Source organism: Bacillus rossius, chromosome 2, assembly GCF_032445375.1.
Source record: "Bacillus rossius redtenbacheri isolate Brsri chromosome 2, Brsri_v3, whole genome shotgun sequence".
Classification (NCBI taxonomy): domain Eukaryota; kingdom Metazoa; phylum Arthropoda; class Insecta; order Phasmatodea; family Bacillidae; genus Bacillus; species Bacillus rossius.
Genome location: NC_086331.1, coordinates 130,950,866 through 131,095,044, shown reverse-complemented (window position 1 = coordinate 131,095,044; position 144,179 = coordinate 130,950,866). Strand labels below are relative to the sequence as shown.

Below are 144,179 nucleotides of genomic sequence, written 5' to 3'. Positions count from 1 at the left end.
AAAACCTCACAGCATTTCAAACTTGTACACACAGAGTGCTCATTAGATTGGATAACATCAGCGAACCCCCAAAACTTGGCCCGCCATGAGAAATGATTTGATAATTCTATTGGCCGATGAGCCGTTCAATGAAAAGGAAAGCACCCGCTTGGAAACATTATTTCTAGAGTCCCGGAAATTTCGCGGATTCCTCTGGCCTCAGGATAGAATTCAAAGTTATAGGTGTGCTTGACCCATGTTTACTTTCCCATTGGTTGATTTCTTAGCGAGAACATTTTTATCCTTGTTATTTGGCACTACCTGATTCGCTTACTTCTCTCCTAGCTGGACATCGTTGGCTCACGGTCGTAGAGGGGCGTGTCCAGATAACTGCGGTCCAATCATGAACACAGTGCGACAGTGTGGAGGTTTGCATTCTAGCTTGCGACTAAATGAATGCGCGAAAATTCCGTGGCTCTAATTATTTCTTAGGCCACAACATTTGGTTTCGGTTGTTGTTACATACTTGACTTTGTAATGGCATTGCACATAATTGAACGGAACGCCTGAAGTCGGTTTTGGGGAGTGCGAAGTATTTTCCGTAGAGAAATATTTGCACTTGAGTATAAAATTCAATTTTAAAACTGCTACCAATGTTATAGCTTCACAGTTCCAGAAAACACATTAACAATAAATAGGGGCAGGCAATTTTCGCGAAAATATCTGAACACTTATTAGACTGCAACAAGGTATACCTGCACCTGTGGTTTCTTACTTGTGATTGGCGGCCGTCTGCGAGAGAAGTCGTCGCCTTGTTTGACCGAGCCACTCAGGACGCGTTTACTTCTGCACTGAACCACTGTGATTGGTGTTGTAACAATCGATATGTGCCTGAAAGAAACTCACCCAATCACGAAGCACAGACAGTGCTACAGTGTTTTAACTTTCATCTAGTCTCGAAATATTTTCGCGAAATATGCATGCCCTTAACAATAAATCTCTGCCTAAAAGAGGGCAAAATTCTGAAAATTAACCAAAAAATGAAAAATTTATGACAAAATACTAATGATTCCAAGATAGGGTCCTATATTCTGCTCTCTCTTCCACGTAACAGGTGTTGAGTATTAACATTCACTGCCTCGGCGGCTAAACTGACCTTAAAATAAAGAGTTCGGGGTTTGATTCTCAATGACGCCAAACCAAAGAGTTCTGCCCAAATTCCCGGGAAGACTTCATTTCTAAGCTCCTAGTCTGTGAACAAGTGGTTCGGAACCCAATATAATCTTGGTGATCCGGCCATTTTATGTTGTTTAATTTACCTTAAAAATTAAAATGTTTCCTTGACCACAACCTTAATGCTCCACACTTTCATTTGTTTAAGAAGTAGCAAGCTTTAACAATCATTGCAGAATTTTCTTCTACTCACCTACCAATTGGTTTACTATTTGAACACACACGATGTAACATAGTAAGACGTTTGTGCTTAACACTGACAAATGGTGAAGTGAAAAAAAACTCCAAAACTGTCTTTATTGCTTTCATAAAAAAATATTGTTGGTCGTTATAAACGGACATGTATTGCAATTAAATTCTTATAACAAAATATTTTTGCTGGTGTAATGCTTCTCACGATTTAGTCTGACAAGGTAATTATTTGTCACGAATTATTATTTGATTAATTCAATCACACAACGTATTATAATTATGAGCCCATGAGCGTGGAAATATGTTACGTCCAACTAATATGCTAATTAAAAAATGTTTATACAAACCCCGTGCGTGGAATATTATATGTATTTATTGTCACTTTGTGACAATATGGTTATAATAATGAGTAGGGCCATGCATATTTCGCGAAAAGATTCCGAGACTAGCTGAGAGTTAAAACACTGTAGCATCGTCTGTGTCTCTTGATTGGGTGAATTTCTTTCAGGTACATGTCGACTGTTACAACACCAATCACATTAACTCAGGGCGGAAGCAAACTCGTCCTGAGTGGCTCGGTCAAATAAGGCAACGACTTCTCTCGCAGACGGCCACCAATCACAAGGAAGAAACCGCAGGTGCGGGTATACATTGTTGCAGTCTAATAGGCTTTCAGATTTATTCGCGAAAAATGTCTGCCCCTACTAATGAGTAGGGACCGGAAAAATTCGCGGGTTCAATGACCTGCAGGATGAACTCCAAAGTTCTACGTACACTCGGTCAAATGTCACCCGCTCATTGGCTGCTGTCTTGTGAGACGTCCCAACGTAGCAGCCTGTGATACATTAAGCTTTGGTGGGGCGTTTCTCATTGGCCCAGAGTCATCCAGGTGAGTTGTGAGCCAATAGCAGCGGCAGCACTGAGGTATAACTATTTGTATTTTAGCCTATCGCGAAATGAATTCGCGAATTTTTCCGGTCTCTACTAATGAGTTTACATTTTTTCTCCAATTTGACCTCCAATACATGTACAGCTGATATATTTGTAGACAAACGACCACCATATTGGGACGTGTAGTACACAGTCGCTGACATCCCCTTCGGCCAGAACCAGACCTTATGCGGTAGCGGGACCAGGGAAAGGGGGGAGGGTCCACGGTCACAGGCCGGATTACAGCGTGTGCCGGACCACAGAATAGCGGGCCGAACAGTGAGACGGCACAGAACTGCTAGGATGTGTCTGCGAAGTGAGGCCGCACAACCCCATATGGCAGCGCACTTACCGCTTCACCAGGAACCACATTCGACAGATCAGTCTAGGGTTCGGAAAAATTCGCGGTTTCGATGGCCTTCAGGATAGACTGCACATTCCCCTGTACACTCTGAAAAATTACGCAAGTTCATTGGCTGCCGACTTGTAAGTCGTCTCAGCTTTGTCTGTGATCCGAACCTTCTTTGGTTGAGGCGACTTGCAAGTCGGCAGCCAATGAACTTGCGTTATTTTCCCGAGTGTACAGGGGTATGTGCAGGCTATCCTGAAGGCCATCGAACCCGCGAATTTTTCCGGTCTCTACTGATTGGTTTTTTCGTTCCGAGAGAATATTGACCAATATTTTTTTCTTGTTCCTAAACTAGGGACTGGAAAAATTCGTGGTTTGAATGACCTCTAGGATGGACTCCACGATCCTCTATGTACGCGGGAATATTACACCAGCTCATTGGCTACTGACTCGTGACACCTGATAACTTGGATGCTTATGATTCAATACTTCTTACGTTGAGGGTCATTCATTGGCTCACAGTCCTTCAGGCAAACTGTGTTACAATCACTGAAACGGCAATAAGTTACACGCACTTGGATTCTAGCCTATCGCGAAATGAACCCGCGAATTTTTACTCTGTTTATCCTAAACTCGTGTACGTTTGCGTGCCCGAGCGGGTCTTGTCGGTCGAACTCGGGCACGTGTGCCCGAATCAGGGTACGCCTGGCAACCCTGGAGCGGCGAGTGGCCGGCAGATGGCTCGTGGTGTGGGTGCGACAGGTGCGGCCTGCGAGTGTGGGCGGCTTCTCTGCCACCCTCTCCCACCCCTGCCGCACTCACACCCCCCTGCCGCACTCACACCCCCCGCGGCGACGGCGGCTATCTCGTAAGTGATCTTCATGACTCGGCGTCGCTCGCTGCCCGCGCGCGGTGTTGCCAACTGACCAGCTGCTGCCTTCCACCACAATCTCCTCGCGTTACAACCTGAGGTGATTTTTTGACGTGACAACGTCTGATAAATCGATGAACGCCGGCTGCACGCACGAAAAAGTGTCCCGTTTACGCACATTGTCCCGTTACGCGGTGTCCCGTTACACTCATTGTACGCTTGCACCGCATCTGTCTCTCTTCCACTCGATTGGAACAACCATCGATTTGACTTTTTCCAGGCACATTAAACTTTGAAACACTCCCATTCGTTTCCTACTTTCCCTATCATCGTCCTATCCTTAACAGAATAACACAGATTGGAAGAAGTTAAATAGCAAACATGTATACAAGTTATAGTTAAAATAATCTCTTCGTTAAAGTAACAAACATATTTGAATTAATGAGTGCAAATAAAAGTAAACTTTTCAATTTAATTTTAGATTGCATTTCACTCCTTTTTTGTATCCATACAAAATAGTGATAATTCAATAAAAATGATTGAATTTTATTTATAAAAGTACGCAATCATTTCATCAATGTTTCGTTATGACGTTGTCACGTTAAACTATCGTCCGTAAACCAGTGGCGGATACACAAAAATCTTAAGGGGGGGCCGCAGGTCTACCTCTTCCACACACTCCCTTGTTACGTCACCTTGGTTGCTTGGGTGCAGCCAGAGATCTTTTTCCAAGCTCTATCCGTTTCATTTACGTCTCGCCCGAATATTAAAGGTAAGTGTATGAATGTGTATTGTATAACATCGGCGGCCGGGTGCGCGCCCTCCTCTTGCCAAGAACCATGCTTGGTGCTGGGCTGCCCCCTTTAAATCCGCCACTGCCGTAAACCGACTTTACAGACAACCTATTTTTTTTTCAAGTGAAACTTCTTCGCTGAGGGGTCTACAAATTTCCGAGCGTTACGAAAATTCCGATAGCATGATGTTGTATTGGGGGGGGGGGGGGGGGGAGGATATGAATAGTTCGGTTCGTGGTGAGGGAACCGATAGATGACGAGATGGCAGAGGAGAGGTAGAAATAACGCAGCAAACTTGCATACTAACACACTTGCACGCTTGCATTTTTTTTCAGACAGACTTGCAAGAAGTTTCACTTCCGTCGCACACGTTATGATTAGGGACACCTGTATTTCGCGAAAACATTTCGTGTCAAGGTATTTCACAAACTACTGTAGCTCTTATCCTGTGGTTATTGGCTGAGGTCGGTGAGAGGTGTCGTCCCGCTCTTGACGGGGCCAATGAGAATGTGGTCACCGTACTGCTGCACCCTCACAATTTGCCATGACTCTTAGAAAAAGCTACAGTGTTTTGTGAAATACCTTGATATTAAATGAAATCGCGAAATACAGGTGTCTAGTTCTTATTGAGAGTTGGATGTAGGCGCGGCGGCGGTAATACACTGGAGGACTCACCTCTCATCAGTAGAGACCTGTAAAATTCGCGATTTCAAATCCCTAAAGGATAGACTCCATGATCCTCTACGCACTCGTGCAAATTACATCTGCTGATTGGTTACCGACTCGTAACACCTGTTGACTGGAATGATCGTGATTCGCTAATTCTTGTGTTAAAAATTTTTCATTGGCCCAGATTCCTTCAAATAAATTGTGGCCCAATCATTGAAGCAAAATAATGTTAAAAGTATTTGGACTCTATCCTATCGCGAAATGAATCCGCGAATTTTACAGGTCTCTACTCAACAGCGTTGACCAGCTGTGCGATTCTGTATTGATTTGCTTCTCTATGCATTCCGCGGTTACGTGATGAAATCCCAACTAGGTAGAACATTTGTATTTTTAAATTATTTTTTCCCCCTGTGGTTTACCGAAATCACTCCAGGGAAAAATTCTGGATTGCCTCCAAACTTTTAGGAACCTATCCGATTACTTTGCTGCTACTGTTAGGTAGAGACTGGAAAAATTCGCGCTTTCAGTGACCTCTAGGATAGACTCCACAACCCCCTACACACTCAGGCAAATGCCACCTGCTCATTGGCTATTGACTCGTGACATCTGTCAACTGGGACGCTTGCGATTCGATACTTTTTTTGGTTGAAAGTTTTCCATTGACTCAAATTCATTCAGACAAACTGTAAGCCAATCACAGAACAAACATGAAGGTATTGTTGTTTGGATTCTAGCATAACGCGAAATGAATCCGCGAATTTTTCCCGTCTCTACTGTTAGGCAGAATTTTTTTTTAAATTCACTGTCGACCAGACGCAAATGTTACCGAATACAAAACAATGGGGCGTGTATTAAAAATTTCAGGCTTTTACAGAGATATTCTGGAGTTGCTTGGCTTCTGGGTGTATGTAACTAACTGCTTCCTGATGATGGTGACTGCAACGTCGACCGAAACGTAACGCATACTTTCGTATTGTATTTTTTGCTAAGTTATTTTAGTTTTTAAGGTAAAGAGCTATAACAATACAATAATGTAGCCTATATATTTAAATAGTTAACATTTAGTAACAATGTTGGATGAAACACAACCTTCTGAACTAATAAACAATATATCGAATCTGTTTATAACTAAACCTAGCTGCGTGTGAGGAGCCTAAAAATCTTTTAAAGCCGTATGTGAGGTTATGGATATTTGTTTACCGTCTCCTTTAAGATTATCGCATCCTTCTGTCATATGTCAGATTATACACTGGCTTAATAATTGCGGCAATTATATGCTTCAGCGAACTTTTACTGAAATAAACGGACCCTCCATACAAAATGTTACCCTTGAGTATGTGTAGTGTCACAAAAAGTGATTCATTATTTACTAACAGGAAAAAATATATATGTATCAGACAGGTTTGTTAGCACAACATGCGGTGAGAAAATAAAATTATGTGCACTTGTAGCAATTATAAAAGAACACTTTTAACTTCAAGGTTAACAAAAGGTCAATTATAATTAACCATTTTCAGCGTAAATAGTTGTTTCTTTTTTATTTTAAATTTCATTTGGTTCCCGATTGAAGTCCACTACAGCTGTAATTTTCTGTTCTTGTTATCTTCGTTGTCGGAGAACAGGTCCTTTGCCATAAGTGCAGTGTACTAAAGCACTAAGAGGTCCAGTCTTTGTGTGTTTCCATCTGCATAAACCGGCAATGTCTTTGTCAACTGTCATTGTTAAGTTTTTCGTAGGAAATTCCTGACACGATTGTATTTACATACGGAATGGGAGGTAAACGTCACCTTATCCGGAATACCCGCATATATATATTTTTATTGTTTGTTTGTTTGTTTGTTTGTTGGTCCGTGAGCATGAATCATTTCGAAACGAAAAAAAAAAATGTATGTATATTAACGGATCTGGGTGGAAAACTCATTTCGTATTCAGATTGCCCGCCGGCTGGCTGGTGTATTCGCCGTGTTACTGAAATAACGGCGAGGCCATGTTTATGCATGCGTGCTGCAGGTACATTGTCGACGGCCTCTAGTTCTACCGCTGGCCGCTTCGAGCGGAGCGCGCCTCGTTAGCCGCGCGTATCGCGTCGGTGGGCGGCGGTGATAATTCTGCGGGATTTTCGACACTTGGTGGTGGTGCTGGCCGCGAGCGATACACGCTTTTCGGACATTCTCTCTCTCTCTCTCTCTCTCACTCTCTCTCACTCTCTCTCTCTCTCGCGTGCGCACGCACACTTCGCTCCGCGGAAAAACGGTCTCGCAGGCGAAACGGACGGGCGGTTACGGGCGAAAGTCGCGTGCTGCCTAGGCGGGTGTGTTGACTTATCTGCTTGCTGGTTCGAGATTTCTAGATTGCGGGCAACACCAGGCGGCGCCGCAGTTGCGACGAGGAACTCGGCGAAGGCGGATGTAAACCTGCCACGGCGCACACGCGGAACATACACCTACCTCGAAAATTAAAAATTAAAAAAAAAATTATTAGCATACTGTAGATTTAAATTTAGCACGCACAAGCGGGGGTTTTATTTTTTTCCGTGTAGTTACAGCCTCTTTTACGAATTGAGCACAGGGAATGGTAATAACCTGGCATTAGCGCCGGCACGTACTTGTTTAAAGTTTTTTTTCCCCTATTGTGCTCGGTTGGAAAGAATACGCCAGAAGTTTTTTTTTCTGGCCTGAGCACAGAGGCCTGGGCAATGGGACGTGGATCTCGAGTGACGGTGGACCTGGGTTCGAGGCGCGGTCGAGCCAGACTGATCGCGCCCGTCCTCTGATTAATCCAAGCAAATAAGTGAGTGCCAACTGACCAAAGCCTGTGCCCAAATTCTTCCTCGATTCCCAATTACCACTATTACTATTAGTAATATATTTTCTCTCTCTAGTATTTCTTTGTATGCTAGCTAATGTGTGGCATGAGTTGCAATGCCTCAATGAATATTTTTTTGTAATTTTTTTGAAGTAGGTACATATATACATAGCATCTCTCAATCTCTTATCTATCTTTCATTTATATCTCTATATCCCTCTCTATCTACACACACATCTCTATATATACATACATACCTCTTATTTCTCTCTATATATCCCTCTCTATCTACCCACACATCTATATATACATACATACCTCTCTTATTTCTCTCTATATATCCCTCTCTATATGCGTCACTCTATAGGAATGAAAATATTAAAAAATTTTGTTTCTACCTATCTATATTTTTATCTATCTTTTTACCTGTCACAGGTCTGACATAGGTGTATAATGCAAGATTGTGTCAAAATTTCAAAGCAATCGATGAAGAAATGTCTGAGATTTAATATTTTGAATACACAAACATTTACATTTTTATTTATATAGATTTTAAATTTACTGTATGTAATTAACTCCACTTCAATGTACCGGTCAAAAAATTTTTTAAAACATCAAACTTTGAAAATGTGTTTAAACTTAAGTTAAACAATGTCATGGAAGCAGCTAATCAAATTAACCAACTTCAAAACTTTTTAGGATGGTAAAAGTTGTCAGCAATACCCTTCTATCGTTTAAGAGGATCTACTTCAAACTGTCCATCGAAAGTCAAAGCCGTGGAAGCTTTTGATGGACAAACGGGTGGAATTTCCCGGGCGTTCCAACTGGCCTTCGGGTGCGTGATTGAGAACGGACGCAGGAGAAACGGACAGATGCGACGGGTCCTTGTGGGTTCAGCTGAAGGCTATCTTCGGATGGTAATTGTTAATCAGAGGAAAAAATCTCTAGCTTTCAATATGATACTTTCGTAACGTTATCCAATTTATTCCAGCCAGTAAATTTTAATAAGTTGGTCATAACACTTGATTGAAAAAAATTATTAATATTTGGTACTTTTTATTTTCAAGAACGATCAATTTTACGTTGTAAACCAAATACACACACACACACACATTTTGTGTTTTACGAATTTGTAAATGTAAGTGCAAATTTATTTCGTCACTTCTCATGGTCTAGTGAAAAATAAATAAACTTAATTACTTATTTTAGCTTGTGAAAAAATATAAATGTAGTGCATAGAATTAGGGATGAGTTATTTATCTGTGGGTTATTCGGTTTTTATCTTAATATTGCGTCTAGTATAGGCTTAAATACAAAGCTAAAACAAGAGTCGTATTTCGGGTAAAGTTAAAGATTTCAAGAGTCAAGAGTGGCTTAAATGACCACTAGGATAGAAAACACAGATTAGTCCACAAAATAAAAATAAAAACTAGTAATGTTATAAGTGATTGTTTCATGAACCTAACTTTAAAGAGTACCTATATGAAATGCTTAACTCACTGTCGGTAGTGACTTTACATACAAGCATACATTAATGACTTTGTCATTAACACGTAATTTTCATGATCCACTTGGGAAAAAATAATTATTTACTCCAACCAAATAAATTAATTTTTTCAGGCTTTGTTTTGAGTAAACACTATTTTGTTATATAAACTAGGTATTTTGACTTTGGAGGTCAAGCAAACTCGTAGATTTAGCAACATTTAATGTTCGTAAAACACAACTTATATATAGGGACCGGAAAAATTAGCGGGTTCAATGACCTCTAGGATGAACTCCACACTTATACGTACACTCGGTCAAATGTCACCCACTCATTGGCTGCTGTCTTGTGAGACGTCCTAACGTAGCAGGCTGTGATTCGATAAAGCTTTGGTGGGGTGTTTCTCATTGGCCCAGAGTCATCCAGGTGAGTTGTGAGCCAATAGCATAGGCAGTACTGAGGTATAACTATTTCTATTTTAGCCTATCGCGAAATGAACCCGCGAATTTTTCCGGTCTCTACTTATATATATATATACGTTTACTAAATTAAATATATTGTTCCAAATAATTTGTTGAGCGAAGGAAAAAAAAAAAAAAACAGTGTTTTCGAGAGCAAGACTTTGTGAATGATATAAATTGACTTGAAAATTTTACTATTATTTGATTAAAAATATTTTTTTGAAGGGGGTGGATGCGCTTGAAATGATTATTTAGTTCTATGGAACCACCAGAGAGAGAGTAGTTGTCAATATTGGAGACTCCGAGTCCAGTTTCCAGAGAGTGGCTCGGGGTTCCGCCATCTTGGATTCCACAAACTTGTATGACCTTGATCTCGAAAATCTCCAGTTTTTCCTAAAATTTGACTCAAAATTACTCAAACTTTCCTACAACAAAGCCGCTCAGCGATCCTCACAACGCACCCAAAAAAAAAAAAAAAATTATAGCCTCTGAGCTTGTGACACCCACCTTTGAGACCAAGTGTCAAATAAATAAAAAATAAAAAAACTAATACAAAAATGAGTGCAATCTTGATAACGTCATCGATATCGAAGTGCTTGGTTCAATCCCACCGAAGACAAAAACTAATTACTTAATAAAATTAATATTTGTGCTAAAATTCATTCAATAAATTTAATTAAAAATTTATACTAACAACCTTGGTGAAATTCTCTATGAGTGAACTCATGAAAATGTGACAGGTACTCTCTTAATGATGATCTCAAGCCATTCACCATCTTAACCAAGACATGTATATTACTCCGACCACTGTTACGTCAGAGCAGCTATACTGGATTTCTCCGTGTTGGATTCTCTTTTTGTCAGCTAGAGTGTGCTGGTGACATATTGTTTTACTGGTTGCCTGCAGGTCTGCTTCAGTACCAATCACCTGTTAACTACCGACCGACATAACGTCGCAATCCTCGCTGTTACATTGAAAATCTGACGCAAACGTGCTTGAAATATGCTTAACTGGCAAATAATTTCATGAAATCTTGGTGCCTTTTATTATTAATAGATATGGGCATGCATGTTTCGCGAAAATATTTTGATAATAGCTTAAACTTAAAACAATGTTGCATCGTCCATGTGTCTTGATTGGGTGAGTTTCTTTCAGGTACCCTACATGTCGATTGTTACAACAACACGATGGACAGTGACTAGGGGCATGCATATTTCGAGAAAAGATTCCGAGACTAGCTAAAAGTTAAAACACTGTAGCATCGTCGGTGCTTTGTGATTGGATGAGTTTCCTTCGGGCACCTGTCGACTGTCACAAGACCAATCACAGTGAGTCAGTGCGGATTCAAACACGTCCTGAGTGGCTCGGTCAAACAAGGCAACGACTTCTCTCGCAGACGGCCGCCAATCACAAGGAAGAAACCGCTGGTGTGAGTATAACTTATTGCAGTCTAACAGGCGTTCAGTTTTTATGTTTTTGTGAAAAATGCTTGCACCTATAAATAGAGACAGGAAAAATTAGCGGGTTCATTTCGCGATAGGCTAGAATCCAAGTGCGTGTAACTTATTGCCGCTTCAGTGATTGTAACACAGGTTGCCTGAAGGAATGTGAGCCAATGAATGACCCTCAACGTAAGAAGTATCGAATCATAAGCATCCCAGTTAGCAGGTGTTACTAGTCAGTAGCCAATGAGCTGGTGTAATATTCTCGCGTACATAGAGGATCGTGGAGTCCATCCTAGAGGTCATTCAAACCGCGAAATTTTCCAGTCCCTACCTATTATTAGAGACCTTACCTACAGACAGGGCCGGCGCGTCCATACAGGCGAACTAGGCAGCCGCCCAGGGCGCCAAGTAGCTGGGGGCGGCGCAGCACGACACATAACAGCTTATATAATATGTTTAACGATTATTGAAACTAGATGAAAATGGATTTTTGTAACACTTTGGAATGTTTATATTGATATAAGTAATAATTTAAAGTACACGGTGACCTTTTTATGAGTTGTAATAAATAAAAAAAACACAAGCCTGCTAACATTTGATTGATGACAAAATCTTAGGCTTACGTGATGTATAGAGACCCGTGAATTTCGCGGATTCAATGACCTTCAGGATGGACTCTAATATCCTCTACACACTCGGGCAAATGCCAACTGTTCATTGGCTGCTGACTTGTGAGTCGTCTCGACTGGTTGGCCTGTGATTCGACACTTCTATGAGTGAGGGTCTCTAATTGGCCCTCAGTCCTCCAGATTAACAGAGAACCAATGACAGAAGCAGCACTAAGGTATAATTATTTGAATTTTAGCATAACTCGAAATGAATCCGTAGAGACCGGAAAAATTCGCGTATTCATTTCGCGATAGGCTAAAATACAAATAGTTATACCTTAGTGCTGCCTCTGCTATTGGCTCACAACTCACCTGGATGACGCTAGGCCAATGAGAAACACCCCACCAAAGCTTTATCGAATCACAGGCTGCTACGCTGGGACGCCTGATAAGACAGCTGCCAATGAGTGGGTGACATTTGACCGAGTGTACGTAGAACTATGGAGTTCATCCTGCAGGTCATTGAACCCTATGAATCCGCGAAATTCACGGGTCTCTAGTGATGTATTTTGAGGCAAGGAGAGTGTTTTTTGGGGTGTCCGACAGGGAAGGGGGGGGGGGGGCTTTAAGGTTTTTCGCCTAGGGCGCCAATTTACCTTGCACCGGCCGTGCCTACAGACACATTTTACTTGACTTCGTGGTACCAGGATGGACACACGCGGAAGCTACGCGAGGGCGCCGGGAGCTGGAGCCGGCGAGGCTGACGGCCGCCTGGCGGGGCGGGGCGTCGCGACGCCGGGCGTCTGGACGCGTGCGCCGGCGCCTGCGCCTCCCCCGCTAGCGCGCGACTGGCGTCCCGACGCCTCGCGCCTCGCCCTATCAGACTGCAGCGCCTGCCACCCCTGCGTCCGAGTCAGGGGCAGGCGTCTTCCGCGGGAACCTCGGCGGGCCCGCCGGACCGCAACAACGGCTTCTCTCTTCGTGATTGGCGGCCGGCCGACAGAGAAGTCGGTGCCCCATTTGACCCAGCCACTCAGGACGAGTTGGCTTCCGCGCCGAGTTACTGTGATTGGTAGAGACCTGCAAAATTCGCGGATTCATTCGGTGATAGGCTAGAATTTAAACACATATAACTCTTAAATGATATTTTGCTATTGGCTTACTGTTCATCTGGACGAATCTCAACCAGTTATAAACCCTCAACCGAAGAAGGATCGAATCACAGACAAACCAGCTGAGGCGACTTACAAGTCGGCAGCCAATGAATCTTGCGTTATTTGCCCGAGTGTACAGGGGTATGTGCAGTCTATCCTGAAGGCCATCGAAACCGCGAATTTTACAGGTCTCTAGTGATTGGTGTTGTGCCTGAAGGAAACTCACCCAATTACATAGCATCGACGATGCTAAAGTGATTTGACTCTCAGCGAGTCTTGAAATTTTTTCGCGAAAAATGCATGCCCCTACTTATATGTACCTAGGCGCAGACATTTTTCGCCAAAAAATCTGATGGCCTGTTAGACTGCAACAAGGTGTAACCGCACCAACGGCTTCTTCCTTGTAATTGGCGGCCGTTCGCGAGAGAAGTAGTTGCCCTATTTGACCGAGCCACTCAGGACGAGTTTGCTTCCGCACTGAATGACAGTGATTGGTGTTGTAACAATCGACATGTTCCTAAAAGTAACGCACCCAATCACAAAGCACAGACGATTCTACAGTGTTATGACTCTCAGCTGGTCTCGGAATCTTTTCGCGAAATATGCATGCCCCCTACTAATTGGCTCCACATTTGTTTGTAGAACTCTGAGCCGATGAGAAACTCGCATCAGTAAAAGTATCGAATCACAGGCATCCCAGATTAGAAACACCTCAAGTAAGCGACCGATGAGAAGGGGTCCCTTGCCCAAATGTGCATAGAACTGTGGAGTCTAAATAAGGCGAAATTGAAAACACGAATTTTTCCTGTGATGATTACTTCACGCATGCTTTTTCGCTGAAGGTTGGACTCAACTACCCCCCCCCCCCCCCCCCTAGCATTCTAGAGACCTGAAAAATTCGCGGATTCATTTCGTGTTATGATAAAATTCAAATAAATATACCTTAGCGCTGCTTCTGTCATTGGTCACTGTTGATCTGGAGGACTGAGGGCCAATTAGAGACCCTCACTCATAGAAGTGTCGAATCACAGGCCATCCAGTCGAGATTTCAGTCGGCCACACTATGTCCTGCTCTCCGTTCATTGGTTGCTTTGATTTGTCTGTGGCGTGCTAGGGAGCGTGAGTGTGCCGTCGGAGTAAAGCAAACAAATGTACATGTGCTTGAAGTCTACTTTGCCACCGAATGACTAGAGCCTGCGTGAAACGCAACGAGTCCTTCTTCCCTACACGAATGCTAGAGACCGGAAAAATTCGCTAATTCATTTCGCGATAGGTTAAAATACAAATAGATATACCTCAGTGCTACCTCTGCTATTGGCTCACAACTTACCTGGATAACGCTAGGCCAATGAGAAACACCCAACCAAAGCTTTATCGAATCACAGGCTGCTACGCTGGGACGTCTTACAAGACAGTATCCAATGAGTGGGTGACATTTGACCGAGTGTACGTAGAACTATGGAGTTCATCCTGCAGGTCATTGAACCCGCGAATTTTTCCGGTCCCTTACCATTGGTGCCAAAGTGTGTTTGAGGCAGCACATGAATTAATGCATGTGGGTAACGGTTTAACCGTTAACAAGCATATATACATATAAGTTTTCCCCGACCGTTGCGTCTTTAATAAGCTGTAAACTTCGGAGGCTGGTATTACGCTATAAAACAGTTTAACAGCACCATTGTTTTTTTCCCACCATGATTGCTATAACTGTGCCTGGAACGGTTTTTTATATCTTGTTTGCCAACAAGAAAATTGTGTGAGTACTTAAATTCTTCGGATCTTCAAACATTGTTATTCAAGATTATGGCAAACCTGAAGTTAAACATTAAATATAAGTTTTTTTTAACCAGACATTCATCTACTATTTTCGGAGGCTTAAGGAATTGTTAATTGTTAAAGGGCGATTTTTTCCTCGAAAAAACTAGATTGCTTATTACACTGCATTAAGGCATATCCTCGCTAGCGTTTGTTTTTTTATGATTGGCGGCCGTCTGCAAGAGAAGTCATTGCCCAGTTTGACCGGGCCATTCAAGAAGAACAATTTCTAGATTAGCTGTCAGTTGATTTGAATAGCATTTTTAGCGTCTAGACCAATTTATATATTTAATACACTAAGTAGGGGGTGCTAAAACCATTTAATCAAAGAAAACTGTCGTGTTTGTTACGTATTTTCGTTTTGTCGTGTTTTTGTCTCGTTTTGACTGTTGTGCTGAATTTTTTTTTGGGTTCAATATTTTGTGCTGTCATTATTTGTGGGTTTTTTTCTTTCTCTTTTGTTTTTTGGAAAACTATTGTATTTTTTTTTCTTTTCGTTTTGCTGTGTTTTTGTCTCGTTTCAACTGTTGTGCTGAATTTTTTGGTTTCGGTATTTTTGTGCTGTCATCATTTGTGGGTTTTTTTTCGTTCTGTTAGTCCATTTTTCTTTGTTTTTTCTTTGTTTCTAATTCCTGTTGTGGAGTATTGTGTGGTGTTTAAATGCTGACAACAGCAAATTTTTTGCTTATTTGTATTTTTGTAGTTTTCTTCTACAGACATACTTGTGCTTAGCAATTGCGTATGTCCAAAAGCTTACATCAAGTCATGCAGTCCCATTGTACAAATCTTTCAAAGATAACATTTAATCAAATCTTACGAGATTATGAACTTCATATATATAATAATAAAATCCACTAATTTTGTAAATTAATTTTTAAAATAATTTATTTTGGTATTAAATAATCATAGATTATTTAAAACATAAGTAAATTTTATTTATTTTCGGATTGTCTTTTTGTGCAGGAATCAAGCGAAAACGACCTAATAGATTTCGATGAGAATTCTTATTATAGATATGTTGGGATGACTTCAAAATTGACGTAATTTATTACAACATTTTAACCCTACGATTATAAAAAAGGTCATAAATTTAGTTTATTTTATATGAAAGCCAGTAAACCTTAAATTTCGAATAGTGAAGGTGTGAAAAATCACATGTAAAAATAAGACATACGTGTGTCTTACGTGGTATTTAAAGTAAACGTTAAATTTAACACCTTCTGTGCACATCTTCGAAACTAATAAAGTAACATGAAATATTGCATTCATAATCCACATTGAAATAGGTTTAATTTTTTACTTTACAGAAATTTTAATAATATAAATTTAAAAGGAATTAAGCTAGTTTTATAACGGATAAGTAAGTGTTATTTAGTTATATTTGGGAAATTAAAAATAATAAATTGGCGAAAATGGAGTGAGCTAGTTTTTATAGTGGTTAATTGTACCGAAAAAATATGTTAGAAGTGATATGTGTAATGTACAATACAATTTGTAATATAAATTTAAAATAGAATAGCGATAGTTTGATGTTTTTTTTTTTTACAATTTTATACGAAGGAAAATGGCAAAACGGGAATTATTTTAAAATGGCTGAAATTGTTTCTTAATCCAGTAATATTTCAATTTCAGATATTTCGTATTGCCTAGGTCTCCTAAAATATTAAAATAAATACGTATGAAAATATTTCTCAAACTTCCAAACAAATTATGTTTGGAAAGAAGGTATCTTAAAAAAAAATTTTTTATACTTACCGTTGTACGCGTAATTTGTCTGTTGGGTAGTGTCTCTGGCTGGTGGGCAAAGGGGCCCGGGTTCGATTCCAGACCGGGGAGGGGGTGTTTTAAACACCCCTCCCCCTTCCCTGGGATCAGGACTTAGTGTTAGTGAGGTTTAGGGGCAGGCATCTTTCGCGGTTTCTTTCTTGTGTGTCAACAACGTAATTAATTACATGTTCTACGTAATGCTAGGATTGACATAAATATTGGACTTTAAGTTTTTAAAAATAATTAGATAAATGCATATAAAACTTACAAAACACTTTATAAACATTAATGACACTTATGTTACGAATTTTTTTTTAAAACTAGCTCATCTCCGGCATGCGTTGCTATGCCTTTTTCAATTTTTTATAAAAATTTGTTTGAAGTAGATACAGATACACAAAGCATCTTTCTCTCTCTATCTCCCTTTCTCTCTATCTCCCTTTCTCTCTATCTCTCTATATAAGTCCCTTTATATTAATATATACATAAAAATAACTATATATCTCTCTTCATATCACTCAATCTCTCTCTCTCTATATATAGCTAAATTTCTTTCTATATCACAATTTATCTCCCTCTCTCATCTATCTCTCTACGTATATATGTTCCTATCGATATCTTCATCTTTACAAAAGAGAATACGAACACGCAAACTTTCATTTATCTTTATATATATAAAGCTATTTATATTTTTATCTATCTTTTTACTGGTAACAGGTGCGACATAGGTATTCATAAATAATGCACCAATTCGAATGCAACGTCTCGTCAAAATTTAAAAAAAAAAATAATCGTTGAAGAACTTTCGGAGATTTAATATTTCGAACAAACATTGACATATTTTATTTATATAGATAATGACTAATGAGTAGGGGCATGCATTTTTCGCGAAAAGACTTCGAGACTAGCTGGGAGTTAAAACACTTTAGCATCGTCTGTGGCTCGTGATTGGTCGAGTTTCATTCAGGTTCACGTCTGCTGTCAGCACACCAATCACAGTAATTCAGCGCAGAAGCAAACATGTCCTGAATGGCTCTGTCGAATAAGGCAATGGCTTCTCAAACAGACGACCGCCAATCACAAGAAGAAACCACTGGTGTCCACTGGTGTTGGTGTACCTTGTTGGAGTCTAATGGGCATTCAGATTTTTCCGCGAAAAAATACATCCCCTAGTAATGAGTAGAGACCTGCAAAATTCGCGGATTCATTCGATGATAGGCTAGAATTGAAACACATATACCTATTAGATAATTTTTCTATTGGCTTACTGTTCATCTGGACGAATCTCAACCAGTTATAAACCCTCAACCAAAGAAGAATCGAATCACAGACAAACCAGCTGAGACGACTTACAAGTCGGCAGCCAATGAACTTGCGTTATTTGCCCGAGTGTACAGGGGTATGTGCAGTCTATCCTGAAGGCCATCGAAACCGCGAATTTTGCATGTCTCTAGTAATAAGTAGGGACCTGAAAAATTCGCGATTTCAGTGACCTGTAGGATATACTCTATGATCCTCTATGCAGGCGGGAAAATTACATCTGCTCATTGGCTACTGACTCGTGACACCTGTTAAGTGGGACTCTAGTGATTCGATTCTTCTTTTGTTGAAGGTTTTTCTTTGGCCGAGTGTCATTCAGATAAACTGTGTCCCAATCACTGATGCGGTAAAAAGCAAACGTATTTTGATTCTAGCCTATCACGAAATTATGTCGCAAATATTTCCTGTCTCTGGTAATGAGCGACGTAACACGATCTCGCGGGCTGAGAGTTCAGGCGGGGTCGTTACCACAACGCCGAAATACCAACTCAATGAATTTGTGTGTGTTTCTTAAATGTACCTTATCGCCGAAATACCACAATCAAACCTAACCTTACATAACCTAACATAACCTAGCGTAATATAACCTAACCTAACTTAACCTAGCCTATCTTAACCTAGCCTAACTTAACCTAGCCTAACCTAACCTAGTCTAACCTAACCTAGTCTAACCTAACCTAACCTAACCTTTGTGGCAGTCCTGCAATGACATTTTTCGGCGTTAGTGTACTTCGGCGTTGTGGTAATTCGGCGTTGTGGTACACAGCAGTTTTCTAGCTGTCGGCGTTGTGGTCAATTTGGCATTTCGGCGTTGTGGTGCGTCCCCGTTCAAGGCTCCACACAGTGGGGCCAAATCCGAATTCCCTGGCCAAAAGTCTTAAAATTATTTTTATTTTCGCGAATCCTGTAGTTATATTTTGAAATATAAGTGTCCAGGGCATCAAGAATTGCACAAATCACTTCGTTATGACGAATAGTTTTTGCACAGTAATTGAGAGAAGACAAAAAACTCAACTTTCAGAAAAAAAATTTAGGAATAAAAACGTCGTTTATTGATTGATGCAGTCACTTTTAGTTCAAAATTTTAGAGTTCTCAGAGGTACTAGCTTAATCTACGATATCTTCTGATTCTTCGGGTACATATTTCGTATCCGGAAAGCTACAACTACCTTGCAAATTAACGTATTTTAATAAAATAACGGTAACATTTAAGTAAATCTAACTGTTCTTTGAGCTACAAAATTTCCCCCGATTTCCCCCAACCGGTTTTTTGGGTTTTTTGGTACCCTTATATGTATCCTATATAGCCCTGAAAACGGCATTTGCTCAAACTTGCTCGTTTGAATGATACATAATTTTTAATTTGCCCGTGGAGTATATTCAGCTGCAGAAACTCAACTGGGCTGCGAGCGACGGTGACCGCCACGCGTGTTTTTGTTGGTTCTCGTGTTTTGACTGGAAAGTTTCGGAGGTGGTAAACAAAGATGAATTATCGTTTTTTTATTATTCTTTGTTCACTCTTAGCTGAGTTCTGAAATAAACAAAGCCGACTGTAAACAAACATTGTGAGTGACTGCCGATCGCCACGCACAGTAGTCGTGCGTAAGAAATAGTCACTTGTTATGTACCGTTTATAAATATTTTTACCGTGACTATTTGCAAACAATAATTGTTATAAATCGTTATAACAAATCACCATTGATCTGCAATATATTTAAATGTGTTAAGCATGTATTTTCTTACAATTGTGTTAGCAGACGAAATGTGTACACATACTTGATGCACAATTTACCAAGCACGCCCTGCGCTGCCTGGCGCTAGTTGTACTTCGGATTTTCGCGCGTACGGTTTTGTTTATTTGTCTGACTGACGCCATGCCAGACCGAGCTTTGTAAAGCACAAAACGCGAAAGCCATTGGAAAGTACTGAAGACCACTATTAGGCATAAAGTGCATTGTTTTTTCTTCGCACCTATGTTAAACAAATTACTACGGTTTGATAGTGACGACCCTGACCTTCCTAATTTCAGAAGAGATAGCACCACTGCCAGCCAGTGATTAGGCGAGTACCAAATTGCAACTCATCATCAAAGCCTGTCCGCTTCCCATCGGAATGCTGAGCGAGGAAGCTCAAGAGGCAAGGAACAAAGATTTCCGCCACTACCGAAGACATAGATCTCGGAAAGTTTCACGTATAGCTACAAATGCTGATGTTTTTCATCTAATGCTCGCCTCGTCCGATCTAATTATCTCTGCTGTACGGGAAACTCCCAAAAGATTCTCAGGCAGCCTGAGTGAGGATGTTGTTGCCCTCTTAAAACAACCTGATGTTGACAGTAGAAGTGACACCAGTAGGTACTCTTGATAGTGAATCTGAGGAAGACTGAGGGTTTTTCTTTCATTGCCATTTTAGCCAAAGACACTACACATCAAAAGAGATTTCATTATCATTCGACTGTTTTTCTTGTTTAGTAAATATATTTTTGTTGATTGTTTATCTTTAAAAAATATGGAAGCCTAAATCATTTCTTAGTTAATTTTAGCTACTTGTTAGCTTCGATTTAATTTTTATGGTATTAAAAAAGTTTACAAAATTATTTTTGATGTGCGTGTCAAATGCAAACCTAAGCAAACGATTTGCATTCACTGCCTTCAGCTTAATCACATCCGGATTTTGTTCGTCAGTCTTATACTTTTCAATATTTCAAATCAATTTCCAAATGACCACTTCATATTTAAAGGTAAAAACTGCGAGATTAAAATAAGTTTTATGGTATTTGAATTAAGCAGCCTCAAAAACCCCGAGGCTCTACTTTTTACGTCCAAATAATGTTTTGACACTTCCGAAGTTATTCCGAACAAATTGCGGAGAAGTCATCTCGAATTTTGAAAGCAACATTAACAGATTTGCTATCAGTTTTGTTGGGAACCCAACCAGTGGCGGATCTAGGATTTTGGTTTGGGAGGGGCTTGACCCAGCTGAGGCTAGGCTTTATCAAGGCAAACACTAAAACAATAGTGGACCCAGATGCTTTTGGAGGGGGCTTGAGCCCCTTCCCCCCCCTCTGGATCCGCTACTGAACCCAACCAAATCCCGTTTTCTGCGTCAAACGCTTCTTTTTGGCTGTTTCAAAGTAGTTTCGAAGTAACTAGTTTGAATTTTATGTAAAAATAAATAAATTGAATTCAGCGACCTCGAAATCATTCAGGGGAAAATATTTTAACGCTACTATCAATGTTGTGGTATTTTCGAAGTAATTTTGATTAAAATTCGAAGTAATTTTATCAAATTTTGACGTAACATTTAAAGATGTACAATTAGGGACCTCAGAAACCCAGCAAATACACAGTTTTCTGCGTCAAAGGCATATTTTCGCCGTTTTCGAAGTAATTTCGAAGTAAATATTTCTAATTTCGATGTAACAACAATGGATTTGAACTCAGCGACCCCGAAAACCCCCAAGTACGATAATTCGCGCCAACTGTCAAACCTTTTTGACTTTTGGCCAGGGAATTCGGATTTGGCCCCACTGTGCGCCGTGAAGGGGGAAGGTACGGGTGGAGGGGGAGGGTGACGTCACGGCGGGCAGGAGGAGGAGGTGAAGAAGCGGGGGAGGGGGGAGCTGCGCAGACGGCAGTGCGCAGTGCGCAGCTCGCAGGCGGCTCGGGTGATAAGGCACGACGCGCACACCGTAGCGGCCTCTGTCAGCATTCCTCTAGGCGCGCCACCCGAGCCGGTAGCGCAGCCGTCTCCACCCGTCTGCCGGCCACGTCTCCAAGCTATCGAGCCGAGGAGGACTACTAGAGACCGGAAATATTCACACATTCATTTCGCGATAGTCTGAAATTCGTATGTAGAGCCACGGAATTTTCGCACATTCATTTAGTCGCAAGCTAGAATGCAAACCTACACACTGTCGCACTGTGTTCATGATTGGACCGCAGTTGTTTGGACACGCCCCTCTACGACCGAGAGCCAATGATGCCCAGCTAGGAGAGAAGTGAGCGAATCAGGTAGTGCCAAATAACAAGGATAAAAATGTTCTCGCTAAGAAATCAACCAATGGGAAAATAAACATGGGTCGAGAACACCTATAACTTTGAATTCTATTCTGAGGCCAGAGGAATCCGCGATATTTCCGGGACTCTATTCATATGCGATATGCATATACCTTTATGCTGCTTTTGCTATTGGTAGGGGCAGGCATTTCTCGCGAATAAATCTGAACGCCCGTTAGACTGCAACAAGGTATACCCGCAACAGCAGTTTCTTCCTTGCGATTGGCGGCCGTCTGCGAGAGAAGTCGGCGCCTTGTAGGACCGAGCCACTCAGGACGCGTTTAATTCCGCAATGAATTACTCTGATTGGTGTTGTATCAATCGATATGTACCCAAAAAAAAAAATTCACCCAATCACGAAACACAGACGATGCTACCGTGTTTTAACTTATAACTAGTCTCGGAATCTTTTCGCGAAATATGCATGGCCCTAGCTATTGCCTCACTGTTCGTCTGGGCGACTCTGGGCCAATGAGAAACCTTCCACCAAATAAATATCGAATGACGGACAAACCAGTTGAGACATCTCGCAAGTAAGCAGCCAACGAATTGGTGCTATTTGCCCGAGTGTACAGAGGACTGTGTAGACTATCCTGGAGGTCATCGAAACCGCGAATTTTTCAGGTCCCTAGCGATCCGTAGTGGGCCGCTACACTGCATATGCGGCAGGAATTATATTTGCATACATGTTACTCCGAGCATATCCTCCGTGCGATTTTGACTTGTGTTATCCATGTATTTAATCATTTAAATGACTGGTTTTATCAATTGACTTAATAATAGCTTGGCTTCTGGGTTGTGGCCGCGTTCTTGGCGAATAATTCACCGACGTTTCGGTCTACATTGCAGTCGCCATCATAATAGGTAACTGCTCCCTGATGATGACGACTGCAATGTCGACCGAAACGTCGGTGAATTATTAACCGAGGACGCGGCTACAACCCAGAAGCCAAGCTACTTCAGACAATGGCCGTGAAAGCCTGCACACATTGTTAATTGACTTAATAATAAATTCAAAAAAAAACTTTAACGAAAATATATTATGTTCAGTTTTCTTTCTTAAGAAAAATAATTACTTCGATTTATGTGTGTGAACTTTGGAGATCTATAAGTAGGGACCGGAAAAATTCGCGGTTTCAATGACCTCTAGGATAAACTCCATAGTTCTACGTACACTCGGTCAAATGTCACCCACTCATTGGCTGCTGTCTTGTGAGACGTCCTAACGTAGCAGCCTGTGATTCGATAAAGCTTTGGTGGGGTGTTTCTCATTGGCCCAGAGTCATCCAGGTGAGTTGTGAGCCAATAGCATAGGCAGTACTGAGGTATAACTATTTCTATTTTAGCCTATCGCGAAATGAACCCGCGAATTTTTCCGGTCTCTATCTATAAGTATACAATTCGCTAAGATTTTAGTGTGAAAATATTTTAATATTAAATTTTAAATAAGAAAATTACTCGTAAAACATGATATTCGCTCCTTCAGTAAATCCTGGCCACATCTTTGCGGAAACGCAGAGATAAAGAAGGAAAATTCAAGGAAGAGACAGGAACTGAAGCACCTATTATTAGAGACCGGAAAAATTCGCGAATTCATTTCGCGATAGGCTAAAGAACAAATAGTTATACCTCAGTGCTGCCTCTGCTATTGGTTCACAACTCACCTGGATGACTCTGAGCCAATGAGAAACACTCAACCAAAGCTTTATCGAATCACAGGCTGCTACGTTTGGACGTCTCACAAGACAGCAGCCAATGAGTGGGTGACATTTGACCGAGTGTACGTAGAACTATGGAGTTCATCCTGCAGGTCATTGAACCCGCGAATTTTTCCGGTCCCTATCAATATGTATGGGAAATATTAGCCGAATACCTATTAGTTTTCAAAGTCGCCAAAAATACCTATATTGTACTATTTTAACAAAAATTCTAAATAAAATGAATGTTGTTGAGAACTGTGTCGATAAATTTTGTTTAAGCCCAAAATTACGTTATCTGCACTACATCTAAATATGTAGCCTATTCTTTTTTTTAAAATCATTATAAAAATAACCTACCACGTGTACTGAGATTTTGAAACAAACTGAAATTTAAAAACATTTTTCATACCTAACACTACTTTTATTTATATCTTATAATGTAAGAAAGTATAAAATATTAATTGATTTTATGTAGACTGGTAAGCAATACCACCTTCATTTATATATTAGTAACTTTATAAAAACTTATATAATGCTAACATTACACAAGAATTAATGTCATAGGCCTACAACAAAATAAATATTTTCCAACTATACTTGTAATAATATTAAACCATTACTAAATATTTAATAAAGTTTACGAATTAGTTTATAGCTTTTATTTGATCACATTAAACTTAACTTACTATATTTAATCATATGTCATATTTATAGGGACCGGAAAAATTCGCGGGTTCAATGACCTGCAGAATGAACTCCATAGTTCTACGTATACTCGGTCAAATGTCACCCACTCATTGGCTGCTGTCTTGTGAGACGTCCCAACGTAGCAGCCTGTGATTCGATAAAGCTTTGGTTGAGTGTTTCTCATTGGCTCAGAGTCATCCAGGTGAGTTGTGAGCCAATATCAGAGGCAGCACTGAGGTATAACTATTTGTACTTTAGCCTATCGCGAAATGAATTCGCGAATTTTTCCGGTCTCTACATATTTATTAGAGACCTGCAAAATTCGCGTTTTCGATGGCCTTCAGGATGTACTGCACATACCCCTGTACACTCAGGCAAATAACGCAAGTTCATTGGCTGCCGACTTGTAAGTCGTCTCAGCTGGTTTGTCTGTGATTCAATCCTTCTTTGGTTGAAGGTTTATAACTGGTTGAGATTCTTCCAGATGAACAGTAAGCCAATAACAAAATTATCTAAGAGGTATATGTGTTTGAATTCTAGCCTATAACCGAATGAATCCGCGAATTTTGCAGGTCTCTAGTCATATTAAAAATTTGTTGACGTTTTCTTAACAAACGAAATTTTGGAAAAAAAACAGTTTAAAATGTAGGCTCGGAGATGCTTGGCCTGTGCGCCTGATTTTGTACATGATCTGTTTTAACTTGTCGCCGAGTATCGACGAAAAATACCTCTTGGCTACAGACTGGATGCGCTTGGCCCCCAACTGGATGTGGCTGGCCACCTAATGGGTAATGGACATGCCTTCCTGATCACTAGGGCCATGACAATTTCGTGAAAAGATCCCGAGAGTAGCTGGAAGTTAAAACACTGTAGCATCGTCTGTGTTTCGTGATTGGGTGAGTTACTTTGAGGTGCATGTCGATTGTTACAATAACTAGAGACCTGCAAAATTCGCGTATTTATTCGGTGATAGGCTAGAATTCAAACACATATACCTCTTAGATAATTTTGCTATTGGTTTACTGTTCATTTGGACGAATCTCAACCAGTTATAAACCCTCAACCAAAGAAGGATCGAATCACAGACAAACCTGCTGAGACGACTTACAAGTCGGCAGCCAATGAACTTGCGTTATTTGCCCGAGTGTACAGGGGTATGTGCAGTCCATCCTGAAGGCCATCGAAACCGCGAATTTTGCAGCAAACTCGTCCTTAGTGGCTCGTGCAAACAAGGCAACGACTTCTCTCGCAGACGGCCGCCAATCACAAGGAAGAAACCGCTGGTGTGGGTATACCTTGTTGCAGTCCAGTAGGCGTTTAGATTTTTTTCGCGAAAATTTCTTGCCCCTACTGATCACTGAATAGATGTGTCTGGCCATCGACATTTCATACTTGGTCACCAACTGGTCGTGTCTGGTTAGTCACTTTACAGGTGAAAATGCCCCACTGCACACGTCCAATAATGTACAGGACTCGCTTCGCCTTCTAAGAAGACTGTAGAAATCGTGAAATGTTAGTAATTTGTTTTTTTTTTGTTCTCGCAGAAATTGTTTTTTTTATTTGTACTTTTAAGTTTTATTTCTTGAACCTGCCACCTTTCTGGTATTTTAATTAAATTACCTTTTTTTTTCGTATTGATCAAGGTCCGAACCGAGATGATCGAATAAATCATTATTTTAACATATGAGTTTTTGATGGTTTTTAGAATTTTTCCGAATTTCTTGCTAAATAATTACATAGTTTCAAGATGGCGGGTGTCACAGTAATAAACGATCCCTGCACTTTAGTGGTAAAAATTTAATCTAATATGTTAGTAGCACACTCTAGAAGATAAAAACAATATAACGTATCCAAGATGGTGGCCTTCAGCCGATGATAACAATATGGCTGTCATGACATTATACTGGCTAGCGTAATATCTGCCTAGGCATTAGTGGTGAGAGGTCAGGCTGTCGGTGGTTTCTGTGGAGGGAGAATCCATTTATAGGGACCGGAAAAATTCGTGGGTTCAATGACCTGCAGGATGAACTCCATAGTTCTACGTACACTCGGTCAAATGTCACCCACTCATTGGCTGCTGTCTTGTGAGACGTCCCAACGTAGCAGCCTGTGATTCGATAAAGCTTTGGTGGGGCGTTTCTCATTGGCCCAACGTCATCCAGGTGAGTTGTGAACCAATAGCAGAGGCAGCACTGAGGTATAACTATTTGTATTTTAGCCTATCGCGAAATGAATTCGCGAATTTTTCCGGTCTCTACGGATAATACTTACGGATTTTCAAGAAGGCGATCGTAAATAAAATTATAGCGTTATAAAATCCAAGCTGGCATGTGTAATGTAAGCAAGGAATTTTTATAATTTAATTAAATTTTAGTTAAGCTTTTTTTAAATTTTTTTATTAATAAATTACGTGTTAACTCTTGCTGGAAATCGAAAAAAGGACATAAAACAATCTAATAAATAATTATTATTATAGCAAATTTTTTAAAGGATTTTTATAATTTTTTTCCGAATTTATACTTAAATAAATACAGATTTTAAAAATGGCGAATTTCAAGAGGGCGAATGTGGCGTCATCCAAGATGGCCACCGAGGTCCCGTTCATAGTAAACGGGTAGCGGACACGCGCTAACATGGCTGATTCCTGACAATTGTCAAGCCACAACTGAGTAAGCCAACAAGTCATAGTCCCTGAAAAATAACATTGTCCGAGCAACCCCATATTTACACTACTGCTGACAATTAATCTTGAATCCATATGAAAAGATAAAAACACAATGTAATTAAACATACAATTTTTTTTGCTTCCCTGTGACGTTTATCTAGCACTATTTTAACATCTAAAGGTCTGGAATTTGTAGTGTTCTCAGTACGATCGACACTTATGTGAAAAATGTCAGGTCTTCAAGCTGAAGGCTTGGTCTCAAACGCTGAGCAGCTTATTTCATTTTTTTTGTAATTTCTTTTAGTTGAGAAATTTTTATCAATATTTATTCATATGGCTTTACTGTATTCGTTGCTAACCCACACATGTTCTTGCCAGATATTTACTAAACATAATTTTCGAGCTGTAAAAGGTCACGAAAGTGATGATAGGCCCTAATTAAGACGTGGGTATTTTTTATACCACTATGATATAGTATAGGATTTCCACAAAAGAATATCTTAGTTTCAAAGGTACATTATACCAGTTTAAATAAGACTATTTACAAATATCATACCTACACCAAATTTAAGATAAACTAACCTAGTATTTCTTACAAATGTTTAATATGTGCACCTTTAACTAAATGGCATACATCCAACCTTAAGTCCAATCCTTCCCGCACTTTGGTTAACACGTCCGGAGTAATGTAAACAATAGCCTCTTCAATTCTGTGTCTCAACTCTGGCAAATCATTAGGTAGCTGCGGAAAGTAAATAAAATTCTTATAAAGCCCCAAAGGGAAAAATCGCATGGTGCTATGTCAGGTGAACGTGGAGACAAGCGAAAAAGAGCTCTGTCGTCTCGACCATTACGACCAATCCAACGGTCAGGGGCTTTGACATTCAACCACTCTCGTGCAAAGAGATTACAATGGGGAGGGACTCCATCCTGTTGCCAAATAAAGTTTACAGATTTACTCTTAACAAAGTGCAGAACACAAAACGCTTTACGCCCAGGAGTCACCATTTTTGCTTAGATGGCGCTGCAAGCGAGAAAACAACAAAGCAGTACCCGCGCATGCGCTCATCCAAAACTGTTTGAGTTACTCTTTAATTGTGACCTTGGACCAAAACTCTACAAAGCTTACAGTTGATACTATTAAAATTTATAATTGAACATTCTTTTATTGACAAAACTGTACTTAGTAGATATCTTTTAAGAAAATGGAAGACGAAACATGAAATGAAAGATAGTTTTTGTGATAACTTTCTAGGAAAAAGACTCGTGAAAAGGCAATGAGAGGACAACGAAATAACTGAGCCTTAAGGAGCTCAAAAGATGTCTCGTCTGTCTTCTATCAGGCGTTCAAGATTGTTCGGCGGTGACACGTCTCACTCCGGCACTAGGACATTTGTGTCACTGGCCGCGCCCAAATTGGTCAGGTGAAATTCACTGCGTGTGGTCACGTGGGTGCTGTGTTGCCAGCCGTAGTCCACTCAATTCGGGTACACTCGCCTCTACATTCGGGCACACTCGCCTCTACATTCGAGTACACTCGCCTCTACATTCGAGTACACACACCTCTACATTCGGGTACATTCGCATCTACAATCGGGTACACACGCCTCTACATTCGGGTACATTCGCATCTACAATCGGGTACACACGCCTCTACATTCGGGCACACTCGCCTCTACGACGGAGAGACTAGTTCCTGCTTAATAAACATAATGAGCCGACATGGAGCAGTATTTCCGCGCTGTTTTGGGCTGAACAACAGCGACGGCGAGGCTAGAAATGACTGCAAGCCGTCTGCTGCTAGTCCCTGACTCCGAGTCCGGAGCACAATGCTCCCCCGGCACTAAGCGACTCTGACAGCGGGGTCGCCATAATCAGCTCCAGCGACGAGCGAGCGAGGTTTGACTAATATCCGTCAATAGGATCTGTGGGGCGACGGCGGGCGGCGGCCCATTGTGCGACCTCCATCTTGATCCGCGTGGCGTCAGGGGGGGGGGGACTCTGGGCGGGGCTTTGATGACAATGAATGTGTGCAGCGCTGGTATGCGGCCGCAGCTCTTCTGTCCGTGCGCCGCGCCGCTGTTGCCAACTGTCCGTGCTCCGCGCCGCTTTGGTCAACTGTCCGTGCGCTCCACTGTTTTGTCTAACTGTCCGTGCGCCGCGCCGCTTTGGTCAACTGTCCGTGCGCCGCGCCGTTTTGGTCAACTGTCCGTACGCCGCGCCGCTTTGGTCATCTCACCGTGCGCCGCGCCGCTGTTGCCAACTGTCCGTGCGCCGCGCCGCTTTGGTCATCTCACCGTGCGCCGCGCCGCTGTTGCCAACTGTCCGTACGCCGCGCCGTTTTGGTCATCTCACCGTGCGCCGCGCCGCTGTTGCCAACTGTCCGTGCTCCGCACCGCTTTGGTCAACTGTCCGTGCGCTCCACTGTTTTGTCTAACTGTCCGTGCGCCGCGCCGCTTAGGTCACCTGTCCGTGCGCTCCACTGTTTTGTCTAACTGTCCGTGAGCCGCGCCACTGTTGCCAACTGTCCGTGCGCCGCGCCGTTTTGGTCAACTGTCCGTGCGCCGCGCCGCTTTGGTCATCTCACCGTGCGCCGCGCCGCTGTTGCCAACTGTCCGTGCGCCGCGCCGCTTTGGTCAACTGTCCGTGCGCTCCACTGTTTTGTCTAACTGTCCGTGCGTCGCGCCGCTTTGGTCAACTGTCCGTGCGCTCCACTGTTTTGTCTAACTGTCCGTGAGCCGCGCCACTGTTGCCAACTGTCCGTGCGCCGCACCGTTTTGGTCAACTGTCCGTGCGCCGCGCCGCTTTGGTCATCTCACCGTGCGCCGCGCCGCTGTTGCCAACTGTCCGTGCGCCGCGCCGCTTTGGTCATCTCACCGTGCGCCGCGCCGCTGTTGCCAACTGTCCGTGCGCCGCGCCGCTTTGGTCAACTGTCCGTGCGCTCCACTGTTTTGTCTAACTGTCCGTGCGCCGCGCCGCTTTGGTCATCTCACCGTGCGCCGCGCCGCTGTTGCCAACTGTCCGTGCGCCGCGCCGCTTTGGTCAACTGTCCGTGCGCTCCACTGTTTTGTCTAACTGTCCGTGCGCCGCGCCGTTTTGGTCAACTGTCCGTGCGCCGCGCCGCTTTGGTCATCTCACCGTGCGCCGCGCCGCTGTTGCCAACTGTCCGTGCTCCGCGCCGCTTTGGTCAACTGTCCGTGCGCTCCACTGTTTTGTCTAACTGTCCGTGCGCCGCGCCGCTTTGGTCAACTGTCCGTGCGCTCCACTGTTTTGTCTAACTGTCCGTGAGCCGCGCCGCTGTTGCCAACTGTCCGTGCGCCGCGCCACTTTGGTCAACTGTCCGTGCGCTCCACTGTTTTGTCTAACTGTCCGTGAGCCGCGCCGCTGTTGCCAACTGTCCGTGCGCCGCGCCGCTTTGGTCAACTGTCCGTGCGCCGCGCCGCTGTTGCCAACTGTCCGTGCTCCGCGCCGCTTTGGTCAACTGTCCGTGCGCTCCACTGTTTTGTCTAACTGTCCGTGCGCCGCGCCGCTTTGGTCAACTGTCCGTGCGCTCCACTGTTTTGTCTAACTGTCCGTGAGCCGCGCCGCTGTTGCCAACTGTCCGTGCGCCGCGCCGCTTTGGTCAACTGTCCGTGCACTCCACTGTTTTGTCTAACTGTCCGTGAGCCGCGCCGCTGTTGCCAACTGTCCGTGCGCCGCGCCGCTTTGGTCAACTGTCCGTGCGCCGCGCCGCTGTTGCCAACTGTCCGTGCTCCGCGCCGCTTTGGTCAACTGTCCGTGCGCTCCACTGTTTTGTCTAACTGTCCGTGAGCCGCGCCGCTGTTGCCAACTGTCCGTGCGCCGCGCCGCTTTGGTCAACTGTCCGTGCGCCGCGCCGCTGTTGCCAACTGTCCGTGCTCCGCGCCGCTTTGGTCAACTGTCCGTGCGCTCCACTGTTTTGTCTAACTGTCCGTGAGCCGCGCCGCTGTTGCCAACTGTCCGTGCTCCGCGCCGCTTTGGTCAACTGTCCGTGCGCTCCACTGTTTTGTCTAACTGTCCGTGCGCCGCGCCGCTTTGGTCAACTGTCCGTGCACCGCGCCGCTGTTGCCAACTGTCCGTGACCACGCCGCTTTGTCCAACTGCTCGTGCGCCAAACTGTGCAGCTAAGTATATGCTAGTTAAAAAAAAGTTTAAACAGTTCCCGTGCGTGTAATTTTAATTGTTTTTATTTTAAAAAAACTGCTGTCGTAATTAATTGTATTCAAAGGTTAGTGAGACTTTTTTTTTTTTACTTAAAACATTTAATATGTTAACTAACGGATTGTCAAAGAAAACTTTCTACATGTTTCGTTCGCGAGGCTTTGTCTAGTTTTGCATTCCAATGCCACGAAAAAAAAATCAAACGTAGTACCAAAAATATGAAAAAAATAAAATACACGATATTTTAAAGTTTTTTTTAAATTTCATTTCTGTTTGCAAGGAAGATGCGAAATGAAGCGAGCACAGGATCGCTCAAGGGATTTGGGTGAAGACTATAAAAGTTTATGTTGGCGGTAATCGCCTGTGAGGCCAGCGGTCAGCCGGCGGCGCTGGCCGAGAATTTACGACCAGGAGACGGAACACTTCAGGTATAACCACCTCCCCCCCCCCCCCTCCACTTCTTCAGGTCACCGTGCCGCCAAGATGTATGGGCGTTTCAACAGTAACTGAAAACAAGCCGTCATTCGTCGGTTCAACCTACAGCCGCCACCAGCCTCGCCAATTAAAACTTTGCTCGGTTCAAATACGCCACAGTAAATAAGGGAACAAGGAAGGCTGAAAAAAACAACAACGCTAAACTTTTCACAGCAAAAAAAAAAAGCTTGTCCAAGCGTTCCCTTTCAGATTTTGACGTGGTAACGTCTTATAAATCGATGAACGCCGATTGTCACGTTCCGCCTGAGCCGAGCGTAAGCAAGAACCGGCCAACCACCGTGCCGTGCGAGAAAATCTTCTATAATATCAAACAGGTTAAAGCGGGCTTTTTTTTAACTAATTGTTCGTGATTATATTTAAACAAATTATTTAAAAGCAAATTTGCAAAAACCTGTAAATAATTGAAAATTAAAAAGTATGCAATTTTTCATCAATGTGTTCTTATGACGTTATCCCGTAAAATTATCGTCCGTAAACCGACTTTACAGACAGCACCCTTTTTTTAGTACACACATAAATGATTACATGAACGTGCTTTGGCCTTACGCGTTGTCAACATAGAGGTCATAAGAGACTATGGGTTTCGATGAGCCAAAACAGGAGGATTGGCGGAATGCACGGGTGAGGAAGCAGGAGCACCCGGAGAAACCCAACGGACTCAAAGTAACGCCGGCTACGCTTGCCTTTGGGCATCGACCCTAGATAGCTTCAAAGATGGATGAATGAATTTGGTTTTTACGTCTCATAGATAGAGACCAGAAAAATTCGCGAATTCATTTCGCGATAGGCTAAAATACAAATAGTTATACCTCAGTGCTGCCTCTGCTATTGGCTCACAACTCACCTGGATGACTCTGGGCCAATGAGAAAAGCCCCACCAAAGCTTTATCGAATCACAGGCTGCTACGTTGGGACGTCTCACAAGACAGCAGCCAATAAGTGGGTGACATTTGACCGAGTGTACGAAGAACTATGGAGTTCTTCCTGCAGGTCATTGAACCCGCTAATTGTTGCGGTCCCTATCAATATGTTTATAAACGGATGACGATGATAAGATGATAAGTCGGAGGAACAGTGGAATGACTGTGGCATATTGAGCCTACATCAGCGCTCTCTCGCGGCAAGAACAGCGCACGCAGACATGCCGTGCCCGGGAGGCGAACCCAGGACGTCCTGCTGCGAGGCCAGCCGCGGAGGTCCGAATGCGATCGGGAGACCCGGGGTATGTGACGTCAGCGAACTGGGTGTCCATCGTCGACGTGGACATTTCAATGTGATGGTGTCGACACAGTCGCTCTGATGGGGACGCACCACAACGCCGAAATGCCAAATTGACCACAACGCCGACAGCTAGAAAACTGCTGTGTACCACAACGCCGAAATACACTAACGCCGAAAAATGTCATTGCAGGACTGCCACAAAGGTGAGGTTAGACTAAGTTCGGTTAGACTAGGTTAGGTTAGACAAGGTTAGGTTAGACTAGGTTAGGTTAGGCTAGGTTAGGTTAGGCTTGGCTAGGATATGTTAGGTTAAGATAGGTTAGGTTATATTACGCCAGGTTAGGTTAGGTAAGGTTAGTTTAATTGTGGTATTTCGGGTTAAAGTACATTTAATAAACACACACAAATTCATTTAGTGGTTATTTAGGCGTTGTGGTACACAACAGTTTTCTAGCTGTCGGCGTTGTGGTAAATTTTGACATTCGGCGTTATGGTATTTCTGCGTTGTGGTAACGACCCGTCGCTGATGATTTCAAATAACTTGACTCCGACCTCGACGTATCTGTCTGGACGCGTCGATCGTCTACACAAAGACCTCCACATGTTCTCTACATCTCAATGTGAAATTAAGCTTTGATATTGAATATATGTGTTCTTATTATTTTGAAAATATAAAAATTATATATAAATTATTTCATCAGGTTTTAAAATTACTATTTAAAACTTTTGAAGTGAAACTTCTTTGCAGAAGGAGGGGCTACAATATTCGAGCGTTACGAAGATTCCGGCCGCACGAGGAGAACAGTGAGGCAGGTGGCAGAGGAGGAGAGTGCAGCAAGCGCTAGCGGTCGAATGGCAGACGGCAAAGGAAGGGGGATAGGTACGTAGCGGAGCATGCTGTATGCTGGTTGTAGCGGCCGGAAGGGGAGACGGCAGGGGAGAGGTGGGAATTCTCGTAACGCTGCTTGTGTTTGTCCACTCCTCAGTTATCGTAACGGCTAACATTTAACGCTGCCATATATATATATTTTTTAAATTTGTATGTGGGTGGTTTGTTCGAAAATTAAAATACCTAAAAAGCAAGAAGTTTCACTTCTGTCGTGAGTGGACTTCACGCGCGCAATTTCTTAAAAAAAATATTTTTGCTAAAAAAAATCTTTGAAGTATAATAAAGACTACGCCATGTTAGTCGGGGATGGTCTTATGTCGAGCTTGTGATACGCACACGCCAACCTGATGTCGACAATCAATTAGAGACAGGAAAAATTCGCGGGTTCATTTCGCGATAGGCTAGAATCCAAGTGCGTGTATCTTATTGCCGCTTCAGTGATTGGAACACAGTTTGCCTGAAGGATTGTGAGCCAATGAATGACCCTCAACGTAAGAAGTATCGAATCATAAGTAGAGACCGGAAAAATTCGCGGGTTCGATGACCTCCAGGATAGACTCCAATATCCTCTACACACTCGGGCAAATGCCAACTGTTCACTGGCTGCTGACTTGTGAGTCGTCTCGACTGGGTGGCCTGTGATTCGACACTTCTATGAGTGAGGGTCTCTAATTAGCCCTCAGTCCTCCAGATCAACAGTGAACCAATGGCATAAGCAGCACTAATGTATATTTATTTGAATCTTAGCATAACACGAAATGGATCCGCGAATTTTTCAGGTCTCTAATCATAAGTAGAGACCCGGAAATTTCGCGAATTCGTCTGGCCACAGGGTAGAATTCAAAGTTATAGGTGTGCTCGACCCATGTTTACTTTCCCATTGGTTGATTTCTTAGCGAGAACATTTTTATCCTTGTTATTTGGCACTACCTGATTCGCTTACTTCTCTCCTAGCTGGACATCGTTGGCTCACGGTCGTAGAGGGGCGTGTCCAAACAACTGCGTGCCAATCACGAACACAGTGCGAGAGTGTGAAGGTTTGCATTCTAGCTTGCGACTAAACGAATCCGCGAAATTTACGGGTCTCTAGTAATTTGTAAATAATATTCCTTTGGCCAATATCTGACCACTTTTTTTTTTTTTTGCAACTACGACCTTTCTTTGTGAGATAGCACCTCCCGAAAAGCCATCCTGAAGCCGCCATTGCTAGAGATCATTCAAACGGAGAATTTTTTCCGGACTGTAACAATCGTGTCGCCTCGACGCGTGGGGCGGAACATCCAGGAGGTACCCGGGGGGCGCTGGTGCGAGCGAGGTCACTGAGGTCACTGGGGTCACGGCGGGAGAGACGGCGATGATGGAGCACTTCTGCAGGTCTGGACCGGCACGGCCATGGCATCAGTGCTCGGCAGGTACGCACTCTCGCTTCACAGGCCGGAGAGAGACGGAGAACCCCGATACTTGACACTCGGCCGAGCAAAACAACACAGGCGTCGTAGATGAGGAAGATTTTCCCCCCGCGATAAGCATAACAACCCTGTCCCTGCATTCGGAGCGCCATCTGCTCCCGCGGTGCAGAGTCCAGACGGCAGAGTTCTTCCTCCTCGCTCGCGACGCAGCGCTGTCACGTCCGTGCGACGAGTCCTTGACCCTTGACCCCTGTGGCCGGGCACAGCGGCCAAGGCGAGTCCGCGATGGCTTGTCGATGCCTTCTGCAGCAGGGGACAGCAAGCCGGCAACCAGCAGCCTAGCCACCCAACAAGTACCTTGACAGACATTATTCGCACTCTAACTAACCGAGTTGAAGAAATTTTGCTCTGACAATAAATCAGTTACCAAAGAACAAAATAGAAACTTAAAACAAATGGCGACCCATCAGGTACATAAACCAACACATGACAACCCACAAACATCTGCCAAAATAAACCAATTGGCTGTTTCGTTATTCCCTACGTCCGTGGCCTTTCTAATATATATATATATATATATATATGACTGGGAAACAAACATGAACCAAGATTGTCTTATTTAAAGTCCAATTAAAGTATTAAAAGCACAATCACCAGAGTATAACCAACCGCAGATATGTTCCAATGTCAAAACTATGTTTATCAGATCCCCTGTGAATGTAAATGGACATACAGTGGAGAAACTGGCAGAGCTTTTTCAACACACATTAAGGAACACAAAAGCAATATAAAGAAGGTTGAAACTAAAAATATAGACTCGTCGAAGATACCAGGAACAAAAGTCATAATATATTGTGCGACAGTGCTACTCAACTCAAACAAGAAGAACACCCAATTAAAAAATAATAATAATAATCAGATCTATTTGTTTGCATTAAAAATTTTATCAGTCAACAAATTATTGATTTAAGAAAAATATGGATACCTATAATTAAAACTGAATCTATGTTACCACATAAATAAAAGTAGCTAACCAACTAACTACCCTCGCAGCCAGACACCAGTCAATAACACGAGCTCTAAGATTCACGGCTAATCAGAGGAATGGTCGCCTGTCATTGGTTGCGCCAAGAGAGGGCGTCGATGGTATACATACCACCTGTTTTCCAGAGTAACGGGAGTACACCCTGTTACGTAGAAATGGCCTATGTCTAGAGCCACGGAATTTTCGCGGATTCATTTAGTCGCAAGCTAGAATGCAAACCTTCACACTCTCGCATTGTGTTCGTGATTGGCCAGCAGTTATCTGGACACGCCCCTCTACGACCGTGAGCCAATGATGCCCAGCTAGGAGAGAAGTAAGCGGATCAGGTAGTGCCAAATAACAAGGATAAAAATGTTCTCGCTAAGGAATCAACCAATGGGAAAGTAAACATGGGTCGAGCACACCTATAACTTTGAATTTTATCCTGAGGCCAGAGGAATCAGCGAAATTTTCGGGACTCTACCTATGTTCAAGAAAACATCTTAAAACTAAAGTTATTTTAACTTTAAATTTCAAACTAATATTTAAAAAAAATGTTTCAGATGAACTACTAAATAGATTTAAATTTAAGAAAAGCGCATTTTACACTATTTGAGGACCTTAAAATATAGTTGAAAATATCCCACATGAGTACGAAAAAAAATGTATAAGGAATTAAGTGAAATTCACTAAAATTTGATTGAAAAAATGTATTCTTTTTTTAGTTTATGTTTGTCCACTCTCAAAGTCACAGCACCAGAACTCACACCGGGGCCAAATTCAGCACAACTGGCATACAGGTTTAATAAATCCTCGACTGTCTCACTTCGTGGCTAACCTGCACTTAGTCACGCTAGTCAGGCCAGTCACGCAGTTATGGCACATTTGGGCCAGGCTGACAACTTATGAAATCAAAGTTTGATCCCACCCGCAGCAACTGTACACATTTGCACTCTGTCTGGCGTCAGATCAAGAAATACAGTTCAATTTATGAACGTGTCACTAAAAGTGAATTTTATAAATTATTGGCCAACATAAGGAAAGGAAAGTAACATAAACTGTTAAAAATTTCGTTGAGTAATATAAAAAAATGTTAAGAAATTTTATATTTTTTCGTGTGAATTTGATAGATAAGTACAGTTGGCGTACATAGATTTAAAACCACAACACTGAAGAACATTGACAGGAATGTAAGAAATTAAGGACGTATAAAGTACATAAGAAATTACGTAGCATGATTGTAACTTTTTTTTGAAATTCTATCCAAAAAAAGTAGAAAAGTTAATAGTTTAATTTTTTATAGTAACATAGCCTATAACCAAAATAAATCAAGCAGACCATAACAAGGCGAGCAAGAATTCCATATTCGACAGAAAAATGAGCGATAAAAGGGTAAGTTTTTTATTATAGAAATATAGCCAAAGGTAATTAAGCAGGAGATAAAGTATTTGGTATGATTTATAAACATGCACAATCTTCCAACTCTTTTTTACCACTTTCCAAAATTCTACAGCTAAAGGGGTGGAAAGAGTGTATATATGGTTTCACTACAAAAATCATAATTTTGTTCTCATCAAACTGAATCTAATATATTTGGGATTGATTAACATAATTTAATTGCTTTCTTTTATTCATCGTTTTCGGAAATTTCATCTTTAAAGTTGTACGAGCAGTGAGTAGATTTATGTTTCCGATAGAAAAAAAAGTATCCACAAGATCAATTCAAGTTTAATACAAATATAAATTTTTTATAAATATTTAGGATTTGACACCTGAGGTAGTAAAACCGGATGAGTTGGGTTTTATTAGGTTAAATGATAGGACCGTATTTATTAAATCTGTAGTTCTAAAATTCACAAAGGCACATGTGGGAGTGAGTGAAAATGTTCTGAATTTATTTTCATCAAAATTAGATTATACTACTTGCTAATCTACTAATACGTTCGGTAATAAATTTGATAACTGTGATATACATAAAAAAAATATGCGATTGTTTCAAACAATCTTAAATTAGTGTACGTATATGAAATGAGGTTAAAGTAAGGTGAAGTTTAATTTTTATTATTCTGTGCAAATAACGAAATTAAATTGAAGTGGAAATTCAAAAGATTATATTGTTAAATTTTTTATTAAAATATATGAGTGTTTTAATTATTTTTAATAACAAATTTTGCTAATAAAATGAAAACGAGATAAGCGCAATTTCATCAAGATAAAATATATCTTCGAATACACTAAAACGGGAGTTATGAAATCAGGATACTTAATCCATACTAAAAATTAAGCAGGCTTAAGCCTTGACAATTACTAAATTTCAATCTTAAACGGTTTTTTATGGACTAAATCTGATATAGGCTACAGCTGATGTTCATTGCGTCTATTTCTTTAGTTCAAATAATTTAAATATTTCATATACTTTTCTTAAAATGGTAGAATAAGCTACAACATTTTCTGACATTTTCACGAGTGAAGGCGTAGGTTATCAGATAGTATACTACAGAGGGAAACTCTGCTAGGAAAAAAGTTTGTAACCGCCACAATATAGTTTGTCAATATATACTTAACTAAATAATTTGTGGTTACAACAAAATGGTTTTCAGTACCTACGAAGTGGCTTAAAATTATTTCTAACATATATATATATATATATATATATATATATATATATATATATATTAACACTACGAAATTGTTTGGGTGTATTAAGTATTATTTTACAGGGTCTATAAGGACAAAAAATATTTGGTGTCTGGTTGCTAAATAGTTTTTCTTTTGGAGTAGAGGTTTAAGTGTTTTTTTTTTACAATATCCCTTGTGTAAAACTGGTAAAAACTAATGGCTCGTTTTGATATTTGGATACAATAAATTACAGAAAGTTGGAATTTATACCTCATCAACAAGGACATAATTTGTTGCCTCCCTTACTTAGTATTTATGTATAGGTGGAGAAATTGACCTACTTAATTTATCTGATATTATTTTGATTACAATAGATGCGTTATGTATTTTGAAGATAAACCACAGACGAATAAGAAGGAGGTTAGGTCAGGCCGGTCGCTAAGGCCTACGCAGTATTAGGTTTGCTCGCCGGATACTCTGTGAACCATGCATATGTAGGTGGAAGTCTACATTTATCTATTACATGAAGATTCTTTCATCACCCTACCTATAAAATGTGTAGGCCTATGTTTAAAACCATTAATTCATTATAATAATATTAGCTACCGGAGTTACAGAAATGAGATTTTTTTTCTGTCTCTTCTCATTCATTCGTGAATAGGTTTAACAAAATTGCATTTTAATGCAATATTTGCGAGTGAATATTTTCATTACACTAGAGTTTTTTTGGTTTATATAATTTTATTAAATGTACTGTATTTTAAAATTATTTTCCTCTAGCTTTGGGTATTAAGCAATTAAAATGTTCTAGTTTTACTATTACAAGAAAACTAATGGTATATGATGTAAGTTATGTATTAACTAGATGATAAAATACAATATAAAGGTATTTACCAATTTATTGGCGAACAGTCCGCAACTTATGTTTATTTATTCTATGTAGCAGTTTATGAAACCTACTTATCAAGTTATTAAAATTATTTAATCAACTTTACTTATGTGTTAAAAACACTTGTATAATTAAATAAAAATTAATTAACTGACTCTACCCATAAAATTGGCTGTAAATAAGGATATTTATGCTAGTTGATGACGTAACAAAACCAAAAATTATCTAAAAATATGCTGTATTAAAATTAAGAAGCCAGAGAATATAGTGCATTTAAGAGATTATCAAACAATACATAAACGCTTAAAGTAAATTATTAAAAAGCAAAAATCCTTTACCATTCAAACTGTTTACTTACTTTCGGACAAACACACACACATATATATATACATATGTTGTGAAAAAATTTGATTTAAAACTTAAAGTATTTAAGACTATCCTACCATTATATAAACAAACTTTGCCAAATGAATTTCAATGAAAACATTTTGCATAAGCATAACATTGAAAATAATTCATCACCATGTCAATAATTTAATGACCCTGGTGCACTAAAGTAAACTACTGAAGTATTTCATTATAATTATTGATGTTCTTGTAAAAATTGTGTAGTATGTTTTTTTTTGACAGTTCGCCTGAAATGCTCATTTCAGATTACGTATTTAAAAATTGAAATTTAATTGTATGAGCGTATAAACTGTAGCCTAAATTATTTATGCTATATGATATGCCTTATTTCAAAAGCGTACTGTTCTTACTTATGCAGCAAAGTATACAATACTTCAGGATGAGACTAGCCGAAAATGTGTTGCCAAAAGGCTGAACCAAACATTCTGTGAAACTGTGCATGTTGAATAGTCAACTGGGCCAACTTAAACAGCTACACTTAAACGTCATCAAAACAACCCCACAAAAACAGAAGATGCTATTATTATAAAAAGTTCAATAATGTAAACAAAAACTAATACACACTTAGAACTTACATGAGTTGACCAGTTACCAAAATTGATAATTAGATTTAAAGAAATTATATACTCTACGTAAATTGTTAGTTATATATTCTACTTTTCTCATTATAGTTTGGTGTTACTAAACCGGGGCAAAAACGGTAATTTCACATTTTAAATTGACCTTAAATTGACATTAAGTTTCAGGACTGGGTGGACCAATCAATATTTTGGAATAAAACCTGTGTGCATTCTTATATCTTCAAGTGCTGGTTACATCTACAGGAAATTTATACATTCAAAATAATAACAGTACAAAAATTTGGTAAATCCAGATTCAAACAACTTTACTCTCATTAATTTCACTGTAAAAAGTGAAGCAATTTATTTGTTCTCCTTTTATTTCTGTGATTTTGTTACTCTGTATTTTCTCAAAATTTAAAAAATAATAAAATTAGTAAATTAGTCATTGAATCTTGATCATCATTAGTAATAACTAAGGATGGTGCTCAAATTATAGCCAAAGTTTGACATTTTTGATAACTTTATCGACGTCCCATACTTCATTTAACTGCTATAATGTACCGCTATTCTTAATTCATTTCGTAAAAGCACTCTTTAAAAAAATTGAACGAAGAAAATCTGACCGACATTATCTTCATCAGCCTGGTATGTAATTAACAAGTGTCGAGACAACTTTCTCTTTTAGTTAACGTGACACCTGTCGAACTCCAACAGCCTGTACTCCCGACAAACTTTAAACAAAGTCCGTTACGACGAAAGCGTTTCCTTTGCTGTCCACCTCGAGTAATTAAAACTATTTTTGAGTTAACATTTAAAAAACAAAATCGAAGAAATTTGGGTTATTTAATCTCCCTTCCTTTTGAACAGAGACAGTTACATCGGTTCAATAAGAATTTGAAAGTTTCTTCAGTGAAATTATTAAAAAAAAAATAAAAAAATAAAAAATGATCATGTGACGTACATTTTAATACATGGCCAAAAGATTGAAAAGATTTTTTTTTTTAAACACTGAACACATATATGTAATGTTTCTCTTTGCAAAGGATTTAATTTTGATTTTAAAATGGCGTGTATAAAAATCGTGCAACCTCCATTGCAGACGATCGGATAACATTTAATAAATAACGAGGATAAAGCCTATTAGGAGCATGGTGCAGTCACGAGGGAGGAATGAATATTGAGCGCGCTCGTGCAACTAGGGTAAGAGAAAGAGTGCAGGTACTAAATAAAATAGTTAAAGAAGTGGATGGATGGTGTCGCAAGAGCACGAAAAAAAAAATATTTGGAAGATAATTTAAGAACCTGCAGTATTCATGACACTTCAACAGGAGGACTAAGCAAGGTGGAGAAGAGCAGAAAGAATAAGGAAAGTGGTACAGAACAGGGGGGCAAAGAAATGTACGGGGGGTTAAAACAATAAGAAAAAGAATTTTTTTCAGGTGACTCAATGGACTGGCCTCGTAGAGCGGACATACTTTTTTTTCTCTCGAGAACTATGCAAATTTTTTTTTGAGCGCGTTCTTAAAATTCTTCATAAAAACGGAATATAGCAGCGGTTTCTAAAGTGTTCCCCAGTGCCAAGTCCAAAACACAAGTCAAAATCGTACCAAATAATTAAGAAAAGCTGTATATAATAAACTTATACGTAGAATTTCACCTAATTACATTTATTGTAGCTAAATTAATATTAAGTTTTACTCTGAGAGACGTAATGTTGTTTCTCTAATAGCTTAATGAAACGGTATCCGATTTAATACAATTTCTTGGACATATGTAATTGCAGTTTTCAACTGTTTGTCCTGGAAAAAAATTCCAAAAACGCAAATGAAGAATTAAAAGTGAAAACATAAACCAACATTAAATAAGCCAAACTCAACTGATGTAAAACAGTTAACCCAACGATGGACCTGAACAGGTATTATAGACAACACAACGACGACAGCATGACGAACACATTCAAACTTAAAATATCAGACAGCACAAGAATTTCGTGGAACGAATAATACCAGTTAAGGTTCATCGCTGGGTTTATTTGTTTGACATTAGCTGATTTAGGCTTGTTCTCTGTAGATTTATGTTTTCATTTTTTATTCTTAATTTGGGCTCTTGTAATTTTTTTCCACGACAAACAGCGAAAATTGCAATGGTGTATGTCAGTATTTCCAACAAATAGTACCTATAAAATCATAATTACCAATAGCTAGAGACGGGAAAAATTCGCGGATTCATTTCGCGTTATGCTAGAATCCAAACAACAATACCTTCATGTTGGTTCTGTGATTGGCTTACAGTTTGTCTGAAGGAATTTGAGCCAATGGAAAACTTTCAACCAAAAAAAGTATCGAATCGCAAGCGTCTCAGTTGACAGATGTCATGAGTCGATAGCCAATGGGCAGGTGGCATTTGCCTAAATGTGTAGGGGATTGTGGAGTCTAGCCTAGAGGTCACTGAAAGCGCGAATTTTTCCAGTCTCTACCAATAGCATCATTCATTTAAAGAAAATATCCAATACTTAGAGACCTGCAAAATTCGCGGATTCATTCGGTGATAGGCTAGAATTGAAACACATATACCTATTAGATAATTTTTCTATTGGCTTACTGTTCATCTGAACGAATCTCAACCAGTTATAAACCCTCAACCAAAGAAGAATCGAATCACATACAAACCAGCTGAGACGACTTACAAGTCGGCAGCCAATGAACTTGCGTTATTTGCCCGAGTGTACAGGGGTATGTGCAGTCTATCCTGAAGGCCATCGAAACCGCGAATTTTGCATGTCTCTACCAATACTATAACTTACAAAGAATAAATGGTTTTCTGGACTTCAAATTCCTAAAGCACAAAGCTGAATGGCATACTTCACAAGAATTGAACTTGTCATTTCACCTTGTACGTCCCAATATAACTCTCGTACGAAAACTAACATCACTCGTTTACACATGGGTAGAGACCTGCAAAATTCGCGGATTCTTTCGGTGATAGGCTAGAATTCAAACACATATACCTCTTAGATAATTTTGCTATTGGCTTACTTTTCATCTGGACGAATCTCAACCAGTTATAAACCCTCAACCAAAGGAGGATCGAATCACAGACAAACCAGCTGAGACTACTTACAAGTCGGCAGCCAATGAACTTGCGTTATTTTCCCGAGTGTACAGGGGTATGTGCAGTCTATCCTGAAGTCCATCGAAACCGCGTATTTTGCAGGTCCCTAGCAATCAGTCATAGCTATTTGGTTTTGAATTCGCATTTTGCGAAACTTATACTTTTCTGCTCCCTTTCACTGATTAGTTCTGTGACTGCTTCAACTGGGGCGACCTCGGCGTGCCGTTATTGCACGCAGTTCCTTGTGGCCTCGTCCACTGAACCAGAGTCAGCACCGCGTGGCTCTAGCGGTGTCTGAGACTGTGACTCGTACGCAGCCACGTCCCAGCAGAGCGACCCCATGTATGACAGCGCCCAATCAACGATATACACTGACAGAAAATAGTTTTGATGTTTGACTCATTTGCTTGCAGTCAAATCACTAGCGGCAGGCATTTTTCGCGAATAAAATCTGATGGCCTGTTAGACTGCAACAAGGTATAACTGCAACCAACGGTTTCTTCCTTGTGATTGGCGGTCGTCCGCGGGAAAAGTCGTTGCCCTATTTGACCGAGCCACTCAGGACGAGTTTGCTTCCGCGCTGAATTACTGTGATTGGTGTTGTGACAGTCGACATGTGCCCGATGGAAACTCACCCAATCACAGAGCACAGACGATGCTACAGTGTTTTAACTTTCGGTTAGCCTCGGAATCTTTTCGCGAAATATGCATTCACCTAGTCATGTCATCACTAGAGACCTGTAAAATTCGCGGTTTCAAATCCCTAAATGATAGACTCCGTGATCCTCTATGCACTCGTGCAAATTACATCTGAGGATTGGTTACCGACTCGTAACACCTGTTGACTGGAATGATCGTGATTCGCTAATTCTTCTGTTAAAGATTTTTCATTGGCCCAGAGTCCTTCAGATAAACTGTGGGCCAATCACTGAAGCGAAATAATGTCAAAAGTATTTGGACTCTATCCTATCGCGAAATGAATCCGCGAATTTTGCAGGTCTCTAGTCATCACTCATCAGTAGAGACCTGCAAAATTCGCGGATTCATTCGGTGATAGGCTAGAAGTCAAACACATATACCTCTTAGATAATTTTGCTATTGGCTTACTGTTCGTCTGGACGAATCTCAACCAGTTATAAACCCTCAACCAAAGAAGGATCGAATCACAGACAAACCAGCTGAGACGACTTACAAGTCGGCAGCCAATGAACTTGCGTTATTTGCTAGAGTGTACAGGTGTATGTGCAGTCTATCCTGAAGGCCATCGAAACCGCGAATTTTGCAGGTCTCTACTCATCAGGCAGGTACAAATTACTTTAGCATTCCATTTTCCACTTTGAAGAATATTGTTAATTCTATAAAGGTATCTACAACTTTACACGGGAAATTTAATTTAAAGAAATAAATTTCGTCGGAAATACATTGGTTTTTATTTTTGAGGAAGAAAATAATTTAATGAGTACCTATTTACTCTCAGCCAGAAGAGGATTTGGCTTCATTCCAGGTTAATTGCATTCAGTTGCATCAAAGTATTCTGAAAAGAAAGGGATTCAGTGACCATGTATTGGAGTGACGCAACAAGATTTAGACACATTTTAATTTCGGGGATTCATTTGGTTTCAGGTTAGAGTTCATAGTTCTAAGTGTACTGTGCTCTCATACACTTCCCTATTGGCTGAAATATAATGATTCGGTCTCTCTACTGCTAGTTGGGAGGTGACTGGCACACAATTGTAGAGGGGAGTGGCGGAACTATCGCTAAAATATCATCAAAGCAATGCTAAGATAAAGCATTGTGAAGTCCATCCGGGGACCAAAAAAAAATCCGCGATTTACTGGGTCTTTAGTTATAAACAAGGAGATGTTTTTCAGTTATGTGTAACCCAGCAATAATCATTTTAAAAACTTGATAAAATTACATTTTAAGTCTATCTGGATTGATATGAATAGTTGTGGTTCAACGTATTCATAGGGACTGGAAAAATTCGCGGTTAGAATGACCTCTAGGATGGACTCCACGATCCTCTATGTAGGCGGGAATATTACACCAGCTCATTGGCTACTGACTCGTGACACCTGATAACTGGGATGCTTATGATTCGATACTTCTTACGTTGAGGGTCATTCATTTGCTCACAGTCCTTCAGGCAAACTGTGTTCCAATCACTGAAGCGGCAATAAGTTACACGCACTCGGATTCTAGCCTATCGCGAAATGAACCCGCTAATTTTTCCTGTCCCTAAGTATTTATTAATGACTGGCTAATGAAACGAAATACGCGAGGCATTATTGGAGTTGTGCGCGCAATGGTTCAGTAAGAAAACGGCTCGAGTGGTATGGAGCGAGGTTGCGCTTGTGAGCGTGTAAGCGTGGCTGCCTCGCTGGAGGGGAAGTGGCCGGGGAGTGGGGGAAGCTCCCCCTCCCCTCGCGGCGCTATCCCCTCCCCCCGGCGCGGCAGCCAGCGCACAGCGAAATAATACAGAATTGCTGCCATCTGACCCTGCGCTCTTGACCGCGTAATATTTAAAAGAGGAGTGCGCGCGCTGGCTAGACGGAGACCGTCCGGCCCGGGTAGGAGGAGTTTCGACACAAAGGAAACGGCCAATGAGAAATGAGGTGGGTGGAGTGGAAGGCGTGGCCTCACTCCGCCTTGCATTTCATACAAAAATCTCCGGGCGTCGATTTTTTTTTCTTTCCTTGTACTCTTCCCCTACTCCCGCTCTCTCTCTCTCTCTCTCTCTCTCTCTCCCTTTATCCGTTGCTCTCTCGCTCTCTTTCTCGTTTCTCGTTCTCGCTCCTTCTCTGTTCCTCCTTCGTTGTTTATTCGTTCGCATCGCGTGAGCTGAATTTTCGCGCTCGGGGAGATCGCGATTGTCGGGCGTCATGACGTCACGCAGACGACTCCCGCCCCAAGCAACACCTGCTGAGCGCCTCTCGCCGGGGCACCCTGTAGCCGCGCGCTGCCGCGACACACACGGACAACCACCGAAACTTATGAGTAGAGACAGGAAAAATTCGCGGGTTCATTTCGCGATAGGCTAGAATCCAAGTGCGTGTAACTTAGTGCCGCTTCAGTGATTGGAACACAGTTTGCCTGAAGGACTGTGAGCCAATGAATGACCCTCAACGTAAGAAGTATCGAATCATAAGCATCCCAGTTAGCAGGTGTCACGAGTCAGTAGCCAATGAGCTGGTGTAATATTCCCGCGTACATAGAGGATCGTGGAGTCCATCCTAGAGGTCATTCAAACCGCGAATTTTTCCAGTCCCTACTTATGAGTAAAGACCCGTGAATTTTGCGGATTCAATGACCTCCAGGATAGACTCCAATATCCTCTACACACTCGGGCAAATGCCAACTGTTCATTGGCTGTTGACTTGTGAGTCGTCTCGACTGGGTGGCCTGTGATTCGACACTTCTATGAGTGAGGGTCTCTAATTGGCCCTCAGTCCTCCAGATTAACAGAGAACCAATGACAGAAGCAGCACTAAGGTGTATTCATTTGAATTTTAGCATAACACGAAATGAATCCGCGAAATTCACGGGTCTCTACTTATGAGTAGAGACCTGCAAAATTCGCGGATTTATTCGGTGATAGGCTAGAATTCAAACACATATACATCTTAGATAATTTTGCTATTGACTTACTGTTCATCTGGACGAATCTCAACCAGTTATAAACCCTCAACCAAAGAAGGATCGAATCACAGACAAACCAGCTGAGACGACTTATAAGTTGGCAGCCAATGAACTTGCGTTATTTTCCCGAGTGTACAGGGGTTTGTGCAGTCTATCCTGAATGCCATATAAAGCGCGAATTTTGCAGGTCTCTACTTATGAGTAGGGGCAGGCATTTTTCGCGAAAACGTCTGAACGCCTATTAGACTGCAACAAGGTATACCTGCACCTGTGGTTTCTTCCTTGTGATTGGCGGCCGTCTGCGAGAGAGAAGTCGTTGCCTTGTTTGACCGAGCCACTCAGGACGCGTTTACTTCCACACCGAATCACTGTGATTGGTGTTGTTACAATCGATAAGTACCTGGGAGAAACTTACCCAATCACGAAACACAGACGATGCTATAGTGTTTTAACTCTCGTCTGGTCTCGAGATCTTTTCGCGAAATCTACATGCCCCTACTTATGAGTAGAGACCGGAAAAATTCCCGGGTTCAATGACCTGCAGGATGAACTCCATAGTTCTACGTACACTCGGTCAAATGCCACCCACTCATTCGCTGCTGTCTTGTGAGACGTCCCAACGTAGCAGCCTGTGATTCGATAAAGCTTTGGTCGGGTGTTTGTCATTGGCCCAGAGTCATCCAGGTGAGTTGTGAGCCAATAGCAGAGGCAGCACTGAGGTATACCTAACTATTTGTATTTTAGCCTATCGCGAAATGAATTCGCGAATTTTTCCGGTTTCTAGTTATCTGTTCATTGGCTCAGCAAATGAATCTCCGCGTGAAGTGAAAATACAGCAATCTGCAGCCGTTCATTTAACACCATCTCTGAAGTTGTGGCAATTTTTATTTGATGTTTAGAGCTACTTCTAATTCAAATTCACCAAAAAAACTAAATCGGAAAATTTAGGACTAAATACTTTCCATTTACTAAAACAAAAAGCTGTTCGACTTGAAGAATAAACCACTGAATGTCGAGCTACGGTTGAGACAGACCTGTTACCGAGCTAGTTGGTAATGTCGAAGTCTCTGGTTGAAGTCCCACTTCATCTATTCTGATTTTGGTGCTTAATATTTTATAGAAATCACTACAAGAAAATGCCGCGACGGTAGGTACGCTACAATGAGCCATTGACAATTCCTTCCTCGGTTTAATCACTCAACGAGGTGTTGGATAAAATTCTAGCAGTTCCCTATCTGCAGAGACCGGAAAAATTCGCGATTTCAATGACCTGTAGGATATACTCCATGATCCTCTATGTAGGCGGGAAAATTACATCTGCTCATTGGCTACTGACTCGTGGCACCTGTTCACTGGGACGCTAGTGATTCGATACTTCTTTTGTTGAAGGTTTTTCATTGGCCGAGTGTCATTCAGATAAACTGTGGCCCAATCACTGATGCGGTAAAAAGGCAAACGTATTTTGATTCTAGCCTATCACGAAATGAATCCGCGAATTTTTCCGGTCTCTACCTATCTGGTCACTGGTTTTTGTATCACGCTTCGCAACATAATTCAGAATCAATTTAACTGGTCTTTGTGTGAAAACTGTCTACTAGTTATAAAAAAAAATCTCAAATAAAATTCAACAGAAATAATTAGCTACGAGGAAGTGTAAAAGATTTGGATTCAGGTTTTCCTGAGAAAAACCGAGCCCACTGACCCGTGAAAATTTATTCTTTTTTTTATCACACAGTTTACAATTTCACCCACAGCATTTAGAGATCTTTGGATCGTAGTAAAAATCCGGAGCTCAGCACCCGCGGGTATGTTTGTTCGCTGGAGAAGATAGTTAATTAGTTTTCGAGGTTTCCCCCATTTTCCAGAAGTCCGCGGGACAAGGCAGCGTTATTAATTAGTATGATTTTCGCCGGCCGGAGCGCCGCTCTGGTTTTTGTCGGGACAGCGGGGTCTTAATGACTTGTCTGGCTGCGCTCGGCCATGCCATTAATAATCCCCGGGCTGGCTTCAACCCCCTCCCCCCCCCCCCCTAGACTACTCCCCTCCCGGCCGGCGCGCTCGCCCTGCTGATGAACAACAGTCGCACAGCTGTGGCGGTCGCTGAACCCCGCTCCAGCAGACCTGCGCCGGAGTTACTGCGAGAACATCTCCACAATCCACTGCGAGAACATCTCCACAACACACCACGAGAACATCTCCACAACACACCTCGAGAACATCTCCACAACACACCTCGAGAACATCTCCACAACACCCCGCTAGAACAACACCACAATCCACTGCGAGAACATCTCCACAATCCACTGCGAGAACATCTCCACAACACACCACGAGAACATCTCCACAACACACCTCGAGAACATCTCCACAACACCCCGCTAGAACAACACCACAATCCACTGCGAGAACATCTCCACAATCCACTGCGAGAACATCTCCACAACACACCACCAGGACATCTCCACAACACCCCGCTAGAACAACACCACAATCCACTGCGAGAACATCTCCACAATCCACTGCGAGAACATCTCCACAACACACCACGAGAACATCTCCACAACACACCTCGAGAACATCTCCACAACACCCCGCTAGAACAACACCACAATCCACTGCGAGAACATCTCCACAACACACCACGAGAACATCTCCACAACACACCTCGAGAACATCTCCACAACACCCCGCTAGAACAACACCACAATCCACTGCGAGAACATCTCCACAATCCACTGCGAGAACATCTCCACAACACACCTCGAGAACATCTCCACAACACCCCGCTGGAACAACTCCACACAACACCGCGAAAACATCTGGACAACACACCGCGAGAACATCACCACAACACCCCGCTAGAACAACTCCACAAAACACCCCGAGAATATCTCTATAAAACAAGGCGAGAACATCTTCACAACCCACTGCGAGACCATCTCCACAATCCACTGCGAGAACATCTCCACAACACACCTCGAGAACATCTCCACAACACACCACCAGGACATCTCCACAACACCCCGCTAGAACAACACCACAATCCACTGCGAGAACATCTCCACAACACACCACCAGGACATCTCCACAACACCCCGCTAGAACAACACCACAATCCACTGCGAGAACATCTCCACAATCCACTGCGAGAACATCTCCACAACACACCACGAGAACATCTCCACAACACACCTCGAGAACATCTCCACAACACCCCGCTAGAACAACACCACAATCCACTGCGAGAACATCTCCACAATCCACTGCGAGAACATCTCCACAACACACCACGAGAACATCTCCCCAACACACCTCGAGAACATCTCCACAACACCCCGCTAGAACAACACCACAATCCACTGCGAGAACATCTCCACAATCCACTGCGAGAACATCTCCACAACACACCACGAGAACATCTCCACAACACACCTCGAGAACATCTCCACAACACACCACCAGGACATCTCCACAACACCCCGCTAGAACAACACCACAATCCACTGCGAGAACATCTCCACAACACACCACCAGGACATCTCCACAACACCCCGCTAGAACAACACCACAATCCACTGCGAGAACATCTCCACAATCCACTGCGAGAACATCTCCACAACACACCACGAGAACATCTCCACAACACACCTCGAGAACATCTCCACAACACCCCGCTGGAACAACTCCACACAACACCGCAAAAACATCTGGACAACACACCGCGAGAACATCACCACAACACCCCGCTAGAACAACTCCACAACACACCTCGAGAACATCTCCACAACACCCCGCTGGAACAACTCCACACAACACCGCAAAAACATCTGGACAACACACCGCGAGAACATCACCACAACACCCCGCTAGAACAACTCCACAAAACACCCCGAGAATATCTCTATAAAACAAGGCGAGAACATCTTCACAACCCACTGCGAGACCATCTCCACAATCCACTGCGAGAACATCTCCACAACACACCTCGAGAACATCTCCACAACACACCTCGAGAACATCTCCACAACACACCACCAGGACATCTCCACAACACCCCGCTAGAACAACACCACAATCCACTGCGAGAACATCTCCACAATCCACTGCGAGAACATCTCCACAACACACCACCAGGACATCTCCACAACACCCCGCTAGAACAACACCACAATCCACTGCGAGAACATCTCCACAATCCACTGCGAGAACATCTCCACAACACACCACCAGGACATCTCCACAACACCCCGCTAGAACAACACCACAATCCACTGCGAGAACATCTCCACAATCCACTGCGAGAACATCTCCACAACACACCACGAGAACATCTCCACAACACACCTCGAGAACATCTCCACAACACCCCTCGAGAACATCTCCACAACACCCCGCTAGAACAACACCACAATCCACTGCGAGAACATCTCCACAATCCACTGCGAGAACATCTCCACAACACACCACGAGAACATCTCCACAACACACCTCGAGAACATCTCCACAACACCCCGCTAGAACAACACCACAATCCACTGCGAGAACATCTCCACAATCCACTGCGAGAACATCTCCACAACACACCACCAGGACATCTCCACAACACCCCGCTAGAACAACACCACAATCCACTGCGAGAACATCTCCACAATCCACTGCGAGAACATCTCCACAACACACCACGAGAACATCTCCACAACACACCTCGAGAACATCTCCACAACACCCCGCTAGAACAACACCACAATCCACTGCGAGAACATCTCCACAATCCACTGCGAGAACATCTCCACAACACACCACGAGAACATCTCCACAACACACCTCGAGAACATCTCCACAACACCCCGCTAGAACAACACCACAATCCACTGCGAGAACATCTCCACAATCCACTGCGAGAACATCTCCACAACACACCACGAGAACATCTTCACAACACACCTCGAGAACATCTCCACAACACCCCGCTGGAACAACTCCACACAACACCGCGAAAACATCTGGACAACACACCGCGAGAACATCACCACAACACCCCGCTAGAACAACTCCACAAAACACCCCGAGAATATCTCTATATAACAAGGCGAGAACATCTTCACAACCCACTGCGAGACCATCTCCACAATCTACTGCGAGAACATCTCCACAACACACCTCGAGAACATCTCCACAACACACCTCGAGAACATCTCCACAACACACCTCGAGAACATCTCCACAACACACCTCGAGAACATCTCCACAACACACCTCGAGAACATCTCCACAACACACCTCGAGAACATCTCCACAACACCCCGCTGGAACAACTCCACACAACACCGCGAAAACATCTGGACAACACACCGCGAGAACATCTCCACAACACCCCGCTAGAACAACACCACAATCCACTGCGAGAACATCTCCACAATCCACTGCGAGAACATCTCCACAACACACCACCAGGACATCTCCACAACACCCCGCTAGAACAACACCACAATCCACTGCGAGAACATCTCCACAATCCACTGCGAGAACATCTCCACAACACACCACGAGAACATCTCCACAACACACCTCGAGAACATCTCCACAACACCCCGCTAGAACAACACCACAATCCACTGCGAGAACATCTCCACAATCCACTGCGAGAACATCTCCACAACACACCACGAGAACATCTTCACAACACACCTCGAGAACATCTCCACAACACCCCGCTGGAACAACTCCACACAACACCGCGAAAACATCTGGACAACACACCGCGAGAACATCACCACAACACCCCGCTAGAACAACTCCACAAAACACCCCGAGAATATCTCTATAAAACAAGGCGAGAACATCTTCACAACCCACTGCGAGAACATCTCCACAATCCACTGTGAGGATATATTCACAACACACCGCGAGAATATTTTTACAACACCTCGCTAGAACAACTCCACATAACACCGCGAAAACATCTGCACCACACACCGCGAAAATTTCTTCAGAACACACCGCGAGCATATCTCTACTACATATCGCGAGAACATATCCACAACACAAGGCGAGAACATCTCTACAACAAAAGGAGAGAACATCTTCACAACCCACTGCGAGAACATCTCCACAATCCACTGCGAGAACATCTCCACAACACACCACGAGAATATCTCTACAACATATCGCGGAAAAACTCTACAACACATACACTACACTCCGCGAAAAAATACCCCCAATACACGACAAGAAAATCCCTACAACACACCGTAGGAACATCTCTACAACACACTGCGAGAATATCTCCACAACCCACAGCGAAGACCTCTCCACAACACTCTGCGAGAATGTCTCTTACAACACACCGTGAGAATATCTCTACAATACACTGAGAGAACATATCCACAAACCACTGCGAGAAAAACTCCACAACACACCGCGAGAACATATGTATTCATAACACACCGTAAACAATTGTTCCAATAGTCAATACATTTTGAAAGAAATAAAAAATATGTCTGCGACCAATTATTTTTGTTCATCGAAGATAGGCCCAAACCCCACCAAACAAAAATAGTGTTGTGTAGTTAGTGGCATTTTAGTGATAGTTTTGCTGTCACAAATAATTGGTTTTTTGTACTATGCAAAATGTATTTTTGACACAGAAAATTATTTTGCAGGGTCTGGATACATATGTCAAAAATATTTGTTTGTCGTCAAACACATTTTTTGTTAAGTGTACGGGCATAGTAGGAAATTACATATTTTGTAGACGTTTCCCAAAAATCTTTAGTTCTTATCACATAAATATTTGTTTCTGGAATAGTTATACTTAAATGGGAAATATCCCTTGCGATTTATTATTTAAAACCTTTAATTTCATGTCCGAAAACATTATTACAGAATAATGTCATTACGGTGTAGAATTGTGCGAGTACCCATAACTTTGGTCTGGTCTGCAGATTCCTTTTAAAGCTACGTTTTCCAAGGACCACCCATGCGCGATGCGCGATGCGTGATGCGTCACTGCGTGACCACGCAGCACTTGAACCTGTGTGTTGAAACGGGGATGATTTCCAAGGCCGCGCAAGCGGGGGTTTCCCGCTCGCCACGGCTGCGTGTCGCGGATGGGCATCGCGCAGCAGTTGCCTGGCCCCCGACTTCAGCGTGATCACGCATGCGATTTATCATGGAGTCAAAGAGTTTTACTGCAGAACAGGACGAGAAATTGATTGATTTAGTAAGGGAGCATCGTGTGTTATATGATTTGCATCACTGCAAGTACAAAGACAGTATTGTTCGAGAAAATGTGTGGAAGGAAATTGCAGCTTCTTTAAACAAAGGTGGTAAGTAGAGATTTTAATATCTGTGTTAATAATAAAATAAATACTAAGGCTCATAAAACGTGGTCTTAAAAAAAGTTCTTACTGCATTAAAAAAAACAACTTACGGTTCTATATAGTTGTTACTTATTTAAAAATAGGCCAAGTTTAAAAAATATTTTATGCAGTGTTTAAACTAAACCAAAAATAATTTACGTCGGTGTGCACCAGGAAATGTGGAAATAAAATATGTTCCATTTTGAAGTAGTAGGTGAGCCTAGGGCAAGTTATCACAATAAATTGTTTTCTATCTTTTTTTAAGTTTGATAATATTATGTCTTATTCTTCTAAATGCACAACAAAAATTATGTTTTTTGAAGTTTATAATCATATGTTTTCCTATTTATAGTTACTTAATTTTATGTCAATACTAAGGATAATGGCACATTTGCTAATAAATTATCTATTTTGACATAATATTTACAAATTTTACACTCAAATACAAAAATACACAGCATTACTATAGCACAAAGAGAATTTTTTTTTTTAAGAAAAGAATAACATTTGCATTTACCCTTTCTTCACGTGAAAAATACTTTTTAACTTGTTTTCCTCACATGATATAATTGCCAGCTTACTTGTCCTTCTTGGCTGCAAAAGTAATTTTTAAATTTGTCTCGTATGCTATACGCAAGATGAGTAGAATTACGTCCTTGTCTTGCCATGGGTATCATATTTTCAGTAGGGAGACACACATTTCGGTCCTCTTCTTCACCCGGGCATGGAATTCTTGCAGATCTTAGATGATTATGTATTATGCATGATGCGATGACCAGAAGATCCACTGTGTCAGGCTTGATGGCGATGGCAGTGAAAAATACTCTAAAATATTGGCAAAGTATTCCAAAAGCGTTTTCACACGTACGTCTAGCTCTACAATGGCGATAATTATATATTGCTTTTTCTTCATCACATTTAGATTGTGCCCTTGGGTAAGGACGCATTACTGAGGAAGTCAGCTGAAAAGCTTCATCACCCAAAATAACGTGTGGCATTAGAGTGTCAGTTCCAGGAAGTATAGCTGGTTCAGGAAATCTGAATGTTCCTTCTGAAAGTCTTTGTCCTAAGACAGATTTAGCAAATATGCCTGCATCACCTTCTTTTCCATAGGAACCAACATCTATTGCTAAAAACTTGTAGTTGTCGTCTACAAGCGCAAGTAACACAACTGAGAAATAGTCTTTGTAATTATAAAACAGAGATCCAGAATGTTTAGGTTTGATTATTCGGATATGTTTTCCATCTATCGACCCACAGCAGTTGGGATAGTTCCATTTGCGATGAAAACCAATGGAAGAACGTTTTAAAACATCTTGGTCAGGTGATGGTATTGAAGAATTCAACATTTTTGAACAAATAGATTGCAATGTCTCTTTTATAATAATACTTACCCAGCTAGGGCATATTCTGAATTGAAACGCCAGTGAACGAAAACTCTCTCCCGTGGCCATAAACCTAAAAGAGAAAAAATATATGTAGTTATTTATTTTAACTGCTTCAGGCTATCTTGGCACCGAGTCGGTACCCAGAAAGTTCGAGGCCACTATTAACTTAGTGATCCCGTCACCTTAGACTAGAAGAGTAAATCTGTGAGATGTATATCTGTGTGTAAAAACATTAGCTATTTAAACATATTTTATTTTATTTTGGAGGCCTTTTTGGGGAATCGTAAAAACCCAATAAACCTAAGGACGTGAACAATACCAGTACCTTAACTCACGACTCTTATAGCACTTAGGTTGACGTTTTTTAATTTTTTGCTGCTCATAAAAACCTCACGAAATATGTTTAAGAAAAAGTTTGATCATTTATTTACACAGATTTTTGAATTTTACAGCAGAAGACTGCAAAACGAGATGGAGAACCATTCGCGACTCCTACAGAAAAAGCAACAAGAAACTGAAAACTGGGTCGAAGACAGGTTCACCGGCATTTTCAAAATCGAAATACAACACAGATAGCCTTAAATTCCTTGATGAAACCTTCAAAGAAAGAGCGTAAGTACTCTTTACCTTATGTATTAAATAAAATTTGTATAAACAATATAATAATTGTTGAATGTTTATTAAAAATTATATATTCTTTATTGAAATTATTGGAGCTGTTGCAATTTTTTTGGTAGGTTTCAAATGAAATATATATTTATTAGTTGAAAGAACTTCTTATGAATTTATCAAAAAAAAGTTTGTGTAAACCCAAATACACCAGATCAAACTACTCACGCACGCGTGTGTGTCAACATAGCATAGCTGATGGCACTGTTGATTTAATTTTTTTTTCAGATCAAAATCAAACATCAGCATAAATGAAATAATTGAAAATAATCAAGAAACACAAGAAATGGTGGATGACTGTCCCTCTGAAGAGTGCAACCAATTTCAAGAAGAAGAAAGCGCTCAAGAATCTACAAATTGGCCTAGCGAGCAAACAAGTTCTTCAGAATTGTTAAACAGCTCCATTAAAAAAAGAAAAATTACAGTAAAAGAAAAAATGTTAGATGAAATAAGAAAAGGTCGTGAAGAAAGAGGGAAAATATTCAAAGATCTACTTGAAAACCGCGGCCAAGATCGTTCGCAACATCCGATAGACATATTCTTCCAGAGCATGTCTGAAACTGTTAAGCAATTCCCCCCACACCTCATTGCGGAAACTAGATTAAAAGTGTGCCAAGTTGTGTCTCAGATGGAACTGAGATCGTTGATGGAGCATCAGAACCAGACTAATCCTAATCACCAACAATGTTATCAACATGTGGATATTGGCAGCGGTTTTCCTGTCTCTGTCATAGATCCCACCCAAATTTGTGAATCTACTGGCAGTAATAGCTTGATTCATTCAACAGATAGCTGTAATTCTAGTGGTAACGATGCTAATGTGGAAGAAAGTGGCTTCGTGAGACTAATTTAGAAAATAACCAGTATTAGTTCTGTGAGTAGATGAATGCATAGTCAGAGACATTTTAGGAAATTCATCAGTACATGGACATTTAAATTTTTATTAAACCTATAATTTCAATATAATTAAGTAAATATTTTTATATTTTGTTTTCGTTTAAGTACTTTGTGTATATAAATATGAAACATTAAAAAGAAAAACATTACATTAAAGAGGCTTAGTTAAATTTGTTTACCTGAGAGTAAGACATAACTTTGTTCAGCAGATATTGGCCTTTTGACTCTGTTGCACTGCAATCTCGTGATGTCTTCTTTACTAAAGCCTAATATTGTATCAAATATCTCAGTCGACACTCTGAAATATTCTCTAAATTTAGTTTCGTTATCAATTAAGTGACGTAATATCAACACACTATAACATCCCTCGTCTTCTCTCCTTCTAAATATATCGCTGTCATCTTCTAGGAAGCAGGAGAGCAATAAATCATCATCAGCATCTTCCTCCAACAAGACGGCAGAGATCGCTGCTTCCATCGCGCAGACTTGTTTCCCGCGTTCTAACAAAACAGACCCAGGTCAGTCATCACGCATGCGGCGATCACGCATCGCGCATGACGCATCGCGCATCGCGCATGCGTGGTCCTTGGAAAACGTAGCTTAAGGGGCCTCCCTAGTAAAAATCTTCAGCGCGGTGGGCCACTGGCCACGTGCTATGGCCAGTGGTTGGGCGGGGCGATATACCTGAGCCTGTCGCCTGCGCCGTGGTGGAGGGGGGAGAGGGCGTTTCAGCGAGGGGGGCGGAAAAATGTGAGGGTTGTCATTGTGTGGAGTCCATTTACTACTTATACCTGCGTTATCTGCGAACAAGATCGTGGCAAGAAAGGTGACTGTTTTTCGCTTTCGCTACATTCAACCAAAAGGATAATGTTCTCGCATTGCCTTGCTTGCTTCCTGACAGTGTTTATTAACTTGAAACATTAAATTAGTGTTGCGATCCAGTCCATATCCATGAAATGCAAACAATCGTCAATTCTGTTTAAAACATGTATTTTTATTTTTTAATTAACGTTCTACATAATTAAGAGATATTCATACATTACAAAAAATGCTGTCACCAACAATCGATGTGTTAGCTTGTGTTTTCAGGGGGGGGGGGGGGGAATGCAAAAATTATATCATTAAAAAAATTTCCAACATTATACTTTCGAACTGACATTTGTGTGATGAATGGTTTTGCACGAACAGTTATGCTTTCATTCATAAAAGTATTCCGCACCGCGACGAGAAATCACGTCCTACTAATAATTGAGTAATAAAACTGGGAATAAAATTATGAAAATAATATTAATTATTTTTACTCTTAGACACAAATCAACTTTTTAAATCGCAATAACGACAAATAAATTTTTAACTTACTTCCTGAATAAAAAGTGCATGTCAAACTTACTTTTAAATTCTGTAAAGAAAAAAAATGTCAGGAACAAACAAGTGTTCCCACCAACGACACATCGTCAACTTTGTATTCTAGGGTTCACGTCGTATTTAGTTACACTAAATATTACTGCATATTATTATTTTCTGGCTCTTATTACATGTTTAGCATTTTATTTTATTTTTGCATATTTTTTTAATGACTTTAACGTTGCATAATATGATGAATAAGTATACACGAATGAACTGGAATCCCGTTTCGAGTTACATACAGACTGTTCACTACGAGCAGTGTACATTTCTTAGCTGTTGCAACAGCGGCCTACAGGTGGATTCAGACTGCAGGCTTAGTCAGTCACGCTGAATCCACCTGAGTTCAGATTTTATCGAAGACAAGTGCGGGTGGTATGGAAGAACTCAGTGTGCACTGACTGTTGTGCTCAAGGTGTCAGTGAAATGTATAGCTGGAATCACGGGCGAAAATTTGTAGGATTCCCATGAGGCCCACGGGATAACGTGAAGATTTTGCAAATGCAAGCGGGCCCCCTCAGACGGACTTTTTTATTTCAGGGAGGTTCGGGCCACCCTGAGATTCTCCCCTCCTCCCGGAATCTACGCATGCAGCTGGAATTAATTTTTAGCCAAGTACGTCATTTGGTGCTGTATTTAGGCTGTCAAAGAAGATACGAAATATGGCTGCTTTGATAATTGACGATAACTCCTTTTTATTGTGGAATAGTACCCATCTACAAAGAAATCCCTAAATATACCACCACTACTGTTGGGGATTTTCTATACAAACTATCAAAATAATTTTGGTTTCGTCACTGTCACTAGCTATTATTGTATCATACGAAAACATGTATGTTTTGTGTATTAATTTACGGTATTCATCTCTGTCAAAAAAAAAAATATTTTTCGATAATAGAGTGTAAGCAAGGTAGAATACAATGGCTAATTTTAAAATAAAAATGGAATAAAGTATTTTTTGCTTGCAGTAGTTCAAATTTTTGAATTAATTTAGTTGTTTGTTTAAAAAACCCTTCTAAAATCAAAGAAACTACCTACTTCCTAAATAGATAAATAGTGCTTTAAGATCACACGCTTTCATAAATATTTAAACGCCAACATTTAAAATGTAGATTTCACATAATGATAAAATCTTATCTATTTTCATGGTCACGCCTAATGGAAATAATACACAACAATTCGTCATATATGTTTTTTATGCTTTTAATAACTACTCTACACATGAGCAAATTTCAATATACATAAAACTGAGGAACTCTGCATTACATTTTTAATCTGTGTACGACAATAACAGAAATTGAAGCATAAAACAACATTTTAATTTTTTAATTAATAAGTATTTCATCAACGTGAGCTTTGCTTTCATCTCAATGAAGCCACTCTACATAGAGGAAGTGCACATGTATTCAGTCTTAACATTAGACCCTCCGGATCACAGAGTAAACGAATGAATGGAATTCATAACATTACGCAGGGTGTTAAGACATATTTTCCCTTCTACTCAATCGCAACATCTCACTTAGCGCGTAAAATGGTTTCAGTAAACATAACATAAAAAATATTCGCCCCATGTACAGTAGAGGAAACTAAAATGTTTGGAACACTGTAAACTAATTGTATTGTCATTTCTGTAGTCGCTCGAAGTGGCAAACTATGTATCTTTGTTTAATAAAACGAAATATTAAAACAAACAAACAATAACATTACGTTCAGACAATTCGTTACGTGAAGAGAATGTAATAAAATACACAAGACAGTTACACACACCATTACCAAAACACAATCCCATAAAAATCATAATGTTACATGTCGACTTAAAATTATTATTATTATTCACCATGATAATTTCTTACGGGTAGCCAGCAACAAAGGGACACAATTTTTATTCATTTAATTAACTTTGACAAAACTTGTAAAACCTGGCATGAGCAAAGTAAGCTGATTCGCAATTTTATTTTGCGTCAAAATATTAAACATCAACTAGTAATGAATTAAGAGTATGCTTCGCTTGGTAGAACACCGAATATAGTCATCTCCAGGTATTAAACTGAATTTTGAAAGAGGGACTCAAGTTTCTGAAGAAGTTGTTAACTTTCCTGATGATCCATCGACAGTTCGTAAACGGTCTCATCGTCGGGATGTCGAGCTTGGGACCTTTTTCCTCACCATAGTCCCGTGGTCTGTTCTACCATTCGCACAGCTATCCCAACCTATACAAATAGCCGAGTGATACTACTCCCGTTGCTTCTATCATGGAGCTCGCCCGCAGTCGTACTTCCCTATCCAGCCTGCGTAATACACGCGTCCTACCTGCTAGCCGCCAAGAACGCGTCCATTTGTGTAAAAGCCTCACCCGCCAACAATACTAACTCATTAATTATAATATGCAAAACATAAAAACATTACATATGCGATAAAACAAAATTTGCTGCTGTCATAAGCCGAAGAAAAAGAATCAATTTGAAATATAACATAGACAGATAAATCTAAAATGGAGTTATCGATAGTAATGTTTTAATAAACAGAATAATATATGTCGTATTACACTAAATACATGTTCTTACTGACAACCGAATTTAAAAATAAATTAAATTACTTTTTTTTTCTTTTTAAACCATAACCGCATAGAAGAAACAATACTTTTGATACAATTTTTTGCATAACTATGCGACAGGACTAAAAGTACATTGTACGTAATAAGTATTTGCTTATAGGAATTAATGCTGCAGAATATACACTTAAAAATATTTTAACTTGATACTTATATTGTATAACTTTTGATGAAATTAAATGTTAAGAGGTTCATTTAAGTTTGTAAGGAAACATAAATACAACGTTCAAAATAAATAACAAAAATTTTGTGTAGTTAGGAGCTCCGCGTCATGCAAATAAAGGAAAGTTAAACTTTTCAGTATACGGCTGCAATAATTAAGAGAGGAAAATGTTATTTATTCATTACTTTTAATTCCCGTTTGGAGAAAATAAATCGAAAAGTGCTATACCGAAAGTATAAAGTTGAAGTTTAATATCGCTTGTCAAGTAGGTTCAAGAACAAAATTTAAAAAAAAAAGAAAATTTGTTTTCTTGAATCTACTTTTTTTCAGAAAAGTATACATACATACAATATTATTATATTATAAAAATAAAAATTTTTAGTCCTTGAGTATAAATTACTGAAATATTTTTTTAGTTAATTAATTTTTTCATGCGAAGAAATATTTAATTGTTAAAATCACGAGAACATAATATATTATATTTATGTATTCCAAAAGCTTATGTTAAAGATCGACTATATGCTATTCAATATGCCCAAAAATTTTACTGCAATAGGAGAGCATTACAAAAACACAATTTAACTAATGTAGGTATTATCACAATAAGTTATGTTCATAAACTATATTAATGGGAAACAAATATTTATAATTTAATGATATGCAACTATTTTCCTTTGAGGTAAAAATTGAGGTATATTTAATGTAATAAGTAAATCCTCTCATAAAATTTAATGAAACTAATATTCTTCATTGTCCGTCATATTATGATTCCAAACAGTTTAAATAAACTGAAACGTGAAATAAAATAGTAAGGTTAACCATGAGGTGTGGAAGAAATTAGAGATTACTTTGTAAAATGTTTTAAAAATTTCTCATGAAATATTGTGATTATTATGTTCGTACATAATGTAAAAAAAAATTCAATACATGAAATTCAACACATACTTTGTATTGCAAGTTATTAAACATATATTTTAAAAACACATGTGCGTATCTAAGTCGAATTGTTATGTAATACATGATGAACATTACCGATACAACTTCCCTTACAAATAACTTTCACCCAAAGATAAGGCCGCGGACAAATTAGGTATACACACTGGTCGCACGAGGAGCTGAAATAAGTCATATAAGAAAGTCGGCCGGAGTAATTCTTTTCAAGCCAAAGCTAAAAGTAATGGATGTTGTTTGTCTAAAGCAGGCAGTGAAATGACATACAAGTTTACAGAATAGCCATATAAGATCTTTGACGCTTCTTATCCCGTCAGTGAACTGTACGCGAAGAACAAACTGCATCATGGTCCGCCGCCAGTTTTATACTTACGTATGAATACACTTGTAAACGTTGGTTTGTATACTTATGTATGTTGCCGACATCGATAGGTATTCTTTGGCAGCTCGATTTGGATTCATTCGAACACGTTTGCGCTAAACACGACATATTTTTACATGAGAGTGACATCGCGCACTGAAAAAAGTTGCAGGTCTGTAACGCAACAGTGATACAAATATTACATAGTTCGAACATTTTCTGGAGCACGACATTCACTTTGGGTAATGCTAAGCTACTTGATAGGTACCCTTTACCCGCTTTAAAAGTGATAACTTAAAAAAAAAGTGTACATGAAAGCAGACTCAGCCATATGTTTATTGCTGTTGTATTTGTCATAAACGTACCCTACGTTCAATACGGCCTGTAAGTAGAACCATGTTTTTTTTACTTGTGTACAAGCTGTGGTTGTAAAGCGAATTTATATTCTTAGTTAACTAACGTCTATCATAACATATTTGGAATAAGGCTACCTTAATTTTTTTTCTAGATTGCTATATTGTTATATATATAGGTATTACTTAAACGGAAATATCTGGTAATAAAAATAAATGAAAAAAAGCATGAAAGGTTAAGGATTATTTTTTTTCAACAACAAATAATTTATGGTTTAACTGCTTTGTGTACTATATAAAAACAGAACAAACTTTCAAAATTTCAAAATTTCTTTGATTATCCGTTATAGTTATGTTTGGTTTTAACTCATAAATATTTAAGTTGATTGCCAACGTCACGAATGTACAATAATTTATTTCACACCACTCCGGGTTGCAGGTAAAGTAACAGGCGTGCAATTTGATCAGAAACGCGTTCTACTTATTCAGGCCCTTTAATTGGGCGTGACGGACCATGTGCCAAATATGTAACAATTATAAGTAGGTGAAGTATAAAAAAATAAAGAACTTGAATGCAAAATAATGCATCTAACAAAAATAATTTGCAAGGTTCTTTCGTGGATGTTGTAATGTGTGGGCAATATTTACTTAATTTTGGTTTTTGGATAAATTAATTGTGGTTTAAATTTTTTTAATAATTTTGTATAATTGCTGTAAAAAATTTATTTCCTGCCCTTATTAATTAATTGAGCTGTAGAAATAAGTTTATCTGAAAATTTACGTCATCTTTATTAAACATTGCCACTAATTATACTTTTTAACTTCAAAATGGTTTTTGAATTTTTTAATTAATAACGTTCCATCCATAACTACATATGTGAGCGATCGGTCACTGACCTCATCTTCAATCCTCCTCGTGATTCCTGCGCCAGGAGGAACATTTACATAATTCTGACTAGCTTATTTAATATAGAACTTCCCTAGTTTTTATTTTTTATTTATCATTCCATGAACATTTTTAAAACAGTGCAGACAATCAGATATCTATCTAACCAAAAAGCATAGCAAAATGACATTTAGTTTTCAAAATACGATTTTTCTTTTAATTTAAGATACATTTTATATAAAACCTACATTTTTAAGTATCAAAACTTTTGTAAATAGTTAACCATTTGATTAATACCAGTATAAAATTTTTCCCCGGCATTGTAAGATGTGTAAAATCATTTTGGAAAACTAAAATAATTTTAAAAAATATTGGGTAGTATAATAATTGTTTCTTGAATTTTTATTAAAAATAAAAGGAAAAACAATGAAGTGTATTTTCATGTTAAAAATTAAATATAATTTTGTCGAATTAGCTAGCGAGACTGTAAAGCCACCAATAAATAGTTTGTAGGACAACTTTCAATGTGTTGATTGATTAGTTTCAATACTTTATTTCGTAATACATGATCTAGTATGGTAAGCTTTAGGATATTTGTAGTTTAAACAAAAGCAATGTTTTAGAGATACACGAATATAGTCACAGAGTAAGTCGAGCACATGGTACTGTGGCGAGGCACACTAAAAGCAATTCTGAGAATTTCTTTCGGTCACGGGATTATCTTACCTTTGCGGTTGTGGGTTGTCTCCCTCTCACGCACGCACGCACACACAGGTAGCCTGCCTCCCCTCCGGCCACGTGTTCCTCCACCCGGCTACCTGAGCTGTGTGGGCTGCGAGCTGGCTTCGCCGAGCGGCAGCACGAGACGGTGGAAAACTTTCAGGATTTGCGGAAATTGCGGAAAAGATATCTCGGAATTCAAAGCGATGACTATATGTTTTAAATACATGAATTTCTTCAGAAAAAAATTATCTTTTTTTCTAGACTTGTACTTTTTTTCTGTCATTCTCCTAAGCAGTATAAAATGGCCCCAAAGTTGGACAAGTTGGTGATTTTTTATTTCATATTTTGATAGAAAAAAACAAAAATGTAAAAGTATACAGACAATTCGTGTATTATCTTCTCGTGGGTGAAAAATTTTCAGATTCGTAGTGTCGATTAATAAAGTCCCATCATTATTTTAAAAACATAGTGTTCCGCTAACTTCTGATGCTACTAGGGAGGCCCCTTAAAGAGATATTCATATACCGAGCCTTGCCAATACAAATATAGTCAACATGGCGATAATATCGACACCATCTTAAGCAGATGCTTTAACTGAAATGTCCTCTAGCAACAGTGTTAGCGTGATTGCCAGAAATCCACGTTAACTACCTCGAATAAAAAAAAAACTCAACTGTAAATTCGTGTTTTCTTACACAAGAATATATATATATATATATATATATATATATATATATACACTCACACACACACACACACACACACATATATATATATATATATATATTAAATGTATATATTATCATTTTTCCTACTTCACTTTACCTCGCCTCGTCTAATGGTTTGAAAATGGGCCAAAACGTGTAGGCCTACTTATAAAAACTAATTTAAAAACGAAACTAATACGATTACACGTGTCATATATAAGTCATAGAACTTAAAATTAAATCGAAAGTAACTTTGTGCACTTATATTGATTGAAAACGTCTGTGGAACAAGCCAGTTTTATAATTCTTTCCGTAACACAAAAACAAAACAAAAATTTGTATTTCCAGGTTTTACTTTCCAAATTTTATTCATATAACAATTATTATAAACACATGCACATTCGTTATTCACATCACTGTGATAATTTAATTTGAATAATAAATATTATTATGACACAGTGGGAACGTCGACGAATTTAGTGATTTGCAATCTATTTTTTTCTTTTCAATAAACCGCTTCTTCTGTTCGTGCGACGTACATGTGATGCCTGTTGACTGGAGTTAAGAGCCAGTTATTAAAAAATGAATGATTAATTGGTTACCCATTAACGTATAAACGGCTAAGGGATGTGAACTTGCTATCGACCAATGACCATTCTTAGAATTTCTTTATTAGATAAAGGCCATTTGATTCTGGCCTGAAGTGAAAGCCATTCGCTAGAGACCGGAAAAATTCGCGGATTCATTCGGCGATACGCTAGAAGTAAAATACATTTACCTTTTAGATGATTTTGCTATTGGCTTACTGTTCATCTGGACGAATCTCAACCAATTATAAACCTCCAACCAAAGAAGGATCGAATCACAGACAAACCAGCTGAGACGACTTACAAGTCGGCAGCCAATGAACTTGCGTTATTTTCCCGAGTGTAAAGGGGTATGTGCAGTCTATCCTGAAGGCCATCGAAACCGCGAATTTCGCAGGTCTCTAGCGATTGCTCATTGTGAGTAGTATGGTGTTAAAAATACATCAGTGTTAAGGTTAAGTAGCCTGCTTCACATTAAATTAGGAGTTTATTAAAACACCACTATATTCTCAATTTTATGTAATCATACAAATCCAGCGCAAATTTAATGCAGTAAAACTTGTGAAAATAATATTTTACCAAAGAAAAAAAATGTCATTCGTCAATGGACACTACACATAGCAACTACACCCGAGCAGGAAAGTGATGTCATACATATTTTATTTCAAAGAAGAGCAAATAACATATTTGGCAATTGGCTAGAGACCTGCAAAATTAGCGGTTTCAATGGCCTTTAGAATAGACTGCACATACCCGGGCAAATAGCGCAAGTTCATTGTCTGCCGACTTGTAAGTCGTCTCAGCTGGTTTGTCTGTGATTCGATCCTTCTTTGGTTGAGGGTTTATAACTGGTTGAGATTCGTCCAGATGAACAGTAAGCCAATAGCAAAATTATCTAAGAGGTATATGCGTTTGAATTCTAGCATATCACCATATGAATCCGCGAATTGTGCAGGTCTCTAGCAATTGCGTTATGGCATTAAAATAGAAATAACATATTAGACCAATAATTTACTATTATTATAAGATCAACTAAGTCTACAGGTAAGCTGTATCAAAGGTTGAAAAGTGGTTGTTTTTAGTTTGGAATTTACCTACTATAAAGTGACGAATTTAAAATTATTCTTACCAAGCGTGAGAAAGATCGAAACGCAAATTATGGCCACCCCTTTGCAATAAAAATGGAGGCCGAATACGCAAAATGTGTGCCAGTATGCATCCGCCTAGTACAGGCAACAACTGTGTTCCGCATATTCGACCTAAGCATACTAATAACACAAGAATAAAAATAAAATATTATGAATCCTTTCAATAAAGAAAAAAAACTCCTTTACAAATTATTAAAATACTAAATGTGTGGCGTGAATTCAACGATTATGTTTATTTTATATATATATATATATTATAGCTTATGTTTTTTCTGTAGCATCTAATTACCCGGCATTTTTCACAGGGCAGTTACGAAGTCGTAGCTGACTGATTTTTGTTTGCGTCTAAGGGACAACTGAAAAAAAGTTTATTATAAAAATAACTACTTCCATAGAGGATTCATACCAGTGTAAGATTGAAGATGAAGAATTTAGTAATACGGGAGACTTTAAGAAGATGTAAAACTTTTTACAAAGGCGCCTTCCAGTGAGACATATGCTAGGAATGCTTTACCGCCAAAACCAAACTAGATTGTGGCTTCGACTAAATATTTTCGTCTCAATAGACCCCACTTAAAATTTTATATTGTCAACTAAATATTTCAGTTTAATAAATCAACAATGTGAACACTACAAATTAAATTTTTTTTCACCCCAAAATATGAATCTGAACAGATGAAAATATGATGTAATGGCTATAAAAAAAAAACAGAAATTGTCGAAATTCCTAATGCAATGACTAGAGACCAGAAAAATTCGCGGGTTCAATGACCTGCAGGATGAACTCCATAGTTCCACGTAAACTCGGTCAAATGCCACCTACTCATTGGCTGCTGTCTTGTGAGACGTCCCAACGTAGCAGCCGGTGATTCGACAAAGCTTTGGTCGGGCGTTTTTCATTGGCCCAGAGTCATCCAGGTGATTTGTGAGCCAATAGCAGAGGCAGCACTGAGGTACCTATAACTATTTGTATTTTAGCCTATCGCGAAATGAATACGCGAATTTTTCCGGTCTCTAGCAATGACTAGATACAGGAAAAATTCGCGGGTTGATTTCGCGATAGGCTAGAATCCAAGTGCGTGTAACTTATTGCCCCTTCAGTGATTGGAACACAGTTTGCCTGAAGGACTGTGGGCCAATGAATGACCCTCAACGTAAGAAGTATCGAAATATAAGCATCCCAGTTAGCAGGTGTCACGAGTCAGTAGCCAATGAGCTGGTGTAATATTCCCGCGTACATAGAGGATCGTGGAGTCCATCCTAGAGGTCATTCAAACCGCGAATTTTTCCAGTCCCTAGCAATGACCAATGAGTTTAGTAAATAAATCATAACGTTGCTATTGCAAACAATATAAAAAGCTTTATAACCATGTTTGAAAGGGCAAGGCATGCTGAATCTTAAAATACCTTACCCCTCCCTCAACTACCCAGTTTCTCCTAACCTTGCTTTCGTAGTAGCGTTGCGGAATGAAAATGCTGGACGCGCAAAGTCGAATATGCATGCCGCCTACCATTTGAGGCTGGTTGTAAGTGTGAAGAGTGGCTTCAGCTACACTTTTCATGCAAGCTAACCGTATCGAGCTTGATCGAAACTAAATCTTAAGAATCATAAGCTAGAGACCCGGAAAATCGCGGGTTCATTTCGTGTTATGCTAAAATTCAAATAATTATACCTTAGTGCTTCTTCTGTCATTGGTTCACTGTTGATCTGGAGTACTGAGGGCCAATTAGAGACCCTCACTCATAGAAGTGTCGAATCACAGGCCACCCAGTCGAGACGACTCACAAGTCAGCAGCCAATGAACAGTTGGCATTTGCCCGAGTGTGTATAGGATATTGGAGTCCATCCTGGAGGTCATTGAACCCGCGAATTTTTCGGGTCTCTAATTTCATAAAACAGTCTGAATTTGCAAGCTTATTGAAAGCCTTCAACTGATACACGAATATAACATAGAAAACTCTAAACGAAAGTACGAAATTTAAGTCAAATGTAAACAGATACTTAACATGATGTTTACAGCTTAATTTTAAAGTTTTTTTTTTTTTTTTTTTTTACGGTTTCTTGTGTTTAATTGCTGTGACCGGCTCAATTTGACATTTATGTGGCTTGCTTTCAAAACAAATTTAAAATATCTTCCAATTTGGGAAACGAATGTGTGCTGATATACAAAAATATTTTCACGAATTAGGCGACTAAATGGTATAAGAAATTGATTCACTTTCCATAGAATATGATTTTAATCCCGGCGCGGTCGTCATAAATTCCGTTAATGTCGCTTCTTGGAACATCTGCACGGCGTATGTAGGAATGACACGTTCTCCTATCCATAACAACCGGGAAAATTTGTGGCCTTATTAGGTGATAACGATAAGCTAAAATTTAAACAATTTCACTCTTGGCCTGCTTCCGCAATTGGCTCGCACTTTACATGGAGTACACAGAGCCAATGAGAGCCCCTAAAAAAAAGAAGAAGTATCGAATCATGGGCAACCCAGTTAGGGTATCTCTCAAGTGAGTAACTAATATTCAGGGTAGTTTGGCCGTAGTATGTAAAGGACTGTAAGTAAAGTCCATCCTAGAGGTCATCAAAACAGGGAATGTTTCCAGTCCCTACTTACTACCGTGACTTGTGATCGGTATAATTGTGACGTCGGAGAGACGTTAAGCATATGAAACGGGTAAGATTTGTTGTCAGCATCCTGAACGTTACTTCACGCAGTGATGTGTCCTCCGTGGTACCACTGTGCTGCTACGACTAGACGTTGGTGGCTGGCGAACTGTTGCAAAGCGGGATTTTCACACTGAGTGACCTCACAGCCACTGGAACGTAGTTTGGCGCTTGACTGCAGGCCAAGCATGACTCTGCAGCCTTGCTCGTGATTGGTCTTTTAAAGCCCAGTCCAACCCCACTTCCCCAGACTCTGTGGTGGTAGTTGGTTGCCGGCGCTGCTAGAGTGCACAGTTGCGAGCAGGCCCAACACTTGAGCAACGACCACCATGGAGAGAGGTGGCGCATTCCAGAGGATCCGAGTTCCGTCCTGGTCCCATCGTCCCGATACACGGTTCAAATGGTTCCCTGCAATCTGAATGTCTCAGTGGTTGTTCTTCTGGCTGGATACTGTGGTTGGAAGTTACCCAGTCTACTGCCAATTGCGACTGTAGGTCTACCACACATGACAAGTAACTTCTCCGGTTTGTAAGAGCACAAGAGTCCCCTTCCCTTTGCCTTTCATAGTTGTGTCGAAGAAGCAGTAGAAAAGCCCACCAGAACACTACGAACAATTCAAACGTTACTTCGCTCGCACGTTAGTTTCAAAGTTATCAGAAATTTAAAACTACACTATTTATATATTCTTTGTTTAAAACTAAATTACTTGTTGATTGGCAGAGACTGGAAAAACTAGCGAACCCATTTCGTGATAGACTAACTCAAACATGTACACCTTTAAGCTGTGTTTGCTTAGGCTCGCTGTTCATCTGGACTATGCCATGAAGGTCATAGAAACTGCAAATATTTCCAGCCCTTATTTATTAGTACCAATATTGGTGTTGTAAAACTCTTATGAGTGTTGTTCGTCCGACTATCCATCTCAAATATACTATCTTCCAGTCAAGATGGTTTTACCCGAGCATGTTGCTTGACGTCCAGGCTACATAAAACCTCAATGTGCAGGTACCATCCACATCTCTCCTCGATTTCGTAACTCCCTGTGTTCAGTGTGAGCTACCAGACGAATCACCTTGTGACAAGCGGTCGCAGCTGTTTTCGAATCCTTGACCCTCGTGGCTCCCACATCGCTCAAAAAGTCGTAGCTCGAGCTGGTCATTTATCCCCGTCGTTCTTCTCGCTACACTTGAGCTCCTTTTCCTTCGCTGCCTTGCACACCGACGTTCTTCTCGCTACACTTGTGCCCCTTTTCTTCTCTGACACGCGCACCTACAGACGTTCATCTCACTACACTTGTGCCCTTTTTCCTTCTTTTCCTTACGCACCTACGTTCATCTCGCTACACTTGTGCCCTTTTTCCTTCGTTGCCTTACGCACCTACTTTCATCTCACTACACTTGTGCCCTTTTTCTACTCTGACCCGCGCACCTATGTTTCTCTCCGAGCGTTGGGACATTCCTGCTTCTATACTTAAAAAAAAATTAATGAACCATTATTGTTAATTGAAGACTGACGTTTAGTGCTCGAACGGATCACAGAATGGCCGACTTGTGGGCTAATTTATTCAGACCGGGGTGTAGCACCGGCGCTCGCGGCATGGCTGGTCCAGACAGCTGCGTGTCGTAATCTATTCTTCGAACCGTTACACCTGAGTTTACCTGAAGAGATCGCATCGTGACAGTTGTCTGAATGATTATGTTTACTCGCTGTCGAAACTTCTCCTCGAAATTAATCACAGGCGACTTTTTAAATTTTTTTATTCGCGCAGTGCCTGTTGGCGTTACGAAGTATTGTTTTCAGTTGTCGTGAAGTCACGTTTTTATGATACTAAGTGCCTGTGAGTGTTGTGATTACAGTTATGCTTCACTTAATGATAAAACGGCATTTCAGCCTTTGTTGGTATCACTGGCATAACTAGTAGTCTTGTCCGTATAGTCACTGTGGTGATGGATATGAGCAATATTCGTGTATGTACTACTTTTAAAACAAATGTAAAGCTAATGCTTTCTGAAAATGTTCAAGAAGAACCACCTTTACTGCTGTTTAAATACAGTCACTATTTTAATAAGCTTGATAATCTGGCTGGAAACCAATCATTACATTACGTTATAGTCAGTGATTTTATAGAATTTCTGGCCATAAATGTACGGAGGATAAGTACCGATGCTTCTTATCTCAAATCTAAGCTTACAATGTGAAAGCAGTGTCCAAAGATGTTTAGCACACAATTTCCTACAAATAGTTGTGGCGGTTGTGTACTTTAATTTCTGTACAACATAACTGCGTTTAATTTTACCATATCTTATTAGTTTTAGGTAACTAAACTCTAATGGGAGTGTCAACCATACATTCTTCCAGTTAAAGTGACTCATAAAAATGCAGTATTTCGGCGATAGGAACATGCATTTTTTCCGCTAAAAAATATTATTCAAGCCATCATGTGTTAAAACTTTGTAGCATTGTCTGTGTTTCGTGGTTGGCTGGATTTTTATTTCCGGCTACATGTCTGCTGTCAGCGCACCAATCACAGCCTTCCAGTGCGGAAGCAAACTCGTCCAGACAGGGCAATGACATCTCTTGCAGATAGCAAGACAAGTAAAAAAATGGGGTTGTCTGTAAAGTCGGTTTACGGACGATAATTTTACGTGATAACGTCATAAGAAAACATTGATGAAAACTTTCATACTTTTTAATTTTCAAATATTATTTACAGTATTTGCAAATTTTATTTAAATAATTTGTTTAAACATAATCACGAACAATTAGTTAAAGAGCCCTCCTTAACCTGTTTGATATTATAGAAGATTAGAAGATTTTCTCGCACGTTGGTTGGCCGGTTCTTGCACGCTCGGCTCAGGCGGAACGTGATAATGACGTAGAGACCGGAAATATTCGCGAATTCATCTCGCTATAGGCTAAAATACAAATAGTTATACCTCAAGGCTGCCTCTGCTATTGGCTCATAACTCACCTGGATGACGCTGGGCCAATAAGAAACACCCAACCAAAGTTTTATCGAATCACAGGCTGCTACGTTGGGACGTCTCACAAGACAGCAGCCAATGAGTGGGTGGCATTTGACCGAGTGTACGTAGAACTATGGAGTTCATCCTGCAGGTCATTGAACCCACGAATTTTTCCGGTCCCTACTGAATTGTGATTGTGAATGGGTTCATGTTATCGGTGGAATACCCGCGTGTTTTAAATAAGAATAAATGTTGAATATTCCACATGAAGCACTGCTCTGCAGATCGGCGGAGCGATCTCGTCGAAGCAGACAACCGTGGGACGAGCTCCACTGTCAGTCGGACCTGACTGTACCAGCCGCGGTGACCGACCCGTTCCTCTCTCTCCTTCTGGCAAATCCCTGGACAGTATTTCAAACGTTCCTTAAATGGTTCGTGCGATTGGGAATTTTGATTTAATGCAGTTTTTTTTTTGGACATGCGCCACTGCAGTTTTTCACTCTTTGGCCATGGAAAAATTCCCAGAAAATAATACAGAATCAGCTGATGTCGGACAAACGGAACCAAACGATGAAACAAAACAAGCATTATGGACAACACAACAGTTGGAGGAACGAAACAAAACGTCTCTTCTTCCAGGGGCGGGTTTCACCCTCTCTTACCCTGAGTGTGCGAGCGAAGACATCACAGCGTCTTGGTGCCTGAGATTGGATCAAGGGGGTATGAATAGAAAGGAAAAACGCCTTATTAGTAGAGACCGGAAAAATTCGCCGATTCATTTCGTGATAGGCTAGAATCAAAATACATTTGCCTCTTTACCGCATCAGTGATTGGGCAACAGTTCATCTGAATGACACTCGGCCAATGAAAAACCTTCAACAAAAGAAGTATCGAATCCCTAGCGTCCCAGTTAACAGGTGTCACGAGTCAGTAGCCAATGAGCAGATGTAATTTTCCCGCCTGCATAGAGGATCATGGAGTAGCCTATATCCTACAGGTCATTGAAATCGCGAATTTTTCCGGTCTCTACTTATTAGTAGGTGCAGGCATTTTATTTTGGACTACAGTATGGTACGTCCACCAAATCTGTTTCTTCCTTCAGCCCCATTTGACCAGGCGATTCAGGAACGGGTTTAACTTCCGCGCTGAATCACTGTGATTGGTGCGCCTACAGTAGACATGTGTCTGAAAGAATCTCGACCAACCACGAAACACAGATGATGCTGAAGTGTTTAAACTCTCGGCTGTTACGAAGTTTTTTTCGAGAAAAATACATACCTCTTCTTAAGTATCAGATTTAACAGGCTGCATATTATTTTAAAAATATATATAAGTTTTCAACTTCCCTTGTTCACCGTCAACATAGATATCACATATAGCATTTTTTATAAAAAAAATATAGCTGACTTTTTACTTGCATTGTTATAATAAGTTAAATAAAAGTTTAAAATTAAATCTTAGATGTTTAAAGAGAAACAAAAAAAACATTTTTTGTTTCAGCCATTTACACTCAAATCCTGTCATTTCATGTAATTATGTACTATTTTTAGACAAAGTAAATGTTTTATAAAGTAGTAATGAAAATGTTATCACGAAACAATTATTGTACCTAATATGTAGAGACCTGCAAAATTCGTGGATTCATTCGGTGATAGGCTAGAATTCAAACACATATACCTCTTAGATAATTTTGCTATTGGCTTACTGTTCATCTGGACGGATCTCAACCAGTTATAAACCCTCAACCGAAGAAGGATCGAATCACAGACAAACCAGCTGAGACGACTTACAAGTCGGCAGCCAATGAACTTGCGTTATTTGCCAGAGTATACATGGGTATGTGCAGTCTATCCTGAAGCCCATCGAAACCGCGAATTTTGCAGGTCTCTACTAATATGACGTCTTTGGTATATTATTTCTCATCTAAAAAGTTTGGTGGACTACGGCAATGTTCGTATTGGTTAGGGCCTATAAATATTTCCTCCGACTTGTGAGCGGGAATTCTTAATTAAGAAGTCTCATGATGTTGACTACTCATATTTCGCATATGGAAGAGCACATTGCCCGGTGGAGATACAGCAGACTTAACAAAAGTGTCTGATATTTATTAACATGCCCTATCTCTTTTTATAATGTGTAATATCAAGACATTGTCTATTTTTGTCATGCATATGGCAATTTAACTCGCGCCTGCAGTATGCTTGCTATATTATGCGTGCAACGTGGTCGTATTCAAAAGATAACTAGACATTTTCAGTGGTGATGATAAGGGACAAAATGCAAAATTTCCTAATCAATAACTAAACAATATTCGTATTAAGACAGGGCTAATGTTTCTAATCTGTCTATTGTTTCAAGTAACATTGACTTTTTAGATGAAGTTCCGAGAAAAAGTTTGTAATAATTGAACTATGAATAATCGTGACTCTATTGCACATTTGAGCGACGTTTGACAATATTTCTTCAGAACAATGTCTCTGATACTAACAACTATAACATATCACTGCACATTACTGCTGCTGGTTTAACTGTCGCAGTGCTTAGTAAAAGTGTAGTTATTTTAGCAGCGTGTAATGTTATTTAGTTTTGTCTGTTATTTGTATCAGTAAAATATATTTTAAAGTTAGTGTACACTGAATTTGAGTAGAGTTACAATCGGTGGAAAAGTTAAGCAGTTTAATTGAAATAAACCATTTTAAGTATCGATGCACGCATTAAAGTAGATACACACACCATTTTTTGTTCTTTTTTACATGGGGCGAAATGATAAGGAATAAAATGAAAATAAACTCCTGTATTAAGGCATTCAAGAAAAGATGGAAATGAAATTTTTCATATATTCCGCGAATTGATTTACCATTACATGAACGTAAAATATATGTTTCTTGTTAATTGTTGTTTCAAATTAATTGAACACAAAGCGTTGCTGACTGTTGCTTTTAAAAGAAACTCCAATAAATCCAAGCCAAATATTTGGCACTTTTTATAACTTCACCACAATTTTTAATAATTTTCTGAACGTTTGCGTTAAATTATTTCGTGTAATGTGATGGACAACATAAGAAAGGTTTAATGTGTAGTTTTCGTACTAATTTCCAGGTGTTTTGACTTAGGCTCTTTAGCCATATTTGATTTTTTAAATTCTAGACATAGCTATATTTTGTTTTCTTAAATATTACTGCAAATTTAACACACACAGCTGTGGTAACGCAAAAATAAATTCTTGTGAGAGAATATAAGGCCATTAGCCAACAAGAAAAATGTTCCAGTTGTTAAAAAATGCCAGGTCTCTTTAAAAACACTTATATCTTGTAGCACAAATCTATCAGTGGGATCCCTTCATACAAGACAAAAGAGTACATGCCATGCTTAGACAATAAATCATTACTAGAGACAAGAATTTATGGTTTTATTTTTATTGTCAATTTCGTTTATAAAGAAAGAGATTTCTGTACTATTGTTCTTATTTTCATGAACTCTTGTTTATTCACAAGGATAGAAAAATTTTCAACAAATATGACACTTACTGTTAAATGATAGTTACTTGACCAAAACAGTGTTATTTTGACTGATACGTGAAGCACTTTTACAAAATAATAATTTGCAATAATCATGTCTAACTACTGGGAACAATACAAATAAAACAATTAGAAGTGCGTTAGAAAAATGTACCAATATCTTAATGTAAAAAATTAGTTACTAACAAAATTTGCAATATAAAAATAACATAAATTTTTCCCATACATTTTGGTGCTAATTTAATGGTCAATAATTTACATTAATTTAATTAAATTTTTCAAACGATTACGTTTTTGTAATCTGAGTTGAGTTTTGATTAAATATACGAAGTAATTTAATTATTTTTAATACGTTTCGGTGCCCTATGGTTCGAGACCGGAAAAATTCGCGATTCCACTGACCTGTAGGATATGCTCCATGATCCTCTATGCAGGCGAGAAAATTACATCTGCTTATTGGCTACTGACTCGTGACACCTGTTAACTGGGACGCTAGTTATTCGATACTTCTTTTGTTGAAGGTTTTTCATTGGCCGAGTGTTATTCAGATAAACTGTGGCCCAATCACTGATGCGTAGAGACCTGCAAAATTCGCGGATTCATTCGGTGATAGGCTAGAATTCAAACACATATACCTCTTAGATAATTTTGCTATTGGCTTACTGTTTATCTGGACGAATCTCAACCAGTTATAAACCCTCAACCAAAGAAGGATCGAATCACAGACAAACCAGCTGAGACGACTTACAAGTCGGCAGCCAATGAACTTGCGTAATTTGCCCGAGTGTACAGGGGTATGTGCAGTCTATCCTGAAGGCCATCGAAACCGCGAATTTTGCAAGCCTCTACTGATGCGGTAAAAAGACAAACGTATTTTGATTCTAGCCCATCACGAAATGAATCCGCGAATTTTTCCGGTCTCTACTTATGGTTAGAGACCCGTGCATTTCGCGGATTCATTTCGTGTTATACTAAAATTCAAATAATTATACCTTAGTTCTGCTTCTGTCATTGGTTCTCTGTTAATCTGGAGGACTGAGGGCCAATTAGAGACCATCACTCATAGAAATGTCGAATCACAGGGCACCCAGTCGAGACCACTCACAAGTCAACATGGTTGTTCCAATTGAGTGGAAGATATATAGATGCGGCGCAAGCGTACAATGAGCGTAACGGGACACAATGTAACGGGACAATGTGCGTAATGGGCACTTTTTCGTGCGTGCAGCCGGCGTTCATCGATTTATTAGACTTTGTCAGGTCAAAAAAATAATGTTCACAGTATTCCTGGATTCGGATTATTGCCCGAGCAATTATGCTTCGTGTTGTTGCAGTACCTTAATTAGTTAAAGTTAATGAATATAATAACTTTATGTTATATCACAATATAACTTCTTTAAGCGCGTTATTGGAAACAAATGGCGAGAAGGAATTTTTTTGATGCTCAGCATAATGTAACGAAATTTTCACATGTTGATCAAAAGGCTACATACAAATAAAAATTATACATGTGAATTTAAATCTTATACTTTAGTGAATATCATCAAAAACAATTATTTATTGTGAATATATAGGTACATTCAGCTTATTTTTTTGGTTTTCATTTAAATTAATATTAATCTAGATTATTTAACTAAAAAAATAATTTTATACACGTGTTTATTTAAATATTGTATGATGAGCATATATATATATATTTAATTTTATTGTATTTATACTTTATCAACCGTATTTTTAATATCACTTCAGTAATTTTGTTATTTTGTTATTGTTTCCTCAAAATCACATGTAGTGCAATAATGGCGTTAATTGAAAAAGTAATATAAATGTTTCTTTAGTTCATTTGTAATAATATCTAGTCTAAGAGATAAAAACCAGTAGATTTGAACCACTTGCCCATTTGTAGTAAATTATTTTATTATTAAAATTTTTAAATAAAATATATCAAATTTTTAGAAGATTTTAGTAATTTTAAACATGATGTTAAATATTTTAGGGAATTCTGTATCCAAGCTATATTTTATATTGAGTCAAATAATTTAGTTGTTATTTATCTACAAAAAATTTTTTATTTTAAATTACATTTTGCGAAATTTGTAAGCAAAAATGAAATATCATAACGCGTGGTTGAATATCAAAAATTAAAATAATTAAAAATATATATTAATCACTTGGGATCTGCAAATTCGCATTGTTTTCTGTTACCAAGCTTCTAACTTGTAAATAAATAAATCGGTATTTTTTGTCCAATGCTTGCTGATTTCTGTCCGGATTGCAAATCAACGCAACGTTTGAATCTTGTAAAGTTATTTCTGGTTACTTGTTATCCGGAAAGTTTTAAACCACCCATGGCCCAATGAGAAAGAGATTCAGATGTGTAAGGGCATGCATTCTAGCATGGATTCAAATATTTCTCGAATTTTGAATGTCTCTATTAATCGTGAAGTAAAATTATGTAACAAAAATATAGGCTTTTGAAAAAACCAGTAACATGTGTGGATGCATTTAAAATTGAAATTGGCCTCGCGTAAACTATAAGCAAGAGCAATTTTGGAGGCTAAAAAATAATTAGGGACCAACAAAATATTATTTTACTCAAGCAACAGATATTAGTTAAGCCCACCGCCAAATGAAGCGGTCGCGACAAGTAGGTTTAGTCTCCCCGTAAGGTCTCAGTTCCATGTCCGGGTCGTGAGCGAACTCGCCAAGCGAGTGCTCTCGACTCGCTCAGTTGCCCGAGGCTGCAGTGGTCTCACTCGTTCCTCCCGTTCCCGGAATCCTGGGGCGACTGAAATGCTGCCCCTCGGAAGGGCAGCCCCTCAGGATTTTTCTGGCAATAGTGTTTTTGAAAGGTTGTCTGAATTGTTGCCCCTTGGATGGGCAGCCCTTCAGGATTTTTCTGACAGTGGTTAGTTTGTAAAGTGACCTAACCTAACCTAACCTAACCTAAACTAACCACTGTCAGAAAAATCATAAAAAGGCTGCCCATCCAAGGGGCAACAATTCAGACAACCTTTCAAAAACACTACTGTCAGAAAAATCCTGAAGAGCTGCCCTTCCAAGGGGCAACAATTCAGCTCCCCCGGAATCCTCACGCTCACAACCAGTGAACTCGTGGCCGAAACTAACTCCAGCGGAGGTAGTCGTCAACGGTGGCGTCGGATCGCAGGCCGAGTCCTCGGTCAGCACGAAGAATATCGGTGAAAGTAATTCATTGCATCCTCAAACATCTACCATCCACGGAGATGTCGTCTGGTGCCGATGCTTCGCTTCTTACTCGCCCTTGTCTTCAAACTGCAGCTCGCCGAGCGACTTCGTTACTCGCTGAGCGACCCACCATTTCTGCTCGGTCACCTGCTTCTACTCGTTCACACTTGAAATTCACTCAAAACGTCTTTAAAGCAAAGACGAACTGTGCATGGAAGACGGACGGGCTTATCGCAGAGGTGGACAGAGGTAGCGCTATGTTCTGGTCGATGCGACTCTCTGCTGGCTTGGTTCCCTTAAGGGTGTGTGTACTCAACCACCTCAACAAACTTCCATGTCGGGACTGTTCTTTACCGAGCTGGTGTCCACGTGGCGACGCAAAACGTTCAGACCAGCGGTTCCCAAACGGTGGGTCGCGACCCACCAGTGGATTGCGGAAGGGTTACAGGTAGGGACCGGAAAAATTCGCGGGTTCAATGACCTGCAGGATGAACTCCATAGTTCTACGTACACTCGGTCAAATGTCACCCACTCATTGGTTGCTGTCTTGTGAGACGTCCCAACGTAGCAGCCTGTGATTCGATGAAGCTTTGGCTGGGTGTTTCTCATTGGCCCAGAGTCATCCAGGTGAGTTGTGAGCCAATAGCAGAGGCAGCACTGAGGTATAACTATTTGTATTTTAGCCTATCGCGAAATGAATTCGCGAATTTTTCCGGTCTCTAAGAATGACTAATTGTCACGTTCCGCCTGAGCCGAGCGATAAGACGGGCTTTTTAACTAATTGTTCGTGATTATATTTAAACAAATTATTTGAATTAAATTTTGCAAAAACTGTAAATAATATTTGGAAAATAAAAAGTATGCAATTTTTCATCAATGTTTTCTTATGACGTTATCACGTAAAATTATCGTCCGTAAACCGACTTTACAGACACCCCCCCCCCCCTTTTTTTTACTCCACCATGGACCGATAGACCGTGGAGGTAATCCTATAAGGAAAGGTGGGTCGCCAGCTGAAAATGTTTGGAAACCACAGGTCCAGACCATCCGGTGTCGGCCCTTGTCGTGCTGCAGTGGAGACGCGTCTCCAGGCGTCAAATGGGACACTCGGTCGGAGTTCAGCTGGCGGTGAACACACGGTGATCAGGGGTGTGGACGCACCACAACGCCGAAATACCACAACGCCGAAATACCACAACGCCGAAATGCCAAATTGACCACAACACCGAAATACCACAACGCCGAAATGCCAAATTGACCACAACGCCGACAGCTATAAAACTGCTGTGTACCACAACGCCGAAATACACTAACGCCGAAAAAGTCATTGCAGGACTGCCACAAGGGTTAGGTTAGGTTACACTAGGTTAGGTTAGACTAGGTTAGGTTAGACTAGGTTAGGTTAGACTAGGTTAGGTTAGGCTAGGTTAGGTTAGGCTAGGCTAGGATAGGCTAGGTTAAGTTAGGTTAGGTTATATTGCGCTAGGTTAGGTTAGGTTAGGTAAGGTTAGGTTTGATTGCGGTATTTGGGCGTTAAGGTACATTTAAGAAACACGCACAAATTCATTCAGTTGTTATTTCGGCGTTGTGGTACACAGCAGTTTTCTAGCTGTCGGCGTTGTGGTCAATTTTTGACATTCGGCGTTGTGGTATTTCGGCGCTGTGATCAGGGGTGACTCGCACCTCGGGCCTCCGCCCTGGGCACGCAGCAGAGTAACGAGGCACGCCGTATAGCGCCGAGACCCGCGGGGTGTTATTTACACTCCGGGTCGCGGCGCCAGGCAGCGTGGCTGCGACTGCGGCCCGCGAGACAAAAGAGCGGGTGATTGACAGTCGTAATAGCGGGATGATGAAGGAGAATCTTGCCTGGATTCGGTTCTTTCCCCGCCCGCCCGGCGACAAAGGAACACGCGAATGAATAAAACAAATTTGTTAGTAACGTCATTACGTGATGCTACGTTTTTGTTAGTAAATTTAAAAAAAAAAAAACAACGCTGTCCATGTTAATGATATTGCTGGCTCAGTATTCGTTGTCTCTTGATTTATCTATGCCATGTATCTATCTATCATACCTTATTTATTTAAAACCACCTCGTAAAAACATATGTGAACGAAACAATTTTTATTAGGCGAAACTCCAATTTATAGGATTTACGTATACCAAATTTGTTTCAATGGATGAAATCAGTCAAAACTATTTTAATTGTAAAGAAGAAAACAGATGACATTTTTCAACTTGTAGTTATTTGGTTAAGTCAGTACATCACGCGTGAATTTAGGGACAGCAGAATTTGGAGGAGGTTTTGAATTCTAGTGAGACAAGGGCCTACTTTCATGACTGGCTACGACTTCCGAGATGTGCTTTCCGCACTCAACTGGGCTTATGGCAATGCAGTGACTGTTCTACTGGACGTCTGTAATGCACCTGAGAGTAAGGAATAAGTAATAACACCGTGTTAAACATTTACCAACTATACAGCTAGTGCCAAGATTACTACGCACAACATTCATTCTGCAGCAAAGTAGAAAAGAAGTCCATATACATCTGCTTCATACTCATGATTGGACTACACCACGCTTGTTACGGCCTTAACGACCCTGAGGTGATTAACACGGGGAATTTTGGTTAGGCAATCACGTGTAAGCCGTCAAAGTGAGCACGATCAAAGGGGCTTTAGCTATTATATGTAAGCCTACAGTTAAATAAATTCGCGAAATAATCGTGGGTTTACTACATAAAGCCATGAAGCAAAAAGCTATCCAGTGTTACGAAAAATAACTTGGCACGAAGACTTTTCACGAATAAAAGTCACTTTATACAATATATTGTACCAAAACGGACTTACGTCTGCATATGTTTGCCTTAGATCTCTTCATTACACTCCATAACAGGCTGCATAATTACTCGGTCGCTGATAGCCTACATAATATTTCGCCTCACGTATTTTCTTGCACATTTAACATTCAGTTTTTCACTGGCACAAGGCTTCGTTGATCTCAGATAATTCAGTTATCGTTTTTCCCGAATGAAGGTGAAATACTTATGCAAAATTGAGTGTTTTATTTATGAATTTGATAATTTTTCGTGTGATGTTTCATGTTTTAATTATTTATTTTTAATGTTATGAGGCCTTAACTGAGTATTTTCCATTTGCTTACATGTTTTTTGTGGCTCATCATATGAATCCGTGACCACGAAAATACAGTAAGTGATTGATAGTGTTGGTTGCTTCAGAGCCATTTAATTTGAATTGACTTGCCAGCCTACGCATTTGAAACTTTTATAATTCTTATGTTGTTTATTTATCATACTTGGGTAGATTTGTGGGATCGCCTGGCTTTTATATAAGCATAATACCTCATAAGGCCAGCGCATTCAAGGTCTAAATGCATTTGATATTTTCCTCCCAACCGATTTCATTTAAGATTGACTTCAGAAAAATTTCAGTTAAGTTTCTCTTTAATTAGCTCACACAAGCAATAAAGCTTCGAGCTGAAAAAATATTTCACCCGCGTTTACCTACCGGGTTTTTTAACGCTAGCGGTTGGAATTTCGGGAAGCGTTGCAATAATACTCGCCTCTTGAATAACCAGTGCCCAAGAGTTTCTAGCAGTTTCAAACCCACCACTCCTGAGAGTCATTGCTTGTTTGGCTTCTCACCACATCATTGTCCGGAAAAAACTCTGGAAATATATTTTTTTGGAGTGACAACGTTTAACAAATCGATGAACGCCGGCTGCACGCATGAAAAAGTGTCGCGTTACGCACATTGTCCCGTTACGTTGTGTCCCGTTACGCTCATTGTACGCTTGCGCCGCATCTATCTCTCTTCCACTCGATTGGAACAACCATCGATTTGACTTTTTCGAGGCACATTCAACTTGATACACTCCCATTCATTTCTTACTTTTCCTATCATCGTCCTATCCTTAACAGAATAACACAGATTGGAAGAAGTTAAATAGAAAACATGTATAAAAGTTATAGTAAATAATCTCTTCGTTAAAGTAATAAATATATTTGAATTAATGAGTGCAAATAAAAGTAAATTCATCAATTAAATTGTAGATTTAATTTCACTTTTTCTTTGTATCCATACAAAATAGTGATAATTCAATAAAAATGATTCAATTTTATTCATAAAAGTATGCAATCATTTCATCAATGTTTTGTTATGACGTTTTCACGTTAAACTATCGTCCGTAAACCGACTTTACAGACAACCAATTTTTTTTTGGGTGTGGAATTCCACACACAGGGTCGCCGCTAGACGTCCCGTAGAGGCGAGTTACCGGCGCGAAGAGCGCTCGCCAGTGCTGTGCCTAGCGCATAGAGGCGAGGAGGCGTGCTATGCGCTAGCCTGCATCGCCCTTAGCGCCCCCGTGCCTGGCCGGTAACGGTCGCTCGTGTAGAGTTGCGACTTCGGATGTCTTTCCTTCCGTCGAGCCGTACGCTCACAGCGGCAACGTGACGAATGGAAAACCAATGAAACCCTTAAATGATATCAATGAAATGCATTTTTTTTGGGACCAAGTTATTTTTTTTAATGTATGGAAGAACGGAAAAATTATATAATTTTTTCATGGCAGATCTTTTTTTTCTGCTTTTTTACTACTAAATTACTTTGAATATATATTTTGAGAACTGAATATAAGTTGAAAATTGCTGCGAACGTAAACAGCTGTGGCCACGCAATAGTCGCGTGCTAGAGATTGGCAACAGTTAAAGTCCAGTCATCGGGGCTTTGCTAGGAATCCAGAGGCACCATCAAGACAGCAGTCCGCTCTAGCGCACGCGGGAAACCAACTCACTGGACCCAACCAAACCGCTCGGAAACCAGGTTTGTAACTCTACTGGACGGGCTAGCGCTCGACCAACACACGGGGAATGTACTGTTGGTAGTGATGACCGAACACCGAGTCGTACCTGTGTTTCCGTACCATGTGCGTCTCTGCCTGAGGACGGGAGCAGATAGCAGTTCCCGAAACGTCGCTTGTTTCTGTTTTAGAAAACTGTTGTGTTTTTTACGTCTTTTCATTTTGTCATGTTTTTTACCTCGTTTTGACTGTTGTGCTGAATTTTTTTGGGTTCAATATTTTTGTGCTGTCATCATTTGTGGGTTTTTTTTGTTCTCTTCTGTTTTTGGAAAACTATTGTGTTTGTTTCGTCTTTTCTTTTTGCTGGGTTTTTGTCTCTTTTCAACTGTTGTGCTGAATTTTTTGGGTTCGGAATTTTTGTCATTTGTGGGTTTTTTTTCGTTCTGTTAGTCCATTTTTCTTTGTTTTTCTTTGTTTATTGACCATATTCCTGTTGTGGAGTATTGTGTGGTGTTTATATCCTGACAACAGCAATTTATTGCTTAATTTATGTTTTTGTCATTTGTGTTTTTTGTAGTTTTCTTCTACAGACATACATGTGCTTAGCAATGGCGTATGTCCAAAAGCTTACATCAAGTCATGCATTCCCATTGCACAAATCTTTCAAAGATAACACTGAAGGATACCAAACACGGCGAGGAAAAGTCTGCCGAGACCCTTCCCTTCTCTCCAGCATCGAGCTCCCCACTCCTGAGCGTGGCCATGACGCACCCCGAGCGAGCGAGCCTCGAGAGGAAGACAAAAGCAAGATGGTCGGAGGAGTCCCTTGCGCCGTTGCTGCCACAGCCCCCTGGGAACCAGCCCAGTTATGCATCTGCCCTGATGAGGCTGTTTCAACCCAACTGCGAGCCATACATCACCGCTTGCATGTGACACGTTCCCGCCACCGGCCAAACAACCGCCCATTCATTCTGGGAATGTACGGACCAGGCTCACTGCCTCCACTCTTTTGTAATTCCTGCTGCAGGGAAAAAAAAATATGCCTCCACTTATTTTTTCACATATTTTATGCATGTAGTCTCTTTAATATTTCGTCTCGAAACAAGAAATAGCCCTGATGAGGCGAAGCAGAGAATAGATTTTCGTTTCCTCCCCCCCCCCCCCCCCTCTTCATTCGTATACGTATTTTTTTTCCTGCTAGGAATCTTTTATTTCGTGTTTCTTTTCACATAAATAACGATTATGAAAGCAGGACTTGACTAGTAAACATTACTCCTATTAACGTTTGCATAATTACATCAACATCATTTCTTACCTCAAAGGTAAATATATTTTACAGAATTTTAAGTGGTAACTGTTTGCAGACAAAAATGTTTTTAAATGATACTAAGTACTGATTATAACCATTTTGGGTTTGAAATTGCCTGTAAGAATATGTATTTTATGCCAGGTTGTCTACAAAAAATACTAGCCATCACTTAAATGTTTTGATAAAATATAGCCTACAGGTAATACTTATTTATTAAAAACTGTAATTAGCTAAAAAAAATTCCTGCTGTTTGCACATCTTTCTACTTAATGCGATGGAATGTCTATATAGAGAGCAATATTGGAGTAAAAAGAATATTTTATAATTATAATGCTCGCATAATTGTTAATGCACAGCTGGACCTACTAAATGCCGTGGAATAACAATATACAGAGCACTAGTATTAATGAAATAATTACATTCAAGGGAAATACTAATAGTGAAATCATAATTTCAGTATCTTTGAATTGAAAAATTTTAATGTAACTGTCATTTACGAAAATAATTTAAATAGTTTGTAGATCCAAATTACGCATTAAAAGTTTTCCAAAACACCAAAAAAAATAAAGAAATATACTTAAAAACATTCATTCAAACAAAAGTAATGAATTTCAGTAGCTTTCAAATTTATTAGAAGCTCTAAAACAAACGGAAAACCCATAGGAAATTTTTCAAAATGCATATACACATTGAAATGTAAATAAATATATATTTTTCCTGATTTGTATGTATAGGCTATATACAGAATGTATCCTCCATACTTTCAAGCACACATTTGCGTTACTTTAATGTAACCTTTATGTAATTCTTGATGTTTCATAGGTAGGGACACCTGTATTTCGCGATTTCATTTCATGTCAACGTATTTCACAAAACACTGTAGCTTTTTCTAAGAGTCATGGCAAATTGCGAGGGTGCAGCAGTACGGTGACCACATTCTCATTGGCCCCGTCAAGAGCGGGACGACACCTCTCACCGACCTCAGCCAATAACCACAGGAGAAAAGCTACAGTATTTTGTGAAATACCTTGACACGAAATGTATTCGCGAAATACAGGTGTCCCTATTCATAGGTCATGATAGCTATAGAGTTAAAGGCATCATAATGCTTCAATTCCAGAGGATGGACATGTTATGGTACAAATCTTCTCGCCTCCGATTATTTTTTATATTATATAATGAATTCAGTGTACCTATACGATTCACAACAACACTTGTAGGGAATGGAAAATTTACCTCACGTACATGAAACTGAATGATATTTTAGCACTGTAGAGAGAAATTAGCACTAGAAACAAAGATGTCAACCACCAGCAGACGAAAACTGGAAAGCGACCACCAGAAGACCAGGTCGAGAGAGCGACTCAACAGACGAAAACAACGTGATGCCTTCCCGCAGACGAAGACTAGATGGTCGAATCCAAACGGGGGCCTTGGAAATTTGTTAAAAACTAAGATTTATGGGCTCCAAGCTAGCTGAACCAAGATTCAGCCATGTAAAGTCACCCATGATGGTGACCTGTGCCAAGATCCAAGGTCATCGAAGATGACCGCAGGAGTCAAGGTCAAAGGCCAATAAAAAAGGTCATACAAGATGGCTGCCACACGTCACACCGTGACACAAAACCAAGATGGCTGTCTGACCCAGTTGCTCAACTGTCATATTTATGAATAAAAAATAAAATTTCAGTTGCAGTGACATGAACTATACGCCATTTAAACCGCACTACTGACGTACTCGAATGTTATTCCGTTAATTCAGATTAATTAGTTTTTTTTCCTTAGCCTAAATGCCAGGCTCTTCAGACAGAGCATGCTTGTTTGTAAACTTGCTGCTAACTGCACTGGTAGTCTTCAGTAAGAACACTCTTGGGTGTAATAGCAGGGCAAACTCTGTCCCAGACTCACGCCAAAGGTTCTCTTCCAACCAAGGACACGACATACCAAACATAGTCTACCTATCAAATGAAGTAGCTTGGCTTCTGGGTTGTAGCCGCGTCCTTGGCGAATAATTCGCCGACGTTTCGGTCGACATTGTAGTCGCCATCATCAGGGAGCAGTTATCTACTGATGATGGCGACTGCAATATCGACCGAAACGTCGGTGAATTATTCGCCAAGGACGCGGCTGCAACCCAGAAGCCAAGCTACTTCATACAATGGCCGTGGAAGCCTGCGAACATTAATAGCTATAAAATGTTTGTTTCCGGGTTCTACTTTCGTTAATTAGCCGTTGGTACGTGCTTAGTGCTCTGAACGTTTCAACTCGATGCCTGATACGAGTAAAATTGACGACCAAATTCTAATGACTAAACGAAATTTCCGCTGTCATAAACGCCACACTGTTCCCCTGTAACACTGCCGCTGTTACAATGTCAGAAATTTTTGCTAATGATCCTAAAAATGAAATGGAATTTAAAACCTTATCTGCGCGTAGAAAAAGATTATAAATTTTTGTTGTCATAGATAGGGACCGGAAAAATTCGCGGATTCATTTCGTGTAGTGCTAGAATCCAAACACATATACTTCCCTATTGATACTGTTATTGGCTCAGATTTTACATAAAGGAATTTTAGCCAATAAAAAAACCTTCAACCAAGCAGTATCGAATGGGAAGCATCCCAGTTGACAAGTCTCACAAACCAGTAGCCAATGAGCGTGTGGTATTTGCCCGAGTATGTATGGGATCGTGGAGTCTATCCTAGAGGTCATTGAAAACGCGAATTTTACCAGTCCCTAGTCATAGTTCGTTACACATGTCATTTGCCGTGCCAGGAAGATATTGAAGAGCAGGAAAATTTCTTGGAATAGAGCTCTTTCCTACTCAAAAACTGGTGGTGGGTGAGACCCTGTTGTTCAGCTACGCGGGTAGTGACTGCAAATAAGCCCGTCCCACGACGCTACCCCTCGAGAACTACTCGGTTGTTTGGTTGTTCAGGCAGAGTAGAGGCCATTTCCCTACGCCCCACTCGAGAAGCAGCGAGCAAACATTTACGGACGAACTGAAGTTGATGTGCGGCAAACCGATTTCCTTCTGTCCTGCTCCGAACACACGCGTCTCTGAGAGACCTGCAGACTTGCGAGTGTGAGTGAAAGACGTGGCAATTACTTATTTCTAGAGACCTGCAAAATCCGCGGTTACGATGGCCTTCAGGATAGACTGCACATTCTCCTGTACACTGGGCAAATAACGCAAGTTCATTGGTTGTTGACTTGTAGGTCGTCTCAGCTGGTTTGTCTGTGATTCGATCCTTCTTCGCTTGAGGGTTTATAATTGGTTCAGATTCGCCAAGATGAACAGTAAGCCAATAGCAAAATTATCTAAGAGGTATATGTGTTTGAATTCTAGCCTATCACCGAATGAATCCGCGAATTTTGCAGGTCTCTACTTATTTCTGTACGTGTCTTCATTTCGTAATTAATAGAGACCTGCAAAATTCGCGGATTCATTTCGCGATAGGATAGAGTCCAAATACTTTTGACATTATTTCGCTTCAGTGATTGGCCCACAGTTTATCTGAAGGACTCTGGGCCAATGAAAAATCTTTAACAGAAGAATTAGCGAATCACGATCATTCCAGTCAACAGGTGTTACGAGTCGGTAACCAATCCTCAGATGTAATTTGCACGAGTGCATAGAGGATCACGGAGTCTATCATTTAGGGATTTGAAACCGCGAATTTTACAGGTCTCTAGTAATTAATGTTGGTATATGGGTATAGATTATGATGTTTTTTTAAGTTTTAATAAATATATTAAAAATAGAATAAAATGCTCATTTAGCTAATGAGTTTCCAATAAACATATTTTGAGATTGGAATGATACATAAAAGTATACAGACTTTTCCTATAACAATAGTTTTAAATCAACATTTATCCGAGTTAATGAATCTTCCTTCATGTGTGTAAGGCTCTTGAATAATTGCAACATCAATTTGGTGAATTATTTTCGGCGTGAAACCAATGAATATTTAAAAATCTGGCTGGATGGACTGGGTATTTAAACACGCCACTTCAGGAATATGCATCCAGTGTTGATTAGGAATTGAAAATTGGAAGAAAAACAATGAAATTTTACAAAAAGGTTATTTATAAAAATTTAAATATAAAAACTGACTTAAGGCGGCCATATTGGATTACATATATACCAGCAGTCATCTTGGATTACATATCTTCCGGTGGCCATCTTGGATTAGGTCATTTCCAGGGGTCATCTCAGATGACCTTGACCTTTGACTTCGGAGACCACTTTGGATTCCACCATTTTGTTTTCTAGAAAATTCCACAATTTTGAATTATGCTGTCACGTTAGTTATCTCTAAAATATATAGTTATTAGAGACCCCTGAATTTCGCGGATTCAATGACCTCCAGGATAGACTCCAAAATCCTCTACACACTCGGGCAAATGCCAACTGTTCATTGGCTGTTGACTTGCGAGTCGTCTCGACTGGGTGGCCTGTGATTCGACACTTCTATGAGTGAGGGTCTCTAATTGGCCCTCAGTCCTCCAGATCAACAGTGAACCAATGACAGAAGTAGCACTACGGTATAATTATTTGAATTTTAGCATAACACGAAATGAATCCGCGAAATTCACGGGTCTCTAATAGTTATTAATCTAGAAAATTGGTAAAATATTAAAAATACAAAAATAATATTTTATAAAATGTATTTAATCGAGCGTCCCACCCTTGTGCGTTACACTTTTCGTTATGATGACATCATCATCGAACATCCCACTCCTGTGAGTTGCATTTTTCATTATGCTGGCATATCACCAGAATCTGATAGAGGCAGCCATTTTGTTATCGTTTAGTGGAGACCGCCAATTTGACATCATCTGACTTCGCCATCTTTGTTCCTAAGGTGCGCCAGTCTCGCTCTCCCTCGTGCACGTAAGGTCGAGGTTTGTGGGGTTTGAGCCGCTGGAATCACCCAGGTGCCCGCGGATGTTTGAACCCAGGACCCCCTGGAGACAGTCTCACTGTTCGAGACGTCGCGTCGCTTGTAAATATCCGATCAGAGCAGTCGGCGGAAACCGGGCCGGCAAACCGGTTGCGCGCGCTGACTATGAATCGGACGCCCTGCCTACTCGTTTAACCCGTTCCGCTGCTTGTAATTAGATTAAGCTTAAAATTGCTCTTAGTTTATACAATTAAGGCATTACCTCCACTCGCGCCCCTGTGCTTTCGAAAATTCTCTCATAAAATAAACCGTTTAAACAATTACGAACAATTTGGAGCTTGTTTTCAAAAGAAATTAATTGATTTTTTTTCATTTGTTAGTGTCAATGTATTTTTTTTTAATGGCCAGTTTTTGCACAAGAAATAATTTAATTTTTTGACGTTATAAAACTCAAATTTTAATACCTATAGTAAAAATTTCAAGAGAGTGCTTCCAAACGAAAAAAAAAACTTGTACTACTTATGTTTTAATCACCACACTTAGCTATGTCGTTCCAGGAATGAAACCCAGAACCACTCACAACTAAATTGGTGCTTCAACCAATTGCCCTATGAAGGTAGTCATTCTTTCACAAAAGCACTCAAATTTCTTTCAATATAATAGCCTTGCATTATTATTTTTAAATGGCATCCATCGTATTACTTTGTGTCACACGTGTCTAGCGTCGCTGAACATTCTCAACACTTGAATAAAATTTAGGTCAGTTTGACTTTGGGATATTCGATGTGAGACGAGGTGATTACAGCTAGAAACAAAGGAATAGGAGTACCCCGAGAAAACTATACGGTCGCCTTCTCCTCCAGCAAAAGTCAACCGTTTGTAAAGTAAATTCCGCTGGAAAGAACATAACCAAGAAACGTTTCAACATAACTTCCCCTTCGTTCCATGCAGCACAAACTTTTCCAGTCCCGGTTGAGCGGGACTAAGAGTGCCGAATGAAAAATGATAGACAACATGTCATCATAATGAATGCTAGTGTAGCATTGCACAAATGTAATCTTTTTTTTAAAGATGCTTTTATTAGCTTCACTTGTAACTGGAAACTCAAATCTTTAAAAGTCGATTTTAACTTACTTTAATTATTTTATCGATTTAAAACTTTGGAAGTATGTGTAATCCGGAGACAAAACCATAATTTCATTACTACGACCCGAAGAGAGGAGAAAGGCAAAAAAAAAAAACACTTTCGAGCTATTTGTTTATCCACGAGGCGATGACATGGTGGGTGTTTATACGGGCGTATACAGCCTCTTTCCCCTCGAAGGGAGGTTATTTGACCCCGATTTTTACAGATTCGGGAAATCTGAAGTAGGCTACGTTGATTTGGGCGTGCTATTGAGGCCTCTGGACACCATCGAACCCCTCGGAATGGCGCGGGGTTGGGGGTTGGGGGATAATTCCTCCGGAATTTTCGCTACTTTTAAAATTGATTTTGTCATGCATTTCGAGTAAATAATAAAAAAATAAATCAATATAAACTAAAAAGCAAAAAAAAAATAATATTATATAAGGGAGGTGGTAAATATTTTACATTGCAGATTACTGGAACATACTTTGTATTTGTTTATCATATTACTATAATATTATTAAAATATAATAAATATGTATTTTATATTATAATTTATATATGCATTTTAAAATATAATATAACTTATTAAATGTAAAATATAAGTCATATTATTTTTATTACAATATATTATTAGTTACTTAAAGTAATATAAAATGAATTACGTTTCGCATAGTAAAAATAAAACATTATAAAAGTACAAATATTCTATAATACTTCCTATTACATATAGTCAAATGTGTGCGGAAACAATGAAGTATTTTTTAAAGATTTTTAACCGTGTGGGCAGTATTTTAGTTAATTATTTTGTGAATATTAGTGATAGAAATGGTGTTTATATTCTCATGGAAGTTTATTTTGTACACGTGAAGTTCCCGTATTAATTTTTTTTTGAAATTAGAAATTTTATCAATTAATGAATTAAAATAAACATTCATAATATTTACTGATTAAATAAACTCAATTATTCTACTAAATAAAATAATTATTTTATACATATTATCATTACAACAAAAGTGTCTTGAATAAAAAATAATTATTTAAATAACAAATATATGTTTGTAATTAACAAACATTTTTTGCAAAACTCCGTTCCCCCGGAGAAACCCCCGGAATGGCCACCGCATGGGGAGCCCAAGAAAAGAAACGGGCTCCCCATTTGGAAGCCACCTGGAAGGTTTTTTTCTGTTCCACCCACCGTTTCTTTGGTAGCCTGACTTGTTACAAGGGATTGTATTCCTACCAGAGAAAATGCCGCCATTTCGTCTGGGCAATCCGCCTTGGAGGAGCCGGGGCGCGAACCCGGGTCCTACAAGTCACAAGGCAGGCGCTCTACCCCAGAACCAGAGTGGTAGAGCGGATACTTGCAGTCTTCTTAACACTGACATTATGTTATTAAAAGAGTGTACTGTTGTTATCAACATTTGATTTGGGAAGAACAGGGAGATATTTTTATTTGGTGTCCGTCTTTATTGTCCGTGTGTCATCCAGAGGTGTTTGCCTGGTTTTGTGAATTTGTCACCGGTGTTAAGTTAGTTTAATTATTATTTCAGTTGGTTTCAAGTGTTGGTGTATGCTATAAATTTATTGAATTAATTAGTTAATTGTGACATCAGAAAGTTTTCTTTTCACAAAAGCAATTATGTGCGTCTTAATTTTTGTTGATATTTATAAAATGCTCTGAAATGACATATACCCTTAATTTCTGACCAAATCATAGACTATATTACTATAAATATCTATGTAGACATTTAATTTACATTATTATCGGAGAAAATTTTTTATCACAAAAGTCGTCTAAAGACCAAATATCTTCTGTACGTTGTTTCTACGGCGTAGATGGCTCACTAGTATATGCATATTCTGATAGAATTTTTAAGTAGATTTAAGTAGATAGATTTGTTTTAGGTTTGTAAATGAAGTTATTTAATCATAATTTAATGATATTACATAAACAGATAAAAGGTGAATTTTTTTTGTGGAGATGAAATGTTTAAATTATATTTGAAAGAGGTTAAGTTGAACTACATTGTCCATGCTGCGTCCTAGAAGAATGAACGGCCAGAATTTGGCGTGACATTACCGCCAGCTTGTGAGTGCAGTGGACGGGTCTCGCCTCTTCAGTAAACTGGTCCGGCGAACTGCGCAGCTCTGACGGCTGCGCCTGAGTTCAGGCAGCTGGGACGGCTTTCTCCCTGTTCTCCCTGAATGCAGCCCGGAGAAGCAAAGAGAAAGAATCAGGATGTAAAAAAAAAAACAACTGTTGAAAATATAGAGGATAATTCAAATTGAAGCCCAGAAATAAAAAAAATCTCGATTTCACCCCTGTAATATATGAATCTTGTTTTTTTTTTTTTTTTTTACCCCGCTCCCTCCTTATTTTTATTATATTTCTACTTTTATGTTTTTGGCCTATGATTCACTCCACTCATTGTTGGCAAGTATTAAGGAACAGAAAGGGTTGGTCGTGAGCGAACAGGGATGGGGAGGGGGTAGGGCGACATGCAAATGTGGCGAATCCACCATCGTCCCTAAACCATACGGACTGTTCATATGAATGACATCCGCCCGATCGCGCGCAAGAACCGCCCAAGCGACAGATTTCCTCGCGCTGGTGACTCCCTGCCCTCTTTGCGGCTGCAATGGCGGTTGCTCCTGTTGTAGCTCCGTGCGTGCACTTCCGTGTGAGTTTTCTGCTGGTTGAACACCAGCTGTTGTTAAAAACATATTGTTTTTTGACGTGAGAACGTCTAATAAATCGATGATCGCCGGCTGCACGCACGAAAAAGTGTCCCGTAACGCACATTGTCCCGTTTCGCTGTGTCCCGTCACGCTCATTGTACGCTTGCGCCGCATCTATCTCTCTTCCACTCGATTGGAACAACCATCGATTTGACTTTTTCGAGGCACATTAAACTTGAAACACTCCCATTCGTTTCCTACTTTTCCTATCATCGTCCTATCCTTAACAGAATAACGCAGATTGAAAGAAGTTAAATAGCAAACATGTATAAAATTTATAGTTAAAATAATCTCTTCGTTAAAGTAATAAACATATTTGAATTAATGAGTGCAAATAAAAGTAAATTTATGACTTAAATTGTATATTTCATTTCACTCCTTCTTTGTATCCATACAAAATAGTGATAATTCAATAAAAATGATTTAATTTTATTCATAAAAGTATGCAATCATTTCATCAATGTTTTGTTATGACGTTGTCACGTTAAACTATCGTCTGTAAACCGATTTTACAGACAACCAATTTTTTGCAATTATTTTCTTTTTGTTCTGGGCCCATATTTATGAGAAATATATTCACGAAAATTTCTGCCAGACTGTAAAAGCAATGTACAACCAAACCAATAATTTCAAGGAAAACCGTTTTGTAGTAGCTTGTCTTCTGGGATGTTGCCGCATCCTTGGAGAATAATTCACCGACATTTCGGTCGAAATTGAAGTCGCCATCATCAGGGAGCAGTCACCGTAGCAGTTAAGTAACTGCTCCCTGATGATGGCGACTGCAATGTCGACCGAAACGTCGGTGAAGTATTCGCGAAGGACGTGGCTACAACCCAGAAGCTAAGCTACTTCGGACAATGACCGTGAAAGCCTGCGAACATTATTGAACCGTTTTGTAGCTTATTTAATCTATTGCCACTAATTACTTTTATTCTTCATGTGCATTATATTTTTTTTACAAAAATTAATGTGAAATTATATTTAATGAAGCATTTTGTCACATATGAAAAAATATAGGCTCTCTGTTGATTAAGTTTTAAGAGTTGACTGTTGCATCTTAAGAACTTAATTTCATAATATCAAAAATCAGATCACAGAATTTTGTCAGACCTAATTCACATCAAAAATTCTTGAAGCTCTTTAAGCTGTTGAAATTAAATTAATAACACGTTTTGAAGTCTGGTTTAATAGTTTATGTAAAACTGAACGAAATATTGTTATATCCTCTAAATAATTTGTATGAAATGTAGAATAGCAATGTTACTTACTTACACAAAATTTACATATTTCCATATATAATTGGATATGTTTATTAAATGAACTAAATTACTCGTGAAATATAAATTTCATTAAATTTGTAATAAATAGTTTTCATCAAAACCATCTGTTATATAATTATTTTATATTTATTCAGTGAAAACAAAAAACCTTTATTTTCCATAAATAAACAATGTTGTTTACGTGTAACGTTTTGTTAGTTTCGATTATGATAATAATATTTTATGTGAGGTAGTAAAATCCATCTGCACTCTAATGGATTATATAATTTTTAGTTACAGTAATAAGAATATTTAACAAGTCAAAAAATGATATTCTGCCATTGTAATTTTTTTAAAATTTCTTCGTCAATACGATAAATGTGAACTTTTGATGATATTTAGGCACTTCGATTTGATTGTAAGAATTTTTTTTCATTAATAAGCATAGATATAGAAACAAAGTTGAAAGAAGACAACCATTATTTAAAAAGATTAACAAAGCCTCTTTTGAATTAAAGACATCTCGTTAGTTGTGAGAGACGTACAAATGTACATAACGGAAGTGATAAATTATTTATAAGAAATTAGGCACAAGTTCGACTTCAAACTACTTTGGTGTCAAATTATTTTCCCTTGGGACAAATGGGGAAAAAAAAGTTTTAGTTTGAAAAAAAAATTGTATGAAATTTAATTGAACCATTGTATAGTAGGTACCTTACTGGTGGATTCATTCACGGTACTTACGGACTTCTGGCAATTGCAAAACAATAATTTCTCTATTGTAGGGCGTTATTCCTTGTCACCTCTTTTTAGGATCACAGGAGTTTACACAGGATTCCAGGCAGACATTTTCACTTAAATGACAATGCTTTTCGTAGCAACGTCGATGTAAATATTCTTTTTCCAATAGGTAGAGACCGGAAAAATTCGCGAATTCATTTAGCGATAGGCTAAAATACAAATAGTTTATACCTCAGTGCTGCCTCTGCTATTGGCTCACAACTCACCTGGATGACTCTGAGCCAATGAGAAACGCCCCACCAAAGCTTTATCGAATCACAGGCTGCTACGTTGGGACGTCTCACAAGGCAGCAGCCAATGAGTAGGTGGCATTTGACCGAGTGTACGTAGAACTATGGAGTTCATCCTGCAGGTCATTGAACCCGCGAATATTTCCTGTCCCTACCGATAGGCAGAGACCGGAAAAGTGCGCAGATTCATTTCGAGGTAGTCTGAAATTCATATGCATATACCTCCAAGCTGTTTTTGCTACTGGCTCACTGTTCGTCTGGGCGACTCTGGGCCAATGAGAAACCCTCCACCAAAGAAGTATCGAATGACGGACAAACCAGTTGAGACGTCTTGCAAGTAAGCAGCCAACGAACCGGCGTTATTTGCCCGAATGTACAGAGGACTGTGTAGACTATCCTGAAGGTCATCGAAACAGCGAATTTTTCAGGTCTTTACCGATAGGGCAACAATGATGTAATATGTGAACGTTCGTACGAGTATTTTGTAGCAATGCAGAGATCGTAAAAGCTTCGTGGCTAGCCGCAAGGACATCACGCATCCTGCAACGCAAGACGAAGGTAGACGCTGCGTGATTACGAACACCAACTTCTTCGTTGAACTCCGAGCACTGGTGACGTTGCGGCTGTACACACACGCAACATGTGATTGCAACATGTGATTGTGAACACACGTTTCGTATGGTATTCACCGCACCGTTGCTACGTCATGTCCCACGAGTGTATCAGTGCGAATAAGAAGTTAGCGATGTAATATAACTATAATAAATATATAAAAACCGTGAAATTTCACTGGCATGATTTTCTTTTCATCATAGCCGCGACTGATGAGGAGCCAAACATATCAACAACGAAGTTTAACGTATACAATATAAGAGGTTAGGAACTTTTACGGTAGTGTATATATATATATATATATATATATATATATGGTTTTATGTTTGCTATGGCAATACAAGGGTGTTGCAAATTGACAATATTTAAATTTAATAATTTATGAAACAAATCACCGACAGTTTAAATGCCCGAAAAAAAAGAAGTATATTTTATTTATCAGTGAAACAAATTTTTCATATCGCATTGACGCAACAGTTTTTTTTAAAGCACACGTAAATTATCAAGTGACGTCATTGGTAGGGACCGGAAAAATTTGCGGGTTCAATGACCTGCAGGATGAACCCCATAGTTCTACGTACACTCGGTCAAATGTCACCCACTCATTGGCTGCTGTCTTGTGAGACGTCCAAACGTAGCAGCCTGTGATTCGATAAAACTTTGGTGGGGCGTTTCTCATTGGCCCAGAGTCATCCGGGTGAGTTGTGAGCCAATAGCAGAGGCATCACTGAGGTATAACTCTTTGTATTTTAGCCTATCGCGAATTGAATTTGCGAATTTTTCTGGTCTCTAGTGATTGGTTCCCACCTGACTCACGGGTCTGGCGGCTCGTGCAGGTCTGTGTTTCCGTGCAGCGCTGAGAACACCGCAGGTGTCTGCGGGTGTCCGCGACGCAGCTCCGGATGGACACCTCCGGACACCTCCGGACACCTCCGGACACCTCCGGACACCTCCGGAGATTTGCGGTGACTGCGGCAGCCAGGGGCGTCGGCGGACGGCAGGCAGGTCAGAACAGGTCGAGGTGCGACTCTTCAAGTCACGTTGTACGCAGAGAAAAAGGTTTGTTTGAATCAAACAAATGATTTGTTTGTACATGGCGAAACAAATATTTACTTGACGGAACAAAATATTATGTCAGTTTAACCAAACTCGGTAAGTAACAAAAATAATTTGTTACACTTAACCAAATATACATTTGAGTTGACAGAATAATTTTGTTGAGTCAACAGAATCTTTCCTGCTACAAAACATTTGTTTGAATCAACAAGATATATTTATTTCGCCATATAAGTATAAACAAATATTTTTTTTAGCCAAACAAATCTTTCTCTCAGTTTATGCGTCACCCACCTCTAGTGACGCACAAAATGAATTTTTATTGATTGCTATGACGCAGTAATGTAGGTTAATGCAGTATGTCCATAAAATAATGTACTTGTTTAAATATTTAATGATATCAACTGTAAGCGTTCTAGAGTGTTGGTTCAAGGTCACAATTAAAGAGTAACTCAAACAGTTTTGGATGAGCGCATGCGCGGGTAATGCTTTGTGGTTTTCTCGCTTGCAGCGCCAACTACGCAAAATGGCGAATCATGAGCGTAAAGCGATTTGTGTTCTGGAATTGTTATAAGAGTGAATCTGTGATTACAGCCCTCCCCATTGGAATATCTTTCCACGAGAGTGGTTGAACGTCGAAGTCCCTGACCGTTGGATTGGTCGTAATGGTCGAGACGACAGAGCTCTGCTTCGCTGGCCTCCACGTTCACCTGACATAACGCCTTGGGATTTTTTCCTTTGGGGCTTTATAAAAGATCGTGTCTACGTTCCGCCGCTACCTAATGATTTGCCAGAGTTGAGACATAATAGAAGAGGCTTTTGTTTCCATTACTCCAGACTTGTTAATCAAAGTGTGAGAAGAATTAGACTTTAGGTTGGATGTGTGCCGTATAACTTAATGTGCACGTATTGGACATTTGTTAATTAAAACTAGGTTAGTTTACCTTCACTGTGATGTATGATTTGTTGTAAATAATCAAAATTAAACTGATATAGTATACCATTGACTCTACGACATTTTATTCACACTCTTTTAACTATGAACATCAGCTTAAATGGTAACAAACAGCCGATTACGTGTATACAATATGTAGTGCCTAAATGAACAAATAATGTAAAATTAAAAATTATAGAACAAAAACTATGCAGGCAGCCCACTATAAAATCGTTCTCTCTGTCATATCGAAAGGGTATTTTTCGACATTTTTTTTTTTAAATATGAACAACATCTTATTTATGCTGTTGGAAAAATAATTTTGTTTGCCATGAAAGTTTACAATATCACTTCTGCACTGTTATTACAACAAAATTTGAATGACATAGTAAGCTATTGGTACTGTAAAGGTAAGCTTACGTCGCAATACAAATTGTTGCTACAGGGAAGAAATACATATTGATGTTAAAATAAACAAAATATATAAAACCAAAATTTAATTAGCAATATCGTATAAACATTTTTTTATATTTTCTGATGAAATATTTGTTTGATTGAAAGAAAAATTAATATTCATGATATTTTACTGCGCAAAAAAAAAAAGGCTGTGCACTTCAAAACAATACTGACGTTACAAAATGCAACCTGCCAACTTGACGAATATAGCCGAGACTTAAGTCAATTAGATATTCAAAAATCTGATGGGCTCCGAACTACTCAGTCTTGGAGTTGAGTCCTGGGCACGGACAAAACCCACAAGCCTGGCTCTCCGTCTGTGCATATAATTTGCCACTGAATTACTTGATTACTGCAACCACTTGTGTAGAAATATCCATTGCATTCCCGACAGTGTGTTGATGCTTAAGACGGGAAAAAACCGGCCCATGCCTTGCCCGGGACTCGTACACGGAACTCCTGGCACTGTCGCACCGGAGTTACGATAAACGCGAGTGGACGACAATACTATATGGAAGGTCTGGTAGGCGCGAGTGGAAGGCAATACTCTATGGAAGGTCCGGTAGGTGCGAAAAGAAAGTGAACGCTGGATGGAAGGTCTGGTAGGCGCGAGTGGAAGACATACTCTATGGAAGGTCCGGTAGGCGCGAAAAGAAAGTGAACGCTGGATGGAAGGTCTGGTAGGCGCGAGTGGAAGACAATACTCTATGGAAGGTCCGGTAGGCGCGAAAGGAAAGTGAACGCTGGATGGAAGGTCTGGTAGGCGCGAGTGGAAGACAATACTCTATGGAAGGTCCGGTAGGCGCGAAAGGAAAGTGAACGCTGGATGGAAGGTCTGGTAGGCGCGAGTGGAAGACAATACTCTATGGAAGGTCCGGTAGGCGCGAAAGGAAAGTGAACGCTGGATGGAAGGTCTGGTAAGCGCGAGTGGAAGGCAATACTCTATGGAAGGTCCGGGAGGCGCGAGTGGAAGGCAATACTCTATGGAAGGTCCGGTAGACGCGAGTGGAAGCCAATACTCTATGGAAAGTCCGGTAGCGGCGAAAGGAAAGTGAACGCTGGATGGAAGGTCTGGTAGGCGCGAGTGGAAAGCAAAGCGCGATAAAAGTTCCCGTCGGGAGTGCTCCATGGATGATGTGTTCGGACAGCGTACGCGATGGAAGAGGTCGCTGAATGCTTAACCCACTCCGTATCGCGACTTGCGCCATTTTTCGCCCGGACGCCGGTCGATATGCAAATCAAGCGATTCAAATTTTTTTCTTCTTGTGTTGCATTTGAGCCCGCGACGTCACGATAAAATTTATTGCTTTCAAGCTGGATTTGTTCTCACTTTTTCCTTTATTCTCTTCGGGTTTTTTATTTAAATGACTAAATAGGAAGGGTTTTCGGCGACCAGGTTTTATGAATACCTAATTCTGTGTGCCGATGGTTTCAACCCCGGCCGGCCTTATGCGTCATAACCGACACAAGGAAGGGGCGGCAATATAATAACGCGAACACAAATAATCCTGAAAGGTTTTTTAATGCAGTTCTTTCACAATTCTCAGCGTCTGAATAGTAAAATTAGCTGAATACATTCAAGTTTTTCTACAACTAAGCAGACTGGTGTTTGAGTTTTCGGATGTGTATTAAAACAATAAAAAATATAAATATGTTTAACATAACCTAATACCGTTCTTGAAATTTTCTACAAAAATAGTTATATATTATTTAATTGTTAAATGTCATTATAAAATTTACCTAAATGTCTCGAAATTATAATTACTAACTTTATACCATACATGTTTAATTTATTGGTAACATTTAGAGAAATGAGTTTTCTTTATACTTACATAATACCATAAAATTCGATCTTTTAATATAAATTAAAAAGTAAACGCATTCGATTTTTTGCCTATTATTAAATACTTTACTGTGTAAATTGAATTGAAAAAATTGTTGTTGATACACTATAAATACGAAAATGTTTAAAATTTTGCAAACATTTACACGATAAAAGCTGTATAAAAATTTTTTCAGTCAAATATTAATGATTCGCAAATGTTTTCGTGATTTTTATACCTTACATAGAGTGTACCAACACCAAATTATCCAGACCAAATTTTTGATGCATAAAATTTTATTATAATTAAAATATCGTTCGCTATATGATTATGAAAGTACCATATATTTGCAGTATAATCATATATATTGGCAAGTAGAGTTATTATTATTGTTATTATTTCCATGTAAGTTTTTTTTAAGTATATATGGACAAAATTTAAATGCAAATAATGTGTTATAAGATTCTTTGCAAAGTCAGTAGGTTGCATTCTTTGAATCAATACTCGCTTCTAAAACGCTTTGTTCTACGACCCGTATCACCCTAATATGTTTTTGTAAAATTTTTTTAATGACTTGTCCCTGAACAACTGTGTTTTCTCCGTGAGATAAAAATTACATTACGATCTAATCCAATATGCATGTTAAACCTGGTAGATAAAATCATTAAATTCGGTTCGATAGTGAAGATTCAATTTAATAAGAAATATATCCAAATAATCTTATTGTTGTAAAATCTGAAGCCCCCAGAATTGCATGGATTCTACGCCGATTGAAGAGGCGAAGGGATGGAAACCTTTATTGGCGAACGTGCAATTTTTTATGGGAAAAACAATAATGGCTTTGACGTGCTATCAAAGAGTCTTGACTTAGTGAGAATAATATTGGGTAAAATTAAAACTAGACGATATTAACTTAAAAACTCTTTTTATTAACAACACGAAATTTTTGCAGCAATCTAAATGTTTACTATTTTTATTTTAATAAAATAAAAGGTCAGATGCTAAGCATCTTATGTGAGGCTCGTACTTTGTTACTTTTAGCGATCAAGTAGGTACGTAGATTCTTCAGTTATTGGCGTGCCCGAATTTGTTTTGTCGCGTGATGGTTCGCCATCCGTGGTTAAGGGTAAATGAAATAATTTTTAAAAAAATCAGATGTAGTAATTTTCCTCATTTTTAAATTGTAGTGCGAGCACAATTTTAGCAAAAACTACCAATATTCTCCTTAAAGAGATGGTAGATGGGGGTTTATACAAATGTGATAAAACTGTAATTTAACATTAATTTTAACAGCAATTATGTGAAAATTGCATATAGTACTACCAAAACATTGTTTTAAGGTGTAGAAAAAAAGCAGATGGTGTTGGCTGATCGAAGTCTCGTGTAGTCCCTTGTGGCCTTCCCCTTTTGTCGAAGTTTGATGTAGACGACAATTTTACTCTTATTTTGAACTTCAAGTCCACATAATTTCATCTCTAAGTACAAAATTAATTTTTAAGGGGTGAAAAAATGTATTGCGATGGTTTTTAGAAATATAATATGCACAGTGACCTTTCTTGTAATCAGATAAAGTTATTTTCCCTTATATTAAAAAATTAATCCTGCAGAATTTCATTCGGAATTGCCAAAATTCTGCTTTGCGGGGCGAGAAAACCGAATTGGGGTGGTTTTTCAAAATTTAATGTAGACAGAGAGAGAGGTTCTTCTTATATTTAGACGTTAAGAAATGTTTCTCTTATTTTGAATGTCAGGATGTTAAATTTGATCAAGTAGTACCAAAAACTTCAATAAGGGGTGAAAAGTGTTTTCGGTAATTTTTTTTTTTCGAAATCAATTGTAGACAGTATTTCAATAATTTATTTTCGCGTTGAGTGTATAATTTTTTATCAAGTAGTAAGAACGATTTTTTTAGTGGTGGGAAAGGAAGTGGTTTTTTGAAACCCATTTTTGTTATTTTAATTTTTTCATAATTTTTTTGTTAAATTTTACTTGGTGGGTTTACAACCAGTCTCTCGTAACTCTATGGCGTACAGAATTAAAAGCTAGAAAAAATGTTTTTATTATTTTTAACAATTATTTATTAATACTGTTTTTTTTTTGTAAAAATTTCAATTGGGCAATCAAATTTCACTCGGGATATCATATTTCATTCGTAATCAAGGTCAAATGTCAAGTCTCAGTTGGTTGTATTTTATTTTTTAAGTAAATTTAAGCCACTTTTCTTGAACCCAAGATGGCGGCGTGTCACTGACCCGCACTACGCACTGCGCCCACCACCGTGCGCCCGAACTGACGTAAGCACACTACTTGTGCATTTATTTTACTAAAGAATTTACTGGTGCTAGAACCCAGTATCTCCGAAATGCATGACTTAAGCAAGATTTTATTCAGACACTTTTAATATTTTTTTTTCAATTTGTTATAGTTTTCAATGTGTATTTAACTTAGTTTTTCTCGTCGGGTTTGAAACAAAGCCTCCAGAATCAATTGTTTACATACGTTTTAATTGCTTGTTAGACATTTATATTTAATTTATTTCATTAGTTTTTAGCTTAAAACGTAAATGGGGTATCTCATTTCACTAGGAGGTAACAAGTTTCACTAGAGGTTTCCTATCTGAGTCGAGGTCAATCTCGTAACGTAATAGGTTCAAAATGAATATTTTTATTGAGTTTTAAGCCCCTTTGAGGACATTTGAAGCTTTTAAAAATTTTGGGGGATAAAACGGGGTATTTTTTCTCGAAACATGATTTTCACCTTGACAATGAAAAATTAAAAAAAATCATATTATGAATATCTGAGTCCTTTTAGAGACTTTTAAGGCCGGTGTTCACCGAAATCCAAGATGACGGCCGGTCATTGACCCGCTCCAGGCTACACAGCCTGAAGCCTGAAGCCTGAAGCCTGCCCCAACTCCCCCATTTCACACTTCTCAAGTCCAATTTACATGTTTAGTTCAGAGTTGAGTGACTGGAGGTAGACTCGAAGAAGAAACCCGTCTCCTAGTTACTTTGAGCAGTGTATTTGGATGGATAATAATGGGAAAAATTGTGTTTGTGTGTGCAGAATCTTGTTGAGAGTAACATAATTTTGTATTTCATATCATTTTGTGATCCTTCATATAAGTACAATGGGTAAACTATCCTGATAGCTTAAATAGATTCCATCGGTGTCTTGTATGCCACCAAAATATACGAAATGTGAAAACTTCTAAACTCAAGTAAATTGTATTTGCAATTTGCAGTGACCAGACTAAAGTTTGTAGATTATAGTGACAGAGCGAATAATTATATGAGAATTTTGGAGCGAATAATAAACAAAAGATTTATATTTACCATTCGCCAAAATTTTTTGTGAATAATTTGCAAAATATTTTTTCACGTGCAGCCTACCAAAACCAATATTAACATGCTGATATATAAAAATTATATTTCATACCATTTTATTTGCTGATGAATGACAGCACTACGATTAAGTTATTAGTTTTATAAATAAGTTTGTCAAAAATGGTGTGATTAAAAAAACCTTATTCACTGTTCCCAAATTACAAAACGATCTATGTATAGAGACCGGAAAAATTCGCGGGTTCAATGACCTTCAGGATGGACTCTAATATCCTCTACACACTCGGGCAAATGCCAACTGTTCATTGGCTGCTGACTTGTGAGTCGTCTCGACTGGGTGGCCTGTGATTCGACACTTTTATGAGTGAGGGTCTCTAATTGGCCCTCAGTACTCCAGATTAACAGTGAACCAATGGCAGAAGCAGCGCTAAGGTATATTTATTTTAATGTTAGCTTAACACGAAATTAATCCGCGAATTTTTCAAGTCTCTATCTATGTAATAAATAACTCAAATATAAACTTCACAATGTTGTCGTACGTTGGGTGGATGCCGAATACATAGAGACCGGAAAAATTAGCGATTTCAATGACCTGTGGATATACTCCATGACCCTCTATGCAGGCGGGAAAATTACATCTGCTCATTGGCTACTGACTCGTGTCACCTGTTAACTGGGACGCTAGTGATTCGATACTTCTTTTGTTGAAGGTTTTTCATTGGCCGAGTGGCATTCAGATGAACTGTGGCCCAATCACTGATGCGGTAAAAAGGCAAACGTATTTTGATTCTAGCCTATCACGAAATGAATCCGCGAATTTTTCCGGTCTCTACGAATACAAATTGATCTCCATGGCAGCCAAGACATCGTCGGTGGTCTACTGGTGGCTGGTAAGGGGAATAATAGACCACTTTGAATTATACTAAGCCACTTTAAGGAATGCTAAACAATTTTGGGGAATTCTAAGTCACTTCAAAGAATGCTAAACAACTTTGAGGAATTATAAGCCACTGTAAGTAATAGTAAGCCACTTTAGAGAATGCTAAGCCACTTTGTGAAATTCTATGACACTTTGGAGTATTCTAAGCCACTTTGAAGAATCACTTGTTAAGCTCTGTTCAGTGTTTTCTGTTAGTCAATAAGACGTTGAGATTTTAATTTGCTTTTACTAAAACGTAACTCACTGCATGGGATAAGCAGATTTATTTGTCTTGATCCATGCGTTTTGGAGATAAGTAGTCTTGGGAGCATGGGCGTAGATCCCGGGGGGGCCAGGGGGGCCCGGGCCCCCCTGGAATTAATGGGCCCCTCCTTGGGGGGGCCCACTTCGTGATTTTAAAGTTAATGGTGTACACAGCATATATATCAGATTATTATTTACAATGACGACAGACACTTTGACATGCTTTACATTCCTACCTTCGAGTTCCGTAGTTATTTTCCCCTACCCCTTCTGCGAAAGCCATGGTATGGAGTTTTCCAATGAGAACTTTGAAACCCTTAATTCCTAGAAACCGTTTATTCCAAAGGACGAAGCTAGGGTAGGATTCCGTTAGCATTGCCTCCCCATTGTTACCCACACTACCTTGTCCTCTGAAACGACAGTATTATAGGTTTCAGGTAGTCTGATTTAAAGTGGTTTTGCTCTCGTGTGCGCCAGTCTTCTGCTTTCTTGGCAAACATCAACATGGATAATTTCGTGACGGGGAAGAAACGGAAAACAGAATCTGATTCTCACCTGGTAAGCTTGATTGTTTTATAAGTAGTGACTATTATTTAGGTAATTTATTTTATTTAAGTGATTATGTAACGTTATTTTTTCCAGTAAATAAGCAACCTAATACTTTAACAGTAATTTTAGCAGAATTTAGTTTATTTACGAACTGAAACTTATATACCATTTTCTGGAATTTTTCAGCTCACCTCCATTCTGTAAGGCTAGCTGCTCTGTACGTTTCATGTGAATATACAGGGAATAATTTTTTGCTCGTCAATATGGAATTTAAAATCACTCCCCTTTTATTATCAAACGATAATTTTCACAATTCATGGCCGATAATCACTTTATAACATTTGTGATTTGATAACTGCAACACTGCACGAGTAAACAGAAGTAAATGAGAAAGAAGTATTTAAAGTTACACATCTGTATTTAAGTTAATAAGGAAGCAAACGCGTCTCTTTAATAACTAATCAAGCGGCATATTTTAACTAAATAATTCACTGCCAAAATACTTATTATACTAAATATAAGCCAAGAAATGTATGTGGTTCAATTAGCTGTAGGATAAATTTCATAGTTCTATCTTCGAGATTTTTCATTTGTGTCATTAAGTTTTTTTCTTTTTTACCTGGTTGGTGCCTTTACTAAATAAAATAGTCTTTAAGGGTTTTAATATGATTCGATCGTTCATTTGATGTTGATCCGTTTATTAGCTTTGGCGCTTTGGGTTTTTAGGGCGCATCAAAAACTGTGAACAAAGATTTCACGAACAGCATTTGAATCGCAGTAATTATGTGATGTGGCATACAAAACACCGACAAAGTGCGAGTCGAACTCGCGCACGAAGGGTTCCGTACCATTATCTATAAAAACGGCAAAAAAAAAATCATGTCTGTTGTATGGGAGCCCCACTTAAATATTTATTTTATTCTGTTTTAGTATTTATTGTTATAGCGGCAACAGAAATACATCATTTGTGAAATTTTATTCTGTTTTCATGTTTGTTGTATGGGAGCCTCCTTAAATATTTGTTTTATTTTAATTTAATCATTTATTTTTAAATTTAAATTAGAATAAACACTTTTGGAAAATGGTAATGTATGGGTGGGGTGTTATCTATTTGCATTATATTCACGTATATTATTTTTATAGATTTTTTCATGGTTATTTTATGTATTTAGGTTAGCAAATTATTAAAACATGTTTGAGAGATCACTTCTTATAGTCATTAATTAATAATTACTAAAACATATGTTGCTCTGCTTTATTGTTAATATCACTTACGTAAAAATAAAGTGTATAACATAAAAGCTTATCATCTAGAAGACTTGTTTCGGTTGACCTCTAGCGCAAAGTTCTTAATCCACAGAATTCACGGGCCCCCCTGGAAATCCTACAGATTTGCGCCCATGCTTGGGAGAATAGAAAATTGATGCCTGAGATACTTCTGAGTACAGTCTGAGCACGATACGCGCATCGTCAAGACGACGTTAAAACAATTATCAAATTATGTGCATTATGTCAGTATATTAGCCATATAGCGACTGTACCAACACTTGCAAGACAGCCTCGATGCTGTGGTCAGCAGCGCACCTGACTCCCAGTTCCATGATCTTGGCTCAGAGTCCCTCTTCAGCCATGGATAGAGACCCGGAAAATTCGCGGGTTCAATGACCTCCAGGATAGACTCCAATATCCTCTACACACTCGGGCAAATGCTAACTGTTCATTGGCTGCTGACTTGTGAGTCGTCTCGACTGGGTGGCCTGTGATTCGACACTTCTATGAGTGAGGGTCTCTAATTGGCTCTCAGTCCTCCAGATTAAAAATGAACCAATGACAGGAGCAGGACTAAGGTATAGTTATTTGAATCTTAGCATAACACGAAATGAACCCGCGAATTTTCCGGGTCTCTAGCCATGGATTAAGACCCGTCCATTACGTAGTCATGAGGCATCGACAGGAAACTTTAATATCCTTGGGCATAGGCAAATGATAACTGAATATGTCACGTGATAAGTGTTTGGGCTAGGCGGGTATGCGGATGTTATTGCCAATTCATTGGTTTCCGGCTAAACATGAAATAAAGGGCTGGTTTATTTTCGTCGATAATGTACGACAATGTAAAACAATTAATTGGCTGTTGTCTTGGAATCCCACTGGAGAAACCGCCTGTTAGAAATTTTAAAATGACTGCTCACGTGTGTATTACATAATCTTCTCATCTCCGTTTAAAAATATACTGAACTTTTTAAAAGAATTGTGCTGACTTTTGTCTGCCACCGTCTCCACGGAAAATTTTTGGGTGAACTTAAAATGCGAACACGCTGAAAGTGTTAGGCGTGCGGTGAGCCTAAGTGTGCCCGATATTGACTGATGCACGGGTAAGCATCGGAAAGGGAGGTACATACGATAAAGAAGCCGAAATTCCTTTACTCTCTTTTTTGTATGTCCTTGTTGGACGCAGAACTTCACTTGAAACAACCAAGGACTAAGTCATTCCCTACTACGACGCGTATAATAGAACGTCTGCTCTCAGTGTTTCATATGGCGATATGATACGGTTATATACTTATAACTCTGGGTCACGTCTGCTAACGATCGAGATTTGAAACATTTACGGGGAGTTACTTTATTCTTCCCTTCAGACTTCTCCAAGGGCACTTACTGTTGCTGTTAATCACACATTAGTTGACACACATTTATCGTTTGTGCTTTAAAAAAAAGAGTTAATATATCATTTTTCTCATAATGAGAGTATGAATATAAATTTGTGCTTTGCTTCGCAGCAAAATATATTGGCTCACAACTCACAAATCTTTGTGCGAGGCTTCGAAGTTGGATACGGCGGAAATATGAAATTTAACCGTCATAAGAACTATTCGGCGGCGACTCATTATGCGTGTGACCAATCTACATCTCTGAATGCAGAAACATTTTCTGTACGTCACGACGTTCTCAATTTTTTTTTATCCATTACTATAGAACTTGTGCACTTTTATTTTTTTCCCGAAAAAGGGTTCGTTGCGTTTTTACGGCACACCAATCACATTTAACGGTGGTAATAACATGTCAGTGAAGGAAGGTAATATTTCGACCAGAAATGCAGAAAACTTTAAGAGCCTCATAAATATCCGCGTAGCAAAGACCTTTTTGCCGCAGCCCAGAGCGCCGCTTGGTCAGAGAGGAGTCATCACACGTCACGACTAAAACATCGCCCAGCTTCAGAAACAAACGCCCACGGTCCATGAAATTAAAAAAAAAAAAAAAACAGCAGTCATTTGCCAATGAAAGCTTTCAATTTTTGCACGCGGCAGATTGAAATTTGTTTTGTAATTCTTTCAGGGTGCCTCATCGTCTAGTTTTATTAATCGGCTTCCACTCACTGGTACTTTCGTTCCCCATTAACACTGTGGGGAATGTGCTTGCTCGGAATTCCTATCCGCAGGGCACTCGTAACTTATTTTGAAACCGAAAGCCATTGAAAGGGACATTCAGAAATTACGCGAACGTATTTAGCGACATAGCTATAAAAAAAACTTAACAGTTCTGTTGACCCTAAGGTACTTTGTACATCTATTTCCACGCCGTTGATTTAGAGTTATTTCCCTTTGGTGAAGTCTTGAAATGCTTTTTTTCTTTCTATCACTGGGTCTTGACGTATTTATTGAAGCTCCAAGGTACTGCAGGACTTCACTGTGTTAAGGCTCATGTCCACCCTTACACTTAACCAACCAACTATTCCTCGGGGTGCGTACTATTTAAATTGTTTGGCATGCCCACCTGGAAAAAAAAATTGCTTGAGGGGGAGTGAGAAACATGGACGGCAATTTCCTCTGTACTGCAAAGATAAATTATTGACAAAGGTATAATACACTCCACTCTCCGTGAATGATCAATGCACGTAAGTTGTAACACTTTGGAAGTCATCTTAAAGTAAATAAATAAACTAACATTGCATGTTACTGTGAATAAATAAAAAAAATCATTCAACTGGTTAACATGCACTTAGGATTGCATTAGGATAAAAATAAATTGCTAACTCTAAACCACTAACTGAAAACTTAATACTTCAAATAGTGGGAAATCGAAACACATTTACTTCATATAAATTAGGATTATAATTCGCATAATAATTTAACAACTTTACGGTTTTGATGGTTCGACGCACATACAGATGTCATCACTCAGTCAACAAACTTAATGTGTAAACTTGGCCGAATCTTAAAGCTGACTGTAGATAATATTCACGGCTCTTAAATTATGCCTTAATAATTTATCTGTTATTTTTATAACAATGAAATTAACGTGACACTATATATATATATATATATATATATGCGTGTAAAAAATTAAGACTACATTTTAAAATCCCTTATTTACTGAGGCGTACTTAGAAGTCGCAATGTTTAAATATTGGATTCGCCTCCTATAAAAAAAATCGGTTATAATTCCGTTACTGACATTCTGATTTCGGTTTTTGACGTGACAACGTCTAATAAATCGATGAACGCCGGCTGCACGCACGAAAAAGGATGACTCATTGTCTCGTTACGCACATTGTCCCGTTACGCTGTGTCCCGTTACACTCATTGTACGCTTGCGCCGCATCTATCTCTCTTCCACTCGATTGGAACAACCATCGATTTGACTTTTTCGAGGCACATTAAACTTGAAACACTCCCATTCGTTTCCTACTTTTCCTATCATCGTCCTATCCTTAACAGAATAACACAGATTGGAAGAAGTTAAATAACAATCATGTATAAAAGTTATAGTTAAAATAATCTCTTCGTTAAAGTAATAAACCTATTTGAATTAATGAGTGCAAATAAAAGTAAATTTATCAATTAAATTGCAGATTTCATTTCACTCCTTCTTTGTATCCATACAAAATAGTGATAATTCAATAAAAATGATTCAATTGTATTCATAAAAGTATGAAATCATTTCATCAATGTTTTGTTATGACGTTGTCACGTTAAACTATCGTCCGTAAACCGACTTTACAGACAACCGATTTTTTTTTTTTAGTTTTCTGAAAATTAATACATATATTATTTCCCGTAGGCCATGGCCAATTACTTTTCACTTCGTTGCACAGCTTTTCATGCATTCGTTTTGAATGACTTTTTTTATTGAAGAGAAGTAATAGAAATAGAAACATCTTTTTTTAATTGAAACTTATTGAAGAGGGGGAAACAATATTCGAGCGTTACGATAATTCCGATCGCACGAGGGGAACAGCGAGGCAGGTGGCAGAGGAGGAGAGTGCAGCAAGCACTAGCGGTCGAATGGCAGATGGCTAAGGAAGGGGGATAGGTACGTAGCGGAGCATGCTGTATGCTGGTTGTAGCGGTCGAATGGCAGACGGCAAAGGAAGGGGATAGGTACGTAGTGGAGCATGCTGTATGCTGGTTGTAGCGGTCGAATGTGCAGACGGCAAAGGAAGGGGGATAGGTACGTAGCGGAGCATGCTGTATGCTGGTTGTAGCGGCCGGAAGGGGAGACGGCAGGGGAGAGGTGGGAATTCTCGTAACGCTGCTTGTGTTTGTCCACTCCTCAGTTTTCGTAACGACAAACGATTGACGTTACAGAATTTATTTAATTTAATTTAAATATGTACAAATTAATTATTAGTGTGGAAAAGAGTTATAGATTTTTGCATTAACTTAATACCCCAACTACCAGGTCGGTACAATTGATGTTGTATTTTCGGTATTTAGAACGTATTGAATTCTAAACGTTTGTGTCGTATTTCAGCTACCATAAGCCAATTGTCACTATGATAGACACTGCTAATTATGCAGATAATGATTCATAAAAAATTAGAGACGAATTATCCTAATTAACTCACGTTTTTGTCACATTAAAAAAAGTATTCCTTGTAAAATATATATGAAAACATTAACTTTGAATTTTTTTTATTTGAGATCATACCCGCAACCTGTTTTATCTCCTGTTTATTAAAAATTACTAACAATTTTTCTCTATATATATATATATATATATATATATATATATATATATATATAAGAATTACCAGGATTTGCAGAAATGATGGACCAATATTAGCTTGCCATGTTGGTGATTGTCCTAGCGATATGGTGTATGGTAGAAACCAGCATTGTGGCAGGTTTTTTTATCGGTCGTATCGTAATTTAATTTTACTGTTATTTGTAATTGAAGTCTATGAAATGTCTAGTTATATTAAAAGTATCTCTTAACATTTTACGTATTTGAAGGTAAAAAACATCAACGTATAATTAACTTTCTTAAACATGGGTTACAATTGAATAAAAAAATATGATTTCAAGAACGGCAGAAGATACAAATTAGGTGAAGACCAGGATATTTTCAGCAAGATGTGGAAAATATCATGCCCAAGAAGTGCTTACATCAAGTAAAAGAAAGTAAAGCGACTTTATAAACATAATTGTTGCTTTATGCCCTTAGTTAAGGTTTATCACTGTTTTTAAATTCCATACGCGACGCTTCAATTGTAATAAGCCAATTAAAATTCACTAAAAAAATCATTAAGCCTAGTTACATTTGATTGGTTGTCTTTTGAATGGTTGAAATATAAGATTTTTTTTAGTCCTACGAACGACCGAAGGACGTAATTGTTCCAAATGTTTAAATATATCTCACGAAAGACTTCTGGTTGAAGCTAAATCGATGAAATAAATAAAACTTAGTTTCAAAGACATCGTAAATGAAATACCTTTTTACCGTGTAGGTAATTACTCTCTTTAATGCTGAGTGTTTTTGAAATAGATGGGACGAATCAACATGTAATGTCGGAGCCGGTAAGAGTGTGGAATTAAATGCTTCACCAGGAGGCGAGGTTTGAAAACAAGTAAAACGGCGCCATCAGTGGCGACGAACACATTTCATTTAACTGCGTCCTTTGCGGGTCCCGCCCACCCCCCGTCGAACGAGTGGCTCTTCGAGTCGTTCTCCAGCAGATCACGCCTGGACCTGTTCATCTTTCGGGCATGTGTCGTTTTGCCTAAAGGCGTTTTGCCTAATTTTAAGCAAAACGCCGTTAGGGAAATCGCCGTTAGGCAAAACGCCGTTGGCCTAATAGGAGTTAGGCAAAACGCCGCTAGACAAAACGCTGTTAGGCAAAACGCCGTTAGGCATAACGCCGTTAGGCATAACGCCGTTAAGGAAAACGCCGTTAGGAAAATCGCCGTTGGCCTAATAGGAGTTAGGCAAAACGCCGCTAGACAAAACGTTGTTAGGCAAAACGCCGTTAGGCATAACGCCGTTAGGCATAACGCCGTTAAGGAAAACGCCGTTAGGCAAAACGCCGTTGGCCTAATAGGAGTTAGGCAAAACGCCGCTAGACAAAACGCTGTTAGGCAAAACGCCGTTAGGCATAACGCCGTTAAGGAAAACGCCGTTAGGAAAATCGCCGTTAGGAAAAACGCCGTTGGCCAAATAGGAGTTAGGCAAAACGCCGCTAGACAAAACGCTGTTAGGCAAAACGCCGTTAGGCATAACGCCGTTAAGGAAAACGCCGTTAGGAAAATCGCCGTTAGGAAAAACGCCGTTGGCCAAATAGGAGTTAGGCAAAACGTCGTTAGGCAAAACGCTGTTAGGCAAAACGCTGTTAGGCATAACGCCGTTAGGCAAAACGCCTTTTCCTCTTTTAGGCAGAACGCCATTAGGCAATTCGACGTTAGGAAAAACGCCTTTAGGCGAAATGACTTTAGGCAAATCGCCGTAACGAATTCATGTTTAGGCAAACAGCCTTTAGGCAAATCTCCTGTTACTCCGTCTTTCCCTCGCAGGAACACGCGGTTTGCCTGTGCTCTTCTTCGCCATTCGTTAGTGCGCGCTGGCGCACGAGTAAACGTTTCACAGCTCCTCACTAGAGCTGCGATTATTTCGCCAGTTCACTCGGCTGCGCAGTAGACTTGAACCACACTCACACCTACTTCACGTTAATGATTACACTTTAATGCTCTTCACACTTCCTTGACGACCCTGGAAGTCGTAGACATGGAGTAAGTGGTTACCTACTCGCGCTTAACCGGTTAAAGCATGTGATCTCGTTATCGACCAATGAGCATTAAAAAAATTATAATATAGGTTGAAATTGGATAATTTCGTGATAAAGAGAGCCGCCGATGTCATATTATCCACCATATTTAAAATCTGGAATAATAAACATAAAAATTCGGAAAATATTCTAAAAATAATGACAAAAAATACCCATTAATACATTTGTTAATAATATTGATTTCATTCCTTGTTTTTATCCTTTTTCAGTGCTAAAAGTAATTATAACTTAAAAATAATTTATTAAAAGCCCTTTTTTTTTTCAAATACGTTTTGAAGATATATACTAAGATCAAGGATTCTGTACAAGATCAATGTCCGACTGAATAAATGTGTTACTCGATATCAGTATGCCTACCTAGAGGCCATTTTCGGCACACCTTAAGACAAGTAGAGTGCCAAATGCATGCATATAGGCCAAGTGTATCTGTGCCATGAGGCCTTCTTCGTCGATAATTGACATGCATTTCAAACAAGCAATGACCAATTCCAAGCATATAGACCAAACGTCTTCGCACCACGAGACCTCTAGCAGATATGAAACACATGTACCTCTGCTTCACTAAGAAAATTTGACTGCAGTGCCCTTAACCTGGTCGTGACGACCCTGGCCCTGATATAAACGAAGAGAAGAAGTGATTATCCAACAGGCCATACTATCCATTAAAGTATAAAAATCCCTTGGTAATATAAATACAAGTTGAGTCTAGCCTAGTGACAATTAATACAAGAAATAATTATTGACGTTTTTATTATAATAGGATACTTATTTTCACAAATACATTATTTTAAACAACCTATGTTCACCAAAACGCCTTTATGAGGTAGACATCGGATATATAAGCTGCAACTGATTTTTTTTTTCAGCAGGTGTCGTAACATTTATGTTCCCTCATAATCTTTGGGTAACCGAGATCCTTTGAAATCAATCGTCAGGTTTCAGCGCATCAAGGTGTAAGTTTTTGGCAAGAGATAAACATGGGAAATCATAATTTTAGTTTACTGATTCATTTCTACGATTTCAAATCCACAGGTAAAGTGTAGCTAAAGGCGTATAAACGCCATTTTCTCTGACTCCGTGATAAGAGAGCGTGTTGAAGTTGGAAGGGTGACTTTAGAAGAAGTGTAACAGTAGCTAGAAAGTTGTTGGTAAAAATAATAAGAAATGTTCGCCTGCGGCTGAAGGAACGTTTCACGTCCACACGGAATGGTAGCGGCGAGGCATCATTAAGGGCCAATCGTATTGTCCATGTTACAGTAAAATTTATTTTCTAGATAGGCCATAATTATACCGTAAAAATGGTGTACGTACTAACTAGGTATCGTTTCCTTATGGTACTTAATTCTTCTAAAGCCATAAAGAAACACAACCTGGTAAAATTTATACGGGCATTGAATGCTTGAATATTTTCAGTTCTCTTGAATTCACAGGACACATTTTGTGTACCGTTACGAAAACGATTTATTAAAACGTGTGGGGGACCATTACAGTAGTAGAGTAGTTCAGCTGAGTCTGGGGCAGAATTCAGTGTGGGTACCGAGGAACGGGTCAAAGACCGAAAATCATCTTGGATTTCGGTGACCTTTGACCTTCAAAATTTGTATTTTATCCTCACGAACAATTTTTTGAAAACACTCAAATTTTCATACAATTTTTTATTTTAAAAATATTCTAACACTCAAATTTTCATATAATTTTTTATTTTAAAAATATTCTAACACTCAAATTTTCATATAATTTTTTATTTTAAAAATATTCTAAAAAAAAAAATGTTTTATAAAAGTGCCATTTTTCCAAGCCGCTGGGTCAGAAACTTGACCAAAGACTTGAATCCAAATACCACATAGGATGACATAAAAAATTACTAACTCTTGAATGATATATAAAAATGTTTAATTTAGAACGCACTAATATTGTCGTTGTCAGAGGTTCTGGGTTCGATTCCAAATGAATGCACTAATAGATTATTTCACATGGTAATTTTCCACAGACCATACTTACCGATGTGACCGACTACTTAGCTACTACCACCGAGATGTAAATTAATCCCGCAAATGTAACGTTACGGAAACAATATTGACCACCAGTTCCGTGTCTTCCATAAGGGCACACGGGACACAAGTCTAAGGCCAACAACTCGAAAGGGCCCAAAAAATTCCAATTTCACCGTTTACACGGGGAAAAGAGGAGCTCAGTTTTTGGTGCAATTTCACTAAGAATTGCCGTTTACAAAAACACTAACATCTAATTTTCTCCGTGTAACTTGCGTGTAAATCTTTTGTAGTTATCTTGGTATCAGGTTTGCGGTTGAGACATAATATTTTCGTCAGTTTACTGTCAACTTGATTATCAAGGCAGATGCGAAACTAAAACTATGCCCTCTATCAGTCACCTACTTTAGCGCTACCGGTAGTCCAGGCATAGGTGACGCACGCACATGCATATACTTGTCGATGCTGTCTATTGGTTGGGGATTCCTCTGATGTCGCAAACGTTTCGTTAACTTGCTTATTTATCGTAAATTATAATGTATCTTTATTAAAGTGTGATATGTAGTTACATGCGACAGCCCGCCGCTGTCGGAACTGTGGGAGCTGTAGTCTCTCAGCGCGAACGCTGCGATTACAAGCGATGTACCTGCAGGACCGGACACTGGTGATGGCGCCGGTATGGGGCACTAGTGATCCAGCGTGAAAGGGCTCATAGCGCTGTCACTAGTTTAGCCCTCGGATACGCAGGGGCGGTTACAGGGTTCACTTGTGGGAAGGCCACCGGAAATTTCAATACACCTTCCCAATAAAATCTGGGAGTGAGACTTCATATCTATATATCTCGTAGTCTATGTAATTTATACAGACTATGTTATAAACAGTTAAGTTATACAAACGTGCATGCATTTTCCGCGTAAAAAAATATCTGAGCGCTAGGGACTGGAAAAATTCGCGGTTTGAATGACCTCTAGGATAGACTCCACGATCCTCTATGTACGCGGGAATATTACACCAGCTCATTGGCTACTGACTCGTGACACCTGCTAACTGGGATGCTTATGATTCGATACTTCTTACGTCGAGGGTCATTCATTGGCTCACAGTCCTTCAGGCAAACTGTGTTCCAATCACTGAAGCGGCAATAAGTTACACGCACTTGGATTCTAGCCTATCGCGAAATGAACCCGCGAATTTTTCCTGTCTCTACTGATCGCTCATTAGACTGCAATAAGGCATGCCTGCACTAGCAACTGTTCCCTTGTAATATTGGTAGCCGTCTGCAAGAGAAACAACTGCCTTATTGATAGAGACCGGAAAAATTCGCGGATTCATTTCGCGATATGCTAGAATGCAAATAAATGTATTTTTATGGAACTTCTGCCATTGGTTCGCTGTTAACCTGGAGGACTGTGAGCCAATTATAGACCCTCAGTCAAAGCAGTATCGAATCACGAGTCTCCCAATTGAGACGCCTCACAAGTCAGCAGCCAATGAACAGGCGATGTTTGCCCGAGTGTGCACAGGATCGTGGAGTCTAGCCTGGAGGTCATTGAACCCACGAATTTTTCCAGTCCCTACTTATTAAGGACTCGCCTCTACAGACACGAATATGATTCCACGTACTGAAGACTAACAGCCTCGCCTATCTCAGCACCAACAAGCGCGGAGATCCACTGAAATGCCTCCGTAAATATAATAAAGACAACTGATGTGAATATTTATCTGATAATCATTTCCTTCTCGTAAAAGTATTTTGAATGTAGTTTCGTAATAAGTAAAATAAGTTCATGTGCCATAATAATTTTATAGATATATATTTCCAACCATTTTTGTTTCTCACAAACAACAGAATAATATGTTCTTCCGGCTAGAAGTCATAGGTTTTTATGTTGACATAAGTGTATGTTGGCGGATAATTACTGACGTGAGAACGGTGTCGTTGCACATTTGAATGATGCTGGAAAAATAATAGCTAAATATATTACGCACTTTGCATACATATATATATGTATATATACACTAATGAAATAGAAAAAGCTATAAATAATTAAAGAATGAAATCTTCACTTAGTGTATATGAGTGTTTAACTCGTTTTACTTCCAAAGTAACACTAGAAAAATTTCGACCCACGTAAAATATGGTGGGAAAACGAATATAAGAGTGTTTTTTTTACATAAACAGCCTATAGCATCTCATATGTTAATGGCAGTTATGATGAAATAGCCGATGATCAAAACTTAATATGTTTAACATTAAAACTAACTACCAGCAATAGCCAACAAATGAAAGTCAACCGGACTTACAAACAACTGTCCACCACCATCACTGGCCACGAACATTTAGAAGTTATAACCTAACTTACAACTGTCACAAAAACCACTAATAGAAGATTAAATTTTACTGTTATGTATTCAATCTCAATCAAAATTACTTGCAGTGAATACAGGATTGCTGCCCAAATTACACAAGTATATTTAATGAACACTGAAGTAGGATAAATAATTGTGGCAAGTATTTTCTTATATTCTCAATGAAGTTCCTTAAGGCATTACAGTATGATTGTGTGATTAAAGGAAGTGCATAAAGATAGATAAATCGTAGACTATATAAAATTATTAGAAAGTAAAGTATATTCAATTGTCATGTGTTTAAAGAGCGTACAATACATGTTAATCGATTTTAAGGTACGACCGACTTAGAATCGAATTATCACATAGTTATTTCTTAGGTAACAGTGAAGAGTATGAGGAGTTAATAAATGCATAGTTGTTTAACACCGTAAATTAATGAATCAAATACAAATACTTTAAAAAAAAGATTTTTTCCCCTCAATTTTAAACATGAATCATCTTTAATAACATTAAAAAAATGTCCATGTATTGAAATTAAGAACATCTTGTAGTTATTTATAAAATAATGATCTTTTTTTACAATCATCCCAGAGCAGATTTATTATCAAATAAAGAATAAATCCAATACCAACAAAATGAGTTTTATTTATGGGGCGATGTTAACACACAAGCGCACACAATAAACAAAGAATATACCCTGTTATTTTGTCTATCGTGCTCTTTGTTGACGGGAAAGAAGCAGATAGCTTTTCCATAACTCTACATTTTTCACGGGAATTTAGAGCAAGAAAGGAACATCTGTTCCCAGAAGCTTGGACAGCACGTATGAGTTTAAAGTGAGGGGTAGAGACCCCTACAGTTATAACCTTATCTTCCAAACCGAAGTAGTTTATTGCTGCTGTCGCCCCTAGCGCTGGTATCTGGAACGTTTCACATGAAACTATAAACAACCACAGTGTGGAGTTCAGGCATTATAGCTGTAGAAAAATATTTTTTCCTGGCATTTTAAATACAAAAAGGAGATTCGAAATGAGTTCCTGAACGATCAGTGGTAGACATTCTTTGTAGAAGTCAGAGAAGTGCTGTGGTGCCAACAGAAAAAAGCCAACACCAAGCACAGCTCCCTCAGCCTATTCAACACACGTGTGTCATGCTGCGAGATAAGAAACCTGTAAAAACGTTCAGTAACTATTTAGTGCAGCTAAATGATTTGAAAAAAAAGGTATAAATACAGTGTTCAAAAAATCCATGTCAAGAAGACTTACAAAAAACTTTAATATAATAAGTTAAAATATAAACGAAAATCTACGTAAGCGACTATAAACTAAAATGTGTCAACATATGCAAAAAATATATCACGAGGTACCACAAGTAAATGGGTGGATGCCAACTTGTAAAATTAATAAACGCTATAACTTTTAATATAATACTACATAAATAAAGACATTTAGGATGTAAGGTACAACTTGAGCACCTATGAATGGTATACAATCCATTCCAAAAAAATTATATTGGAAATGGATGGTCGCCAACTTGACGGACATACTATACGCAATAACTTTTTATGTAATGCATAAAAAATTATGAAATTTAGGCTGTGATCAGCACTAATTGAGCACTAATTCGTGGCATAGAATTTTTTCCTGAAAATTAATATTTTTAATGGGTGGTCCCCAACTTGACGACGAACCTACTATGCGCTAAAACTTTTTATGTAATGCAGCACAAATTATGAAATTTTGGCTGTGATTAGCAGTAGGCCTAATTGAACACTAATTCGAGGCATATAATGTTTCCCAAAAAATGGATATCTTAAATGGGTGGTCGCCAACTTGACTAACATACTATATGCTATAACATTTTATGTAATGCAGCACAAATTATGAAATTTTGGCTTTGATCTGCACTAATTGAGCACTAATTCGTTGCTTAATTTTTTTTTTTTTTTTTTAAAAATTGATATTTTTAATAGGTGTTCGCCAACTTGACGAACATACTATAGGCTATAACTTTTTATGTAATGCAGCACAAATTATATTATTAATGGCACAAATAAGCACAAATTGAGCACTAATTTTTGACAAATTTAGAACAAAAATTATTTAAAAAAAATATTAAAAATGTACACTTACGTCATGGATCTCGGAGTCCTCGGTTCAAACCCGGTGAGGTCAAAAATAAAAAAAATGGCGACGGATCCTTCCTCCACGGATGCCGCCGGCAGACTGACCTCCCATCACTTATGTCAAGGTATATATATCGTCATCTAGTATGACGTCATGTCCACCATCTTGGCAATCTATATTTATTATCCGATTTTAATGAAGTTTTAAAATGTATAAAATAAATTAATATTTTTTTAATAAAAAATCTTTGAAAATCCGTTGCATGTTTCGTTACGACCGCCATTTTGAAAATCCGTAATTTCAATGATATAAATTTCAAAAAAATTTCCAAAAAATATTTTAAAAATTGCCTACTTAAAATGTTTAGTTATATAAACGATTTCGGTCCTAGGTTCGACTTCCGGCGATAGTCAACTAGTAATTTATTGATGTATTTAAACAATACTTAATAAACAGTAATAAAAAAGTCTTACAGCACACCCGACATTTGAATTATGTCACCACTGTAACAATTATCGTTACGGACGCCATCTTAGAAAACCTTTTTGTTACTATCCAATTTTAATGAAAAAAAGTTCAAAATAAACTTATTAGCGGCCGTAACGGAAATTGCAACGGTGACGTCATAGTTCAAAATTGCGGTCATAGTATCCTAATTCCTAGAAATGGCTTATCGGAGGCTTTAGGCATGGATGCTTAAGCCGTTTTTAGGAATTTGGCTTCTTTCTAAGGCAAAAGCTTTTTTGATGTTTTCTAAATCTTAATTTTTGAATTGTGGAATATTTTGAGAATTTTTGGTGGGATTTGTTTTCCAAAAAATGGAAATTTTGGCTAATTTTGGTGATTTTTGGCTAAATGTTGGCTAATTTTGAATGTCAAAGGTCAAGGTCAAAGTTCAAGGTCAATGTCGTCCAAGATGGCCGCCGTGGCGTCATAATCCAAGATGGCGGTCGTCACCTCAGCACCTCACCTAGAACCCAGTTCCCAGTGCCCCATTTACATACTACTTTGCAGCTCAAGACGAAAATATCAACAAAACCACCTAAGCTAACCTCAATTTTCACAGTTAAATAAAGTAATAGGCAGACTGATTCTTCGAGCTCATCATCTCAAGATGCCTCTGAATCTCAAAATTCAGAAACGGTGGGCTTGCAGTAAGGGGGTGTCCAGCGGTCATTTGAATCTACCGCCGCGCAGGTTCTTGACGTCACTACCGGTGCGAGGCAACTCATTTCCCCTTCCCCTCGCTAATGTGTCTGTGCGCCTATTTCCGTTTCCCTCGAATACCTTTCCCTCCGCGCATGCGCAGATTGCTTGGCGCTCACTAGGAACTTTGAATATATATACTGTATAGAAGTCGCGAGTGGATAGGATTTACTCTACGTTTTTCAGAAGCGTATGATGAGCAGCTTGGGAACTTCACCGCTGCAGTGCGCTGCCGTAACGCCCTGTATCGTCTTAGTTGTTATTTACCCGTTAGGGCGCAGCACTGTCGCCCGCTGTCATTCCCCGCACCCCCCACCCATCATTCACTGCAGCTCACGGTCATTCAACAGGAGGGGGGAGTGTTTGAAGAGTTCGACACTTGTCCGCCAGGGACCACCACAAGTCGATGCCTTAGGGATGGTGGCGATTGCGGCGGTGAATTAACCAACTACCTCAAAACCGTATTAGAAATTTTAACCTGGGCTGGCGACTTCTATACAGTATATATATTCAAAGCTAGGAACAAACAGCAGAAACAAAGATGTCAGTATCCAAGATTGTGGCCTTCAGAAGAATATAAAAACCAAGATGGCGGTCGTGACATCATCCAAGATGGTGGCCTCCAGCATACGGAAAAAATATGACGGACTTGCTGTCAGAATAAAAAAAATGGATGTGACATCAGATACAAGATGACGGACATGATGTCGGAATTAAAGAATGCTACCATAACGAAAAGTGCTATGTTCGGGGATCGGGGCGCTCGATGTCAGGATGGTTGAATTTAAGATGGCGTTCGCAACGAAAATTGCAATTTTCAGGGAGAGGGATGTTAGATTTTAAGATGGCGGATTTAAGATGTCGACTGATGTCAACGTTAAGTTCAAGGTCATTGTCAAGGTCTAATGTCACGTTCATCCAAGGTGAGCGCAATGACGTTACAATCCAAGATGGCGGGTGTCTCCTCGCTCCTCGCTTTAGCTACAACGCCAGCTCCGGCCAATTTATACAACTATAAATGTTTTTGTAATAAAATATACCATTGAATTCGTATGATTGTTAACATTTAGAGAATACTGTTACTTTTTATTGTTATTATGTTGACTTATTGCGTATGCAAACAATTAAAGGCACACATCTTATACTATTAACGAGCAATTCTTGTGTGTGTGTGTATATGTAATATGTGTGTACATATGATGTACTTAACTATCAGTAGTTTACAGTGTTTGTTAGTTATCAGTGAGATATGACGATAAAATAATTGGTGGGTTGCATTTTTTCTAGAATCAGTGGGATTCTATGATATATGATCGGTGAAATATGAAATACTGTAAAAAAAGAATCGCCTGATAAACATGATAGAAAATTTTTAATGTCTACAGTAAAGTACTTATTTTACCATGCATGTATAGTGTAAATGCTAAGGCTACACTAGTCGGTATATATCCTCAGCAGTAGGCTGGTACTAATTTACCCTGTAAAAGCACGAATAAACTTAATTTATAGGAACAGAAGATGGGAAATTATCGCGGGAAGTTTTGAATGTTTGATTGTCTTCAACACATGCTTGCCGAATGTCTTTACTTAAATACTCTGGGCGCTGAAGGTAGCATGTGCCATACCACTCAGGGTCAATGAGAACAAACACGATTAATATTTCTCCTAACAAAGGTGATTGTGATTTCGATATATGTTTTATTGTACGGCTTCCTTTCCAACAAATGCGCGTTTATACTTATCGAGAGACATGTTCTAGCATTCTTCAATAAAATTGACTTTTTAGTTAACGAGTTTGCTGATTCCGTGTCGTATAAATCAACGAGTTAGATTGCTTCTTACACAAGCGGCACCTTACTGATTGTTTATCATTTCTGGAGTCTAGCCAAGCAGTCAAACATATAGCTTAATGGTCGGATATTTACTTCACGAGAGAATTAATAGGGACTGGAAATATTGGCGTGTTCGCTGATCTCTAGGATAGATTTCACCGTTTTCTACGTGCCTTAGCTAGTGCCACCTGTAAATTGTGCTGATATGTGAGGTATGTCTTGATTGGTTTGCTCGTGCTTTGACACTTATTTGGTTGATTGCCTTTTAGTAGCTCACTAATGGATCACATATTTCTGAGCAATAGTATAAGCAGTCCAAAGATTTAAATAAAAACAAGAATTATTCCAGATATTCAAGTGTAGGTAGTGACTGAAAAAAAAATCGCCATTGTAACGGACTGCCGGATAAACTCCATACGTAATCTGCACAATTATGCTAATCTCTTCTGCCCACTGGCTGCTGACTTTTATTTGTGATTTGTGACGTGTGATTTGGTGTGGTATTTATTTGTTCGTTTCGTTGCCCGAGCATGAACTTGCGGCCAATCGAAGAACCAGCACGAAGGTACAAGTGTTTGGATGTGATCAATGATCTTTCGGATTCTCCCGGTCTCTCCCCAGCAGTAGGAGGAGAATTTTCACAGTTTTACAAAATGCAATAAATTGTTTTTTAATCCGGCATACTATAGATAGGAACATTCTGTGATCCGGCACCCATCGAGCCGCTCGCGAGGAGATTTCCTCGGGCGTATCCCGGGTTTTGACCTTGGCCGCGAGGTCACGTGACCACACCGCAGAAATCTCCAGAGCGCTCTGAACTTGTCGTCACCCTCAGTACAGTGTTTTCTGTTCTCTTGTGGGTGACATTATCCAGGGTGTCCATGAAAGATAGTCCCAGTTTCAATTGTTATATTATAACTAGAGACTGGAAAAATTCGCGCTTTCGATGACCTCTAGGATAGACTCCACAACCCTCTACATACTCAGGCAAATGCCACCTGCTCATTGGCTATTGACTCGTGACACTTGTCAACTGGGACGCTTGCGATTTGATACTTTTTTGGTTGAAGGTTTCCCATTGGCTAAAAGTCCTTCAGATAAACTGTAAGCCAATCACAGAAGCAATATAAATGTACGGTTGTTTGGATTCTAGCATATCGTGAAATGAATCCGCGAATTTTTCCGGTCTCTAATTATAACAGATAAATTTAGACTATTAACAACAAATCGTACATCAAATTGAAGGTAAACTAAACAAGTTTTTTTTTTTACAAATGTTCAATATGTGCACCTTTCTGGTATACGGCACACATATAACCTAAAGTCCAATTATTCTCATACCTTGGTGAACAAGTCCGGAGTAATGGAAGCAATAGCCTCTTCAGTTCTGTGTCTCATCTTTGGAAAATCGTTTCGTGTCGGCGGAACGTAGGCACGATCTTTTTTAAAGCTCCGAAGGAAAAAAAAATCGCATGGCGTTATGTGAGATGAACGTGGAGGTCAGTGAAAAGAGCTCTGTCGTCTCGAACTGCCTACACCGTCGGCGGAGGTTTTTCTGCCACATAAGGGGATCACAATTAAACTTTAAACGAAACGCACGTTGAACTGAAATTACGGATTCGCTGTTAGAAAATTGCAGAACCTAAAACGCTTTATGCTCAGGAGTAATTATTTTTTTCGTGGGTGACGCTGCAAGCGAGAAAAAAAAATAACTAAAACAAAGGCGTACTCGCACATTCGCTCAGCTAAAACTGTTCAGAGATACTCATTAATGGCGTCCTTGAACCAACACTCTACAACACTTACAGTCGATGCTATTAAATTTTATAAAGGGAAAACATTTTTATGTACATATTGTGCAATTCATAATTTCACATTTGTCATTCCCGTTAAACTGTATTGGTAGGGCCAGGAAATTTTCGCGAAAAAATCTGAACGCCTACTAGACTGCAACAAGGTATACCCACACCAGCGGTTTCTTCCTTGTGATTGGCGGCCGTCTGCGAGAGAAGTCGTCGCCTTGTTTGCACGAGCCAGTAAGGACGAGTTTGCTTCCACACTGAATTAGTGTGATTGGTTGTTGTAACAATCGACATGCACCTCAAAGTAACTCACCCAATCACGAACACAGACGATGCTACAGTGTTTTAACTTCCAGCTACTCTCGGGATCTTTACGTGAAATTTTCATGGCCCTGTTTATTGGGTTTCGATAATCCGGCAAAATCGCTAACGTGGCCTGGCTGTGGTCCCGATTTTGTCTGGCCGAGGGACTTCTTCGCGGCTAACCACTATAGCTAACAGGACCCACACGCACAGAAGAGAGAGAGAGAGAGAGCAGAACGAAGCGAGTGCGAGTATCCCACATCGAGCCGCGAATCGTACGCTCACTCGCTGCCCCGATGCGCCCGACCGGTCTGGAAGTCGTTGCTGCAATACCGGTCCAGCGACCAGCTGTGAAGTAATTTTCCGTGTGCTACTGCCCAGCCTCAATATCGCCCTGGGGACGGATTCCCCCTCCACCCCTCACCACTTTTTTCCATCGATCAATCTCTGTTTTATACCGCGCCCCTAGCCTCCTTTTTTTTTCCACCGTGATCCCGACTTTAGGCGCTGTTCTTTTTTTACCTCCCTGCCCCGCCGCCAACGACTCGGCGTGTCGAAATCAATGTGCACGCAACTTAACATATCCTGCCGGCTAGCCTTCTCGCCCACGACGGCGTCTAGATGACGGACGTGATTTCGGCGGTCGGCGCGGAGAGAAGCGGTTTTTTGGCGCTGAGCTGTTGCAACAACTCCAGAGCCACAGAACAGCTCCGTGCAGCTTCTAACCACTGTGTGAAGCGAGTCTTCCAGTACTCGCCGCTGGCGTGTGAACATCTCACCATCTAACCTCGGTAACGAGCAGTTCCACGTGCTCTCATGTTGCAACAACTTCAGAGCCGCAGAACAGCTCCGTGCAGCTTCTAACCACTGTGTGAAGCGAGTCTTCCAGTACTCGCCGCTGGCGTGTGAACATCTCACCATCTAACCTCGGTAACGAGCAGTTCCACGTGCTCTCATGTTGCAACAACTTCAGAGCCGCAGAACAGCTCCGTGCAGCTTCTAACCACTGTGTGAAGCGAGTCTCCCAGTACTCGCCGCTGGCGTGTGAACATCTCACCATCTAACCTCGGTAACGAGCAGTTCCACGTGCTCTCATGTTTCAACAACTTCAGAGCCGCAGAACAGCTCCGTGCAGCTTCTAACCACTGGGTGAAGCGAGTCTTCCAGTACTCGCCGCTGGCGTGTGAACATCTCACCATCTAACCTCGGTAACGAGCAGTTCCACGTGCTCTCATGTTGCAACAACTCCAGAGCCGCAGAACAGCTCCGTGCAGCTTCTAACCACTGTGTGAAGCGAGTCTCCCAGTACTCGCCGCTGGCGTGTGAACATCTCACCATCTAACCTCGGTAACGAGCAGTTCCACGTGCTCTCATGTTGCAACAACTTCAGAGCCGCAGAAAAGCTCCGTGCAGCTTCTAACCACTGTGTGAAGCGAGTCTCCCAGTACTCGCCGCTGGCGTGTGAACATCTCACCATCTAACCTCAGTAACGAGCAGTTCCACGTGCTCTCATGTTGCAACATTTTCAGAGCCGCAGAACAGCTCCGTGCAGCTTCTAACCACTGTGTGAAGCGAGTCTCCCAGTACTCGCCGCTGGCGTGTGAACATCTCACCATCTAACCTCAGTAACGAGCAGTTCCACGTGCTCTCATGTTGCAACATTTTCAGAGCCGCAGAACAGCTCCGTGCAGCTTCTAACCACTGTGTGAAGCGAGTCTCCCAGTACTCGCCGCTGGCGTGTGAACATCTCACCATCTAACCTCAGTAACGAGCAGTTCCACGTGCTCTCATGTTGCAACATTTTCAGAGCCGCAGAACAGCTCCGTGCAGCTTCTAACCACTGTGTGAAGCGAGTCTCCCAGTTGTCGCCGCTGGCGTGTGAACATCTCACCATCTAACCTCGGTAACGAGCAGTTCCACGTGCTCTCATGTTGCAACAACTCCAGAGCCGCAGAACAGCTCCGTGCAGCTTCTAACCACTGTGTGAAGCGAGTCTCCCAGTACTCGCCGCTGGCGTGTGAACATCTCACCATCTAACCTCGGTAACGAGCAGTTCCACGTGCTCTCATGTTGCAACAACTTCAGAGCCGCAGAACAGCTCCGTGCAGCTTCTAACCACTGTGTGAAGCGAGTCTCCCAGTACTCGCCGGTGGCGTGTGAACATCTCACCATCTAACCTCGGTAACGAGCAGTTCCACGTGCTCTCATGTTGCAACAACTCCAGAGCCGCAGAACAGCTCCGTGCAGCTTCTAACCACTGTGTGAAGCGAGTCTCCCAGTACTCGCCGCTGGCGTGTGAACATCTCACCATCTAACCTCGGTAACGAGCAGTTCCACGTGCTCTCATGTTGCAACAACTTCAGAGCCGCAGAACAGCTCCGTGCAGCTTCTAACCACTGTGTGAAGCGAGTCTTCCAGTTGTCGCCGGTGACGTGTGAACATCTCACCATCTAACCTCAGTAACGAGCAGTTCCACGTGCTCTCATGTTGCAACATTTTCAGAGCCGCAGAACAGCTCCGTGCAGCTTCTAACCACTGTGTGAAGCGAGTCTCCCAGTTGTCGCCGGTGGCGTGTGAACATCTTACCATCTAACCTCGGTAACGAGCAGTTCCACGTGCTCTCATGTTGCAACAACTCCAGAGCCGCAGAACAGCTCCGTGCAGCTTCTAACCACTGTGTGAAGCGAGTCTCCCAGTACTCGCCGCTGGCGTGTGAACATCTCACCATCTAACCTCGGTAACGAGCAGTTCCATGTGCTCTCATGTTGCAACAACTTCAGAGCCGCAGAACAGCTCCTTGCAGCTTCTAACCACTGTGTGAAGCGAGTCTCCCAGTACTCGCCGCTGGCGTGTGAACATCTCACCATCTAACCTCGGTAACGAGCAGTTCCACGTGCTCTCATGTTGCAACATTTTCAGAGCCGCAGAACAGCTCCGTGCAGCTTCTAACCACTGTGTGAAGCGAGTCTCCCAGTACTCGCCGCTGGCGTGTGAACATCTCACCATCTAACCTCGGTAACGAGCAGTTCCACGTGCTCTCATGTTGCAACAACTCCAGAGCCGCAGAACAGCTCCGTGCAGCTTCTAACCACTGTGTGAAGCGAGTCTCCCAGTACTCGCCGCTGGCGTGTGAACATCTCACCATCTAACCTCGGTAACGAGCAGATCCACGTGCTCTCATGTTGCAACAACTTCAGAGCCGCAGAACAGCTCCGTGAAGCTTCTAACCACTGTGTGAAGCGAGTCTCTCAGTTGTAGCCGGTGGCGTGTGAACATCTCACCATCTAACCTCAGTAACGAGCAGTTCCACGTGCTCTCATGTTGCAACATTTTCAGAGCCGCTGTTCAGCTCCGTGCAGCTTCTAACCACTGTGTGAAGCGAGTCTCCCAGTTGTCGCCGGTGGCATGTGAACATCTCACCATCTAACCTCGGTAACGAGCAGTTCCATGTGCTCTCATGTTGCAACAACTCCAGAGCCGCAGAACAGCTCCGTGCAGCTTCTAACCACTGTGTGAAGCGAGTCTCCCTGTACTCGCCGCTGGCGTGTGAACATCTCACCATCTAACCTCGGTAACGAGCAGTTCCACGTGTTCTCATGTTGCAACAACTTCAGAGCCGCAGAACATCTCCGTGCAGCTTCTAACCACAGTGTGAAGCGAGTCTCCCAGTACTCGCCGCTGGCGTGTGAACATCTCACCATCTAACCTCGGTAATGAGCAGTTCCACGTGTTCTCATGTTGCAAATAAACTTGTGATTCGAAACTTGGATACGGAACTCAACGTGGATGTCTTTAAAACAGTGCCGAGAATAACGAACTAACTGATAAATCAAATAGCCGCTTTTTAAATACCTGATATCCTGGAAGCGATTCACAAACATACTTTCTGCGTCCACTGCTGGAAATTTATTGCCTGAATCGGAAACTTTGCTTGCCGCCCTCAAACTCAGATAGCACCTAGCAGCATGAAACAACAGGAAATTTTATGCTATAAGAAACGGCTTCGATTAAAAAAACCGGCTTTAGGAAATGTTTTTGGATTTTTTTTTATTAAAATACTGATCATATTTTTAAATTTTACTGAACAGTTAATACTATAATGTTTCCACACACGTTAGATCAATGGCATTATTAAAATATGAACTCAAACTTTTTAAAACACGTAATGTAACACTAAGTATGAGTTTGTATATTTGTTTTGGCCTAAACGACTGAAATCAGTCTGTGATTACTTCCTTCAAACAAACATTAATATGATTGAGCCGATTCAAAAGTAATGTTCCTAAAAAAGGTAAAACCATTCAACGACGATACTTAAACCACTTGCCTTGAAGTTACAAAGAGCTACTGCTGTGTTCCTAATCGTCTTGAGAATGTAGAAAGAGAATTTGTATTATGATCATTTTAATGCCTGTTTTCTTAGATGATTACTTGTGATTACTTTTTACTATGACTATTTTAGCTTATCAAATATATTCCAGGTTAGTTTCAATATCATAAAGTTTCATTTGGTACACCAATACTTTTGGTATGTCCTATAATGTTTACAAAAGTGACTATACACGGGTTAATGTTGCTACATGTGGATTCGCCATCTTTGTGACAAATTTCCGTTTTATCGACTTCCGTTCCATTTTTACAAAATTACTCGAAACAAATGCCGTATTCCGAGAGCTAAGATGTTAACACACTAAAAAAAATATCTGAAAACCCATAAGAAAAATTTATATATTTTTAATTATTACTATTGAGTAGAAAAAAAATTCGCTTTGGGCTGTTTCAGTAACTGGCAAACCGTTTATGTTGAAAACTGTGACAGAATAAAATTTTATTTTAATAATTGTTATGGCAAGTTAAGAAATACTTTGTAATGATATTGGAAACAGGATGGAATATACAATGACAGGGAGTAAGGAAAATAAGAGGCAAAAAATCTTACATAAAAATATCACTAGACCTTGGTATCTTACTGATTCTGGATAAATTTGGCGAATTAAAACTCAAAATACAATATAACAGTCATGTTGGCAGGCCAATGTCAGATATTAAGGGGCTCGCCTACTTGGGCACACATAAAGTGTTCAGAGCTTCTGAAGAAACCAGGTGATTTGATAATTACTCAAGATATCCGGGTGGGGTCTGTTTACGAAAAGCATTTAAGATTTCGCTGACGGCGAATGGGTATTTCTGCTTCCGCATATTGTTTTTAAACTGTACTTTAGGAGAGTGAAAAAAGCTTAAACGCATGTTTCGGAATAATGTTTGGACATGAAACGCCCGGTAAAGATTCTTCAAAGCATTAAGGGTCTTGGATTACACTTCTATTTTTTTTGTTCATTTCTATACCATCTAATGTTATGGTAACCTCTCCCATCTCATAGTGGTCCTTTGCACGACGATAAGACTGCGCGCCAGTTTACAACCTTGTGCTTAGAGGAGACACCGCGCTAGAAGAACCAGTATACTGCTTTGTTGTTTTCTCGCTTGGTCTTTCCCCAATTAGCAGACGGTAAACCTGTAAACTTTATTTGGCAACAGGATGGAGCCCCTCCCCATTGGAATCTCTTTGCACGAGAGTGGTTGAACGTCGAAGTCCCTGGCCGTTGGATTGGTCGTAATGGTCGAGACGACAGAGCTCTTTTTCGCTGGCCTCCACGTTCACCTAACATAACGCCATGCTTGGGGCTTTATTAAAGATCTTATATAATTTCCGCCGCTACCTAATGATATGCCAGATTCACAGATTTTAAAAACAGAATTAAAGCGAATAAATCCAGGGGATTATAAACGTACCTAATGTAGGGCCAATTAAAAGAGCTCAAGTAATAGGTAAGGTTTATGAGAACTATGCTGGTAATATAGGTTCTCCTAAAATCATTGGCATACGATTGTCGGTAAGTACAATATATGAATTCAATTCCTTTTAAATGATTTTTAGAAATAAAATATTAAATATTTATTATTATTTTGATTAATAACACAAATAACATATAACTTAATAAGATAACACAAGTACTTACAATGACATGTACTAAATAACACTTTCGGTAATATCAATTTCAATCCTACCTGTATTCTCCAAAATATTGGAGAAAATAATTTACAATCAGTTATTTGCCTATCTCAATAAGAATAATCTTATTTCTGGAAACCAATTTGGCTTTCTACCAAAAAAATCAACTGAGCTTGCTTTATATCATCTTATAAATGATGTCATACAAGGGATAGAAGATAGATATTTTGTTGCTGGAATATTTGCTGATTTATCTAAAGCTTTCGATTGTATGGACCATGATATACTGATTCATAAAATGAAAAATTACGGTATTACAAAAACATCATTGGAAATGTTTAACTCATATTTGACTAACAGAACTCAGCTTGTTTGTGTTACTCAATATAATGAAAAAAATCATTTTATAGAATATAAATCACATATTTGTAATATAAAAATTGGTGTTCCACAAGGTTCTGTACTAGGTCCTTTATTATTTTTACTGTACGTTAACGACTTCCCAAACTGCCTAACATCTGGCAAACCCACTATGTTTGCAGATGATACTTCCATAATACTGTGTGATAGGAATATAGAGATACTCCATTCTAATGTAAATATTACTCTACAAGAGATGGATAACTGGTTTAGAATTAATAAATTAACACTTAATATACATAAATCTTCACTGGATTATTTCTCGAATAGTAACTCCTCCTTAATGAAAAAAGTACCTGTGACTCCAATAAAATTAAAAAATGACATTTTTCCTATAAATGATAATATTAAATTACTTGGATTAGCAGTAGACAATAATTTGTCTTGGAAAACACATATCACAAATTTATGTAGCAGACTAAGCTCATTATGTTATGCTTTTAATGATCTTAGGAAAACATGTACTCATGATACAGTAAGAACAATGTATTTTGCTAATGTTAATTCTATTATCAGCTATGGGGTTATATTTTGGGGGGCATCTAGCTATTGGAAAAACGTATTCATTTTGCAAAAAAAAATTATACGGATAATTCTAAACGTTAAATCTTCAATTACATGTAAACCCCATTTTGAATACCTAAAAATTCTTACTGTGCCAAGTTTATATATATATCAAACAATAATTTTTGGGTTAACAAACATTAAGTTTCCCCATAATAATGATATCCACTTTTATAATACTCGAAAAAAGGCTGATATATATTTTAAATCTCATCGAACAACATTATATGAAAAGAATCATTATTTTTCAGCAGCAAAATTAATAAATAAACTTCCTAAAGATCTTCAATTATCTTTTAAAATAAATAAATTTCCAGTTTTAAAAGAAAGTTTAAAACAATTTCTTATTAAGAAAGCCTATTACAGTGTGGATGAATACCTAATATCTTCTCATAATTGTGATTAATATATAGATACTTATTAATTGTCTTGTCAATATTATTATTTTATTGTGTATTTTTGTTTTATATTTATTAGCTTCTACATAATATGTCCTTTTTATACTTTGTGTGATGTTTATTATATTGTTTGTTATGATTTTTATCATTTATAATATTGTAATCAATTGACAACTCCTATTTCACCTTGTGAGTGTATAAAACAGGAAGATAATAAATAAATAAATAAAAATAAATAAATAGTATTTTCAACCTGATTACTTATGTAAAAGGGTTAAGGTACAGAAAATTATTTTTCATGCCACAGTATCTGCAGAGAATCAGCTATCAGTGTTCAAAAACTTCAAAAAGAACTATTTTTCAAAGAATAATAAAATCATTTATTTTCAAAATCAAATAAGTGTCGTAGACGTGAAATGGGGTGGACCATGATATGATCCCGGAAATGGAAGTAGACAGCATTTATTCAAAGACCACGCAATGGTGGGCTTAGAGAGAACACAAGAACAGTGTCTATAATAAGGGTGTTTAGGGTATAGAGCTACGGTGCCGACCGCATCTTGGATGGTGACCTCACGGTAAGAATTTGGTGTAAAATTTTCCCTCTTTTCCTTAAAAATTATTAAAAGTTTTAAAAATGACTAAAAATGTTCCTATTTTAAAGGAAAATTTCTCTTTTCAAGGGAAAATTTCTAATGTTTTTCCTGAAGAAGAGAGGCTTAAATTTCCTCAGAGGGACTTAATAATCCTCAAGAGGCTTAACTGATTTAAAATAAAATATCTGGATACACAAGTAATCAGCAATTGCGTGCCTATGTGCCTTGAGACGAGAAAGAAAGTTATCTGGATGCTTGGGGTATCAGCAGTGGAGTGACACTATGCCTTGGGAGGAGGAAGGAAGTTATCTGGATGCGCGAGGTATCAGCGGTGGAGTGACACTATGCCTTGGGAGGAGGAAGGAAGTTATCTGGAAGCGCGAGCTATCAGCGGTGGAGTGACACTATGCCTTGGGACGAGGAAGTAAGTTATCTGGATGCGCGAGGTATTAGCAGTGGAGTGACACTATGCCTTGGGAGGAGGAAGGAAGTTATCTGGATGCGCGAGGTATCAGCGGTGGAGTGATACAATGCCTTAGGAGGAGGAAGGAAGTTATCTGGATGCGCGAGGTATCAGCGGTGGAGTGACACTATGTCTTGGGAGGAGGAAGGAAGTTATCTGGATGCGCGAGCTATCAGCGGTGGAATGACACTATGCCTTGGGAGGAGGAAGGAAGTTATCTGGATGCGCGAGGTATCAGCGGTGGAGTGACACTATGCCTTGGGAGGAGGAGGAAGAAAGTTATCTGAATGCGCGAGGTATCAGCGGTGGAGTGACACTATGCCTTGGGAGGAGGAAGGAAGTTATCTGGATGCGCGAGGTATCAGCGGTGGAGTAACACTATGTCTTGGGAGGAGGAAGGAAGTTATCTGAATGCGCGAGGTATCAGCGGTGGAGTGACACTATGCCTTGGGAGGAGGAAGGAAGTTATCTGGATGCGCGAGGTATCAGCGGTGGAGTGATACAATGCCTTAGGAGGAGGAAGGAAGTTATCTGGATGCGCGAGGTATCAGCAGTGGAGTGACACTATGTCTTGGGAGGAGGAAGGAAGTTATCTGGATGCGCGAGCTATCAGCGGTGGAATGACACTATGCCTTGGGAGGAGGAAGGAAGTTATCTGGATGCGCGAGGTATCAGCGGTGGAGTGACACTATGCCTTGGGAGGAGGAGGAAGAAAGTTATCTGAATGCGCGAGGTATCAGCGGTGGAGTGACACTATGCCTTGGGAGGAGGAAGGAAGTTATCTGGATGCGCGAGGTATCAGCGGTGGAGTGATACAATGCCTTGGGAGGAGGAAGGAAGTTATCTGGATGCGCGAGGTATCAGCAGTGGAGTGACACTATGTCTTGGGAGGAGGAAGGAAGTTATCTGGATGCGCGAGCTATCAGCGGTGGAGTGACACTATGCCTTGGGAGGAGGAAGTAAGTTATCTGGATGCGCGAGGTATTAGCAGTTGAGTGACACTATGCCTTGGGAGGAGGAGGAAGAAAGTTATCTGAATGCGCGAGGTATCAGCGGTGGAGTGACACTATGCCTTGGGAGGAGGAAGGAAGTTATCTGGATGCGCAAGGTATCAGCGGTGGAGTGATACAATGCCTTGGGAGGAGGAAGGAAGTTATCTGGATGCGCGAGGTATCAGCGGTGGAGTAACACTATGTCTTGGGAGGAGGAAGGAAGTTATCTGGATGCGCGAGCTATCAGCGGTGGAGTGACACTATGCCTTGGGAGGAGGAAGGAAGTTATCTGGATGCGCGAGGTATCAGCAGTGGAGTGACACTATGCCTTGGGAGGAGGAAGGAAGTTATCTGGATGCGCGAGGTATCAGCGGTGGAGTGACACAATCCCTTGGGAGGAGGAAGGAAAATATCTGAATGCGCGAGGTATCAGCGGTGGAGTGACACTATGCCTTGGGAGGAGGAAGGAAGTTATCTGGATGCGCGAGGTATCAGCGGTGCAGTGACACAATGCCTTGGGAGGAGGAAGGAAGTTATCTGGAAGCGCGAGGTATCAGCGGTGGAGTGACACTATGCCTTGAGAGGAGGAAGGAAGTTATCTGGATGCGCGAGCTATCAGCGGTGGAGTGACACTATGTCTTGGGAGGAGGAAGGAAGTTATCTGGATGCGCGCGGTATCAGCAGTGGAGTGACACAATCCCTTGGGAGGAGGAAGGAAGTTATCTGGATGCGCGAGGTATCAGCGGTGGAGTGACACTATGCCTTGGGAGGAGGAAGGATGTTATCTAGATGCGCGAGATATCATCGGTGGAGTGACACTATGCCTTGGGACGAGGAAGGAAGTTATCTGGATGCGCGAGGTATCAGCGGTGGAGTGACACTATGCCTTGGGAGGAGGAAGGAAGTTATCTGGATGCGCGAGCTATCAGCTGTGGAGTGACACTATGCCTTGGGAGGAGGAAGGAAGTTATCTGGATGCGCGAGCTATCAGCGGTGGAGTGACACTATGTCTTGGGAGGAGGAAGGAAGTTATCTGGATGCGCGCGGTATCAGCAGTGGAGTGACACAATCCCTTGGAAGGAGGAAGGAAGTTATCTGGATGCGCGAGGTATCAGCGGTGGAGTGACACTATGCCTTGGGAGGAGGAAGGAAGTTATCTGGATGCGCGAGGTATCAGCGGTGGAGTGACACTATGCCTTGGGAGGAGGAAGGAAGTTATCTGGATGCGCGAGGTATCAGCGGTGGAGTGACACTATGCCTTGGGAGGTGGAAGGAAGTTATCTGGAAGCGCGAGGTATCAGCGGTGGAGTGAGACTATGCCTTGGGAGGAGGAAGGAAGTTATCTGGATGCGCGAGGTATCAGCGGTGGAGTGACACAATGCCTTGGGAAGAGGAAGGAAGTTATCTGGAAGCGCGAGGTATCAGCGGTGGAGTGACACTAAGCCTTGGGAGGAGGAAGGAAGTTATCTGGATGCGCGAGGTATCAGCGGTGGAGTGACACAATGCCTTGGGAGGAGGAAGGAAGTTATCTGGAAGCGCGAGGTATCAGCGGTGGAGTGACACTATGCCTTGGGAGGAGGAAGGAAGTTATCTGGATGCGCGAGCTATCAGCGGTGGAGTGACACTATGTCTTGGGAGGAGGAAGGAAGTTATCTGGATGCGCGCGGTATCAGCAGTGGAGTGACACAATCCCTTGGGAGGAGGAAGGACGTTATCTGGATGCTTGGGGTATCAGCAGTGGAGTGACACTATGCCTTGGGAGGAGGAAGGAAGTTATCTGGATGCGCGAGGTATCAGCGGTGGAGTGACACAATCCCTTGGGAGAAGAAAGGAAGTTATCTGGATGCGCGAGGTATCAGCGGTGGAGTGACACAATCCCTTGGGAGGAGGAAGGAAAATATCTGAATGCGCGAGGTATCAGCGGTGGAGTGACACTATGCCTTGGGAGGAGGAAGGAAGTTATCTGGATGCGCGAGGTATCAGCGGTGGAGTGACACTATGCCTTGGGAGGAGGAAGGAAGTTATCTGGATGCGCGAGGTATCAGCGGTGGAGTGACACTATGCCTTGGGAGGTGGAAGGAAGTTATCTGGAAGCGCGAGGTATCAGCGGTGGAGTGAGACTATGCCTTGGGAGGAGGAAGGAAGTTATCTGGATGCGCGAGGTATCAGCGGTGGAGTGACACAATGCCTTGGGAAGAGGAAGGAAGTTATCTGGAAGCGCGAGGTATCAGCGGTGGAGTGACACTAAGCCTTGGGAGGAGGAAGGAAGTTATCTGGATGCGCGAGGTATCAGCGGTGGAGTGACACAATGCCTTGGGAGGAGGAAGGAAGTTATCTGGAAGCGCGAGGTATCAGCGGTGGAGTGACACTATGCCTTGGGAGGAGGAAGGAAGTTATCTGGATGCGCGAGCTATCAGCGGTGGAGTGACACTATGTCTTGGGAGGAGGAAGGAAGTTATCTGGATGCGCGCGGTATCAGCAGTGGAGTGACACAATCCCTTGGGAGGAGGAAGGACGTTATCTGGATGCTTGGGGTATCAGCAGTGGAGTGACACTATGCCTTGGGAGGAGGAAGGAAGTTATCTGGATGCGCGAGGTATCAGCGGTGGAGTGACACAATCCCTTGGGAGAAGAAAGGAAGTTATCTGGATGCGCGAGGTATCAGCGGTGGAGTGACACAATCCCTTGGGAGGAGGAAGGAAAATATCTGAATGCGCGAGGTATCAGCGGTGGAGTGACACTATGCCTTGGGAGGAGGAAGGAAGTTATCTGGATGCGCGAGGTATCAGCGGTGGAGTGACACTATGCCTTGGGAGGAGGAAGGAAGTTATCTGGATGCGCGAGGTATCAGCGGTGGAGTGACACAATCCCTTGGGAGGAGGAAGGAAGTTATCTGGATGCGCGAGGTATCAGCGGTGGAGTGACACAATCCCTTGGGAGGAGGAAGGAAGTTATCTGGATGCGCGCGGTATCAGCGGTGGAGTGACACAATCCCTTGGGAGGAGGAAGGAAGTTATCTGGATGCGCGAGGTATCAGCGGTGGAGTGACACAATACCTTGGGAGGAGGAAGGAAGTTATCTGGATGCGCGCGGTATCAGCGGTGGAGTGACACAATCCCTTGGGAGGAGGAAGGAAGTTATCTGGATGCGCGAGGTATCAGCGGTGGAGTGACACTATGCCTTGGGAGGAGGAAGGAAGTTATCTGGATGCGCGAGGTATCAGCGGTAGAGTGACACAATCCCTTGGGAGGAGGAAGGAAGTTATCTGGATGCGCGCGGTATCAGCGGTGGAGTGACACAATCCCTTGGGAGGAGGAAGGAAGTTATCTGGATGCGCGAGGTATCAGCGGTGGAGTGACACTATGCCTTGGGAGGAGGAAGGAAGTTATCTGGATGCGCGCGGTATCAGCAGTGGAGTGACACATTCCTTTGGGAGGAGGAAGGAAGTTATCTGGATGCTTGGGGTATCAGCTGACCCTGGAAAGCGACCGACGCCGCAGAAGCAGGCCCGATACGGCCGGCAGCTGCTCGGACGGGATCTTCGCCGGCGATCAACGGTCGCAAGTTGGGTTAAAAACAAGTTTGGGAATGATTCGCACTTCCCGCCTTCGCAAGGAGCTGCGACAGCGTGTAATCCGTGGAGATACCGTTTGTCGGCGCCGGACGGCCAGGATGGGGCTGCTGTGAAAGGGGAGGGGGGAGTGTGCGCGCGCAGGGTACTCGGGTTCAATGCACGCCGATGTAACAGCCTGCTGGTAGGAGCCTTTGGTGGAGGGGAGGGGATGTGTTGAGCATGAATGAAACGCTGGTGCCGGTTGGGTCAGAAGCGGCACTAGGAAGGGGGGAGCAGACGAGGCAAATAACCGCCCGGGAGGTAATCATTGCCTCAGGAGGAAAAACAGAACCGTAGGTAGTAGAACTGGCTTGCGATTTCCTCCCTCCTTCAAGCCGAGGCATAATTGACACCCTCCTCCGTTGCAAGGTCAACAGTTCAACGCGGCTCGGCGGAATATTTCACTCCACCGCGACCGGACCGGCTGGCGATGGAGAGAGTTGGGCTGATTAGCCTAATTCTCGCATTTCGAGAAGCTTCGAGGCGTCCGCGATGGGGCGGAACTTGTTTCTCTTTTCCTGGCGCGGCTCCATTAGTGACGGACTCCTCCTGACGCCTGCGCAACACCTTCTTGCTTCCCATTACTTCCATCTGCATTACCTGAGGACAGCCCGTCATCTTGCTGTATTGTTAGAGATGTGTAAAATTCGCGGATTCATTTCGCAATAGGATAGAGTCCAAATACTTTTGACATTATTTTTCTTCAGTGATTGGGCTACAGTTTATCTGAAGGACTCTGGGCCAATAAAAATTCTTTAACAGAAAAATTAGCGAATCACGATCATTACAGTCAACAGGTGTTACGAGTCGGTAACCAATCAGCAGATGTAATTTGCACGAGTGCATAAAGGATCATGGAGTCTATCCTTTAGGGATTTGAAATCGCGAATTTTTCCGGTCTCTATGTATTGTTTACATGTGTGCCTTTCTTCCTACCTTCATCGATACGGCCATCACGTCCTTACACACTTGCTATCGGTTGGACTGAAAATATTGGCACCTTCATCGACCCTAAGGACCAATTCCCCAGTCATCTAAATGGTCGGGCAAATGCCATATTTTCAACTGGGCAATAACTTGAGAGATGTCGCACGCATTTTGATACTTCTTCTGTTGAGGTTTTCTCATTGGCTCAGCGTTTTCCTCGTAAAATGTGGGACAATTGCGGCAGCAGGCAGATGGTAAAATGGTATGAACAGCAGGTACCGACAATGCGCGAACTGGACATGCCATGACTAGAGACCGTAAAAATTCGCAGATTTATTTCGCGATAGTCTGAAATTCATATACACATACCTTCAAGTGGCTTTTGCTACGGGAACACTGTTCGTCTAGGCGACTCTGGGCCAATGAGAAACCATCCACCAAAGAAGTATCGAATGACGGACAAACCAATTGAGACGTCTCGCAAGTAAGCAGCCAAAGAACTGGCGTTATTTTCCCGAGTGTACAGAGGACTGTGTAGCCTATCCTGAAGGTCATCGAAACCTTAGGTCCTTAGCTATGTTATTTTGGCCAAAACGTGATTCAGGTTTGTGGCTACGAAATCGCGCCTGCACAGATGCGTGTGCTGCGTGAGTATTCTACAAATGCACACACACACACACACACACACACACATATATATATATATATATATATATATAGGGAGATACAGAGAATTGTTGGGAAAAACCGATGTTCCGCAGAAGATACGCGAGAGATATCTTCCGCACGATAGAGCGTGTGATTAGGGTCGCGAAAACCTCGCGAATATCATAAATAGGGACCGGAAAAATTCGCGGGTTCAATGACCTGCAGGATGAACTCCATTGTTCTACGTACACTCGGTCAAATGTCACCCACTCATTGGCTGCTGTCTTGTGAGACGTCCCAACGTAGCAGCCTGTGATTCGATAAAACTTTGGTTGGGTGTTTCTCATTAGCCCAGCGTCTTTTGGGTGAGTTGTGAGCCATATGTATGATATTCGCGAGGTTTTCGCGACCCTAATCACACGCTCTATCGTGCGGAAGATATCTCTCGCGTATCTTCTGCGGAACATCGGTTTTTCCCAACAATTCTCTGTATCTCCCTATATATATATGCATTTGTAGAATACTCACGCAGCACACGCATCTGTGCAGGCGCGATTTCGTAGCCACAAACCTGAATCACGTTTTGGCCAAAATAACATAGCTAAGGACCTAAGGTTTCGATGACCTTCAGGATAGGCTACACAGTCCTCTGTACACTCGGGAAAATAACGCCAGTTCGTTGGCTGCTTACTTGCGAGACGTCTCAACTGGTTTGTCCGTCATTCGATACTTCTTTGGTGGAGGGTTTCTCATTGGCCCAGAGTCGCCCAGACGCACAGTGAGCCAGTAGCAAAAGCAGCTTGGAGGTATGTGTATATGAATTTCAGACTATCGCGAAATAAATCTGCGAATATTTTCTAATAGCAGAGACAGCACTGAGGTATAACTATTTGTATTTTAGCCTATCGCGAAATGAATTCGCGAAATTTTCCTGTCTCTATTAGAGACCAGAAATATTCGCGATTTCAATGACCTGTAGGATATACTCCATGATCCTCTACGCACACGGGAAAATACATCTGCTCATTGGCTACTGATTTGTGTCACCTGTTAACTGGGACGTTAGTGATTCGATACTTCTTTTGTTGGAGGTTTTTCATTGACCGAGTGTCATTTACATAAAGTGTGGCCCAATCACTGATGCGGTAAAAAAGCAAACGTATTTTGATTCTAGCCTATCACGAAATGAATCCGCGAATTTTTCCGGTCTCTGCGTGATTATAACTAATGGCAATGGGTGTTTTGCTTTGATACACTAAGGTATTTCTACCTATTTCCCGCGCCGTTACCGGAACTGCACTATAACATAAAAACGAGGAACGTCTCCCATGAGTCATTTGAGGCCGAATGACCCAGTCAAACTGGTTCACGGCACGCAGCCGACTTTGTCACCTTATGCTATCAGAACACAAATTTGAATTTTAACACGTCAATTTTCACTCCCTAACTAATAATTATCTTCTTAATGGCCGGTAGGTCTAAACGGTTAACAGCATATTAGCCCAATATTTTAATAATTTTTGGCGTCTTTTTTGAACTAACGACAGACACACTTATAATAAAAAACATCGAAGGTCTTGTCACACGTAATAAATATAAGTAATATAGTCACGGCAGTAGCTTTAAATATGTCACACGCCAAAGATAAATCTGCAGTTAAAATCGTTGAAACATAAGTATATAACTCTTTACTAGAGGCATGTATTTTTCGCGGAAAAAACTGAATGCCCATCAGACTCCAACAAGGTACACCAACACCAGTAGTTTCTTCTTGTGATTGGCGGTCGTCTGCTTGAGAAGCCATTGCCTTATTCGACAGAGCCATTCAGGACATGTTTGCTTCTGCGCTGAATTGCTGTGATTGGTGTGCTGACAGTAGACATGTACCTTAAAGAAACTCGACCAATCACGAGACACAGACGATGCTAAAGTGTTTTAACTCCCAGCTAGACTCGAAATCTTTTCCCAATAAATACATGCCTCTACTCATTACAAATTATGCTATGCTAAGCTATTGAGTGTGTGAAACTATGAACTAAAATTTTTGATTTTTCAACCTACAATGAATACATTAAAATTATACATTGTGTTCATAAATACTACAATGGATGAAACCACGAACGGCACTTTATTGTTCTATGAGTAGAGACCTGTAAAATTCGCGGATTCATTTCGCGATAGGATAGAGTCCAAATACTTTTGACATTATTTTGCTTCAGTGATTGGGCCACAGTTTATCTGAAGGAATCTGGACCAATGGAAAATCTTTAACAGAAGAATTAGCGAATCACGATCATTCCAGTCAACAGGTGTTACGAGTCGGTAACCAATCAGCAGATGTAATTTGCACGAGTGCATAGAGGATCATGGAGTCCATCCTTTAGGGATTTGAAATCGCGAATTTTACAGGTCTCTATCTATGAGTGGTTCCTGTATTGGGGAAGACTGATTCAAGATGTAGTTTTGGACATACGCCATTTCTAGGGACCTGAAAAATTCGCGGTTTCGATGACCTTCAGGATAGTCTACACAGTCCTCTGTACACTCGGGCAAATAACGCCAGTTCGTTGGCTGCTTACTTGCGAGACGTCTCAACTGGTTTGTCTGTCATTCGATACTTCTTTGATGGAGGGTTTCTCATTGGCCCAGAGTCGCCCAGACGAACAGTGAGCCAATAGCAAAAGCAGCTTAGAGGTATATGCATATGAATTTCAGAC

At 40.1% G+C, this 144,179-nt stretch overlaps 1 protein-coding gene across 1 annotated transcript; it reads right to left on the bottom strand.

Moving 5' to 3' along the window:
* Positions 1–54,474: 54,474 nt before the first annotated feature.
* On the bottom strand, positions 54,475–57,942 carry LOC134529838 (uncharacterized). The gene is made up of 2 exons (XM_063364333.1): positions 57,931–57,942; positions 54,475–56,255 (listed from the first exon to the last, which is right to left on the bottom strand). The coding sequence occupies exon 2, from the start codon at positions 56,249–56,251 to the stop codon at positions 55,340–55,342; it is 912 nt and encodes a 303-aa protein (XP_063220403.1). The 5' UTR covers positions 56,252–56,255; positions 57,931–57,942; the 3' UTR covers positions 54,475–55,339.
* Positions 57,943–144,179: the final 86,237 nt, after the last annotated feature.

What these genes read in the sequence shown, in the direction of transcription:
- LOC134529838 (XM_063364333.1), bottom strand. Translation starts at nt 56,251, where the DNA reads ATGGCCACGGGAGAGAGTTTTCGTTCACTGGCGTTTCAATTCAGAATA.